General features: G+C 40.9%; 1 protein-coding gene and 2 long non-coding RNA genes across 3 annotated transcripts; 1 reads left to right on the plus strand and 2 right to left on the minus strand.

Annotated features, from left to right (window-relative positions):
• The first annotated feature begins 10,098 nt into the window (after window positions 1-10,098).
• Window positions 10,099-105,052, plus strand: Octalpha2r (alpha2-adrenergic-like octopamine receptor). Its single transcript, XM_070669557.1, has 3 exons — window positions 10,099-14,226; window positions 88,025-88,402; window positions 90,794-105,052. Exons 1-3 carry the CDS (start codon window positions 13,021-13,023, stop codon window positions 91,391-91,393), a joined length of 2,184 nt encoding a protein of 727 aa, XP_070525658.1. The 5' UTR covers window positions 10,099-13,020; the 3' UTR covers window positions 91,394-105,052.
• Window positions 26,417-52,091, minus strand: LOC139110047 (uncharacterized). Its single transcript, XR_011546940.1, has 3 exons — window positions 51,635-52,091; window positions 51,363-51,390; window positions 26,417-26,907 (listed from the first exon to the last, which is right to left on the minus strand). It is a non-coding gene; the product is annotated as an uncharacterized lncRNA (long non-coding RNA).
• Window positions 105,053-113,369: 8,317 nt separating the features above from the next.
• LOC139110048 (uncharacterized) lies at window positions 113,370-117,513 on the minus strand. The gene is made up of 3 exons (XR_011546941.1): window positions 117,134-117,513; window positions 116,712-117,015; window positions 113,370-116,595 (listed from the first exon to the last, which is right to left on the minus strand). It is a non-coding gene; the product is annotated as an uncharacterized lncRNA (long non-coding RNA).
• Window positions 117,514-128,570: the final 11,057 nt, after the last annotated feature.

Here is a 128,570-nt window from a genome sequence, read left to right on the forward strand (position 1 = left end):
GGAGGGTGGGCCTGCCGGTGCAGACGAGCGCAGCAGACATCGCGTGTACTTTCCGCATCAGCCGCGATGACGATGTGTGCGTCGGCCTACTCGGCGAAGTTCCGCTCTGTCCTTCTCTCCGTGCCCCGTACCCTTTCTTTCGCACATCCATGACGTCATTGCCACCCCTACCCGGTCACCCGGTTACACTTCGACCCATGGCGATCTATCTCCGTCTTCCACCCTCTCCTTCGGCTACCGCCCGCGCTCTCTTTCTCTCTCCCCTTTGCACTTTTTCCCTTTCATTCCTCTCGCTTGCGCTCTTGCCCTCTCTGTCGCAGAAAGAATCGCGAATCTGGCAGGGGTCGATACACCCCTGTCCCTATTCACACGATCCTGCCATCTCGACTGCCCCTGCGCGGTTCAGCGGCGCACACATAGATTCGCGCATACGTACGCAAAGAATTGCGAGAAAGCGTAAAAGGTAGGATAAGGAGAGGTAAGAGAAAATGTAGAGAGAAGAAGCGAGACGCGATCCAACAATGAAGAAGAAAAATAGAAAAGTTTGCGGGAAGAAGCGAGAAGAAGAGGATACGTACGCGAGAGGAAAGGTCGAAGACAAGTGGCCAGTGCGGTGTATGTATGTACGATACGTATAAGAAAACTCGGTAGCGAGAGCGGGTGGCGAAGGGTGGCCTACCGTACGGAAAGTAGCTGGCACGCTGAAGAGAAAGTAAGACAAATAAATGGCGTTAGTACGATCACGTACTCGAAGATCCGCCGGGATCGATAAGAGAGGAAAAGAGAGAAAGAGAGAGAGAGAGAAGGAAAGCTCCGAATAACGAAGCAGCCTAGGGTTAAGAACGAAAGAGGAAAGTCCAAGGGACAGCGGTGGATGAGAACGTAACGATTGGCACAGAGCGTAGCGGATAACCGGGAAAAAGAAGCCGAAAGAGAGGGAGAGGGAGAGAGAGAGAGAAAGAGAGCCCGGGGATGAGAGCGAATTTATAGCCCCGGCGCGCTTGCACGCTCGAAAATTCGACAAGGACGTAGTCTAAAGAGAAAAACGAGGCGTTTTGAACGAAGTTGAGGTGCGGATAATGCCCGAGACGAGCGGGCTAGAAGAAGCGATGCGATTTATGGGCGGAATATTAAAATGAGCGAGCGAGAGGAAACTGAAGAGAAATAAATATCCGTAATGCGCTTCTCGAGGGTTTATTGGTGTGGCCGTAAGCGCGCGAGGATCGAAAGCGATCTAAACGGATCGGCGTTACAGAAAATCATTTTTGGCAAACGAGGAAGCGGAGGGTGCTCCACTGAAATCGAGAGAAGATGATTTCGCACCTCGCGAAAGTAGAACAAATAAAAACGTTGGCGCGATCGCGTGCGAGCGTTCCGATAGAGAGAAAAGGAGCGGGGAACCGGAAGATACGAGTGAGGCACGAAAAGGCGAAGAGTGTCGCGGGAGAGAACGGCGCCGTAATTGACGCGAATAAACGCGACGTCTAAATGTGACTAAGGCGTTACATACACAACGATCAAAGCGAGATGATCGAATCTCGGCGCGCTCTCGGCTGGAAAATGGGGAGAACCGCGCTGAAAAGACGACGTCACGCGACTCGTGTAAAGACGGTGAAAGAGAGTCATATTAAACGAGGGTAATGTCACCGCAAAAAAAAAAAAAAAAAAAAAGTGGGAGAGATTACATCGAGAATGAATAAGTCAATTCTCGCACGACGATATATCTCTTTCACTTACTAAACAGAATACAGATTAATTATTAAAAAATTTTGACAACTCGACGAGATTTCGCCGGTATGTACTTTTACAAGAGAATTTTATCCGGTTTACGATAGCCGAGACGTACCTGTGAGAATTTTACGCGGGAAAGAGGTAAAGAGGCGTTCGGCGCTTTGAAACCTGAGACGACCGGGATCTATTTCGAGTGCGAATAATACATTCCTGTTAATTCTAGTAAATAGCAGTGCCGAGGGGTCAATAGTAAAGCAGCTCGAACGAGCGGCGGGGCTCGAACAAGCGGAAGATTGAGAAAGACTGAAACGATTAAGTAACGAAGGATGAAAGGGATGAAAGGGGTATCTTAAGCCGCGTGTGGAGGTCCCGTATATCTCGCGACTCTTGTCTGCGTGCGAACGCAATACGCACACACGGGCGCCCTCTACTGTGACGTCACAAGGGCGGGGTTCTCTCGTTAAAGGCATTCTGCTTGCATCGCCGCACGGCGTAAGGGTGTGCAACATGTGGGATGAGGGTTAGCGGTGTGTTGGTCGACCGACGGGCACATCGTCGCCGGTATCGTCCTGAAAAGTAATGTCGCTCTCCTCAAGAACTCCTCTTGCCCTTTGGCAAGTAGTCGCGACGATGCTTTGCCATCAGGGATGAAAAATGGGCCACGCGTGCTATCGTTATCCTCAAGAGAGATTGTGCAAACCGCGCCACCGCCCTCGGTCTTATTGTCCCGCGGCCTCTCTTATTTCTCGTTACGTCCTTAATGGCGAATTAACCCCGGCCGCTTTCGCGGGTGAAAAATTCGCGGGCGGATCTTGATCCGACCGGCAATTACGGCGCTTTAGGAGCGCGAGAATCAGAGTTAATAGCGGACGGCGCGAATGTACGCACCCCGCGCGCGTTTTAAGAAGCCATTAAGAGATTATTGTGTGGGTGACACTCACGCGAAATGTAATCCCCGCGCTACACTTGATTCATTACTGCGGCGAGATATTTCGATTAAATAAAAATCTTCAGAGTATTTTATATATATGTACGTCAACGACTATCGCAGCGATTTTCTTTTTCTTTTGCAAACACGAAATCGAGGAGACACAGTTTTCTGACTCGAGAGCGAAGCGCCGGGTGTAATTTGGATCGCGTTTGGTCGCGATTTCGACAAAGTGGAACTCAAACGCGATAAGATGGCCGGGAGCACAAGGCGTTTGCCGTAAATGCACTCGACAATTTCTTTCTACAGCGGAAGAGAGCCGTTTTCCCGTCTAATGGCATTTTTACCTGCATTCGACAGTGGAGTGCTGGTACTTCGTCGGTACCGTCTACCGAAAATTGGGCTTCAATTTTCTATCTTTTATCGGCACGACAAGTTGGAAGGGCATACGTCGCGATAGCGTATTAGGCACACTTAGCGCACGTCATACGTGTGAAAGGGCACATATGGATCGAAGGACGGGACTGCGGCAGGAATCCCGCTTAGTAGGATGTTCGGGATTCTTAAAGCGGACGGCGACTTATGTGTACGTCACGGGAAAGCGCAATCGGTTGGTTACATAGGTACGCGATCGAACGCGATCTGATCCCTCAACAGGGACCACGAATGTTGGGGAATCCTCAATGCATCCGCGGAATTACACCGAAAGATCGATCGCGATCACACCCACGAAACAAGCATCGCCGAGAGCTCGACAACGATTGCGGTACAATTGCGGAAGTAAATTCCGTAGTAGACGGAAACGGATGATTTGTTTCCAACGTGTGTCTGAACCTCCGAGACATAGGGATGCAATAATGGATCCGAAGAGAGAAAGAGGAAGGAAAGCGGGGAAAGAGAAATCTCGCGTTCGGATATTTCCCGTCTTCGCTACCGATAGGTTTGATAAACGACTGACGTTCTCGTTAAATTAGCTCGCTCATTTTTAAAGAAGAAGCTGCGAAAATATTAATTTTTATCGTTTTATCTGTTCTAACGTGAAATAAATTTTCTTGGAAAAAAAAAGTATTTTTTTTTTTAATTGAGAAGAGGTTTCGTTTTTCCTATTTTTTGTTTTTTTTTTAGACATATACAAAATATAGATTCCGCGTAACATTATTTCACCCCGATAATCGTTTCGAAAATTTATCTCACGCGAACGTGAAAATGGATGAATCTCGCCGCGTCAATTTTACGTGGAAAAAGGAATATAAAACGACGCACTTCATTACGGCCCTATGCTTTCCACATTTTTGTTCAAAACCATAGTATCCATATTGATACCCAATTGTTTAGATGACGAAGTTTTTGGTATGCAGAATAAAGCGTTCTGAATTTTTAGCAAGCTACATTATAAACCCGAATGAGTTATTGACCGACGATGTAAATGCGTGGCTGACCTTAGCCCTTTTTACCTCGCGGAATAATTCCGCTGGAAAAGATAGCAGAATTGTATCTCTTAAATATATTTACAGTTCTTCTGGCTGATGCGTTTCTTATTTTGTCCCGTTGAAGTTGCGCAATTTAGTCTTGCAAATTGAATTATTTTTTGCCGGCGAATAAAGTGCAGCGTAATTTTAATACTCCGGAAAAATATCAACTTTTTAATTAGAATACTTAAAAAAAAAAGAGACAGAGAAAAAAATTTAGTTGAGCAAAATACAACTGTTACGAAACTAATATCGTACTCCCGAGACTATCGTTACATTTTACAAAATTGATACGAGCACAGCTGTGTATCGAGAAATATTTTTAAGACAAACAATACTGCGTCAGATTATTACGGAAATTTATACAAGTTCCTGTCGCGCTGGCAAATTTTGTGTAAGGATGACAGAATGATTCGTATAAACAGCGCGAGTGGAAAATTGAGCCTAGCTTTCTAGTCGACCGTGCAACGATGATAACTGCTGATCGAAGTAAACACACGCACGTGCTCGCAGCTGACCACGGCGACCGGCGGGCCCGACGGACTCCGGCAGTCGAGGGCTCGTTGACATGGTCAGTACGCGCAGGATGACTAGTCTAGCTTTTCTAACTCGTTATTAGCTTGTAATATTATCATGTATAATATATTTGTTAAAAGCAATCTGCACGATATAACAATAGATTAAATAAATGTAATAGAAAAAAAAAAATAGTAAACCTAATAATTTTATTTTATTTTATTTTATTTTTTACTTTTTCTTTTTGTGAAGAAAAAAATATTTATTCGCATGCTTTATTAATATTTTAAAATGTTTTTTACTTTAAATATTTTAAAATAGTTTTTCAAAAACGATAAGGTATAAGGAAAAATGATGTAGCTTTTATATTTTATCTCTATTGATCGTAGACGATAGCACACGAGAGATTGACGAGCGGTTAAGAATTTAATGAGATAATCCAATTAGGTGTACCATCTTGTCGCTCCTCTCTTGATAATAAATTATATTAGAGAATAATATATTTTGATATCATTTCTGGTATCTTTGTGTTCAAACCGAGTGCATGATCGAATCGTGGTGACAAATAGCCGCACTTATTTTATTTCCTTTCCAATATTACTGTGACATTAATCTCTCTTTGCTGGCATTTTTTTTTTCTTTTTATTTTTTTTGACCTTACAATTTATTGCAGTATATTCAGTCCACGCGCGGGATCTGGATATTTGCAAACCGCTTTAGCACGCGTAAAATATCGGCATAATAGACAGAACGGAACTTTCCTTGACAGGTGCTAATTAAAATATGTGCGTGCTGTTTGCGTTATTGCCTCCACTGTTCGCGCATGTTTTCGAGAAACCGGCTGTAAAATTTGTGTACCAATTAGAATTATATGCGAAATCCGATACGATATTTTTTTATACGCATATACGGCATAACGTGCAGCGTTTTAGTTATATAAATATCAAATATCCTGTTACGAACACGTACCTAACTAAATACCTCTTTCTATAGAAACGTAATAAATTAAAATCCTTCAAACGTTAATGTTCTTATACGTCGGCTTATTAATTACGAAGGCGTCTGTATTGCGAAAATGTGAACCGCGAAAATGAATCGGAGGTGCTAATATCTTGGGCCAATTACTATTTCGCGAATCCGTATCATACCGTGCGTAAATAAACGCATCGTATAACTTATTGTACATTTCGTACGTAATGAAAATTGTATAAGTCCAACCGCTAATTTTAGCCCACATGTCCGGGCGGCAGTATTTGCACTTAGATATTCTTGGCAGCATCTGCAAGTAATAACCGACGGGGGTTTATAAATTCTTCGGATTTAAACGCGGACGCTTCGCGGTGTAAAATTATTGATTGATTGATACTCGTAAAAATCTGCATCAACTATTTTTAAACATGTTTCGCACATTGTGAAACGATCAATGCCGCAAATCAAAATCGTTATATAAAGCACACGATAATAAACGCGGCAGAGTTACGTCAATTTTTATTAAAGCACGTGACATTATTCGCGAAATTACACCGTGTCTGGAATTATCAATAAAAATAGATATATTACTTTTTTTTTTTCTTTTTTCAACGCCGGGAGACACTTATCTCTCTCATTTTTAATCACGTTTCTTCGAGCACGCTTCGAACATTTATTATTAATCCCAGACAGTATCGCTAAAGTTCAAATATAATTCGGAGACGTCCCGGTTGATATTCGCAGACGTCGCGGACGAATCGGCACAATTGCCAACTGGCACTTCGTCGCAATCGAATTTGGTGGCATTCAAGGAAAGGACGAGTCAATGCGCGTACCTGTATCTCGATGTAAAGAGAGGGCCGAAAGGGAGGACTAGTTCGTAACTAGTTTCTCCACCACGATGGCAGCGTGTTTCCCGAGTGAGAACAATGTCAATACACGTATATACCTTTCATCAATAACCGAGCCCGGCGCGCAAAAGGAGACACGGGCTTGCAATGTCGACCGGGTAGTAAAGTAACGGCGATATCCTAAACTTACCCGCGGGAAACTTGGCAAAGAGAGACGTAGGTAAAGTCCGAGGTGAGTTTCGACTCGGACCGTAGGATAGACGGGCAAGCACCGAGTTGACTTGGCAGAAATCGGAATAAAGGAGAGGATAAGCGCTTATCTTCTCACTTCGACAGATCGGTGTCTAATTAGAGATCGAGATACTCGATATGCGGTGCGCGTCGATCGATGACTCGGACAAGATAGCACTTGAAAGATAACTCGAAACAATTCTATCGCGGCCTATGACTAATTTGTCGCTAGATTATTTTTGCCTCGCAAATTCGAATTCTAAAATATCACGTTTCGAGCTCGCGATAATTAAATATAATTTATTGACCGTGGCAGCAATAAATTAGGAAAAAATTTTAGCTGTTTTAAAGGAAAGTTGGATCTATCTCCAACTCTTTTACGAGGTTTAAATGTATGATGCGACGTTTCAAAATAAGAGGAACATATTTCTAGTGTATATTTTATGTGGCCGTTTATAGGTTCGGGAGATAGTAGAGCAGTCCCTCGGTATTAAATCGAGATATTTGATTACTCGCGAGCGTCGTTGAAACTACAAAGTATGAAAAAATATTTCAACGCTGAAAGCTTTATGTTTCTTTCGTACTTATGCGTTTACCGACAGGATAAAGTATTACTTCGAGAAGAAATATCTGAATAAATCGTAGAAACGATCTTCAATTAATTAAATTCAATATCCATATAAACGTGAAAAGTGTCCGTCGCCGTTTCAAATGAGATGTAATTTTTCCGCGAAAAGAAATCGCCACCTCCGCAGGTTGAAGAAGAACCGTCGAAGAATTTTCTAGGAGCAGAAAGATGTCATCAAATTTTTCCCGAAAAGTAGTTTTCGCCGGTAATCTTTTTATTGACCGTCCGCTTTCAACGGTGACGGCCTTTTCTTTTCCTTCGAGCTAGTCGCGCGGAGCGAGGTTAACTTTTATTAAAAGAATGTAAAAGAATCCGGTATTTATTTGATAAAATAATACCGAATTTCCACCGATGGAATTAGATTATAGAAGAAGAGATCAAGGTTCCGCTCGGGCGTCCTATCAAGATTATCGGCGGGGCAAGTGCTGTTTCTGCGAGAGAATCGATTGCATGCACTTTTCGTGAGATGCAAAGAAATAAGGTTCTCACGGCGGATAATGCACAAAACATGAGCTCGCGTTTTAAAATGAAAACACGTTTATGAGTTTGCAACTTGCGCATTTTAAAGTTTACTTCTCGCTCGTTTCTATCATCACGTGTTTTGATAACGGCGGAAACGGATCGTATGCCAGGGATCGATTTAAATCGCAAGAAATGTTTATGCTCACGCGACTCACTCGAATGTATTTTAGTACATCTATTTGAAATATATATTTATTCGCGTATCGTATTATATGTTTTATCTTCAAATTAAATCTCGATGAATCAGAAACGCGGGGACGTGCGTAATGAACAGCAAGGTCGTGCGATATTCTTGAAAGTAAAGTGACACGAGATCTTCATTTATTCCTCATTAAAAGTATTTTCTTTCTAATTGTAAAAGGGGTAACGCGATCGACTACAGATGTTAGAAAAAGTCTAAGATAATTTCGTTTTAGTGTCGCTGTTAAGAATCTACAATTACGTTTTTCGTTTAAGTGAGCCTAATTGCGCGAGAAAACTAAAATCTGCCTCCACCCCCTTTCGCTTTATCGTCGCGAATAATAACAATGTTTTAAAATTACGTCTTTCATAAACTTATGTTATAAAAATTTTTACTCCCATTTCGCATTTTATATTTAAAATTATTTAGCTGTCGTTATAATTCAAACGTAAATTAAGAGTAATAATCATGATTCGTACTTTATGTACAAAATAATAATAATTTTCCAAAAGGATACATAAATTAACTTTGTTAAATCTCATATTTTTGTTTAAATGTGCATTAATTAAATGTCGATTTATTTTTCTGCCTGCCGCATTGCTCTCGAAAATAATATAATTATACAACAGTATTTGTAATTAAGCAAAAAAATATACTGCAATTAACATTTTGCACTGGAGATACAAATATGTTCTGTGTTACATTTATTTTAATATTTGTTCACGTAACATTCCCTCCTTGGTCTCCTGCGTCATATATATTTTCGTGGCGTCCTCATTTTTCCCTGACACATTGAAGGTTCGAAACTGATCAAACGTGAATTTAAATCCTGTTATTTATGAGGAATGATTTATTAAAAAGTGAATGTTTCTCAATAACGACGACAAAAAGGACTGACAAACGGGGCTATCGATATATAAAAGTGACATACGTCTTCTTTACCTACGATATTTATAATCATCGATACGACGCTCGAGAGAAGTATCTGTCGTCGCGCGAAATAATAAGCGGGGATATTTTTACGGTCTCGCTTTTTTGAAGATGATAGAATGCGTAACAGTTGTCGGGGAAAACGAACCCGGTGAATTGAAAATAGCGAACGGAAAGCGGCGAGCGACGTCGGCCCCGGGCATTAATAAGGCTTCGGGCGCGAGCGAGAGCCGGGCAACGTATGCGAAACGATGCCGTTCGCGGCGGAGATATCGGGGCAGCGGCATATTTTCATTGCGGACCGATCGGTGGATGGTCCAAAGTCGACTGTCCGCGACCATGCCGTCGGAAGCGAGCGGCGTCGCGACGCTTGCGCCGCAGGTTCTACGGGTCCGTCAGACGGCGCCCCGACGCTGGTACCGTCGGACGGAGCGATCGGTCGGGCCAACAGTCAGCCTCCAGTGAGCCGAGCAAGCTCTCTTTCCCTCCCTCACGCTCCCCCGTCACATATACATGCACACGTATATACACAGGATACACGCAAGCACACGGCCACATATAAAGACGCAGTTACACACATATACATGTACAGCCATACGCGCACGTACATTCTCTCACTCTCTCTCTCTCTCTCTCTCGCTCTCTTTCTCTCTCTCTCTCTCCGTCTCTCTCTCTCTTTCTTTCTCTCTCCGCCAACATCCTGCGAGAGTCTCCATCCACCGAACGACACGAGAGGGAGTTCGAGTTCCTGGCTTGCCCCTCACGGCTGCAGTGCGTTTCCAAACACCCACGAGACAACCTCGAACTACTCGCACGCACGCACGCATGCCCACGGTGCTGGAGAGACACGAGGACGAGACGTTCCCGAGGCTCCTTACAATTAGTGCGGAGAAGTCGATTGAGTCGGCCGCTGGACAGCCCGCCACGCGACTTGTGTCATTAATATATCAATATTAATTTCGTTTCTTCCTGCCTTCCGGCCGCTATATTAATTGTCCGCCGTACATATTAATCTTCCTGTCAATACCCGAATGCGGGGCATCCAAACAATGCGAAAAGCCGCCGTTCGCAAGTCAGATTCGGTTTAGTGAAATTGTGCTGACTGTCGTAAGAACTGAGAAAATTATATGCGTGTGCGTTAGGGAGAGACTCCCCCATGAGACCGATCGTGCTCCCCGTTCAAGTGCGCGAATTAAATCTCGTCCCGATAATATCATTTTGCAACGTATCCGTTTCGCGGCTACGTTTTTAGTGCCGAAGTGCTTCAGGCGGAAAGAGAGAAAGAGAGAGAGAGAGAGAAAAAAACGGAGAGCGATCCTCGGCAGTTTTGAGATCGCGATGCTGAGAATATAGTACTATCGATTGAAGATTGTTTCGTGAGTCCTGCCGCTCGAAGATTCGCCCCGAGTACAGAGGGAGAAAACTTACGTACGCGGAAATAACGACTCTCGTGGAAAATAAAACGCGCCCCGTCGGAGGCGAAATGTCTCTGGTGAAAGCAAATCTCCGATACTGTCATAGCCGGAGAAAAAGGTAGCACTGTTAGATCGCCGAGCAAAGATCAAATTGAAAACAGCCGAGTAACGTCGACTTGAGAGACACAAAAAAAGAAGAAAAAAAAGAGAAAAAAAAAAATTTAAAAAAGAAAAAAAAAACAAGAAGAAGTTAAGATTTATCGACCATTTCGAGTCGCGCGTCGCAAGGTAGAAGAGATCTCGTCCTTGCAACAAATCGGATAGAAAAGAGTTTTGCAGAAAGTCGAGGAAGGATTCTCTTTCTCATTTGCCGGGCCGAGTGCCGCCAGATCCGGGAAAAATTCCGAACAGTCGGAACGAAAGGATTCAAACGGAGGTTCAACATATATCATAATTTACTACTGAAAACCTGGACGCCGGGACAACGATTGGCATCTCTCGTTGCGATACCGCCAGCAGGTGACATTGACGAGATAGACACTTTTGCGCTAGTTGACCGCCGTTATCGAGCTCGCGATAGTCCACAGCAGACAGATCGCGAAAGTGGACTTACGAACGTATGCTTAATTCAATGACCTAGTGTTACGCGAAGAAAGATTAAAAACAGGGGACAAGCGAGAGACGCATCGTCGCGGCGTAATGAGGTCTATAATGTGTAAATAGGTGTACATACAAGTTCTTATATTACATAAACGCGCGTGATTTTTTTTTATCCGAGCGAAAGAAAAAACGATTTTACCTCATTTCAGTTTTTTTTTTACTCTCTCCCTCGCTGCCTCTCTCTCTCTTTTTCTCTTCCTCTCTTCTCCTCTCTTTTACTTTATCTACACTTCGCTATCGTTTTCTTCTCGCCTCGTATCGTATATACCAATTAACTTCCGCGTATGTGTCCCGTATTCGATAACAGAATTTAGATTAAGAATCTACCGCGCTTTTAACTACGTGTAATTAATAAATCGCTAATTCCGCGTATATTTATGGAAGTTATTATTAAGGCATGCACGTGGCTTGCGAGTAACACCTTCGTACTCGCGTTAATACATGTTACATACACATAACGTTATAGGGTAAATACGTGTAAATAATTCTACAATCTGTAATCTCTGTCGTTCTGAAAAATTTTTTTTTCCTTTCTCACTGATTTCGTAGTATTCGAAAAGCAGGTCGGAGCAGTACGGGTATCCAGCGCTTAGCCTTTTAGCCCCGACGCGATAATTAATTAGCTCGCGGGCATCGTTAGAGTGAAACAACGTCAAGCCGCTCGTAGGACTTGAGGAAAGAAAGCGAGAGAAGAAGCGTAAATTGAAGTGAAACGAGGAAATCGCGTTTCCGTCACGAGAAAGGAAACGTACGGGCGCGTAAATCAATTATCGAGTTTTAGACAAAATCGCGCCTTCACAACCGTGTCAAAATGGCTGTCGCCTTGTGAAATTACTTCGGGAATCTGTGCTAGTCCTAAAGAAAAATTTTCTTACGATCGCCGGCACTTTCTCAAGAAAACTTTTCTCGCTTCATTTGCCTCCAGGCTATGTAGGCTGCTCAAGCTTAATATAAAGAAAAGATAAAAAAGATAAAAAAAAAAAAAAAAAAAAAAAAAAGGAGGGGGACCAATTTTTTACTCTTATTCTCATAGATTCTATCACTTTCTCTCTTTTTCTATCTTATCTATCTTTCTCTCTCACTTTCTCTATCTACCTTACCTTGATACTCTTAATCAAGTCAGTCGCCCATTGGACTTGTCCATAAATCTCTGTACACTCTGTCTGTGTTAAGTCTGTTGTGGACCAGTGAATGCAAGAAATACGAGGAACGAAGTCGCGACTCATGCAAGCAATAAATTAGAGACCAACTAAGTATGACCACGGCACCGAAGACGTAACGGAAGTAACGTTACGACCACAGGAAACCAAAGGTGTCCGGTTACGCCGAAATTAGCTAAATCTAAGCTAAACTAGATTCTAAAAGATTTGGTCCAATAGAAAAAAAACAACAAAAAAAAAGGACGGTTAACAATTGTCGAAGACGAATTTTAATCGCACTAGCTTCGCTAAAGAAAAATAATACGCGAGAGTCACGCTTAAATTAAAAAGAAAAAAAAAAAGATAAATTACGCAACGGTGCACCACCGCGAGACTTTTAATTCAAGCGAAAGGAACTCCTAAAACAAAATACTTTCTTCTTTTTTCTCGATTAAGTGAGGTGCCGTCGTGATTTATCTTTCGAAATATATCCATCGACCACAGTGGGAACAACAAGCACGAGCAACGAAGTTGGCTTCGCAAATCAAATTACTGTTTGAGTCGGGAAAATAATCTCAAGCAAGAGGCAACGACGGCTTCCACGGGAACGAGACGCCGAGAAAACGCCGGGGAAGAGTGTGCGCGGAAGCATTTGCATATTCGACAACGATGGCATTATCCTGAAACGGGCATGACGCCCTTGGCCTCGAGATGCGACGAGACCACCACCCTCCTATTGCTGCTGCTACTCGAGCTAGCACCCGGGGCGCGTTGCTATTCGCGTGCGGCCGCAGCCTCCGCTTCGTCTTTACCGAGATAGCATCTACAGTCCTCGGCGAGGGTGCGAGTGATGCCGCTTCTCGGCAGCATTATGACCATCGCCGTCGATAATCCGACAACGGCGTCCACGAGCGTTTTCGAGGGGAACATGACGTGGTTTCGACCAATCAGTGGCGGCTCTACGTTTCCGAGTAACGAGGCCCTGCCGACACGTGCGATCGCGAACGGTAAGCAACGCCGGCGCCCGGCCGCGACGGCTACCAGTGATCGTCTTGGTCGCCTCCTCAGCGGTGGAGGTGTCGGAAAGAAATCGAGGAAAAACGCGGCTAAGACTAACAACGAAAATCACATCGACGGCGGCGAGCAGCGCAACACCACGACGGGGAAAGAGGACGACGAGGCAGAGAGAAGAGAAGCTACCCACCTGTGCGGCCAGGATTCAGAGACTCGAATTTGCGGCGGGAACACCGCGGGCGGGACGAACGGTCGGAAGATAGCGTTTATCGACGAAAAACGAGGGCCGGGAGTAAGCACCGGGATCGACGGCGGTGAGCAAAGTGTCAACAGTTCCAGCGCAAACAATTTCACCGAAAGTGTGGGCGCGAGTACAGGTGCGTCGAACGGCACGCAGGAGGAAGTCACGGTCGAATACGGGAAGGATTTGTTGCCCTTCGGTTTCAGCGACACGATGGAAGACACGATAAATTCGTTCAACGACTCGTTCAACGGCAGCTTCCGTCATCCGTGGAATATTAGTTACAACGAGACTTTCATTGTTCTGGAGGGTATGTACCCGTCGGGATATACTCTACCGCATATTATACTCGCGTCTATTCTCGCGACGCTGCTGATGATCGTGATCGTCGTGGGAAATATGCTAGTGATAATCGCCATAGCCACGGAGAAGGCGCTCAAGAATATACAAAATTGGTTCATCGCGAGCCTCGCGGTGGCGGACTTTTTCCTCGGCCTCGTCATCATGCCGTTCTCTCTCGCAAACGAAATAATGGGCTACTGGATCTTCGGTTACTGGTGGTGCGACATTCACTCGGCTATGGACGTGTTGTTGTGCACGTCCAGCATCATGAATCTGTGCCTGATCAGCTTAGACAGGTTTTGGAGCATTACGCAAGCGGTCGACTATTTGAAGAAAAGAACACCAGCCAGAGCGGCGCTTATGATTGCACTCGTCTGGCTGTTGTCAGCGCTAGTTTGCATACCGCCGTTACTCGGGTGGAAAAGACCCACTCCGGAAGAAGAATATCCGAAATGCAAGGTAAGTCACGTATTACGAAACGAGATTTATTTTTTACTTCCCCTAATTATTTAGTAATTATTTTTTTTTATTTTTTTCTATTTAAGTTACGTAATTTAAATAATCGAAATAAAATCTTACTTCAAGCGGATAATTATATAAACTAGATAATTATATATAAAAATCTTAAATTATGTAGTTATATGAGATCGTTATAATAGAGATGCGGAGGATATTATCTATAATCTTAAATTTTATCTCTTTTAATTATTAAATCGATTAAAGGATTATTATCGCAAAAAAAAAAAGAAAAAAAAGTAGTGCAATTTCGAACTCAATTACTTTAAACGATAATGAAAAATATCAGATTCTATTCAACATTCAGATATTTGATTCCATTGATTACAATGGATACTATAAAATATAAAAATATATTACTATAAATATATCTCGTTATAGCTTATAAATAATTTAATTGGACGAATCAACATCTATGCTAAATATAGATTAATTAATTTCTTTTTCTAAGAAATTAATACGCGCAAAGAGCAATGCGGCAGCTAACTGCCGTGCAAAAAAAAAAAAAAAAATCGAGCATTAAACAAACATAAATTCGCGGGAGAGGCTGCGGAAAAAATGATACAGAATTCCAAATGGATTTTATATCTTTAAAATCCTTTTTATCCCACGTACATTACCGGCGAGTGAATAGTCAAAAAGGCAAGATATAGCCAATGTATAACCAATTTCCAATCCGAATATTTTCGTCGTGTATCCCGTCGTGGACACGCGAAAAGAGAGAAAAAAAAAAAAGAACGAAACAAGCCGGAGCAGGACGGTTGCTTTTCATGCAATAGCGAAATCATCTTTATCCCCAGTGCCTTGAATCCCGTTCTGCGCTGATCTCCACAAAACGGTACTGTAGATTGGATTTCTATACGCGACAGTTCAGTCTACTGGCTCGACATACCGAAACTCCCCGTCGTTTACCGGTTACTTTCTATCATTTGCGTAAACCAGACATCGGACGTTTTACGAAACGCTTTCCCCCCACGGTCCTCGAAATTCTATTGTAATAAAAAAATCAGTCGCGACCGTATAAATGATTGTCAACGACGTGAAATATTACGGCGGACTGTTTTATTGAAATTATTAAATAATTCCGGGACGTATGAATGTTTCCTATAAATTTGTGAAAATTTTTCTTATTCCCCGGAGAAATAAAAAATTGTGGTACGAATGGCCGTTTTTCGGGCCATTTATATTGCGGCTTCTTACTTACGGAAAATACATAATGTACGAGATGATAAAAAGTGCTTTCGGCGCTATTATAATTGCACACGCTGGCGCATGATTGAATGCACCCTTAAACTTCTAACGGAACTAATTAGCGGGTATAATTGAGCCATACATTCCTACGGCGTATAGTAGCAAAACTTGCTTGCTACACGAATTGCTGCGATGGATTATGCAGCGTCTTGCAAACGAAAAAGGGAGAAAAAGAGAGAGGGAGAATATGCGTGTACGTTTCATGTGCGCAGCACGCATTTGCTGTTTTTATATCTGCGCAAAATACACTCCGTGTTTAATAACGGCAGGTCGTAAACTGATTGCGTACTTTCCTCATTAAACTGTATTACCTGCATATTAATGACGAACTATTAACTGAAATTCAAGAGTTTACGCATTTCAAGTAAAAAACGTCGCATTAAAAATTATTATCGCAATATATTAGCGGAATACATTACATGTATATCATGTAATAATTGATGGGACAATAGCGATATGAAAAATAGCAAAGTCTAAATTCAATCATGTGAATAAAGAGTATAATTTGAATGGCAGCAACATATCGTGACGAGTTGTGATTACGTGCACGAAAATCGTGCCTGTCAGGAAGATACGATGACAAGCGATGAATGAAGATCTTGAATACGTCGACGTTACAAAAAGAAAAAGAAGAAAAAAAGAAGAATTAAAGTCGATATTTTGCTCATAGATTGACGATCTATCGCAAATGTATCTTGTTGCCTGTAGTATCCGCGGCTCTAAATTAGTTTTCCTTTTAACGAAAGAGAAATAAACGATCGCGAAATTTAATTTAATCTTTCAAAGTTTTTTTTTTTACTAATTAAAGAAATTTTTTTTCTCTCTATTTATTAGTTGTTACTTTTTAATTATTCGCAGACTTTTTTTTTATACTTCTATTCAAGAAGTTATTTCGGTGAACATTTATTAAATTGTACTCTACCGTTCTATCTTTTCTTTTTTTTTTTTTTTTGCGGTATTATGTTGTACTATACACACCATTATAGATCTGACAATCTTGTTCCACGATTTCTTTTTCTTTTTCATCCTTTTTTTTTCTCATCCATTCAACGAAAGACGCGACATGAGGCCCTTCCGACCGACGATATTACCGTTGGATTTTTCTGGCCGGTGACAAATGGAAGAGCGACAAGCACCGCGCGACTGGAACGGGAGAGTCGGGCAGCCGCAATCGCAATCATCGCGGTTTAATCTTTTAATGCGATTAGATTGACGCTTCTTTAGCTATTAACAAGAACGAATGAAAAGCGTGATTTGTCTTCTTCACTGTTGCCCGCTTATCTTTATTTCACGAAGCTTAGCACGATTGCTAAGGAAATAATACACTTCGTCTCGCATTAAACGAGGTTTCGTTATACGGACTATTCCGGAAAAGTAATCGGATGGTTTTTCCCGTCATAGATGATAAAATTAAAATCGATTTTTCGTCGTACCTTCGGCGAAGATAAATTGATAAGTACAGGCTCGCTAAATTTACTAAGTATTTTGAGCAGTGCTCATAAATATCGCCGAGTAAATTATTCTCCGTATTTCAATTACTTTCTAATAACTCGCATCTATAAGTAACGTCGAAAATTACTAAAAAAAAAAAAATTAAGCGCGCCAAGATATAATCATTAATTCTAAGTTCTGTTTCTGACATATTCTACACCCGGAACGCGAGCACTTATAAAACGTTTTGCAAAGTTTATAGCACCCTCCGAAGTATCTGCATTTGTTAGGGAAAGTACGCGGGTAGGCGGGGAGGGAGGGAGTTGGACGGAATACGTTCAGGAAGGAAGTAGTTCTCACTCTTGTCTTTTAATGCGATTAGTTTAGCAGCTTCGCTACGATGGAACAACGTGCAACGGAGTGTAAGCTACCGTTTACAATGGAATAGTAATTATCTCTAATAAGTGACGGCGTGTTTAGTATGTGGCTTTTACTCGGCGGTATCGCGAAGCAGCAGGAGAAAAAGAAAAAGAAAAAAAAAAGAGTTTTACTTTTATGTTGTATTTTAAAATTATAATTGGTTTCTTTCTGCAATGTTGCGTAACGCTCTCTACGCGAAACAAGCGACATCGCAATTAAAAGACTTGTAATTATTGAAACTGTCTACGTAATTTTTCGGATCGTAAGCATATCTACGAAGTGATTTACGCGGTTAACTCCATTTGCAGGCAAGTTTATTCGTATTTAGAAGCAGAGACTCGCGAAATCAATCACTAAATGGATTCTCCTAACTTTTTACGACCGTGCAAGAATGCCGCGTTGCTTTGCAAACTCAAAATCGAATTGCGCCATTGTTGCTTTTTTTTTTAACATACATTTTACCTGCGCGGATGTAATACGTGCGCGCGTAATACGAAGATGCATTAATTGATTAGAAAATCTTTCGATTTCGCTTTACTTCTGCGCCGTTACCACGCGAAACGCTTTGTGTTATCGTATAAAACGAAACGAAACATTTTTCGAGAGAATATCACAGTGACGACGGCGCTGCCACTATTATTGTAATAATTTTTCTACGTGGAATTAATATCTATTTAAATATCCTTTGATGAATAAATGCCGCAATTATTTTTCCCGTGTATGCCGTTACATTTTAATTATCCAAGAAATAAGTACATCTCGATTTGTCGTTTATTACGTAAAAGGAGCGCCTCGATGAAAAGTTGAACAGCTCAAGAAAGCGGAAATTATTACGAAAGTTTTAAATGGATATATCTCGATTGTCATGTAATTGTAATTTTTTTTTTTTTTCCCTCCCCAAATACTATTAATTTTCGTGTTTGGTTATAGAAATTATTATGACGTCGGGTGGTACTAAAAATTGTCTAGTATTACACGAGGCGAATAAATCTAGAAATATAACGCCCATACAAATTTATTCCGTCTTGCTGATAAAGAGGCGCCTATTATTAAATATGAAATTATCCAGAAGATCGTGCAAAGTCTTATAGGAATCTAATCGTCATTCGTGTGTGACGACCTATAGCTATTTGACATTTTATCAGCTCTAAAAGTTCAAAGGATATACGCATGAATGTTGTACATTATTCTTAAGATTGCTTGAAGCGTCTAAATTTTCAGGGATTTTATTTTAAATAAAGTTTTAAAGCAAATTACGTGTACGATTTTTTTTTTTAGGAGAAAGAGGGGCGCTAAAAGATTTATCTTTCACTTTCCGCGAGCAAACAATGACGAGAAGTGACTGAGAAAATGGTGAACGCGATTAGAAACGCTTACAAATAACTCGCTATGCGACACGCCGCATTTTGTGGAACACTTCTCAAAATTCCTCAGATTGTCGATAGGATACAGATTCTCTTCTATTGTATCTGCGTTCCTCGCCATGCCAATACCGTTCCGCTCATGACGTTGCTTTATAAAACTTTCATGGAATTCGAGAGATGCGCGAAACCGAATGTTCGTACCTCGGGATTGCGTTACTTCCCAAAAGAGCAATTGCGAGAATCACTCCCAAATGCATTCCGCATAAACATATGCAGCTCGCTATCTTGGCTCATAAAGTATGTCCTACATGTTAACCGCGAAACGCATAAACTATTTGCGCCGCGTAATTAGCGTTTTCTCTTACGTACGTGTCGAAAAGAATAAAAGTCGATGGACATTCGTACATAAATTTGCATTTCACTAACTTATTTACGTTTACGATCATTGAATCACAGTCTTCCATAATCCCTTGCTAAACGAACGCGTAGAAAATGTTTTTCGCTCTAAATTGCGCGAATAATATTCTTCCGCGGAGTCGCGAAGCAGTAAACCGAATGATAAAATACGTTAAGTCATTGTTTGGCACTTGAACGTGCAAAAGCTCGCGGTGGCTTCGCGCAATTACAAAAAGAATCGCGCGTGGGACGTGGAATAGTTGGCGCAAAATCCGAATCGTTCGTTTCGGTGATATTAACAAAGCTCCGGGGGCGCGCAAGACGACATTTTAAACATGATTTGTTTATTTTGAAATGCACTTGAAAATTTTCTGGCATTAGCCGAAAACCTAGCTGCCTGCTCGGGAAAATGAAGAGAGCGGAGAAGTAAAATTCCGAGGCCGTGACCCGATTCGATTCTTTTGCGCCGGTTGTATCTTCGTTACAGCGTATTCAGTTTTCAATTCGATTAAAAGGATCAATTTCTTTTTTTTTTCTTTGATTTTTTTTTTTTTTTTTTCTTTTCCCTCTCTCGGCTTTCCCTCATTATGAATAGTATGTTACCGATGCTTCATTAAACACTTTTAATTGGTCGCCGTGTCCCGCCGGCTGGTATCTTGATAAAGTGCTAACGACGCGTGAAATCTTTTTCCGAGGTAAATCACGAAACTGCTTAGTCTAATTGCCCGGCGTGTTCTAAGCGTTAAATTAACACAGCGCTGGGAGGGTTCCGCGAACTTTTTATTTCGTTTATCTTTATTTACTCCGCGTAATTCAGAGTACGACAAAATAAAAGCGGCGGCGAGGCACGCAAACGCAATAATTCTTTGAAATAAATATTCCACGTATAATCCGCAGTTTGGACGTAAGCCAGTTTCGTTAGACGATACAAGTCTTGAATTTACCGGCCTAAAGAAGAAATAATGGAATCTTGGCGCGTAAATCGCGTGAGATTTCGTTGTTTTTTTAATCGCCTGCGCTATTTTAACGTAACGCGTAAACTATATATATTTGTTAACTCGCGGTAACGGGTTGAAAATAAACTGTTGTCGTGATTAGCTTCGTACGTGGGAATTGATTACTCGCCGTTAATTTCTCAGCAAACGGAATGCGGAATGCTCGATCATTTGAAATCAGGGACCGGTCTCTCGGCGTACATTACGCGGTTTTCCTGTAAATTATAGAGGGTCGGTTAAAATCGACGTCCGACGAACTCCGCCCGTCGTTAGAAGAAGCGACTCTCGGCTGCGAATCGCCGGGGTAATTGCGCCGAGCGATAGCGTTAATCGAAATATCTCGGACTTCAATTCGGGGGCGCGAGAGGCGTGTCGCAGCGAGATGTACCAGGAATAATGAAGAGTGGCGGCGCATTCGCTGTTTAGTTTCGCCAATATTTCGCTCCGCTCTACTACGGAATACGGAACACGCTCTTTTATTATTTGTGACACAGTTATTTCTATATTATCCGTGCGGGCGTTATTTTTCCGTTCGTTTCACCGTTATATTTAAACGCGGTCTAATGTTACCTAGAACCCAAAGATATTCCGCGCTTTTATTAAATAAACTAATTGAAAAAGTAATAGCGGTAATTACCGTACGTTACAACTTGCGGTATCAAGCCGTGATTGAAATATGTATACTTTATAACAAAGTACAAAAATTTACTACTAACACACACGAGCAGATGTTGCTAGCTGAGTGCAAAATATCGTCGAATAGCCGCGCGTTACACAATGTTGCACGCTTTACAACACATTCGAACTTCTTTTTATATATATATATATATATTCCATGGTTTTGAATTTGGAGCGCCGACAGACGGCATTAAATTTCACGAGGCAATCAGCACGCGGTTTGCTCTGAAAATTAAATCGATACGCCGCCACGTATTGCCATATTAAGTCCGTACTGCATGACCGTCAGTGAGTGCCAGTAGTGAAATCGAGGTCGAGTCAGCCCATACGTCAGGGCGAGAACATGCGGACAGCCACCTTTGTCGTGGGCAAAGTACGAACGATCAAAAGGCTAAAGAGCGCCAATCAAGTCGGGAGTTGATATTGAAAGCCGGCCGCAGCTTGAAAAAGAATCAGATCGGAGAAAACTCCGATTGCAAGCACGAAAAGGTAAACTGGAGGCTAATTCATTTGGCGAAACGTTACAATCAAACGACTGATTAATCTACGTGCGTATTTCCTTTTTTTTTCCCCTTCCCGCTTAAGATTCCTTTGCCGGCACGCATTTCGCTTTACGCGTTTTTCCGTTTTCCCTTTTGTTCGCGCTTACTCTCTTTTGACGGCGCCCGAGTATAAAAGTAATATACGAGCGTAACGGCACATGGATTTATGTTCGCGCTACTCCTTTCTTTTTTTTTTCTCTTTTTTTTTTCTTTAAATAAAAAGGTTTAACGCGTGGTACTTTTTAAATTATCATGTTTGCTCTGTATTTTATATCAGGTGTGTGTTAGCGTCGTTTTCGTCGGCCTCGCAAACTTATCACGATTATTTAAATTTATGTAAATAAATTTTTAATATGTTAGATTTGTTTAAACTCAATTTTTTTTTCCTTTTTATTTTGCTACTCTTTATAATGCTCGTACTTATTAATGTTAATGAACTAGATTGCGATTATGAATAATTGCGAAAACATTGAAGATTAAATCTCCATTTTTATATGGAAAAAAATATTGGATCACAAAATTTTCATCTATGCTGCACGTTGAATTAAATTAATTTCGTAATATTTACAAAAATGTCTACCTTACTTTGCGAAAATTCATGCGGCTAACATGCGGTCTTTTTTTTATTCTTCTTTTTTTTCTTTTTTTAGACGGTGTTTGTAATTAATTTTTAGCTTATTATAATGAAGTAGATATAACATTGCGTTGCTTCGGGCTATAAGGCTCGCATGCCAGAGAAAACCCTAACGCGTTAAAAACTTTTCCGCAGTATCTTATTGCAATCGGGATTAAGCTCCGACCTCTTTCGTTATTTTAACGATGATATAATCGACTTGATAAAAATGCCGAATAACGATACATTACTCGAATGCAAATTAGATTATGCAAGAATAACGATAAGTTTCGTTTACTACAGACAGGCTTTAATTTATTGTCTGTTTCATGAGAAGAAGAAAAAAAAAAAAAGAGGGAAATAGTCGTTTAATATTTGTCTGATCTATATATTTTTTTTTTCCACGCTGTTACAAGAGTAAATCGCTGATACTTATGCTCTCGAATAAGTTTTCGAATTTTCAAGAGCCCTCTTCAGTCTTGTCGACTGGAGTACGAGTATGCTCAAGTAGTCATCCTGATTACGTCGGTAAACTTAAAAGTTTTAATCTACTTCCATAAATGATGAAGACTTCATAACTTCCTAGTTCACGCGAAGTTTCTATTCTTCAATATGCCCCGAATGAAAACACAAAAGATATATTTGTTTAAGAACAAAGTAATTATTGTGCCGCATACTGCATTTAACGCCCCACGCATTTACGTCGTCGAGTCACCCTCAGCACCGTTTAATACGGGGGACAATACGTGTTAAGTGACCGGTGACTGCTACCGCTAATTTAATTGCTTTTACTTTCTATAGGAGGTGATTAGAACAAAAATGCCATTTAACCAAACGCTTCGGCGCGCGACGAGTGTCCGGCCGCGTTCCATCGAAAACAAACGCGCATTTTTCGCGGAGCGATAAATTATCGATTTTGGGTATCGTCGCGGTCGGGGAAGTATCCCGGGGCCGGATTTAGAGCTCGGGCGACGCGCAGCGCTCACGTGAAATCTGTACAAACGCAATGAGACAGAAAACATTAGTTTTCCCCCTGTGGAAATCCGCGGGCGTCAACGTCACGGCGACGTTGACAACGGCTTTAAGCTTTCTCGACCGTCATTCACCGCCGGGGATGCATTTCACGGCGCGGCGTCGCGACTCGTAAGCAATTCCGGAGTAATTCGCGGTGACGCACGGCTCATCGTGTTCTTTGGTACGCGGACGGTGAAGACGCCCCGCGTCATATCGCCGCGGCGTGCTTTATTAAAAAATTTCCAGGACAAGAGGCATTCGGCATCTCTGTCCTGGGATCGGTGGCGCGAGGTGACCGGCTTTTCTCTCACCGAGCGGCCGCGTCTCATCCGACGTAGGGGGATGTTTTTTAATAAGATCACGCCCGTCCCAGTTCGTCGTGTCTCTCTCCTTGTATTGCGTTCGTCGGCCGACTACGCGGCGATGCGCTCTAAAATTCCGTACGTTCGTGCCGGTATCCGCGTGCAGACGATATCCGGGTGGCAGCGATCTTGCGTGCTGCAAGGGACGGAGCGGTGGCCCGTGGGCTTCCGCTTCACGTGAGTTCATCGGGCGCACCGGCGCGCGTTTACCGAGCGATTGGCGGGATGTATCGAGCGGCGGTGGCGGCCGAGAAAGAGTTCGCAAGGAGCCCCGCTTAAGCGGGGAAGGAACGATAGATAGATTAATAGCTGCCGCGCGTGAAACACGAAAGTATAAGTGGCAGCCAGTAATCGAGACACGATATTGCGCGCGAAAGGAGGTGCGTTATTAGTCGCGCGAGAAATCGCCGTTGCTTCCACCGAGTGGATTACATTATGGATTCAGATTTGCGCAAGGCAGGTGGGGTGTATATGGCGGTGAACTAATGGAAGAAAATAGCCCGAAGGGGAGGGCAAGCGGGGTGAAGCAACCGAGAAAACCGGGATTCTGAGCTTTTACGAGATTCAACGCTCCGTTGTATTCTACGAGTGCGCGTAGCGGTTCGCGGTAGAGTTTCGACCGTGCGCGATCATTCCGCCGCTTTTTATTTCGCAATCATACTTCTGGGCTAACGGTGTACTCGTGCCGGTAAGATCTCGGCGATCGCGTATACGTCGCGGGCAAATAGCTAAGATTCCTCCGTTTTATTTTTTAATCACCGCCAGCTTGTTTTATAAACAATCAATTTTATCTGTTGTTTTAAATTTAATTTCTATTATTTTAAAATTTTATGTCTATTATTTTTCAACGCGCATACGCAATCGTACGTGGCATATTTTTATTGCAAACAGAAGTGTACTAGAAGAGTAAGAATTAGAGCGCGTGTGTTGAATTTCTTCGGTAATTTTTTTGTTTTGTTTTATTTTCGTTTTTTTTTTAATACAGGCAGCAGATCGAGGAACGGCCGGCTTGCAATTTTTTTCGTAGATTTTTTTAGTCTCGTTTTGTTGCCGCTGCTGGTTATTTTAATTATATTCGAAACATCGTAAGGTCGAAAAAAAATATTTTGTACATCACTTTGCACTTACCATATTTTTATCGCGAGTTCCTCGCGGCGTAATGGATCGTAAGTACGTTTTCACGTTAATTTCTAATATTCATCTTTGTTATACCGTCTGCAAAAACAATCTTCTTATTTTTATTAACTCGCTACGTAACGGAGGGAACACGCGTTTCGTTCAACAAGCTACATCTTCGGAACGATATTTTTACTATTAAATAAATATCGTCCGAAGTAGAGAGGCGCAAGGAGAAAAAAAAAAAAAGGGAAGAGGAAACGTAGAAAGATAACGCTAATAGCTGGTTACAAATTTAGAAGAGAAGAGTGATATCGCTCTAGATTCGTACTCCGCTCTCGTGGAATCGTAATGCGTCGGAAACTCTTCTCGTCGAATGTTAGAAAGCAGCGAGTGGCCCTATTCAAGGTGCGGATCACATGCCGAGCTAGGAATTCGAGGCGAGGAGCCACTCAACCGAGGCTTTAAGAATGCAAAAGACTGATTATCAGGCGTTACGACACCACGAACGGCTGAACGGAAATAACTAGGTAAAAGCCCATCAATTATGCAGATCTGACATAGTCGATCGAATTCGATATGAACGTCGCGGAGGAACGACGGCGAAGGAAAGACGACGCGAGACAAAGCGACGAGGGGAGGAAAAAGTACACGACGGTGCCCGTTTATTTTCAGCCAACGTTCTAATATACCCTCGCCACCTTCCCTCCCCAAGTATTGAATTTCCATTTTTTATAATTTATTAACTTCCCTATTTAATCGCGGATAAAATGGGTACAGCTTGTATTTATCGTTCAAGAACCAAAATTATCGTTCAGATCGCCAATTAACCGTGCAATAATTAACAACCATTGATACGCGGCTGGCTAATCGAGCGCTTAATTAAAATTTAAACAAACGCCTGAAATCGCGGATATATTCCACGCGCGACGAGCCGGCCGGCTTTAATTACGCATCCAGATCTAATTATTTATTCAATGTGCTTGTTAAAGTTAAATTGCGTCCACGTTACGCCACTTACACACTTCCTCAAGGCAGTAGTTTATATCGGGGAGAAAGCTGAGAGTTTAATTTACGCAAAATATTGTTAGATACCACCTTCCCGCGGCATTTCTAACTTTTCTCATTAGCCTCGAGTTTCACTCACAGTTATTTACTTAAACGAATTAGGCATACCTGCGTGCTGGTCGGTAGAAATGGTACTCAGCTAATGACGCAGCGTTTTCAGTAATCACGTAATCTCGCTGCATTCTACGTCGGAAAATAATCCCCGCCGTACAAAAGTTCCGAGGAGCGTCCCACCCACCCGCCGCCGAGATATAGAAAAATATTAGAAAATCCCACCGACCAAACCAGCTCCTCTCCAGGGAGAATACCCTTTCAAGTGCGTTCGAGATAAAAATGTAAATCCGATTATAAATTACGCCACGGCATTCTTTCCGCGCGCTCGATACGGTCTTTTTAAAGCGCGAGTGGACGGCGGTAACACTCAATATCGCGGTCTTTGAAAAGTTTTCCCCAGTTTTACGACCAAGCTGCCCTTGATCGTCAAGACTTGTCGCCGAATCAACAGACTGCGCAGTCTTGAAAGAATTCGCTCGCGGCTACAATCTCCCCGCCGTTTTCTTTAGGAAGAAATTTTCTTTTACTTATTTGCCGAATCTAAGTCTCGAATTGCCAACGGTAAATATTTCGCCGGGGAGCCGAGAGCTCCTGCTCGCTATATCCTGCGCTTTGATTCTCGAATGATGCCATCCTTTTTCAGTCTCATAGTTACCGCGACGATGGTGAATTTACGGAAGAAAAGCCAAGCAATATGTAGAGAAAGCGATAAGGAATTTGAGTCGGAACAGTAAAACCACTGACCTGGTATGTCAACCAATCTTTCGACTGCGTAACCCATTTTCTCATCATCGTTTTTGCTCGATCATTTTCCCCCTTGTCACGACGTGACCCCTATGAACCTGCCAATCCTAATCGACGTAACGCTAAAATACCGCGTCGGTCTAACAAAGTATTTCTCAAAAGGTCCCAATTCGTGCGCGTTATTATTATTGGGAACAATGTTTAATTATAATGAGTTTTATAATAATTAAAATTGAGTAATCAGCTGTCGACGACGCGTTGCCGGTTTAAGAAACGCAATACAAAACTACGAAAAAAAAAGTCATGCGACTCACCGATCTGCTTCAGCGGAGTTGTTGAATTCAGGCGGTGGCTGAAACATAAAGAAAAATATTAATTTAGACATGAAATTCAATTCATAAAATTAATAAAAAAAAAAGGGCAAAAGTTTTTATTTAATATTTTATTTTAAAAAATGTATAATCACCTAAGAGTTGCTCCGCCGATGCAGGATGCCCCCCGGGCCTCCTCCTCCTCTCAGATGGGACGTGTCGAGTCATCCTTCCGCGCACTGGATACACTCGCAAGATAGTTTGCCTGAAACATATTAATTAAATATTAAAATTAAGCTGAGCCTGAAAATCGCCGATTTGATAACCGACACATTAACGCAACTATTAAAATCAAACGAGAAAATCAATCAGCGTCAATTTTAAGCAACAATAAAATCGATTTTTAACTAATTTAGGCGTCACGCCAATTTTTTTTAATAGGAAACTCGTAATATTTTACGCATAAACGGCGCAGTAGACTTCCGTGACGTACATTTTATCGGTACAAAAATTAAATGCATTACTTAATTAAATAGATTGGCCTATACAAAGTACGTCTCTTCTGCATAATTAGAATGCGTAAATGGCGATTTAATCGTGTTATACGTGTGTAGATTCTTAACTTGAATTTCTTTTACAAACGCATTTTAATTACAAAACCATTTATAGTGCAGGTCTTGTTTCTTTCTCTCTCTCTCTCTCTCTCTCTCCCTCTAGCGCAGCTTAATTAACAGGGTTGCGATGTTGCTTATTAAGCTTTATCGAAATCGAACATGCAATTAAACGGTAGCAATGCAGGGAATAATATTATTTCGTTAAATAAAATATAAGCGCAATGTCAACGGGGTGGCGGTGGCGGGCAGGGCGTTTCAAAATATGGGCTCGGAAATACGAAATGTTCGCGGGGAAATTTACGATAGAATTTACTTCCGCATCGATGTAGATGATAAATCTGCTCCGTGCTCTCCCTCGGCTTCTCCGAAAAGCAAACAACCACCGCGGATCTACAAATTGCGAACGATTAAGCGCGCAAAGATTGATTCTCTGCATGTTCGTTCCAATTACGCGCTGTTTAATCGGTCATGTCGAATATAATGTTAACCAAGTTGGCAAAAACGGGGCGCGCCCGCACCGCCGTGAAGCGCACAATACATATAATATCCAAATACCATTAACGATAATTGCAAAACCATATTGCAACGGATACGGGCGCGGACATGTCATATCGTATTGATGTATCAACGACGATCCGTAACGATAATTACGTTACCTGATGTGATTGCGCATTACCACACGTGGAGCACCACACGTGGGGCGTTTGTAATAGTAATTAATACGGTATAATATCCGGACAATGTACGAAATCGATGTAACAGTGAAATATTGATCGGCAACGCTGACGTTCGACTGATAATTAAATGCCTTCAGTATTAATAAAACTTTATGCGCCGTTAATGGAGTCGCGATAATATACTGGCGACGTACGAGTGGTTAAGTGCCGTAAACGCTTGGCTTCTCGATTTCTAATTAAATCGCTCGTAATGCATATCAAACATAAATTCTAATGTTCCGTTATACATTCTCTTAGCAGAGGCTTGCTCAATTTATTTTTTTATTTTTTTTAAATTTATTTTAACTATTAAGGTTCAAGGAAAAAAAAAAAAAAACAGGGGGATATCGCGTATGTTTCGCAAGAATAATTTGATCAACTTTTCAAATCGTGCGCATTAATTATAGAAAGCGTCGCGTAATTCCGAGCGCCTTTAGATTTACACGTCGCGGCAAACTGCATCGGAAAACGGTGTCCATGATGACAAATTACATAATACGATTAATAGTATTTGCGAGTCACGTAACAACTGTTCGTAGCTATAAAACGGATAATGTTCAATTTCCGTCGCATCACCTGCAGTGCCTGCTTTACCAGCCACGATCCGTGATACTCGTGTAAGATGTAGATTAAATCCGCTTGCGGTATTAAGACCGGAAAAACGAGACGAGGTTAAACGACGTCTAAGAAACGTATAGCTCTTCTTACGATAGTAATATTAGCTACGATCGTCGCCAAGTCTGCCCCTCGGCTGCATTCGATTACCGCCCTAGCAACAATTTCCATTTACCGCGGAAGAGCTATTGTCGTACAAGACGTTATTTCTTTAATTAACTGGACGATGAATATTATTGTTAATGTCATCTTTACGACCGGGCGATTCTTTGAAAACTTTAACTCAAGAGTTATCGCTCGAGCGGCTACACGGGTAGCAAAGTATTCTTCCGAGTAATTTGAATAATAGCTCCGCCGTATAGTATAACTCGACAAGTACAATAATGGCCCGTACCACCTCAAAGGTTGCGAGCAGCTTTATTTGAAATTGCACGTTCTGTGATTTTCTTTCTGCTTCGGAAGGCGGCGCGCTCCGTCTTCCACTCGGCGCCGTGAACTTTCTACCGTACGCGGCACGGGCGAGAGGGAAGAGAGCGAGAGCGCCCGGGCCACCTATCTCCTTTCGGAATTCACGTTATCACGATGCCCCCACGCACGAATTCGCTATCAACGCGCCATTTTCACGGGCTCTGCAATCCAATCGTCTACGGTTTCTGGAGTCAATTGCCAAGTCGAACCCTGTGTATCTTCGCGCTCGGCAGCCCCCCCTTTTTCCCCTCCCCCTTTCCCCGTTCCCTTTTGCCGCTACCCCTATTTCCGGTGAGCAAGGTAGAAGTCTCTCTCCCGTTCCGATCCTTACTCTCTTGCCCTGGCGGAATCATCCAATCTACCCTCTCCTCGCATGATGATCGAATTTCGCTTAGCCGGAGCAGTCACGTATAACCTGGCCGTGCTCCCGTCGACCCGGTTCAATTTCAATTTCTGACAGACTCGGTAGAAGAATCGCGGATATAGCGAATACGTTCTTATCATTGATTATTGCCGAGAAGTGCCGGCGTTTCGAAACCGAGACCGTGATTACACACCCGGCCGTATGTGAAACTCGGTTTACGCGAGACATACGATCCGAGGGCTACGTGTAACTGGCCGCAAATTGCAGCTCATTACGTTACCTTGTAAATTACGATCGCTTGTTATTACTTTAATAGAGCCTTTTAGTCAAACGTCAAATTCTTAAATACCGCGTAATGCACGTGAGCTGCATCGGCCGCACGCTATAAAGCGGAATGATGTAGTAATACGTTTAAGACAAAACATTATCGGCGGTTCCATCATCATGACCGCTACGTTAGTCTTCATCAATGTAATTTAGGTTAACACGCCGTCGTCAGCTTCAGTCTCTGAGCCTGTCGATAAATCGTTGCCATTATACTCCGATTCAAAATTTTCTCTAAAGATCCTCCTCGAAATACATCGTATTTCACGATCAACTTTTAATTACAGCTCGTATTTCGATACGGTAAGTCGATGGATATCGGGGGAGATTTTCTTTTACGGTCTCTTTTAAAAATCGTATCGTATTACGCATTAAAATAATAAAGGTTTACGTATTTCAAAAATTAAAAGTAAAAGTATTGAAAATCTGGTGCCACGCGTATTTTTATTTCACGTTAAATGGGCGAGCTTTCGAAGCTTTATTTCCACGATGCGACGGGCGTAAAAAAATTTTTCCCATCGACGATAATCGCGAACGAATGATATTCGGGGGCGTTTACGCGCTGCAAAAGAATGCAACATTTCCCGTTGAATCGTTAAACGGTGCTTTACGAGCACCGGTGGCGCATAGATCTTTTCTCTCTAACCACGAGAACGATCGGTGAAGTAAAGTTTACTCTGGAAAGTTTGCCGAGAATCGCGCGCGCACGTTGAGATGGATTCTGGCAGGGTCGGGGCAGCAGCGGGTGTACGAACGGGTATATCGAGATGGGTGACCGAGAGGAGACAACGGCGAGAAGAGAAATGGGTGAACGAAGGACCCGGGGGGTGGCAGTCAACCCGCCCGCCTTCATTACCAGGTCCTTTCCCTTCCTGGATAAAGGACGACTTCGAGGCGTACGATCGATGCCGGAGAGAGGAACAAAACCCCGGGGTCCAGATTCTCTCTATCTCAAGCTGTAGCGTGAGCAGCAGCAGATCGTGAAGCTGAGCACATGAAGCCGAAGGATACCTTTATCGGCAGAGGGATCGATACATTTCCAGTGCTTCTGTCTTATCTGCGAATATACAGCCACCGGTGCTTGTACGGGCGAGAGAAAGAGAGAGAGAGGGAGAGGGAGAGAACGAGAGAGAGAAGGAGGAAGGGTAAGGTCGCGTCCTCGAGAGCGCCGAATATAATCAGAATCCGCCAACAACGAGAAACGCACTTACGCCCCGAAACGCCGGGCGACTAATTAAATCGAATCGACTGATTGCGAAGGCGACGTAGATCGAACCGAACGCGAAGATAAAAGTGGAACGAAACTCGTTCGCAAAATAGGAAAGAAATTAGGAGATCGAGAAAGAGGAGAAGAAATATCCTGTCCGCGAATTCGTACCGATCTCTCGTAATAAAATGTCGCAATTGTTCTCGCGTACGTTTCGACTTGTAAACACGTCGTGTAACGCGTGCTTAAAACGCTGCTTCTGTTCGAATATGCAATGCAACGTAACACGTTGTAATTTGTTATAGAGATTAGATACATGTATATAGGTAAGCTTAGGCTATCCTTCATCATTAAGAGGAAAGTCTGGCAGTAATCAGTGCCCATCCTTTACAGTCAGTGCCTTATCCCGCTGTAAAACGTAGCCTTGGCAGTTTCTGATAAACAAGTAGAAGATTGCTCGCGAAACGTCAGTTGTTAAAATCAATTTATTATATACTTAACCCCGGACATTTTAAAGACTTTAATGAACGAGCAGATAAAGCGCTAAAAAAAATAAACGTATATATATGTAAGATTTTACAATTCCAATTTTAAATTTTACATCATCGAGACAGTGATCTAAAATTTATTTCTCTGTTATTATTACCTTTTTCGAAAAGTTAAAAAAATCTTTTTTCTAACTCAGTGGAACAGTATTAATTTAAACTGACAGTATGATCTACGTTCAACAATTTCTACATAATATTTTATAAAAAAAAAAAAAATGAAGCAAAAAACAAAAAAAGAATAAATTTATATAGTCGTTTTTTTTTTTGTCACACGTGTCACAAGTCGACGTTCTCTTTTTTATATAAAAGTTTTATTGCATTTGATAAAAGATCGATTGGTGTACGGCCGACAGATCCGATATCAAAGCCGACGGGAATGATTGAAGTAGACGAGGCGTGGAACCGGCTAAAGAAAATCTAAAAATGAGGATCGGAAGATTAAGATAAAGGCGATGAGCACGTCGTAAAGGAACGATAACCAGGGGGATGGAGATAAACGTCCAACTAAGCGCACGACTGTCGTTAAATTCCTAGCTTCTAAAAAGTCTATCTTTTAGAATATGTACGACACAACTAACCACTCGAGTCGGGCGGAACCTCTTGCAAATGTACTACGTCCGAGCAGAAGAGTAGAGTAAACCGTAGAGTCTTTTAAAACTTGAGCTGAAGAAGCGCTTTGTCATGGAAAAGCATGCAGTATATATGCACGAGTGGCCGGTCGCTTACCAATACCAAAGTTAAATTTTTCGCTAAGTAAAATTTGCTTTCAAAAGGACGTACTTCCCCGTCGTATCTTCGACGTCGTATCAATTTAAAAAATTTCAGGAGACAAAAACGGCAAAGATTAAAATATCGAAAATTACCAGAACGTTGCTACAGTACAGTCTTAAGCTTACGATTTGCATTTACGATTGCAAATGGCATAAATTCAGTACGTTTTCTACGAGGTGGAGAGAGGGTGAAGGGGAGGGAAAAAAAAAAAAAAAAAAAAAAAAAAGAAAAGTTACTTTTCAGGAAACAAACAGACTGTGAAATAAGAATTAGGTAGCAGGATCTTTATTTTGCAGAGAGAAGTCGGTGTATAGAGAAGAAAACTTCAGGCAGTAATTTCAGTTCATTGTTACTGCTTTAGCATTCAAATAGCTTCAAAGAATACTCACTATTCTAGTCCTCCAATTTTAATATTCTTGTATATGTATAAAGCTATTTACTGCGTCACATAAAGTCTCTTCGGTTATACTCTTAATGCAGTTGCATTGAGAAGATACTTATGAATTATAGCTGCGCGCCTAGCTACTGCCATACGCGCCGCCTGCTTCAAACTTTTCTTATTTCTCTTAAAATATATATCATTTTATTTAGCGGCAGCGCCGCAAAACTCGCTGCCTTTTCTCATCAGTCTAATTAGAATATATGTAACTATAATTGTACGCGATATTATTTCAACGCGGAAAGAAGCAAAGAGATCCATTATGTGATAAAACTGTTAACTCGATCATTAAATATCCTCCGAGGGCCTACACGTTATATTTAATATTTAAAAACAATAACTTGGCAATATTTAGCGGATTCTAAGAATATTTTCTTTCTTTTTCCTCTTTTTATTCTTATAATAATTATTGTAACAGTAACACAGTAACGTGACGTTACATTGCATTACGTTGCATCACTGCAAAGGGCAATTTCCGATAAATGCGGTAGCCGAGTATGATTTCGGTTTCGCGATTTGCAGTTTGCGGCTCTTTTGTTATTTCCGGCGTTGAACATACACTACATCCGACTATACACAATACACGAAATATTTGGCAGAAATAAACGTCGATATCACTATCATGCATAAATCGACATGCTTTGTTATAACGATGCATTGGTCAATATTTCTTTTCAAATCGTTCAGTTTTATCAATAAGAGGAAAGTTTGTTTTATTTTTCGTTTGCAGAAAAAAGAAAGAAAAAAATTAACTAGAATTATTTTAAGCTATTTTTCTTTTTTTCGTTTTTGCAAATGTGAAACGGGGCGAAGACTGGCTTACGTGCAAACGCGGCCTCATATAAATTAGATAATTAATAAAAAAAATAAATATTAACTTTAAATATTTAGTAATACTGGAACAAATTAATTCGCATAACAATTCTAATTAATTAGTTTTACGAAGATGAGGAAATATAAATATCGGTGCGTGGCGATAACGTCGACCTCCCGCGAGGATTTTTTTTTTTCCCTCCCCAGTTTCATACTTTTCGCGCATTCTATGAAGATTGCAAGAAAGTCCGCTTCTCCATTTTAACAATAACAATGCATTCGACGTGGCAGTGAACGATTTATACGATCGCTCGCATTATATTTCCGCACACGTTGACAGCGCGGATAGGCGAGGAAAACGGCGAACACGGAAAGAGAAAAACGATAGAGGTCAGCGGAGGTGGGTGAGTGGTGCTTTCGCGCCGAAAGCCGAATCGTTTGCCGAGAGATTGTGGCGCGATGGCGAATTCCTGACTCGCAAACAGACAGAAAAATCGATGCGAAGTAGCACACGCTTTCGATTCGGTTGAGGGTACGTCTCGAGCATTTTCTCGGCATACGACATTCGTATCCGCGCCGTCTCTTCTCGCCTTTACTTCGCCCGAGCATCTTCGTTCCTCGCGCTCATGATAGACAAAAACGACGGAGAAAGGAACGGAGGATAGCAAAAATATTTCCGCGAAAGAGCAAAGCCGCGGAAAAAAATCTGAATAAAAATTTATTTATCTGATTTGATTTTGCAGCTCGTGATTAGATCGCGCAGATTAAATATATTTCTAAACTGATGACCAGCTTGGTCCTAGCCATAAATTACAAGAAAGTATTAAAAAAAGAAAAAAATCTGTCTAGTATCGGTCGTATAGTTTTTGTCCGGAGTGTACCGTGCATCTAAATAGACGTCTAAACTTTTTTCGCCGCGTACTTGTTTACTGTTTTGTTCTGACCATACGCAATTCTCGCTCGACTGTCGAAAACTCGCCGGGCAAAATCCGGTTCTTGGCCGCCCGCCGCCCGCGCGTCCTTCGCCAAGCGAATTTCGAGCGCAAGGTGCCGGCCAGATGTAAACACACGCACGTACTAACACTACCGCGACGGTCGACTGCCGAATTCGCAGGACAAACCGGTTCTTGCCGTCCGCCGCCCGCGCGTCCTCCACCTTGCGAACTCGGAACGCGAAGATTGCCGGCCAGATGTTGACACACGCACGTACTCACACTACCGCGGCGATCGGCGAGCCTGGAATAGGTCAGGGCGCGCAGCAGACTTAGCACGCGGCGAAAAAGATAGGATATCCTAGCTTTTCTAGCTCGGCGCAATCGGCAGACCGGGGTAGACATTATAATTTCGAATATTCCGAACGAGATTGTGCGAAATCGAATAAATAAATGTCCAAGATGACCTCGGGAAACACGGGAGGCGAGAGGCGCCATCGAATGCAGGCACACGTACTTCAAATATTTACACGTTTTACCTGTTTTGCGCAAGTAGAAAATCTTACGACGAAGATGCGCCCCTTTATTTTAAGTCACGAGCGGCGAAAAATATCTGCGAGGGAACTGAATAAATTATTATCGCAAATAACACTTTCCTCCGCGCGTAATATTCTGCACACATGTGTCACGGCGCGCTTTGACCGCCGCGTCGCCGAAAATGCCGGGCGTGTGCAGTTTTGTCTGCAGTTTGTCGTATGAAATTTTACGCGCGGTTTGTTATTCAATTTAAGACGAAAATAAAAATGGGATGCGTTTTAATGCCGGGACGTTATCAACCCCGAGAACGAGCCGACGTATTAAATAATTATTATTCGAAATGTATCACGTTTCGTAGGGAGCGAAATATTCAGCTTCGCGCGCGAGGAGCGTATAGATTTTCCCCGACGCGTAGCGGGGCAAAGCGTCGCGTTCCTGGCTCTCTCATAATTAATTGTCGCGTTATAGTTTAAGCGCGATTATAAATTGACTTCCCCCGAATAAGAGGATCCGCGCGCAGCGGCCGGTCGAACCCGCCACAATGGATTTCCCAATCAGCGTTGCCCGAGAACGTCGTACATCTTTTACATTGTCGTAGCCCGAGCTGCAGCGCCGGCAGTTCCCATCGCGTGGTACGTGTAAGCCCTCTCTCTCTCTCTCTCTCGCGATATTAGTTAGTTTCCGCGCTCCTCCCGGGGCTAAACCGTGAATTTCGGATGGGATCGTGGGACCGCAGAGCGGACTTTGCCGGCGCGGAGAAGGGCCAGGTGCCCCGGCAACCGGTGGGAATCCTCGTCGGCTATACATCGCCAGTAAACAGTTAGTTGTTCTCCGCGGGCTGGTGCCCCGGAGCGTGGAAGTTGACAGTGGACATTAATATCCCATTTGGAGTTGAGAGTTTCGCGGTCTGCGCGCGCGGGGGACCATCGTTGCGGCTTCGCGCACCCACCGCGATAGCGTTTAACGCGATTCGATGGCGCGACGACAAACACCAAGAAGGCTCGAGCGGTGCGCCCCGGATATATTAAGCCGTTTATGTGCAAAATGTAAATATATTCTATTTGCCGTGCGTTTCCTGGGACTCGATAATCCGGCCCCTTTCCTTTCTCTCTTTCCTCCCCCCCCCCCGGCGACTCCGATCGGTTGGTTACCTTCGCGCGAAATATTTAATTCCGACCGAGTGCTAATTCCCGCAGCTTCTTAATTATCGCATAAAATATAATATCGAGAAGCAGTATATTTATGGTACGAAAGCTCGCGCGGGTTTGGTTTTTAACTTATTAACGACGGATTTATGAGGAGTTATTAATGATATTAATGAGAATGTGAACGAATTTCGCAGAAATATTAAATAATCGCGTCATCCCGCGCGGTACGCGCCAATGAGGCGCGAGAGGTCGAATTTACCAACCGCGATCCCCTTCGACGTAACATTATTGCACAATATCTTACAAGCAACAGTGAAACTGATGGATATTGACAGGAAAAGAGCACTCACCTACGCTTATATCGGAAGATTATGTATCGCGCAAGTGTGCGTGTAACGCTATTTGCTTTATGTTCGCGAATGTAGATGCTCATATTGAAGTTACGGTCCGTAAATAGCAAATAGCTCTTCGCGTAAGTAACTTTCATCGTGCTGGATGCTAAAGGCAACTAGCGGCACGGAAAGTGCCTTAATGTCGCCTTACGCCGCGCCCAGGCTGATCCACGATGATCTATGGAGGTGTCGTTCGACATTTCCGAACTCGCCGACGTATATCCGAATTTCCGAGGAAAGTTACTTTCCCGAACGTGGCGTTCGGGCTGATCTCTTCCGGAATTGGTTCGCGAGAAATCGCAGTCGTTGGCCCGGTCGGATGGGATAACTGCCGCGCCGTACCGAAGGGGGGGTCGGCCAAACTTCGTTCGAAAACAAAGACGGGGGATGCCGAAGTGGAATTCGATTTTTCTGCGATTCAACTTAAACGACGCGGATCTCACGTCCCATCTATTTTTCGGGGCGAAGAAATTTCTTCGACTTCGCCGGGAGGAACTCGTGTCTCGAGCGGGGAAAAGACTCCGTGATTCAATGCGTTTTGCTTCCTCGCGTAGGAGCCGGGTGTATGCGGATATGCCGGCTAGCAGGCGTCCGACGCGAATCGCGTGATGGAAAATCGGAAGAAATGGCGAGTGGTTAAATGGGTAAGAAACGAGTCTCGAGAAAAAGTCCCGGGGGGAAATCGATTACTCCCTGAAATTACAAATAATCCGACGGCCGAGTCTGTCACTCGGATGAGATTGCTTACCGACGATATAGGAAATTACTTCTCGCATTATTATCGCGCGCATGACATTTTATTTTATTTTTTTTATTAAAAAAAAATTTTTTTTTCCTCTTTTTGAGAGTGCGACAGAACTTGAAATTTCCGCTACTCGCGCGGCGCCGTTCGCGCCCGCGATTTTACATCTGTAATGCTCGCAGTTTTAAATTTACACGAAATTTAAATGGACTTGAAATTTTTTTTATTCCACCTTTCTATTCAAGATAAATCAAAGCTGTCCGTTCACGTGAAATGGCTGTGAATTGCAGCCGACAGCGTTCCTGGCACGAGTTACCAAGTAGTTTCGCCTGCGCAGAATGTTGCGGCAAACGATTTAATATTCGCGCGTACGGCTCATGAATACATTGTACACATCGCGGCATGCGCGTAATACCTACGTGATTTCATAAGCAGCGCTGGGGCCCGAGCGCCAAAAGACGCCGGCGGATGACTAGATAGCGGTACGGGAAATGCAGGCAACTTGCTTTTCGGCACGGATGCCGAAATATTCTCCGGAGGAGAGTATCGGGGGCGGAGTAAAATGAAGTAGCGGCGAGCGATAAAACGGGAAGGAAATGGGGGGGTAAGGCGGAGGACGGGTCGACGGATAAAAGAAGGAGATGACCGGGGGAAAGGGCAGGAACGGGTTATAAGTAAAACCGAGAGCGCGGGGCAGCGTAGCGGATCTCCTGGTACGTGGAACGCGAGAGTCTGCGGTATTTTAATATCTGGCATTCCTGAAACGACCGATCATCCGACTCTACTACCACCATCGTTGCTACTACCACCAACTCCGATGCTGCTACCGCGATTACTACATCGGTGCAAACATCTCCCTCCCGAGCACCCATCCCTCCCGATTGCAAATAATGACAAGTATTAATTTCATTTTTTATTTTTCTATTTTTTTTCTTTTTTTTTTTATCTTTCCAACGCGGTAATATCTCTGTAATATCATTCTCCGCTGCGTGCGATTATCACGAAATAATTACACGTCCCTATCGTTCGGTTCGAAACGGAGATTTCTCTCGCGGCAATCATGAAATTCTTTGGCCGTCATACGCGACGTTTCTTCCCTCTCCCGCTCTTTTTATCGATCCCTTTTTGAGTTGTTTGCCGTCTCTTGTACTTCTATTTAGAGATCGCTTTGACATAATTTCTTTTCCGTATTTTTACACGTATATTTTTACATGTCATCTTTGTTATTTTATTTTTTTTTTTCTTTTTTTGCAAAACCCGTTCACTTTTTATGAGGCAGCGACTGCTGATATTTAGCGAGCGACGCTAATAATCGCGCAAGATATGACTTTTGTTACTGCTTTTTCTTCGCCGCGTATTAAATGCCGCAAACGAGATGACATTTTTAATATCTATTCCACGGGCTAAGCTACACAAATATCGCGCGGATTAAAACGAGGCTAATACATGGCAATTAAACATTCCACTTTGCCTCAAGACATCGCCCTTCATCATGCTAAGTCCATTCTAGTTTCCGCAAACCCCTTTAATCGTCCACATAATCTGTCGGAATTTCAGCCACGATTGTCTCTCTCTCTCTCTTTCTCTCTATCTCTTCCGTCATTCCAAAAGCTGCTCGGCGAAATATTTCGTCGTCCATCCACCATAGCTTCGGCACTTACGCGCTCAACTCATTTATCAAATCCAATAGGATGCCACGAAACACGATTTCTCTACGTCTTACGTGAACAGCGAGTTCATGAGGCACCATTCAACAGCCCGCGGTTTTTGCGGCTATTGAGATATACATCTCGGTCGAGGCATTGTAACTCGCATTTATCACAAGTGCACTCGGTATAACGTATAGTTCCATTTCCCGCTATAGATAGACGGCTGCTTTATTGAATTAATTCGCATCGCGAGTGTATTTGTCAAACCCCGCGGCGAAAAATGCTTATTTTCACGCGAGTTAACGTCGTATCTCGAACGTGAATTAATTCTTTGCGCATTATAGAATATATACGAGGTCTTAGAGAAGATAAAAAAAATTATATTTTACGATCGGCGTTGTATTGTGTGAATAAACGCGTGAGAGAATTTCTTTTCTTTTCTTTTTTCTTTTTTTTCTTTTTTTTTTTTTTGTTAAATTTTAAAGACTCGTATCAAGGTACCTTTGTTCTGCATTTCCGTATGACTCGATTTAGCTAAACTCCCGCTTGAGGAACAAAAGAAATTTAATATATTTTTTATTCGCGCTACATCGGGAAATAAAAATAGCAGGAAGCTGACAGCGTTTTTATGCTCTCCTCGACTTATATATCGCTTTTAGCGGACTCTTCATCTTACGAGATAAGTAGATGACGCACGTAGAAACAGATCATGTACACACACGTGCTGCTAAGGTCGGGACGTGGAAAAGGCGGCGGAGAAAAACATCCCTCCGAGTCGTAAAAACAGAACGGAGGGAAAGCGAGCGGTTCAATCTTAAGTGCTGGTGAACGCTTGGGGGAAGGAAAGCGGGAATTGGAGTTTTCTACCTGATTTTTCCGTCGCCAGGAATTGTAACTTTATACAGCGGACGTATCCGCCACGGCCAATTCTTCATTCCGCGAACACAGTCGCCTCATTCGAAATTCACGCGAACCGAATCGCTTTGGGAGAAGAGAACGCTCCTTCAATTTACTTGACAAATCCTCGCAGATTCGCGCAGACTTTCGATCTAACACACAGAGCGACCGTCACAATCAATGAGAGATCGAGTCGGACAGAAAGATTGAAAGCGAAATATATCACTTCGCGTAATTTTTTCTTTTTTATTTTTTTTTTTTTATATATATATGTATTTTTTTTTTACGCGACCGCGCGTTTTCCGCCCATCAAAATTCAGTTCTAGGAACGAACAAAAGCTTTATTCTCTTCTCTCAGTTTCCATTCCTCGCCGCGTTAATCGCGAGTTATTTTTTTTTTCTTTTTGTGAGTTTTTCCGTTCAACTATCGTCCGTAAACTAATTTCGAAATCTACGCCTTTAAAAAAGAAAAAGAAAAAGGTGCCCCGAAAGAGGAAGAAAATTGCAAATCTATATCTATAAGAATGAAACGAATATCAATGTTACACCACCTACATGAAAATCTTCGTAATATTCATGGCAAAGGACATTAGCGGTTTCCGCGCTAATGCTGCGGATTATGGCCGGATAATTTCTCACCGCGATTGAATTGTGGTCCGTGATGGGTTTCTGTTTTTGTTTCGCCCTACCGTTTGTGACTAGCGTATTCATAATACATATACGCGCCCGTGTGAATAATCCAGTTGCAGCACATACGCAGTACATTTTCAAACAATCTCTAATATCGCGCGTAGAATATATTCGAGCCCGGTGGATGTACGGGGGGTCGTATTTCACGCGCGAGAAGAAGCGGAGACACGGCGAGAGAATACAAAATAGCGCCGCGGCGGTGAGCGCTGAAAAAAAAGCACGCCGGATACGCCGGGAGGGAGGGAGGAGCGATTTTGACGTACCGAAGTACACCGGGATGAAAGAGGGGGGAGAAAGAGGGCTATCGAATGAGAGAAATGAACGAGAGCCCGGCGAGACAAAGCGCGGCCGAATGTACATGGATTATCAGAAGGGCCGTCTAGGCATTCCAATTCGACATAGCCGCTTGACCCGACGATCGAATTCCAATCAGCCACCTCCGAATCCAGCCACCCCTATTCGACCCCGCGTGTATCGAGCTGCTGTTCTCTGTCCCCCTGAGCACCCCCCTCCTGCCCCCCTCGCCTTTGCTTCACGCATGTACCCCGTTTGACTCCGCGGCGAATCTCACGAGGAGATTAACGGCGTTGTGGTATAATTCGCGTGTTTGCTTTGAGACAACGACCCGCGTGATCTTTGGGTATCGATACTCGAGATTCACTAAGGTTTTTCGGTCCCAGTGAAATATCATCCGACGAGAAAGAAATCCGAGAATCGGATAAGCAATTAACCTTAGAAGCTTAACCTAATAACGAAGATGGAAATAAAAGAAAAAAAAAAAAGAGAGAGAGAGAGACTTCGAGAGATTTAATAGAGATAAAAAGCAGAGGAAAACTTAAATCTGCAGATTAATTATAGAGAGAAAAAGAATTGATTGAAAGTAGGTAATAACATGGAGGAAAAAAAGAAGATACAAACAAATGTTATCGAGCTTCAAGACTTATATTCACGTCGCTTTTTTGGGGGGAAAAAAATAAGAAAAAAAAAATTTTTTCTGCCGTGAAATATGCAGTGACGACAGTTATATTAAATTAAGTTAAAATTTTCTAGTCAGCTACGGTGACATTAAAAGCAACCGAGCGGAAAAAGCTAGACTTGACTGGTGACGATTAGGGCAGTTAGGAGCGCAAAAGTAAGTTGAACAGAATGAAAAAGCCAGAAAATTTTTAATTCAAATTTTATGGCAAATTTACTCTCGCTAACACGAGGAAATTGTAATTATATTAAAATATTATACATTGAGATCCTGCTTTTCCATAACGATTTATAACGAAAGTTCTTTCCCGGATAACTTTCAAAATAACTTTCTTAATCGACTATTCGCTATTAACGTTAACTTTCATATTATTAAACCATAACGAAAGTATACTCTAATTAGTTATTTAGCAAATACAAATTGAATACGGTATTACTATCCGGCATCAAGAAAGATCGTTGAAAAAAATATAACTACCGCGAAGTAAAGACTTTTCGAGTAAACACGAAAGGAGCGTTTGTTGCAGAGCTCTCGAACTTTTTTATTATCGTGTATCCGAGATTCACGGCTGGTAGACAACGAACTTACAATCATCGAGATCAGTACTTCGCCTCATCTTACATACAAACTCTTTCTCTTTACGGATAACTCGGCTATTCTTCTTAATTACCCATTCGTATCTTTTCATCGTAATTTTACTTCGCGGATCCTGGCTGAAACTTGAAGCCCGTTGGTCGGACTTAGTTCTAGACTTTCCAATTGAAAAATTAACTCGGAATATATGTTAATAATTTTAACTCGAGGCTCGCTCGTCACATTCGTCGAAATAAATCCCGCCGCGGGACGCTAAATTAAGACTAGCCGATTGTGCGTCGGCTTGACTCCCGGAATAAATATTCTTTATGTGTACCGGGTAAAGCAGAAACGAGGAATCGCAATTTTATAGCGGTCGGTGAAATAATTCGTTTCACCCGACGACGGACGATCCGTCTTTCACCCTCGGAATCACGCGTCCCGGATTCTTCCCACCAGAACTTCTAACGGCACCAATCGTATAATTCACACTACGAAATCCTGGCACGAGTGCGATTTGTAATACTCTGAAAACGGAAATACCATTCCACATGGGAGCTTTGCTTTATTGATGTCGACTTCTTAAAGTGTTGAGACGAACCGTTACTTCTGATTACAAAAAAAGCCAGTCTATTCAAGCGATAACTATACCTATTCTTTGATAATGATCAGAGCGTGCGATAGTATCTCTCAATCTTCCTCTTTCTCCAGCGATCGAGGAGAAAAGAAAAAAAAGAGGGTGGGGGGGGGGAGAAGGGGCTTCTTTTATAAAAATTTCAGATTACTTTAAAATACCCGCACCGTGTGATTTTATAAATATATTGTTGGGAACGTTGAAGAAATAAGTCGAATGCATTGTCGGAAATGCAATTTGAAAAATGCACTCCGATAATGCATATTTATCAGCTTCTTTACGACGGCAATGAAAAAATCCGCAGGCAAGATACAAATCCCGGCGCTATTCGATATATCAAAATTTACGATTCCCTCGGCTGGGAGGTTCGGCCTCAAGTAGAAAATGACGATAATGGAGTTTTCCGCCTGCTTCCGGCCGAAAACAAGGCCGAGTAACGTACATATGTCCGAATAAGATCAGAAATGAAAAACCTTTCACGTATAAAGCAAGAAACAAGGAAAACTCATTTCGTTCAATCCACCTTGTTGCTTGTTCATCTCCGCAAATGGAATTTATTTGTTAGACGAAATAACTATTACGGGGTATCAAAAGGATTTTCACTGCCGTTACATTCGGCCGATTCGATCGGAGCCTAGACCTAATGCCTTTTAACGTAGCCAAGAACGCGTGCGTTTAAACCTGTCGATTATCTCTCGCACTCTGAATTTTTAACGGTAAACGATAAATTCGAGCGAAAGACGGAAAATCGCGCTCGATAAAAAAAAAAGAAAAAAAAAAACGACGTCTTTGTTCTACCAGAAGATTTTATTCGATTCTTGGGTGACAGATTTTTTTTTTCTTCTTCTCTTTAACGAAATAAAGAAGACACAAACGTGATATCTTTACTCTTAATTCGTTCGTGACGTCAATTAATTCTATCCACGTTGAATTTGTCTCTTAACGCTCCTCACTTCTTTTTTTTTCTATTCTACTTTCCGTTCCTACCCTCTATCTTGAGCTCTCTTCCCTCTTTCACACAGATCGTTTCGTTTCTTTCCAAATACCACGTGACCGAAATACCGAAAGAAAACGTCTCTCCAGATACGATTCCCTCTAGATATGTACGATGCAGTCACGTCGGCGACTAATCTGAAAATGTCACGAGCGTTTCTTTTTGCTCGTTTACGCCTGGCCGCAGAGTCCCTGTGACAAAAACTGCCTATATACGTTCAATTAATCACGAGAGGGTGACGTTAATGATGATGCTAGAGTGTGTCGGATTAAAAATTCATAACGCTTCGGCGAACACATAAACTCTTCCGCTATCACGATGCAGCCCGCTATCACTTGTGCTCCAAATTAAATTTATCGCGCATGCACGCCGGTGGACGCCTCGATGGGCAGCAATTCTTAAGAAATCGATAAAGGCCGATTTAAGCCTTTAAGAAATTTTATTTCAAGCGAAAACTTTTTTTCCCTCTGCGCGTACACGAGCGCGTAAAAACAGTCGCTCCGACGCGGATGTTGCGCGAGCGCGTATGTGTGGCACACTCGAATTTTTCCACTTCCGAGCGAAACAGCCCGTACTTTAATTTTGCAGCCGGATATGCTTATTTCTTTTTTCTTTCGCTGTAATTCTAACTTTCAAATTGTTTGGAAAAATAACTAATGAAATTTTCTGCGCAACTATGCACGTGGTTGAGATTTTAACTCAAAATCTACTTTTATGATTCGAGACATAATTAGATGGTTTAAAAAAGAGAGAGAGAGAGAGAGAGATTTTAAAACGAAATTACAAACGCCAATGTAAAACCTGTTTATACATATTTAAATAAAAAAAAGAAAAATTAAAGAACGGAGAGATGATATTTTTTAAAACGACAGCGGAACCTCAAATTGTCCAAACGACATTATAACGTTTCAAATAATATTAAAGAATATTTTGTCGCGACGCGGCGGACGAATATCGCAATGTTTCGCGTCGCAAATCTTTCCGGAATCATTTGATTTCGTAAGATCTTCGAGGACAGAGACCGCGTATTCTGTGCACAGTTACATCGACAGGCGAGTTGACGTAACATGTGCCCAGAAATTGGTTCGATTCAAGCCATCCACTATCACGTGTGTATGTAGAAGATAGTGTTATCGCAGAGCCTTCAACCATGTTGGTACGCGACCGTACGAAACTCTATGAATACATACCGTAAGTTAGGGTGAAATTGCTCCAGCGGGCTTATCTTTGCGACAGCGTGGAAAGACATTTCCGGGCTGTCTATCCCCGTAAAGAAAACAATTAGAGAGAACCGAGCACACCGTAAACATGAATATCTTCTCTCATTAATCGATTCGTAAAAAAAAAAAAATTAAAAAAATCTAATTCGGCCCCGCGAATTGAACGAAGCGGTGAGAAACGCGAGGGGCGTAGCAATTTCTGAATTGAATTCTACGTACATACTACTGAAGCTGACACGGAGTAAGAACGGCGCGCAGTAGTATAGCATTAAATTAACGATCTCGCGTGCCGCACATAGCGGCTCCCAATATACATTATCTCTTTACGTTCATATACTGTTATGTAATATGACGCATTCATCCATTTGCATGATAATTGATATTACTGCGTTAACGCACGGTGCATTCGAATTATTGACGTTGTTTTCGGGATTACGAAATTCGATGAATCATTATTTAAAATAAACGATCCGTTTCGTAACTTTATGAGCGTTCAGACGCTCAAGATTTTTAAAACGATATCCGATTCTTTATTTACTGACCAGCGTCGTTTTTCTTGATGCGACATATTGTTACAGCTGGCCATTTTATTTCGTTGAAAATTTATTATTATGACACCCTGAGGGGGTAAGCGAAAATAATATACTGGATATAATATCGAGCGAAATAATAATTGCACGCGAGAAGCGTATCGGTAAGTACTACGTCGCCTGCGTCTTGACTATGCTCGAGCTTTATAACTTAGTAACTATTAAATTAAGCCGGAGGTATTTTCATCGTACGAGCTGGATTGAAGCAAGGTGTTTCGCTTCGACGAAATTATACTTTATGATATAATTACATTTGATAGGGGGTGTGTATCTAAGGGCAGGACTAAATACGCACTGTTATAGCGACCAAGCGTGGAGATTAAACAGCAAACTCCGTGTACGCGCTTAACACGTATCCACACATGTGCGGACTAATTAAATTCGACGCAGAAAGGGCGGCAAATGTATAACGTAACGTCAAGCGAGTAGCGTAATAAAGTGCAGCCGAATGGAAGAATCCTGTCAGAGTTAGCTGCCGTTCGGGAAATTTACTTTAGAATGCGCGCTCCCTCCCTCTCGGCCCCCCCCTCTCCCGTCATCGGAATACTACGATAAAATTCAAGCAAAATTGCTTCTTGTTAGAGTTCAAACAAATTCCTGCGCTCCGCTTGTTTTGCTATGAGGCGCACGCGAGACGCGTCAGGGAAGAAAATGAGTAAACCGGAGAGTTTCTCTAAAACTCTCTCCCCCGATCGAGTAAATGCCTTTCTCTTTTCGCTCGCAGGCCCGACGGAAGAGAAATCCACCTCGCATATTTTCATTTTCCCATTTCTCCGCCGCTGTTGCGTTATGTAATCATGATACCCGTGTTTACGTGGAATATTGAAAAGCCCATCGATTAAGCTCGAATGGAATGCAATTCGATAGAAATATCAGAGAACAACCGATATCGACTCGACAAACATTTCTCTACAAATACTAAGTTACATAAAGCTTATTGGTTCTTCATTAAATATTAAATTTCAATATTAATTATGTTACGCAAATGTACGTGTTATTACACAAATATAAATGCACTTGATATCCGAATAATTAGCGAAACGTTGTGCAAAATAGTCTAGCAGTTTGTTGTTTTCTGATTAACGCAATTGTTACCGTAATGCACGCTGTTTCGCGATATTTAAAGACCACGGAAGCACTCGGCACGAGCGGCACGAAGATGTCCGCCGTTTTTCCTGTTACGGATATTATTAGAGGAATTTAGGTCATAACTTTCTCGCGCATCCGTCCTCTCGCTTTGTCTTCAATTCGGTTCTAATAAAATTCATTAAGAAATACCAGTTCAAATCTTTTCCGCCATAATTGTTTTTTCTAGGAATTATCAGTCTCTTTCTCCCTCTTTAAAAATAAAAAAAAAAAAAAAATATAAAAATATAATTTAATTCTCTATTCGCAAAATTCGTACCCAAAAAAAATTATCCACCGATCACCGCTCTGTTTCATTACCACTAATTAGCATTGCATATAATAATGCATATTTAAATACAACTGCGGGGAGGAAAAAAAAAAAATACCAATTAAACCAATTCGAGATTTACGTTTCGACTAGTGCCCCCGGTTACTTCGGCGTTTAAGCGGAACATAAAGAAATTTTAGTGGCACTTCCGTACCAGCTTCGCCATTAATATCGGCGCGGAGAAAAATAGGAGAAGCGTGCTGCGGATTACTGCCGAAAATAGATCTTCCCTGGTCAGTAGTGCTTCAGCCATCCGGGCTGCTTGCCGGAGATCGTTCTTCCCTATTACGCGTTGATCTTAAATTATCGCCCGTTGTTTTGCCTATAGGTAAGCGCACTTGTAAGGGGGGGGGAAGGGGCCCGCGATCGTTTTGATTTATCGTTACGGCGGATGCGGCACGTAGGTACGGCAACGAAGCGATGCAATTCGTCACGCGGCGACGTCGTCGCTATCACGAACAGGACAGGCGTCGAGCGGCATTCTTTCGCGTGCACCGCGCGAAGATGTTTGAACAACGCCGAGACCCGTCTCTCTGTCTCGTGACGTTGAAGCAGTACCGAGCTCGAGAAATTGAAAAATATAAGCGGCGTCTCGTTTTACGACAAGTCGAAACGTATTAACCGACGCCGGAGAGATGGCTGCTCGCACGCCCCGCTCGTATTTTTCCCGCCCCACTGGGAGCGCGTTCTATTATTTTATTTTATATATTTTTTTTTTTTCTTCCTTTTTTGTTTATCGTATATGCCTTCTCAATCCGATAAATTGCCAAGCGCGCCGATAATCGTGGATTACACAGGCTCGATGCCCGTCTGAATTTTCGTATCTCATCGTTGCTGCTACAGTGCGTTAACTACAGTGACATTCGTTTCACGTTTTACTTGTGTTAGTGCGGTAAGTACCGCTGCATCCGTATTAAAAAAAAAAAAAATACATTCGGAGTTGCGAGTCGATACTTTATTCCGCGTTTATTTATCAATTTCAGATATAGTTAAAACAATTGACAAAATTAAAATTTGCAACGTTACAACGAAAGATGTTTTATAATTTATCTCGCGATTAAAAAGAAATAACGCTGCCTGTGTATTATCGCAAAGTACGGAACATTTCGATATTGTGTTGTCTATCCTCGAGTTTCTTCCGCCCCGGTCCTTTCCGTTTTACCGCAATGTGCGACCCAACCCTTTCAGCTTTATCACGCTCATTCTGCGAGTTCTATATCGTCATCTGCAGCACAAATACGTTTTACGTCGTTTCCGTCCTACTCCACATGTAACTCGCTCGCCAACGCCGGGCTCTCGCGTGGGCTTCCGCACGACTCTACGTGACAAAAACTAAAAAATATAGCCGCCATACCGTTCGCTGTTTCGTCGAGGGTGGATCGAGGGGTAGATTCGCACGAGACGACCTACATCCATTCTCCTTATCCTCTCGTCTAACCCACGGAAAACCACGGAAGCCCGTTTCCACCGCGCCTTAATCCCGTTTTCCGCGATAAAGGCGGACGCTCGTGACCCTTTCTCCTCTCCTTCGTAGTTGAAAAATTGAGAAACAGTGAATATGTCCGCGTAGAGGAGAATAAATGTTTAGCCCCGCGACGCCGGTAACGCGGCTATCGACCTGCGGAGGCGGCAAATAGACGACACCTTTTAGCGCGCGGATATAACTTTGCATCTGGCGGAACCGCCTGGCGTTGTTCACCGAAAATTTTCACCGCGTATCGCCGCGGTAAATCGGTATCCGTCTTCTTCGCCCGGGATTTCGAGTGGCCGGAGTAATTATTTTGTCTCGAAATGCATTGGCCATTATCTCGAGACAACGTGGTAAATCAAGATCGCAATCGACTTTTTGAACACTCCAATTCTACGGGAACTTTTATATCCGACAGCCAAGTCATTTCGGTACTGTAATTACGCGCTTAAAATAATAAACTTTATTTGGTGCCGTAGCTATCGCGCTCTCCGTCCTAATTATACGTAATTAATGTGGTGACCTCGCGAAAATTCCTTTTACGATCGTGTAAAATCGTAGCCCGATGACAAAGCGAGAGGGACGATAGTATTGTTTCAATATCGGTGTTAGGTCGGTTTTTACATAACTGTCGACGAACCTTGTCAACGAAATGAGTCTCGGATTGGGGATAAAAGTTGATAAAACTCGGATGATGAATGATGCTCGATCACACCGTGCCGCCTCCGTCGTGTACGCGCTCAATGAGGAGGACAAAATTAAAATGAATCGTGCCTCTACAATGAGGAATGCCGTCAATGCCCGAGACAATATTCCCAAACTTTTAATTAAAGGCGACTTTCAGAGGGGAAAAATAAAAAAAATAAAAAAAAAAGGAAAAAAAGAAAAAAAAGAAAAAAAAATTATCAAGAGTTATTTACGTCGCGAGCCCCGCGGTAGGTTTTATTTATGCGCGCGAAACAGTGGCGTACTAAAATACAGCTTTTCGCTTTCATTATTGAAGAGTCGGGATTGCGCGGCTATAACGCTCATCGCTTTTCCTACGCTATGCGTCCGGCGAGTGATAATAAACTTCGCGTAGGACGCATTCAGACACCGACGTAGATTATTACACGAAATCCTGAAATTTGCTCGAGCTCACTAAAATATGTTGGATTATGTTAGGATTTCGACAGGGGAATAATGGATACGTCACGCTTCGTCGCATTACATCTGAATTTACTAGAATTTGAGTATAGAACAGATACACCGGGATAGAGTACTTCGGAGCAGCGAACATTAGCGAATTCCGGTATAATCCGACCGCATTCTCCGATTCATATCTTGCTAAACTAATGGTCGGCCAGCCGTTTGCGATCCCCGTATACTTTGACATTTTGTAGCAAATATACTAACGTAGACGCGATTATTCTCAACTTAATCTAAGTTTCATTTAAAGCGACGTGATCTATGCGCGCATATAACCGCGAAATTACACGCGGCGCATAGTAATTAAACAATCGATTCGGTATCCGTCTCTTCGCGTGTCGGAACTACTTTTAAAACGTATTCCGAGATATTTTTTTTCGGGCAGATTAACGAGTCAAAAAACGTCAAAATCCATATTCGATAAAAGAAAAGAAAAAAAGAAAGAAAAAAAAAATACATATGAATAATATATTTAGCAGACTTCGTGCACATTTGTCGATTACTGATTACTCGGAATTAATTACCGACCGGCCACCTCGAGGTACGAAGAACATTTATTCTGCCCTGTTTTTCCCCGAATCGTTTATTTTATTCCACATAAAAGTTTTACTATATCATTTCGAATGCAAATTCTCCCCGCGGCCGCTAATAAAGCCTAATATTATGCAACCGTTATGCATTATACGTGCCTGCGTGCCGCGCGCATATTATTGTTACCCGCTCGTTGTTCTGTTATTAATTGCACTTAACATTTACTTTTGATATTTTCACGTAACAATGACATCACCGGGCAAACTTCATTCCCGGCGCGGGTGTTCCCGGGCAAATCGGTACATTATCCGATAACGCGGCCGGTATTTTCGCCCCCGTATTTCTATATTCATTGTACAAGATATTCCATATTTCTATACTCCTATTATAAGTAATAGCCTGGCGAACACAATTACATTTCACGCTACGTAGCTGCCCGGTGGCTGACGTGTAAAATACAGGTTAGATGCAATTTTACGCTGCGGCGTATAACGGCAGTACGTCACGCGAGATATAATTCATTTCGTATCGTATTCATATTTAATTTTTCCATGTATCACACGTTTGCATTAACAACTCGCGTATATCTCCGCGGTGCTATCCATCGGTTCGTGTAAATATAGTACACAGTACTTTCTCTCTTTCGAATAGATATTTTTTTTCTCTTAAGCGCTACACGTGTCCGGCGCGACTCGATACGGAGGATTTAGATAAAGATGACACAGTTTTTTCATATAAATGCTGTTGACGTTAAACACCGTTTTGTTTCGTACCTTTCTTTAATTCCGTATTTTACATCGGTGTGATAAAACGAGTTCGTGCTTCACGTTTAAAAAAAATAATCCTATCTAAAAGAAAAGTATTCAATCGAATCGAATTTATTGTTGCTGTGGTTTATTTTTTTTTTCGCGACGCTGGTTCCTTTTCTCGATTTTGTAAATTTCGTACCGCGAGTTTTAGAAAATAAGATTTTTCTTTTTACTATTTTACGGAAAGTTAAGGAAAATTTTAATTATGCCGCAAGTGGCCAAGACTGACGAATCTCGTGCCGCAAGTGGCTGAGACAGTTTCTCACTTGCGAACTAGCTACTTTATTTTACTATATACTTATACTTTTGTAGGCAACAAATTTACAAGTTGTAAGACATTAACATTTAATTAATTAATTAGTATAATATTTAATTGTAAATTTGTTTGCCTTGATAAAAAAAATATGCGACTTACATTGAGATGCTACGACAGAGGATGATATCTGCAACACACAAAAAAAAAACAATTATGAAAAATATGCATAAAACAATAATCAATTTTAAATATAATTTCTACACGCTACTTAAATTAATTTCTTTTATTTCCAAAAGTTATTTAATGATACAATTAAATATCTATTTTTCCAAAAAAAAAGATTTTATTAAATTAATTTTTCTAAAGTTCCATTCTTTTTTTCCTTTCCAATAATTCTTTCACATATAGTATATAATTAAAAAGATAATTACCGAAACGTTGCTCTGCCGATGCCCGATGTCCATCCTGAACCTGCTCCTCCTCTCAGAACTCAGATCCACAGGTCACAACGTCCACAGGTCACTCGCGGATTCGCGCGCGGATTGATAACTAAAATATTCGCGCGATACTAGCGGCACTCCCGTTAATAAAGTTTAAAGAATAATGTACGGCGCGCGACTACTCGTACGATATTCGCGACGAATCCCGACCGTGATTCGTTTATCAATTTATCGGCGAGAACGGCGCTAAGTAAGCTCCTCCGTCCGGATCTTTATCTGGAACAGAAAATAATTTGTCGCGATTAGTATCGCAGTTAATAACGCTCTCAAGATATTGAGCCCGCCCGCCGCGACGAGATCGCAGCTCGGGAGGCGAATTTACTTTGCAATTAAAGGTCTAATGATCGATATACTAAAAGAAACAAGCTCCTCGCGTACCGAGCGTGGACGGAAGAAAGTAATTTCGCCCCGGGATACGATATTTGTTCACTAAACAAGCGTATTACTTTTGGTAAAGAGAACGTTTCCTGCGCACGTGCGACCGCTAGAGGACTTCTCAGGCAAATGCGTAGCGAGAGTCGCAGCGTACGTGCTCCAGGCGGGAGGTGGTGGGGGAAACGGTTCGCGCGAGCCTACGCCGGCCGACCGGCTTTGTTTATTATGTTCGCTGTGGAATATACCTGGCTAAAAAAACAGTCGTGTCGAATATTATTTTAAAATACCATCGAATATTTGACTGAATTACTTCTCCAACGCGACGGCAAACAGCGCGCTTTGCAATGTTCAATTATTACAGTTAATAATTATTATATAATTAAAAGAAACGCGCTATCGTCGAACGTAATTATTATTATTATTATTATTATTATTATTATTAAATATATTGTCGCTAGAAAATTTGAGAGATTAGTTCTTGAATAGGAAAAAAATTGAGATAAAAGCGCGGCCTTTGTAATGTATAGTAATAAAAAAAAAAATAATAATAAAACGCAGGTGTGGACAATGTGAAAATGTGCTTCACGACGTGACACGTGAAGATTACATTAGATTTAATAGCAATTTCTGTACGGGGATATTGTATTCCAGAATCAGAATATAGGTAGAAACGGGGGGAACATATTAAATCACGGTTAACGTTAACTCGGGCAGAGACAACTTTAAAAGGGACGAACATGTGCAATTTTATTTAATAAAGAGTTTAGCGCCGATCCCGGTGTAAGTGTAAAGTGCGAGATACAAATTTATAGTTTAATTAAAAGGCTCGAGGGCAGCTTTATCAATTTCCGACATGTGGAAAGAAAATTAGAGATAATATTATTTATTCTCAAACGCGCGCACCGCGTAAGGGGAGAGTTGTATAGCTCGCCTTTATTTCTGTTATAAAATAAAGAAGATTCCACGCAGAGCAGCATTTTACAATACAGCCTTATGAACGCTTTTCCACCGCCTAATCCTCTTTCGCAGCGGTGAACATTAGTCCGCGGCTGTTTCACGGTTACGATTTGACATCGTAATATCGCGGAAGCCTTTCGCAAATTCCTTCCGCCGTCGTTGTCACTTCCGGTGAATTTCTTCCCCGCGAATTTAATGGGGAACGATATTTTCCTCTGTTGCTAACCCGGCGGCTCTAATTCCGCATCCACAAACGCGGCGGGCATTTCCGATTACAGCATGGACCTTTACACACGCATATACGAGCGCGCGTTATACGCGTCAAGTATGATGATCGATGAAATGGTAATCGCTTCACTTTGTCCGCAAGTGTGCAATCAGCAGCATAAAGCTAGATTTCACAACCATGCGAATTCAATATGATCGATGAATGCGGCGGAGAAAAGCGGGGGACGCCCGCGGTTAACATTTAGTTCAAACTCGCGGTATGTATTTATAATAAATTTCCTTTAGCAAATCGAATTAATGTCGCGTGGGCATTTCACGTTACATAACACGTTGATAATGATGTAAAGATATTCGAGAAAATATCCCGTATCTATAATTGGAAGATGTAAATTTTGCACTCTAGTTGCATACGGATGAACGATAATAAAATGGAAATCAAATTGTAATTACATCACGTGTATCTAATGCACGTACCGGCGTGTATCGCGGAAATTCATTTTACATTATAAATATGATTGCCGCGATACCTGCAGTGGCCCCAATGACACTTGAAATAAACGATATTATCCTAATGCGTTTGCACGCGCGCCGATTGCCGTATCGTTAGGAATCGCTAAAAGCTGCCGCAGTTAGTCACTTCCCACGGCGTGCCGTTTAGATATCTCGCTTGCATGGGGTTACATCTTGAAAAAAAAAAAAAAAAAAAAAAAAAAGAAAGAAATCGAACAGCGCACCGAGCGTCGCAATATCGCGGCAACTTTATTACCTGCACAAATCTTTATGGGTGCCGAAAAATAGATCGCGCCCGCGTATCGCAAGTGATACCAACGAGATTCGCGCGAACGGGTGCTTTTGGCAATTGGCGTATTTTCGGGGTCGCAACACGAACCGCGCCGCGCTACGCCGACCGGTGGCCGGTCGTCGTTGTCGTCGTCGTTTTCGTTTACGGGCGTTTTAACACGTTCGCCGGAGGTTTCAGTTGCACCCGATACGGTGATCGATGGGACGGCGGCGGCAACGAGTCACTGCCCAAGCCCTACCCCCTCCCTCCCTCCCCCCCTACCGAAGCCCGGCTTCAACGGAGACCCGGTGATTTTCTCTATTTATATTTTACGGCGCGCGTTCATCCCCCTATAAATAGTGCGAACGGATAACGGACGTCGGCAACGGCAAGGGCCGGCAACGTAGGCATGAATATCGCACACATCTGCGCGTTCCCGCGCACGTAAACGCGCGTGATGCACGTGCACGGACGCACGTATAAGGCTCCCGCGCGTAGGTATTTACGCGAAAACGATGCCCGAAGACGGCCGGAGTCACGCCAACCTGTAGGTCCTCGGCTGATAGGCGATCCCGTAACTGCCTATCTGCAACCTATTTACCTTCCGGTTCACGTAATAGCTACCCTCTCGCATATATATCTGCGGGGCTGAGAACAGGACGCTTGGGAGCCGAGAGAAAAACCGCACGACCTTTTTCTTCCTCCCTTTTCTTTCTATCGCCCCTTAGGAATTTGCAGTTACTTTTTCTTAACTCGCAACACGATGGAGACGTGTACACTAGCTGGCCCGTTGCCAAACTATTATTTGCGAGATACGTAACGCGTCGACGTAAACCTGCGCTATACTGCCCGGGCGCATTAAGCGAAAAGCATCGTGTTCGCGAGAAGCATGCGGATCGAATTTTAACGAAACGTTTCAATGTTCCCGATTAAATCGGCGTATTTATTTTAATCAGTTAATTATATAAGATTATATAAAAAAAATATACGTATGCTGATACACGCAGGTCTTTTATTTTACGATTAAACACGGTTGATTATCACGCTGTAAATTGCATGCTGCCCGTGATAAGGCAATAATGCTCGATCTAACAAGAAAGATAAACAGTGGCTATTCACTTCAATTTCTGATATGGAAGCTATTTAATCGTGCGCCAATTTTAGATAGGTGTAGGAAGCGTATTAGCCGAAAGATTATGCATTGAGGCTGTGCATGTTTGACGGTGGTAATCGAATTAACTTCAATTCGATTCTAAAAGGAACCCGCTCGCGTGATGGAAGCCTATAGTCACGTCGAAAGCAATATCGCGTCGATTCGGGGAAACAATACGATAATTGATCGGATGCACAATAGATATTATTGCCAGCATCCCGTAACTCTTATCGAGCCCTCGAAAACCAATTCGTTATTCAGTTTAACTCCTTACACAAATGTCAACGGTATAATTCCTTGTTTTCTTGCGCCGTCCGGCTCGGAGCCGGGAGCTTTTGTACTCCATCGAAGCGGATTACCTGGCCCAATGGATGGATTCAGTTATCGAGTGTCATCGAGTTAGTGGTACAAAGTCGATACAAGCTTGCTCCCGACACTCGCTATTTTCCGCATTAAATATACAGGGCCTCGCAAAGTGTGACGGAAAAGAGGAAAAAAGATTTCGCACGACAAATACAGCTTTCGAGTCGGGAGGCGATCAAAGATTCATTAAGACCGATAGCTAAATCACTATTTTAGAAGCTAAATTTTTTAACAAATCGGAGGGGGGGGGAGAACCTTCTCTCTATTTTATCGTCAGAAATATCGGCGCCAATTGCAGCCACTACAATGGACGTCCGATAGCTCTGAAACACTCTGTAGGATTAATGGCGTACGTGAATGATAAATGAACGACCGTCGAACGCAATATCCCGCGCGAATTGCCTGTTGAGCGAGGGGACAACTTTGAACGCGTTTTGTACAAAAATTTGCTGGCCCTGTAGCAAGAAATCGAGATATCGCGTGTCTTGATTGATGCTTGGGCGGCACATCGCTCGGGCCAGGTCACGCGAATCTCGTATACTGCATATGCAACTCCGCGGAGTAGCATGTGCACCGTCCGCAATACACACCGTACATCGGATCGGGCAGAGGAGGAGGTATATAGATGCGCATAATTACGAAGGTGATGTCGGAGTCGAGGGGTCATATTCGGGTCGTTTAAGGCGAGCGTGTGTGCCGATGTAGTCGAGGGGTGTATTCACCACCCGGACACAATGGGCTACTTTGGAAGATTACTTTGTATACATAAAAAAGTAAAAAGAAAGACAGAAAAAGAGGGGAAACGCGGCCAATTTCCGGCATATTCTTTTTCGTGGCACGTGGATGAACGTTGTACCATGATTAATCGTTTCGGCGCTCAATGAAATTCGCGTCATCCACGTTGACGTGTGCGAGTATGATGCGTTACCCCTACATCGACGTATCGATTTTATAAATTGCGTAAGTTCGCTATTTGCAGTTATAAACGTTGCACAAGTTGTTGCTGCGTAAATTATTAACGATCAGTGTGACGAGCATTTTTCAGAAATAATCTTTGTAAATATACCTCTTTGCGTTCTTTTTTTTTTTATATATAAAATAAAGTGCAAGTAAGCTTGATGAACGGTATGATATTAACTAATAAGTGACACGATTTTAAGTACTGAATAAGCGGCAATAAAATCAAAGCGCGCGATGCGCAAACGGCATTAGACGTAATCGTCGATTTCTATCGAGTCGAAACACATCTGGCCGCACTTTTTCTCTCCATTGAAGACGTCCGGATTAGCTTCGTAAATGACCGTAAAAGTTCTTTTTAAGCAGGCAACTTTTAATTTCGAGTTGACGTTTGCTTTAACCACCGAGGTTTAATATCGTCGGGTCGCCCCCGGTACAACCGAGGAAGGTATAACTTTAGAAAGCTGGCAAGCGAAATTTCCACGCCCGAAAAAGTTGGAGTTGCCGCGCGAATTTCGCCGTTGGTGACCTCCTTTTTTATCACCCCTTTTACCCTCCGGACTCCTTCTTCCCTCAGCGCCATTGACCCTCCCGGAAACTCTCTCTCTCTCTCTTTCTCTCTGTCTTTCTCTCTGACGTCTCTATCCCTCCCTCTCGTACCCCTTCCTGTTTCCCGACTACGTCACCTGTTCGTTACGGATACGGCGCGTAACGTTTAATTGACTCCATTTAGCGGTGCAGTTTGCTCTACAGAATGCCAGGCACGTGCTCTTTATTTTTTTTTTTTTCTTCTTTTTATTTTTTTCCCTCCCCAAGACGTGACCTTTGTCACCGGGCCATATATTTGCGGGATTAAATCGCAATTCTTTCCCGTTTAGATTGCGCGTTGTCATCGACCGTTTATCTTATCTTGATTTATAACGACTGAGAGCGATCGAAAGCTCCAAATGAAAGGTGAGTTCGTTCCGGGGATGTTACCTCTGACTACATCGTATTTAATACCCTCGTGCAGCCGGATAAAACGCGTTGATTTAAGTTGAATGTAAAACTGATCGTATCGCCATATGATCCGCATGCGAGCGCTTTTTTCTTTTTCCACCGAACGTGTAGGAATATAAATCTTAAAATCTTCCGTTATATTAATCACTCTTGATCTTTTCATTAATTCGCTAAACTCTCGCGGCTAAAATTAATTCATCGACTACAGTTAGCTAATTTTATTACATTTTTTTCGTTTTAATAAACATCTGTGAAAAAGTGAAAAATAGCATAATTGCTAAACGTTAATTGTCACGAGATCGTCGACATTTTCTCAACAAGGTAAAACATGTTACTGGCTTTCGAAATCAATCGCGCCGTTCGCCGCCAATCTACCGTTCATATGATCATCGCAGCGGCTCTTTGGTTAGCCCGAAACTGCCAGCAATTATCCCGATATCGATGACATTACGTTCGTTATAAATTCTCATTGTGCGCTCTCGATGCGAACTATATATTCCCCGTCGCAATATGCATTCTCGAGTGGCTCGATGGCGCCTCGCGTTCGCTCGCTGATATTTTCCCACGCTAATACGCGCGGTGGGAGGGCCCTCGTCGGAATCCGGAGGAGTGATTTCCTTTGCTTATTATGTACAAAGACTTAGGGGTGAAGCTTGGAACGAGGGGGACGCGCGCAAGGTGCAGGCCTATTTGCCGGCTTTCTTTGTACGGCGGCACCGCGATTGCACATCGCAGGGAGTAACACCCCTTCTTACGCATTTCTTCCTATCTTTTTCATCGGCCCTCTCGCTTTCACTTGACGCCTCGATGATCATCGATATTCCCTCTCGACAGCTGTTGTCGGGGAGCGACGCTCCTCCGTCACGGCTGCTCGTTACGTATTTCCGATGACGCCTACACCGTGCGTCATTTACGCGACGAGATTAGCTCGGGGGAGGGAGGAAAAAATATAAAAAAAAAAGTTACAAGGCAAATGTAATTACGCGCGCACTTACGTAATAACGGACCTGCACTTTTATTCCGAATTCGGATACACCGTGGAATTTTAATTCCATTGATTTTAACTTTTTAGCGCACTCGGACAGAGGGAATTTCTTTTTTTTTTTTCCTCTCTCTCTTTTTTTCTTTTTCAGCTTTCGTTTCAATTATTTATAAATCACACGAGTAAACATTGGCCGCTCTGCTGTGACGAGAATCTGATAAGCCAATCGAACGCGGTACGGATTAAGAGTCACGGGGCGGCGCAACGTGACATTTCTTTTTAATCCGCGCATAAGCGATACGCCGCATCGCGCGCTCCGGTAAGTAAACCGCATCGGCGAACTGCATTTTCCTTGAATGACACGATCGCTCGGCGTAGCACGACTGTGACGATGTGACGCCAGAGCTACGTCATCTGATCCCAGGGAAAATATCGCGGGGTTGACCGTGACGTACTCGCGATACACGCAGAGTTAAATTCGCAATTCCGTCGGATTTTTCAATGCGGGGACGCGACGCGGAAATGACTGCATGCACCGGCGTACGTTCCTTTCGATCCCGGCGACGGAAAATATTTGCGGGACCATTCCCAATATTTGCGCGTCGCCCTTCGCGAATGATTACAATAGAGTTAAGTTACGCCCGCGTTTTCCACGCTGCTGATTATGTGTGTACATGCTTGCGCACGCGTGTGCACAGCAAACAGGGAGTCACTTGTGCAAATTATAATGACAAATGTGAATTGATGGCGGAGAGACGGGTCAGAGTGATGATGAAGGATTAGTTTGGAGCTAGTGCGAACGAAAAAAAAAAAAAAAAAAAAGCTTGACGAGTAGGTGGTAATCAACCCTTTTCTCTCTCTCTTTCGCTTTCTCTCTGCCTCCCTTCTCGTTTAGGTGCCACGTAAACCGTCTACAGGCAACTAGCCAGCGGCATTAAAAGCGGAAACGGTAAGCGGAACCGGACGCGGAAACACAGAGCTAGGCCGGAAGTGACCCGTTTGCCGGTGGAACGACGAAAATAGCGACGTCGGCTTCCGTTCGGCGGATCCGCCGCAGTTCACGCGCAATGATCCTCGACGTTTCGAAGCCGTACTTCGCGAAATACGCCGCGTGATATTTGATGGCAGCAGGAACTATAGGCGCTGCTGAAGGTATGCGATACGACGTAGGAGAACACGTACGATAGCAAATTGCGAATCGATAATCTCATTGAAAATAATAATCAAGTGCGTAATCGGGTTAATAATATTTCTTACACATAAAAATAAATTAATATAAAACTCTGTCGTGTCTGTTTTTAATTTTTAAGAAAAATAGAAATTTAGAAAGCAATATAGTTTTCGCTTTACGATTGATTAGTCGCAAAAGAGGCGGTAATGAAAAATCGGTAACCGAAAGAATTGCGATTAAAAGCGGATTACACGGAAATGGTGAATGCGCGAGGTAAAAGGGAAGTCGATAAAGAACGGAAGAAACGAGTTGAGAAGAAGCGGAGGGGGGAGGAGGGGGGCCTGGAATCGATCGTTAGGTTAATTTGATCGTGCCTCCGCGATGGGACATTGAGAAGAAAGTGTGAAATAGTTGCGGCGAGGGAAGGAAGGACGAAGACGAAGGACGTGATATAACTCCGAGAATGGCGAGAGCGGTGCGGGATAAGTGGGTGGATGGGAATCGAGAGATAGAGAGAAAAAAGCGGGGTATCCCAAGCGACTGGAAGCGAAATGGCTGCAGCTGATGTACAAGATTAAAAAGTCTTTTCCCTTCGTGTTGGTTTGCGGTACTCTCTGCGGACCAGCGCGGCGGCACTTGTGCTTCATTTTAAGTCCTGAAATCATCCCTCCCTCCTTCTCCCCCCCCCACCGCCCCCGATTCCACGCTATTCTTCATTCGCTTCATTTTCTAAACAGAACGCCGGGTCTCCTCTCGCGGAACGGTAAATCCGCGGCGGCCCCGTATTTTACGACAAATACGGGTCCGTCGGAAATTGAGTAAGTGCGCGCGATCGGAGAAAATTTTTCCATTTACTTTAATCAATTACCGACCGTATCTCTTAACCGCACAATCGCGGTCCGCGTACGTACGATCGACAATGAGTTATGGCCGGAAGTTATGTCCTCCTATTTTTGTCGCCGGAAAGAATTGCGACGTATATATATCACGCGGAATATAAATTTATTCACCTTCTTCGTCGTGATTTATAGTTTGAGGCTAAATTTTATTTGCAAAAGGGACTCGGACAATCTGGGATTATCAGTGGAATTAATTTATTACCACTGGACCATCTTGGTTAATTTTTTACAACGTATAGCCGTCTTAAAAAAATTATCAAAAAATATATATGTATTTTTTTTTTTTTTTTTTTAATAAATAAACTACTACTGAGTGGACATGAGAAAAGGTATTTTAAAATTATTAATTAATTTCCGTGTAAGCGAAGAACTCGTAAAGAATAAATTTTTTAAACTATAAACCACTTAAAAAAGATAATTACGTTAGACAATATTCATCATTTTAGTGCTGCACCATTTATAATACTCATTTATCTATTGTGCATATTTTTTTCTTTTTTTTTTTTGCACCGTGCTGCTACCCGATCAATTAAGGTAATTAGAAAGTATTTCTTTGCGAATGAATATATATGCGAGATCTCGAGCAAATATAGAGCACTCGGCGCCGGCTCAGTTATGATTAATGAATTATAAACAGCGTCGCGTCACCTAATTTCGTGCATTTTTTTTTTTTTTATTTTTTATACCGCGTTACTCGCGGTAGCACACGATCACCTCGCGCATTACAAGGAATTATGGTGATTATTCAGCATTGTGCGTCAGCATCAGAAACCGCAGGGTGGTATAATTAAAAGAGATTCGCGCGTTCCCCAACAAACGTAAATGGAAACGTTCTAATGGTGAAGTGCTTTTTACGCTCTATTCATTCTCTAAGCGCCGCGGCGCCGTGCATCAGTATGTTGATTTATACAGCGCGCGGAAAGATTAACATTTTTTTTCTCCCCCCCCTGGCTGTCCTTTCATTTGCATTAATCCCTCTGCGGTAATAATTCACGTCGAAGGGCAATGATATTAGCGGTCCTGCCGCGTCCAGCGCACACATGATCCTCGCGTAGGCGGTCGGCGGCGGCGGATTCAAAAAAATCACCGACCGCCGTCCGTGACTGCCGTTAAGAACGAGTGTGTAGGAACAGATTTACAAACCGTGACGCTTGTTCTCGGTACCATAAATACCAATCGCGTGTGCGACACACCGGGCCGCGTGTCTCACGTGACTATTTTACACTCGGCGGACCCGCTATAGATTCAGATAAAATGCGCCGGATATCATTAGTAGGGAAAACTCGGGGTGACATGCGACCGACAAAGATTACCGGTGCATTTACGCAGAAATAGCTCGCGCGGCGGCGTTGAACTTGCGCGCCGAATAAAAATCAAGCACGGTGTTTTACTTTGCGATAAAGAGAGAGAGAGGGAGAAAAAAAAAAAAATTATTTCGCTAACTGGCGCGATGTTTGTGCACGGCAAAATAAAATGACGCAAATAATACACTCGCCCCGTCGTCCCTTTTGCTCCTCCGTCAAATATTTGCGGACAGTTGTAAAATATAGCACGTAGATAAATGTTGCAGTTGCATTGGCTGTTCCAATAACGATAAGATGATAAACTGAAAATACCCTTTGCCAACGTCAACGCCGTTTGTTATCAACAGTAACGCCGAATCGAATTCGATTGAACTTGTCATAAAAGGTGAAATCATATTTGATGCGCCTGATACCATCACTCCAAGCTCGAGTGCATGAAGCAAATGGGGTCCTGGATTCGAGAGCGATCGTATTTAGTTTTATTGTTCCCCCATGTTCGCGCCTATACATTAACTATATGTATATACATGCATACGCCGCTGCGATCTCGTTGATTCGCCAACAATGTTAGCCCAGTCATTTAATCGGAACTATTGCGAAATGTATTTTAAACGAACGTTTCATGATATATAGCATTTACCAATAATAACGTATACGGTGTGTCAAACTCAATTTGACTCCGCGGGTCGCATCGGTAATTTCGCGGGGTATATATCGGGCCAGATATATCTGATATTTCGAGCGCACAATATGTTTTACCGAGGCTATTTCAAGTGGGCACTTGGACGTAGCGGCGTTAAAGTAACCGCGCATAATTCGAAACAAAAAAAAAAAAAAGGGAAAAAACGAAAAAGAAAAAAAAACAAAGAATCGCGAGGCGAGATACTCGCGGAGTGTAAATATTTAACGCGGAAATGCTCGGTGGTTTCTTTAACGGCGGGATACGACTCCGTGCCGCAATAGAAAATACTAAACGAGCCAAAATGAGCGATAGCTGCTCTCGGGGAGGGAAAGACGAAGAATCCCCCGGATTTAAAAGTCCGCTTTCGAATTGCCCGTTATTCGTGGTAAAGTTATTGCCAACATTACCATTTAGAGTGATTAAAGATTCAGGAGATAGAATCGTTCTCGACTATTCCGCGGTAGATCGATCCGCCGGCTGGGTTAACCCCTTTTCTCGAAGTCGCTTACACTAACTTTATCGCGTGGCTGAGATCGCCCCCGCCGTTCTTTCGCTGCATTTTTTTCGCAGCCCCCCTCCCCCCTTCTTTAGAGTACGCTCACACGCGGAACTTTCGATAAACCCGCTCCTTTACACAACCCCGACGCGGCCCCCGCGGCCTGGCCGTGGCGAATTTTCTGCCCGCGCTATTTTCTAGCTTATCACGACGGTCGCCTTCATTTATTAAACGGACAACATCGGCCCCTTTTATCGTTTCGCATATTCCGTGGTTACGGCACCCCGAAGCGATTAATTTTTCTTTGCACCATCCCCCCCCCCTCGCCGTCGCCGGCCAGAAACCGACTGCTTTTTAAACACGGTCAAACGAAATAACTTATCACATCCGTCAGATGCACTTCTTACAGTCGCGGGAATAATTTTATTTATTTATTTATGACATTTGCAAATATGAAAAATTTTGAATCACGAATGGAATTTCAAAAGTGTTTCTCTTTTTTGCTTATTAATTTTTTTGTTATCGTCGAAAGTTTTCTAATACTCCCGACGCTTCGTGAACCATTCAGTTTTAAACTTGCCTTCAACATTTAATTTGCACGTTATTTATTACCGACATTTTTATTAATTGAAAGATATTATTTTTGTAAAATTGTCCAATTAGTTGATTTTTTGCTACAGCATGATAAAATAAATATTAAAAAAAAATAAAAAATAAAAATCTCGTTGAAATTGAATAACCGAGAATATTTTTTTGAAATTTGATAAAATATATAACATTTGTGTCATTGATATAATGGATATTCCCATAAAACTAAAACGTCGATCAGTTTACAAAATATTACTTTATAAACATGCGCATATAATATATCGATAACAAACTTTGACGTACATTTTTTTAAACATATGTGATTTTTTTTTCCATATGTCATTTTGTTGTGCAAAATAAAAAATAAAATTACAGTAATCGGCGAGTTTATACAACTGAATACATTTTCGTACGATATAAATATGTGCGATGCACACATAAATGTATTACTACACGAAGCCGAATTAGAAGCGTTGATTAATTTTATTTCGCTCCAAGAAAAAAAATTATTTTTTTTTTATTTCAACAACATATGTAATAATTATTTTCTACCTCCATTCAAGTTATCGCGACTGGGTGTTAGAGATAGTATGTACGCGTTTACCACTGAATAGCGATACAATTGAAATTTAACAAAAACAGGTGGTGCATCGCGTACAAAACCGTGATTAAATAACAGTAATATTTAACCCGAGGGCCGCTGTCGAATTTCGAGATCACGTTACGGACAAAGTTGTCACGGAAACATCTAACTGCAGTTAGTCTGCGGGACACAAATTTGCCTCCGGGACCCGTACCTTCACGGATGAATTCAGTTTAACGTTTGTCGCGCACGCTCTGACAAGAGTCATTTCGTTCTCACTTATGCAAAACGCCCCCGAATCGTTTGCAGCGTCGCCGTATCCGCCAGCCCTTGGTCTCCGCTCGATGATTGTATCGTTAGCTATCTTCCCTGATCTTTACAGCACCTTGGGCGCTCATTAGGACGAATGTGAATCGCACGGGACAGATAAGAGAGGAATGTAATTCCCTACGAAATCAACTTTTACAAAATGCCTTCGCTGAGTGGAGCGTGCAATCTTCCAGTCTACAGATTAAGTGTCGTTCGCGTTTTCCCCTTTTCTTTTTTTTTTTTAATTGTTTAAATGTTGTCTATTCAGCGAAATTATTTTATTTCAAAAAGCAAACTAATTTAATGCTAATATTTTACGAAGTTGACGACGAAAAATATTGAGTTGGAATGAGCAAGATTTTTTTTTAATATCGTGAAACCTATACGAATAATTCTTGTTTTTCATTACTTTGCGTCATTCTACTTTTTAATTTAATTTCCATTAATGTGTTCGTTATCAGGCGCAGCGATAACAAAAGACAATTGTTCGCGCAATTCCTATCACATAACTTACCACGGTCGACGTATACATGCGTCACGACACATATTTTGCATCGCGCGATTTCGCTGCGGAGAAATTCCACGACCGCGAAAGGATGCGCGTAATTAATTCGAATTCGCTGGCGTCAGACAGTGCACAATGCCACGCGGAAAACTGTCTGATCGATTTCGCCGTTCTAATTTACTTTTACGTTTCAGGATCATGCTCGTATTTATTCGGGGCAGTCTCTTTTTCGCGAACAACAAGCTGCCTTTTTTATTTCCGCTCGCTCTCCTTTCTCTTTCTCTCTCTCTTTGCACGCGCGATCGTAATCCGCGACTGACTGTTCCGCCTGAAATTCCGTCGACACACACCTGAGAGCTATTCCGACAGGCGGAAGAAACGCGCGGGATTGAATTAGCCCACCGACAATTTGATACACTCCACACCGATCCGCGTTTGAGACCGAGGAATGTACTTTCCTCCATCGATTCCCTTCAAACGCTTTTCCATTTACGACTGCCCTAATGTGATTTATTCCGCTGCGGCTTTCGCGCGAATACGTACCGGTGGCAACTGGATGATTACCAGAAACTGACTCTGTCAGGATTCTTTACGATTAAACGATTCGATAAATTCGCACCGCGACATCACGTTGATTTCCGACAGTTATATCGCGCTGAATTATTTTCTACCAGAGGTATAATAAATTTATGAGATATTTTTTTTTTTTTCTTTTTTTTTCTTTGCACTTTTCGCGAATTTTCTCGGACTTTTAATCATAATTTGTATCGATAACGCCGTACCGTGATTGATTAGACAAATCCATGACGGCATTCAGTCATCGCTTATCTAGTTATACACCCGAATTCGGTTCCTTGATCGAAGCCCCAATTAATCGACTCGAATTGTAATTAGTGCCTCGGGGCTGTGTTTAAATATCGCTCGGAAGCCATTGCCAAACACCTTCTGGAATTAAGAGCTCCAAGTGCAGGGCGGAACAAAAGTTTTCATCGCCGGCCCGCGAGCGGGGAAAATGGGAAATTTAGTGTAACAAATTTATTTCATAAACAGTTGGGCGAAATTTATCAAATAACTCGGCAGTGCGGCACAAAGCTCGGGGAAAATTCATTCATTTCATTGTCAAATGAAACGCCCGCCGGTGCAGCATTTAAACGGGGTTTACGCGATACTAGGTAAATCGTAAAGTAAATAACGCATTATTAAATGCAGGATATTTATATTGTGTGCATAGTGGTTTTCCTAGCGTGGACTACAGTCATTATGTTGTATTAGCGGAAAACCGTAGTTTGTAATACTAACGTAAATGAGCGCTTACGCTCCAACGAAATTAAACTCTAGCCACATATTGATTATCATTAAATATTTATTTTTATTTTAATTTAAGCAAAAGCTATTAGCATATCGTTGCACGTATACGTCCAGCATACGTAAACGTGCGTGTAGTTTTTTTTTTTTTTTTAATTTATTTTTTTATTTTAATATCTAGTACGACTGCAACGTCTGAAAGAGAACCGAGTTCATCGATCGAGGAAAGAAAACGAATGCTTTTATAATATATAATATATGCGTTAATGTTAGAGACATGTAATTACGTTTTTGAAACTCGATGCGAAAAAGATTGTAAAAGTTAAATTTCACTCCACGCTGCGAAATTCTGTTCGTAATTACGAAACCATGCGGTTACGCGTAGAATGGCATGCGCGATGTTATCGATTTCTATTGACACGCAATTTGTGCTATGGAATTTGAATACGGTATTCGAGAACCTAGTCATCGATTATGGTGCAAAGAGTGTCGTTGAAAAGATGACTATGATAAATTTTACCGACTATCATTAGTCTTATTTATTTTACTTATCGTATATCGCAATTGTTTTTTTTTTTCCTTTTCAATTATAAAATTACAATTTGTTATTGCAAGTAGAATTGACTTTCGCCCCCATTGCTTTATTTTCTACCTTAATTTTTAATATCAAATATTTTAGAATTCAGCTTAATATTAAAGTCCTTTTAAAATTCACTTGGAGAAAATTCTGTCATCCATTTACGTTCCTGAGACTTAGCTTCCCGAATCTCATTAATCTTTAATGTCTACTATTAATTAAGTATTCCATTACATTTTTGCTAAGAAAAAGCTCAATCTCAAATTCATCAAAGAATCTGTGATTCTAAAAGAGAATACGATAACACGGAGGAGATATTCATGACTTCATGTTGTATTATGTATCGTTGCACATTAGATTGATTTATTATATTAATTAGACGTAAATTAGACATTGAAAGTAGACGGAAATTCTTATAAATAAATGATTCACTTTCTTAAATTTGTCTTCCATATTAATGTATTCTTTCGTTAAATAAAAAAAATAATTATCCGACTTCTAAGTCACGATAGAGTAGTGATCTTTTTTTCTTACGCAAAAAAAAAAGAAAAAAAAAATCAGAAATGTGCATTATTAATAATCAAAGTTTTTAAAAATGGTTTCTCTGCAAAAACTGATGTAGCACAACGAGCTTTTATAGCCTCATAAAAAATATATAAAAAGCTTCGCGGTACAAAGATGAAGCGAGAAGAGACAGAGAATTGTGTACCGAACCACAAATCAGATTTTAAAGACAAACATTTAAAAACCCATAAGTCGTAAATAGCATTTAGTACTATTATTATGTTATTTCATTTTTTTCTTTCTTTTTTTGCCGAACGTATTTTCTTGATATGCGATATTTGAAAAGGTATAAGTTTCTTTTTTTTTTTTTAAACTGTGATTGTAGCCGCACTCGTAAATAAAATGTCATGTACGAGTTTCATATTGCCTTTTGTTATACGACACGTATTATTGCCTCCATTCTTATCTCTTGTATCATACTTTTGCGGAAAATCTACCCGTTTCTCTCAAACATACTATTTTCTCGCATCGCGAAATAAATATAACCAGACGAAGAGGCGGAGACGCGCGCGGAAACATTTGTACCGTTTAAATGTTATGTGTTTGTACAGAAAATTACGCAAAGTCGTGGGAGACCCGTACGCCGGGAACAATAAGCGATATACGCCTACGTTAATTACCGGCTAGAGCGCGACTGTAAGATTTTAAACCCACCGCAATCGGTACCGACGCAAGCGGCTCCACGCCGCGTATGTAATACAGTAGCGCAATAAGCATAATTAAATCGACTGTGTGCACATAATTATGCCCATAGTGCATCGCAGCGATTACAAAGCGGAATATACGTTGTACAGGCACTCACTACAGAAAGCGACTGCCGGCTCCTATTTACATTGAGCGCGGAGAACGCGGGCGCCCACCCTCTCTTTCTCTGCAATTTATCAACTGACCTATTTCCCAAAACCATGCGGCGAATTGAACAACATGTGCGTTGAGGGATTGAAACTCGGCGGACTTCAGACGGCGATTTCCTATTTAAACACGCCTTTGCACTTTTCCGAAACGCCAACAAAGCTCGCGGGCATTATTCCGAATCGACGTCTCGGATTCGGTGGGGATTTTTGACGAACCGTAAGTAACCGGCTGCTCTCTAATTTACAGAGCGCGTTGGAAAACCTATCGTGGAAAACATATACCCCTTTGAATAATCTCCCGAATTAGATATCAACAGGCGAGCTCATTCATGTTTTCATAACTAATAGTGGACGGTGTCTACTAAAAGTGTCATTGCAACAGAAATATCTTCGCGGTAAAAAAAAGGAAAATTACATACTGTCTTTGAGAAGTAGGGTGACTCGACTTGCGGCCGGTTATAAATGGTATGCGAGAAGAAAAAAAAAATATACATCCGGCGCGGGCACGTGTGAGTGGGCGCCACGGGGTTGCAGGACGGTGAAAGTAGGTAGAACGTTGTTACAAGACCTTTTTTTTATTACAAGATTTTTATAGATAAGGGTAAACGGTGCTCGGGGGACGTTCATTGAAAGCTATCGGGAAACAAATGTCAGTGAAATTTTTGCAACAAGTAGGCGGAAAAGAGAGAGAGAGAGAGAGAGAGAGAGAGAGAAAAAAAAAGCTCGCTGTAACGTGAGAAGAAGGATAAAGACGTGGATAAAGACGTGGATTCTTTGTTCAAGTTTGTCTCTAAATATTGCTGATGCCTAGCGAGGCGCGTTTCTTATTAGCTCTTGTCACGGGTGCTAATTACCTGTATAATTAGCACGAACCTTCTTGTCAAGAAAATAATCCGACACCAAGGAGTAGCCTTGGTTACCTTGGACGCGAAGGGACCTGTGGCAAAGGAGGATAAGAAGGACGAGGGGGTGTGCCTGCCCCTCGTTAATCGGCATTTAAAAATAACGAGCAAGACGAGCTCGCGAGCGGCATCGCTATGCTCGTGTTTCCGGAGAACCGGATAACGTGGTTGAAAATCGAAGGAAATGCGAGACATCGGATTCGAATTACCCGGAAGACTCGCGATGTCCATGCTCACGGTCATTAATTTTCTCCCAGTATTTCCTCTGCGTATAAAAAAAAAAAAAGTAAAGCGGATCATTTACTGAATGCGCCATGTAAAATTTCGTACATCCCCGCGTTACTATATTAATTTTTATACGTCGGCACTTTATCGAAGAAATTATTTTTTCACGCGATAATCTTCTAATAAATTGTTCATCTATATTAATATTTTTATAAGTACTTAAAAAAAACTAAATTTCTTTTTTTTTACAAGGTACACAAATTATACAAGAAATAACACGCGAGCGAAACGAATTTACCGGACGCTTTTAAGCGGCGCTGGGACAAAAGAAAAGCGTAATTAAACGAGCCAGAAGGATAATGTGTGATAATATTCGGGCTTTATGTGGAAATAATGACCCATATTGTTGAGTAGTTTATGACACTGCGAACGGTATATACGTATTTCCGCAAATGCTAGTAGACGACACTATGTACGATAATGCGGCGAATATATACCGCTAAGCGTATCGCTACTGATCATATTTGTTTAATTATCTTTCCCTACGTTATATATCTGTAAAATTTATAATTTCCATGTAAGCCGAAATACGTGCCTTTAATTGTTAAATGTACGACACACCTTCTTATCTTAGTCGCAATATAAAAGGATTAATTTAACTAACTGTATTAAAGTACAAGATTAGCGTTTCGTTAACCGTCTATAAAGCGTCTCAAAGCCGGGTGCGATCTTCGCCAAGTGAGCCTTTTGATAGAGCGGAAATCTCGGCTCTAAACTTGGCGATTCACGCTTTAGTGAATGCGCGCTTTTAACCAGTGTCCAACAGAGAAAGCTGTGTTCGTAGTCACTCTACAGAACGTTTAATGGCGCTTGTAACCGTATTGTTAATTTAACCAGGATCGAATTCGGAAACGCAAGATACCTCCGACAATAACTCAATTATGCTAACTTTGCTGCGCAGCGACTGTGACTTAACTGAAATATGGAATTAATTCAGGCACCGCCGAAGGATCCTGAGCTCATCTTTTGTCGCGCGGCCTTCCCGCTGTATCCCGGTAATCTTTTGCTCGTTACAAATAACAATCGCGTGCAGTTCGCGCAGCACGCGTTACGCAAACAACAAAGCGGCGGCCGCGTTTGTAAAAATAATTTCGAACCCGCTGGCGATAACGGGGCACGTGGAATAAAATAATAACACCGGCGTTGCTGTAATAATAACTATAAGTTTTAAATAATGCAAAACGAGTGGAGTATCTATATTTAAATCTGCACACTTGTAAATCAATATTCGTGACAAGTTAATGCGCGCAATGGTCGTTGTAAATTGATTACATAAATATGTGAAATGTATTATGATAATAATTCATGTTATTTAAAATTTATATGCCGCGAGGCGGGGCTGTTTTTTATTTTTTTTATAGAAACCCGGCACGATATCGTTTCCTTTCGGGCTCGTCGATCGATCTTCGATTACTTTGGAAATGGGTAATTGTCCCCAAGACGAGGTTCATTAATCGACGGAACGATTGCGAAAGTAAATGCATTAATACGTTATTCGATGAAAAGCGCGGGAGCCTATGCCACCACTGATCGGCCTCACGATAGTATCTTTACGGTTTGTTAGATGGTCACGGGTCATCGCTCAGCCCTGCTGATGATGCGCGACCCATTTGCGGCGGAGCGCGGTCACCGTGTCGGATGGTCACGATCGAATACAATTACACCGAGTGCATCGGAATTTATGACACCTCCGAAATACTTCCAACGCGTAATTTTAGACGAATAACGCTATTGGCTGTAACGAATACATTAGACGAAATGAATGAGAGCGGATCGACTGAAAAATATGCTTTTTCCACCGCGACCTCTTGCTCGATTCGAAAAAGAATCTGGAAACAACTGCGTATTTCACCGAAAGCTACGCTTTTTCGCAAACAAAAGCCGTCTCGCGAAACGTTAAGTTTATATTCGCTCGTTTCTTTTTCTTTCCTTTTCTCTTTTTTTTTTTTTTTTTCGAATACATAAAACACCTTATTTGCTCGCAGAGCGCGGGGGTTTAACGAAATTAAGGACGGCCGGATATTACGTTAAAATCTAGTGCGCAAAATCCGCTTTCAATCCCGTTCATTTCACTGCCGGGGAGAGGTGCGAAAAACTCATTTCGGCTGAAAGCGCGTGACAAAAGCTTGCTCGTCAAATTCGTCAGCTCGAAACGATTTGAGAGTGTTAGCATCGGGCAAACGATTTGAGTAAAAAATCAATCGCGTCATATAGAAACCGGGGATATATCATCAATGCGCATTGCTCCGATGTAGTGTGTGATATCGGTTTCATACTGCACACGACGCTAGCGCATTATGAGACCATCGCTCGAGGGAAAACATACGTATAATATACATGCGTTGCAGGAGCGTGACTCCAATTAATACAATACTGTATTTGAAATTAATCATAGATTATACCGTGCCTTGTGCGTTAAAAAAAAAAGCAATCCTACGCGAGCGTAAAATTAAGCGATAATATCGCGCAATATTATATGTAACGCCCGGTAAATAAAAGCAAGCTCGAATAAATGCAATAATATTAGAGCGAAATTATTTGCAGAGATCCGCTGGGATCGCAAACTTTAAAATTCAGTAACAAACTTCTCTTCCTAATCGTGCGCTTTACCTAAACGTCGTTAACGTTACAGAGATACAAAAATCGCGTCGTTAATTATAAAACGAAACGATATTAAGTCCATTTGGGTAAGCTGCAAATTATCTTTGGAAACTTTCCGCTTGCCTGACATTGAAATCCCATCGCGTCCAGCGAGTTACGACGCTTAGCTTAGCGCAAAAGCGAAGAGATTTACGGATGTTATTGCATTCAACTAACTTTACGCGATTCTCGTTAACTTATCGTGCAGCGTAAACTGCAGCGCATGGCATGATTACTGCTAATTACCCTGGTAGACTCGGAGATTTGATCGGACGTTCAATAACCGCTCTGTATGAATCGATCGCACGGTACCGCGCATATCGCGATTCCGACACATCGTCTGCTTTCATTTCGCAAAATTTCCTTCCAATGCGATATTTTTGTCCAATTTGATCGGTCGACTTTGCACCGTTTCGGACACGGTTCGCTAATAATTAAAGGTAAGAAAATTAAGTACGTCGAGGACCGATAATTGCAGCCTCACGCGTTTAACGACGACGAGAGGGAGATAAATTAACTTGGTCGCGTCTAATTATTTTCTTGAGAATTTTTTTCGTAGACGAATTAAGTCCCGCAAGAAATAAGGAATCCTAACGACGACCGCGCGGGTTTTTCTTTTTTTTTTTTTTTTTTTTTTTTTTAATTCCCTTTCGCAATTAACTTTTTAGTTTACGTATTTTAAACTTAGTCGCTTGGTAAAATTCCCAGAAACATAATTAAGCGAAAATAACGTCGCAAACGATTTCAGGGGAAGTAAGAATCCGAGTGGAAATCGATTCCCACCGTTACATAATAATTAGCCTAGCCAGTTCGTGGTTCATCTCGTGAATGTCTAGCAAAACTGTCTCAGCATTGAGCCGGAAATGTAACGCCCGAATCGTCCAAGCACCACGCAATTATTCCTAATTAATGTCGAGCTAGAAAAGCTAGGATATCTAAATGTTTTTCGCCGTTTGCTAAGTCTGCTGCGCGTCTTGACCTATCCCGGGCCCGCCGATCGTCGCGGTAGTGTGAGTACGTGCGTATGTTAACATCTAGCCGGCACCTTGCGCTCGAAATTCGCAAAGTGGAGGACGCGCGGGCGGCGGCCGGCAAGAACCGGTTTGTCCTGCGAATTCGGCAGTCGACCGTCGTGTTAGTACATGCGTGTGTTTACATCTGGCCGTCGGCCTTCGCGTTCCAAGAATCCAAGCTCGCAATCGCAAGGTGGAGGGACGCGCGGGTGGCGGACGGTAAGAACCGGATTTTGCCCGGCGAATTTTCGGCAGTCGAGCGAGCTTTGCGTAAGGTCAGAACCAAAACAGTAAACAAGTACGCGGCGAAAAAACGTCTAGACATCTATTTAGATACACGGTCCGCGCTGGACAGTGAAAAGACGATCGATACTAAACAGATTTTGTTTCTTTTTTTTTAAGACTGTCTTATAATTAAGGGCTAGTACCAAGCTGGTCATTAGATAAAAAATATATTTAATCTGCGCGATCTAACTTAGCCGCAAAATCAGATTAGCTAAATAAATTTCCACTCGGGAAGTAGCAAGTAATTTCGGTGAAGAATTGCGTTTGACGAATCACTGATTCGACGATATACATATGGGAAGCCAATGGGTGGGAAGGAGCGGTTTCCATTTACCATATCCATAGGTCGCACACGGCGTTTCATGTATGAGTATATAAGAAAAGACACACGAAATCTACATTCGCCGGGAGAGCACTGAAAAGAAATATCGTTTCGGCGGAACATTTTATCTAATCCCACAGAGACCGTAATCGCGTCTTTGCCATATTCTTCGGTATTTTTCCAACAGCAGAGATGTACCGAGTATGCAGGTAGTGAACGATTTAAATGGAATTTTCCTCGCTACTTCCTCGCGCTTATCTCTTAAACATTCGAGTATACCTTCGACTATCGAGTAGACACATCTGCGTAACAAGTACGAGCCAAATGCAATCCTATCGCACTCAGGTTATTCCGTTGAATACTTTCTCTTTAACATCAAGCCAAAATGAACAGTTATTGTAATACTGTAAAATTTTTATTTTTTCTTTTTTTTATCGTGCATTCGAAATTTTGTCCTTTATTTTCATTATAATTCAATGGTGTTAGATCAGATTATCAGATTATGAAACAGCGAATGTTTCGATAAATTTAACTTGCAAAAATGTGAATTTTAATATGACATACGTTTTTCATCACCCGTATATTTTTATATGAGCACGCAACAAATATTTATATATATCGCATATATAATAAAAACGAAACGTACAGACATATGAATCTCATTCGCTCTTATAGGTTGTTTGTACTGATTTTTTTTTTTTTTTTTATTAATCCGAAATTTTTTCAAAACACGAACGCAATAAATTTTATGACGTTTTAAATTCGATATTTTTTTATTCGGCCTACAAATTGGAGCTAATTATCGTAAATCAACTGACGTCCCTCGGTCGTAAATCAAGTCTCCTTTTGTCACGTGTCGGCCCTAATTTTAGATTAGCGTAAAAAGAATTCAAACTATATTTAGGTCTCGGGATTTAGATTTCAGAAATATATCAAAGGTAATTTCATTTTGGTCGTTAAAATATGCAGCGTCTTCCTCATTTGTTATTCTGTATGTAGCCTCCCCTCATAGGTTTAATACGTTGCTCGCTTTTCCATATGAATCATTACGCATTCGCGATGGGATTCCGTAGTCGCTTTCATGTGGCCCCCCGAAAATCCACCATTCTTAATTTGACTAACACCTTGCGCATTAACATGTCGTTCATTAAATCGTCGGATCAGCGTTTAAATCTTTTACGTCACCGAGAAAAGCATTTCCCGCCGGTATATATGTGCCGAGTATGTTCCATTAAAATAAAGCAGTATTTTTATCGGCATTAATAATTATCGGAACGGTTAAGACGTTAAAAGATATCGAATAATCGATCTTTGATGTAATTGCACGAGGAAATAATGATAATGTTCTTGCAACCTGACAACGTATTGTGTTTGCGTACGTATGAGGATGTGAACGATCTGCTAGTAAATCTCGCTTAAGTCTCCTTTTATATTCTCCTGGCAGATTCACTCTCGAATTGTAGTGTGTACGTTTCGTGCTTCGAAAGCAGTTCATTCACGCGAACATCTTTAGGAGATAAACGAAATAATAAAAGAAGAAGAAGAAAAAAAGAATTAAGCCCACAGTAAGGAAAGTAAAAAGGAGAAAGAAAGTCAGAAAGGAAAGGAGAGGAAAAAGAAAAATCAGGCAGAAAAATGGAAAAATAATAATAATAAAAAAGCGGAAATAATGCACAAATGTATAGATCTAAATTATTTGAATATATGCATATAAACGGATATACTTTTTAAAAAACTATGTGAAAAAAGTATATGTTGATCCGTGCATTCCTTTTCATTCGCATTTTGTACTCTTTTCACTCCGATAAAAGGATCACGTAAGGATTTTCAGATGTTATAGAATATGTTAAAAACTAACAAGAAGCGCAGAAAAAGAGAACTTTGTATTTGAAGGTACAAAGCATAAAGGAAATCTATTCGGGAGAAAGCACGAGTTGAAAATCGCGATATGGATTAGTCAGGAAGGTTTCACGTGATAAAAGCAAGAAACAGAGAAGATGCAGAAAGGAAGAAACATATTGAAGGTATGATGGCTGATACGAACGATCCTACTCGCGAAATAAAGACAACGAAGTTGCTATCTTGGAAAGTAAGGGGAGCACGAACGAAATGAACGTGATAAGCAAAGAGAATTAAAAAAGAAAACAAAAAAAAAAAGACGTTAAGATCTCCGGGAACGTTATAAATAAAAGCACGGAAAATATTTCGTCGTGATGAAAAAAATTCTTACCGAATAAAACAAAAAGTTTTATTTTAACGGAACATACGTATATATCAAGTTAGAACTATTTTTCTGTTTGACGTAAACTGTGGTCAGTTTGCGGTCCGCGTTTTACCTCGATTAGTTTCGGAAATTTATTAACCAACTAAATCACAATTTATATACGTATAAAAGGCCAGATAGGAGTTATATTCGCGCGATAACCGCTAAACAGTTACAATCAGTTATCTGCGTATGTTCAATATATCGAATTAGGTGCAAATAACATTGCCTAAATCTCGCACAGAGAGAAGGGAAGGACGGTCGGAATTCTTAATATAATTTATTGGTTCAATTTAGCCACTCAGTAGAGATTATCGCCTTGTTATCACTAGTTAATTATTGCCTCCATGTAGCGGGAACTTTACGTCTAACAAATTATCATAATATACGATATGATATTCGGTTATGTACGCAATTAATTTTCTATGATGATTAATTCCGTCGGTTCATTTAGTATTTCTATGTATAATAACTAGAGTATTATTTTTTGCCGGCGATATCGATGCAATTAATGCCCTAATTTCTGATACGGCTTCATTATGCACACGTGTTTATTATAACGACGACTTATCGCTATAAAACCGCGAAATGTATGTATATGTGTATCAGGATAACTGTTGAACGTTACGTCACGCGTACCGCAAATCCGAGTTAATGAGAAATGTCAATAAGCTAAATTATACGAAATAATCAAAATCAGCTCTCGCTCCTCAAATAACATAATCGGAAATTAATTTATAAAATTAAGCACGACGTAAGTGTTAATAAATTGATTTCATTTAACATCCACAAATTTATTGCTATTAAAAACAAGTTGATTTGATCTCTCGAAAAATAATTCTCTCACTTGCGGGAACTACTCACGAGAACTTACTCGCGTTCAAGAATTTAACTATGAAACTGCGGGGCGAGTTTGTTTTAAAGTATTCTGTGTTTCCATTGCCAACACGCGAGAATTTTACACGCAGCACCGTCAGACATGTCAGACTTAATGCATTCGTGTCAAAAATTTTGCTATATTATATTAGCGCAGCGTTATGCGAGAAATGAATAAGTTTTGATATAACGAAAAGTTCACGTTTAAAATGAAACGAAAGATTATTAACGCCCCGTGCAATTTTTATTCTCGTACTTCGTGCATTTTATATTTTCGTTCGTATAATTTATCTCGTAAGCGTTTCAATTTAATAAATGTATCGCTCGCGGGACAATTTCTAAATAGATATATTTTTTTTTTCTTCGCGCTTAATTCTAAAAAGTTAAACACCCCGCCTGATTTCTAAGCCTTTAAAATTTGCAAGATTAATAACTTTCGAGATCGAGGGATATGAGAATTGTTCTCGGGTGAGAGCAAACGTACAAGACGGATTTGAAATCGTAAAAGAAAAGAAAAGCTATTTGAGTTCCCAAGTTTCTCGTAGAAAAGGACGTAGTGAAAATATGTGAGAAAATTACCCAACTTGGTAGAATTCACGTAGTTTTTAAAGTGCCACCATCGTAGAATATCCTTTAACATTTTTATTTCTATAAATCTGACCGAAAATTTTATATCTATTTATTTTATTTCGTTTTCAACGACGCGGAAAAAAAAATATCAGACGTGCGTAAATGCGACGAGTGTTTGAAATATATTTAAAAACAACGGCGTTTGCGCGTCATCGGTAATATGCGACGGGAGCCGCAAACATGAGATTTTACTTAGCTACATGACAACACTGAAACCCGCTCGTTCGGATCGCTATTGCAATTTGTAACATTTTCTAACAACAGTTGAACCAATTGAACGCGGCATTACGGACGCGTGGGAGGCAACTGACGACTGTTACCGCTAAACAATGCGAGTTTCACGAGCGCAACAATGTAGTCGCTGCTAATTCATTGCGGCCGATGAATTCGAGCGAGAAATTAAATCTAAAACAGCGTGAATAAGCTATCGTAATAAATCTCGCAAGGACACCGTGGCGACCATCCCGCCGCGTTGTATCTCCTTTTTTTTCTTCCCCCCCTATTCTCTCGGACAATGCGGAAATTAATGGAAATGGACCGAGAAATAGGACAAATGCAGCGAAGTCCGCTTACGTGGTCATGCATGCCTGAAGCGGTCCGCCGCATCTTTGCGATAATGCGGCGGACACTTTAAACCCGGCGCCATGCCGCGGCACGTATCAACGTTTTCCATCGTCACCACTTTCCCGACGCCATTCGTTTTCGGGAGGAGGAAAAAAAGAAAAAAAAAACGTCGGTCCCGACTTGCCCCGTGTTACAATCCCGCCGTCGTCGAGCTTGGGCGTGCTGCGCGACGATGAATCCCGGCCGCCGGTTTTCACGGGTAAACCGCAAAGTGCTCGCGCATTATAAATTTGCATAAATTAAATTCCCCTTTGAATCGCGCCGCGCTTGGAAGAAGGAAAGTGAAGAAGAAAGAGACGACCCTCCTTTCCCGCTTTTCATCGTGTCACCATGTCGTCGCTTCATCTCGAGATTCGCTTTTCGTCGCGATATCCCCGTCGTCGCGCCGTTTTTCCCTAACCGCACCGCGCGTCCTTTCATCCCCAGCCTCCGCAATCCATTTCCCCAGCCCGCTTCTCACCCCCGGTTCTTTTCTCTTCCCGTCCTTAAAGCAGCATGGCCGCGCTTGCGTATCGCGACATCGTCCTCTTTCCCTTAGTCCATTGCCTTCGTTTCTTCCCCGTGGCAACCCGCGTTTTGTTTTTCCTCCTTCGGGACCGGAACTATTGTTCTCCATACGACGGTACCGCGATCGCGGTGTACTCCCGGTAGGATCGAAATTGCCGCGCCACCCGCCGGCAAGTCGTGCCGGCCACAATACCCCCGTTAAACTTCGCAAGGCGGTGTCGGGAACCACCGCGTCGTATTCACAAGGAAGAATAAAAATTATTACGAATTTATCCGCGATCCGCGTCCGCCGAATCGCGTCCTAAAATCGCCGAGGTTTCCCCGACGCGAATTAGGCCTCTCTCGTCAATTAAACATGTAAATAACGCTGATGTTGCGCAAATGACGTTAAATGGAAAAGCCGCACACGTCAAATTAACATGTATCTATGTTTGCGCGAGATAATATATACGTTGTACGGTTCATACACGCGCGTAACACTTTGCAGCTAATTTATTTGACAAGCGCCATAAAATGATCCGCGGTGTACCTCGGCCACTCCTTCCAATTAATTAATATTTTGCAAAACGAGTCAGACCTCTTGATAGACGTAATTAACGGTCATACAGGTAACGAGGGGAAACGCGACCGTTACACACGCGTTGCCGAACGCCGACGGATATGACTCTCTCAATTCGTTCTTCTGTTCTTTTTTTTTTTTTTTTCTTTTTCGTCACGCTCCGCGAGATCGCTCTCATGAAGATTTAGTGTTTCAATCTTGGAAGTACGACGTTACGCCTCGCCCGATTTTCGTTGACTCTCAAATCAAGGTATCCCAGATCTTACCTTTATTGCTCCCCGCGGCGCTTTTGCGTTTAACTATCATACGGTAATTTATTCGCGATTCCCGTATCGCGGTGCTTTATGTGTACGCGTATGTACGTACGACGCATGTAGATACGAGGGAAGTTTAATTTACATGTGCGATAAGAGCATGATAAATAAAAGCAAGATGCAGTACTTTACTGTATGTAAAAAAAATATTCAAGAGTACCTTTCCGCGCTATTGTCACGTAATGGACAACGTTTTTCAACATATTGACAAAAATTATTTTCTCTTTTATCTATCTGTCTCTTCCTTTTTCTCTCTTTCCCTGTCTCTCGTGCTCTCTTTTTCTCTCGTATTTCTAAATTTACTACTATTATTATACCGCAGCGCCGGATAATATACATTTTTAATTCTCGTAAAAGCTTTTCTCTCTCTCTCTGTCTCAAAAAAAAAAAAAAAAGAAGAACCGCTAGAAAAATTATTAAGAGAAAGATATTTTACAAATTTATTAAATTTGCTGTATTTATATTTTTATTTGTATCAAAATAAAATTTATCTGCAATTTTCAAGAGCTTGCACGGTTAACTTATATTTGCATAAAAGATCACAGAGTGATTACTGCACCGAGATAACTGTGTATTAAATTAACAAAAGCAAATGCGCGAGCGGTAGAATACATTTGAATAGAATATAAAATCTGTAGTTACTTGGTAAATCTTATTAGCTATAAATGCAATAGCAACGTTCCCTTGCACAATTAGATTAACAAACTAGCTAGTGGGAAATACCTTCATTAAGATTAATTACTACTTGTACAATAAACCGGAAAATAAAAATAAAAAGGCCGGAAGCTTCGCATAATTTAAGAGCCTGAATGCGGCACTTAAAGCAGAATAAAAAATAACATCAGAGAAGAAAAAAAAAAAAAAAAAAATTAAATTTAAATACCCTAAAATAATATAATACTATTATAAAGGCTGGTTAGCCGAGTGCCTATGGTACTAGTCTAGTGTCCGGAGGAGCGCGAGGGTAGACCGGGTTCGAATCCCGACATGATTATTTTATTTAAAAAAAAAAAAAAAAAAAAAAAAAATTAAAATTAAATCGCGTGACGTCACTAATGTCTCTGTGCCTAACTCAGAGTTGTCTTCTGATCACTGAGTTAAGCAAGTGTTCGAGGTTTGGCGAGCTAAAAAAAAAAAAAAAAAAAAAAAAAACAATTTTGCACATTTAAAAATTAATTATTTCATGCAACGTTCGGTATATGATGAACGATCACTACTTATTTAAGAACTAAGTTAAATTAACTTTAACTGTACTTAGGACTAAGAATTACGATGATTAAACGTGTAAGAAATAGAGGAAAAAAAAAAAAAATTATTATTTTTTTTTCCTCACTTTCTTACACGTTTAAACATCCTAGTCCTAAGTACAATAAAATTTTACCTAACTCAGTCCATTAAAAAGTGGTAACCGTTCACCATATAACAAACGTTGTATAAAATAATAGATTAATTTTAAAGCGTGCAATTTTTTTTTTTTTAACAAGTTTATCTATCCTTGGGCACATCTAAAGAATCAAACATTTAGTTTACTTCATTTGTGAACTTGCTATTGCATTTTATTTTAGCAAGAAATAAGAATCGTACGATGTATCCTACTATTAATTTTACTGTTTTATTCTGTTAAAAAATTTTGTAAATCTCTAAATAAAATATAAAATATACTGCTCAATTAGTACCGAGGATTGTGATTACCGGGTTCAACGATGAGCGCATAAATATTTAAACAGGCATGCGAAATTACACGATGACAAGCGATATTGCAGCGCCGACTCCAAACACACGACGCCGACGAGATTTAGGTATTATTCGAAACGTACCTTGTCGCTCGTTTACTCAGTGCCAAGCAATACCCGAAGTTACAGCTTCCATTTCAGTGATATGACACTTCCCGTAAGGATAAAACGACGCGTCATATATTTCCATACCATTTCATATTCTCACCTCTGTCGTTACCAGATATTTCGCCGTGTTATAACATCTCGTATTAATAGAAAAGAAAAAGAAAAAAAGAAAAAAAAAAGGAAAGAAAAGATGAGGAAAAGACGTGCCTCGACGGAAGGGAACATCTAGACGCGGAAACAGAGAATAATCGAAATCCAGGCCGTGCATATTATACGCGGACTCGTTCGGTGGCGGTCTATCTTCACTCTGTCAAACTGTTCTTTTTGTTACCCTAGCGACTCGAATATCAAAAACTTTTCATCTGTTTCTGACATTACCATTGATTATTCCTCAACGCGTAGGATTTTTTTTTCTCTCTCCCTTTTTATTTTTTTTTTTTTATTACACACAAAGCACGTAATTTTCTCGATACAGTCATGCACCGGAATCTCTTTTTCTCCGCCGATGTTCGTAAGTTCCTTCTCAAGCAACAAGAGTATTCCCGATCTTAATTACGTGTCATTGTGCGCGCCTCTATTTTTACGTCACTTCATTCTTTTCTCTTATTCATAGAGAGCATTGAAACTCTTTTATGATCATTACGGCTTTGTCTACGAGTCGGTAAAACGCGATAAAACGGTATTCGCTGTGTTCTCGCGATATATCGGTCCCATCGTTAATGCTTAAATATTTCTGGACTAAGGCAAAGAAATGACATAAGAACGTCGCTATTTTACGATTTAATTTATTACTCTCTACGCAAAAAGATCTCGATAACGTCACATTAAAAAAAAAAATAAAGCATTAAATGACGCATATAAATTAAAAAAAAAAATGCAGAGCTAATATAAAATTAAAAATTAAATAGCTTTCGCAGAGATGTTTGTGCTCGTATAACAAAACGCGCACGAGATTTGGTATCGTGGCGAACCACAACGTCCGCGTCGTGGCATGCGATGCGCGCTCCCGTATTACTGTTATATTTCAACAATAAACGCCCCTGTGCCACGAACCGAAATTAATTTCTTCATTCACATCTTCGTTTCTGCCGGCGCTGAAGCGCGGCGTCGACGTCGGCTGGGCGTCCCGGCGTCATAATGACCGCACGACAAAGCACGAATATCAATCGAAGCGTTAAAGATTCAAGCTCGCGAGAGCAAGGAAGATATTCTACTTTAATGAGTTTCATGCCTTTTTAAAACGCCGGACGCAATATTACTAGCCAAAATCTCAATACCGGAATAAGAGTGCAATATCGCTTCCTCGTTAAATTCACAACTCAAACAAATTAAATAATTTATAAAAAGAAATTTGCACACTGCGCATTGTGTTGAATCTTTGTAATGAGTATTGGGAATAAAAATGTACGGCGTTAAGATCAATTTCTAGCTCTCCAATGATAGTTAATCTACTAATTCAATTAAACGGAACCGTTAATTAAATGCTGGTGATAGATGTGTTTCGTCTATAATAATGTACGCGAAGAAAGAGAGAGAGAGAGAGAGAGAAAAAAAAAATTTGATTATCGACGTTGACATTTATGAATAGAAGAACAGAGAATACGAACTTTACATTAGCTCGCGCGGAGTGACAGATTTACGTTAACGATCCCACGTTAATACACCTTCCGAAAACGTAATCTTCCAGTTACACACATACTCGCTCGTTCAATACACCAGCTGACGGAGATTTATGAGCTGAAAGGGTACATGCACAGTCCTTCTCGTCTTCCCCTTCCCCCGTCCCGGCATAACGCCAGCTTAAAAAAGCAATTACGAGAAACAGAGAAGGAGTGTGCTACACACCGACGTGTGGCGAGAAAATGGAATGAAAAGGAATCCCGATGAAAGAAAGTGAACAAGAGAGAGACGGCGTGAAAAATAAAGAGAGACGATTTTTAATTGAATCAGATGGAATAAAATTATTTGCGAGAATAAGAATGCTCTTCTCGCATTTTTTTCGAAACGTGATACTTTCCGAATATTCGAATCCTCGCGTAGTTTTAAATTTAGTATTTTTTTTTTCTCTTTTATTATTTTTTTTTTTTTTTTTTTTTTCTATGAACACGTGTGTACCGTGCATGCCAGACACGAACGTGACCAGGCTGTTATAACTTTATGATAGAAAGTCGTACGACGAAGGGAGGATAACGGTAACTAATACTAGCGCCTACGAGTTCGGTGTACATGTCACATTTTGGGCGATATCATCTGTCGCGAGACAAACTCGTACGAATAATCGTGGCGCACGAGCGCAATTCCACCCCTTTTCTCTTTCAGGCGATTAATCGCTTTACATATCACCTTGTCCTTGACACTACTATCAGTCAGTGCAAAACGAGCTCCTAGCGCATCACGCATACGTACACATACACACACGGTTGTCCCAATTTTCCATCCAATCCTAATTATACAACGTCCGGCAAGCATAAAGGAAGTAGGACGGACGGGCATTTGCAACTCTGCTTCGAAATTGCACGCCTTTAACCTTTAACATTCTAAAACGTTCGAAGTATATACACATATATATTATATATAAAAGACAATATATATATATGTATATGATAAATCAGTTCTTTTTGCCCGCGCGTTGCGAATATCGAGCGTCAAATGGGCGGCTGTTTATTTTTAAGATAAATAAATAGAACAATCTCTCTTGGCTACACGACGTGCAGTACATCCCCTTTCATTTATTCGGCAAAATATTTTTAACAGATGATCAATTTTATTCAATGCATTATTATTTCTTTTTTTTTTAATCTAAATAGTCGACGTTTAAAAAATTTCCCTTTCAATATCGAAAGATTTCAATGTCAGTGAAATCGGTGATCGGTATTCTCGACGATTTTTCGGCGCGTAATTAAGCATTGATAAAATATACCCGGAAACGGAGTGCAAAAAAAAAAAACTCGAGGGGAAGATCCCCCGGAAAAGAAAGCCGAATAGTATATACGTATATATGTATATATGCCGAAACACGTTTCCTTTTACTTTGCCGTTCAGAAGTGAAGTACTTGTCTGCTTCTAACGCCCTCATTTTTTCCTTAGCGGCTTTTCGCACCGGTTATTTCCACCCTCATTTGTCCTATCATCCTCTTTCTACCGCAAGAACGCACAAAACTGAAAGCAATCGATTTATCACGAGCACACGCGCTCCGTATACGCGCGCGGGTAATCTGTTTCGGCATATATTGCGTACACACGGTAAAAACGTCATACGAGAATGGCGAAGATTACGCATCATAAATTGAATGATTAATGCACCGAATCACTTATCGCTCCCTATTTCTCCCTCTCGCTTTCCCCCCTACTTTTATTTTTTTTTTTTTTCTTTTTGTGAAATCCCCCTTTTCGGCAATCTCGGCGGATTATTTAGCTTAGACGCGAAACTCGAAATGTTCGACGAGTTTCTTCCGACATAATATTTCATCTTGTCGAGAGTAGGTACAGGCGGCAACCGTAAATTATACTTTCAATCTTGGGCTGAAATTACGCGCGAGTTCCCACGTGTCCTTCATTATTCACCTGCATTCAGATGCATAGTCACCCCGCTGTTTGTCTGAGCCGATCGATAACCTTTTCATCACCGCGATAAGAAACTTTTCTCGCGATATAGCTTCAATATTCGACGTGACATCTATGATCCCGGTTGTAGCATCGGCGCCTGATTTCTTTTCCGTCTTTTACGTCATCGAAACAATATATTGTCGGGCGCGAAAAGTATCTCCTTTGGGAACGTTCCGCGGATTTCAGGTTTTTCCGACAAATTTCGCTTTCAGGCTACATCGTCTAGTTACACACGGTCTGTTTCCGCTCGCGTCAACCTTACTATTCATATTTTCATGAATTTTCATTCGTCCCCAGGATTGCTCGTTATTTCGCGTGTACATTCGCTTCTGTATTAGCAGCTCGCTACGCGGCAAGCAGATTATAGGTTTGGAATTCTTACTAAAGCACACAGTGACTCTTTCTCCTTCTCTTTTCTTTTTTTGTTTTTTTTACTCCCATAGATTGTCAAGATGTAAATCGCGCACGTCTCGCAAACAGCGAAGAGCGTGAATAATTTTTATTCGACGAAAATGACATCGGATTACCTGCCTCAGTGACTCCCCGGCTTGCTCTTAAATTCTGCACCCAAACGGAGAAAATTCTTTTTCAAACGAAGGAATAATTCGCTCAGGCTTACTATTACTCGCCACTAAGAAAATTAATGCCGTAATATATTTTATCATACTTTCCCGAAGTACCTTTATTTTAGAAATCTCTTTAATCAAAATATAAATTTGGATACGAAACATAAATAATTAATAACCTACAGAATAGATAGAAAATTTTTTTAGACTTTGTTAAAATTAATTATTTATTCGAGATAACTTTCTTGTTAATACTTTAATTTAAACTGTATCTGTTGCAATTTTTATGCATGAGGGATTTTTTTCACACAAAGAGGAACACTTTTTTTTTTTCTTTTTTTTTTCGCAAAGTAGTCCGATGATTAAAAATACTTCGTAAAGTTCTACCGGTTTCGACGTGAGAAGACAAAGATAAATCTGTATTCTTACAACGGAGCTGTGCCGACAAATAAGTTACTTGACGTTGTACATTGACTTTCGCGCTTTTATAAATTTAAATCCTAAGCTGAAGAAATTGCTCGTTATTTCACGCATTTACGCCTGTGGTCGGTGCACCTGGTGCACCTTTGGAAATTTCTTTCCTCGTCGCGATAAGGAAGCATTCTGTCGCCACGATACGTACGCGAGCAAAAAAAAAAAAATAAGAAAAGAAGAAAAAAAAATAAAAAAATAAAATAATGAAAAGCAAAGGAATATAAGAACGCGAAGTTTAAATGTCTCCCGTGAATTTAAATTCAAGTTCACGCCACTGTCGTTTAATTTCCGCTGTTCGCCGGATGGTTTTAAGAAATAAACGTCTGACGTGTCTATCGGGTGCAAAATTACGTCACCTAACATCGGTGCCTATTTAATTCGCCGTTTTAACGCCGGATAATGTCATGCATTAGATCTTCCATCTCTGTATAATATACAATTCTAATACGGCCGATGACATAAGGCTGATAAGCGAACAATTTACTGGAGCAGTACAAATGCCTTGATTAAATCCTAACAATATGCGCATATCTGTCAACATTCATACGCTCGTATCAGCGTTCAGCGGCATAGATTTTGTAACGAGATAAAAAGAACGAGCGAATATATATATATATAACCAAATTCTAAAATTAAAATTAGCCAATTAACCCAGTTACGGGCGAAAATTTCTGAATCTGTTTTTCCCCTAATGGAAGTCAGTCCTTTCTGAGCCCATTACAATGATTCAAGGATGGCGAATACTATGTTGAAAGTAGACAAAACTAAAAGCTTCAGCAAGAAATATACATGAAATAGCACTTTCATTCAAAGATATCGCTCTACACGGCTTCCCTTGCACTTTTCGAGAAAAATGATGCGATAAGCATTTTTAGAAAAATTTTTGCGAATTTTACCGCGCGCTCCGATGTGAGAAAAATAATTAGTAGACATACGCTCGTGAGAAGTAAAAAAATATACTATAATTCTCGTGTACAGATTGCTATCAGATTTCTAATACCTGCCGTTTTATTAGCGTCGTCGCGCTGTGCATTTAGTGCAACATAAATCATTCGAGCCTGCGCTTATTCGCGTTCGTAATTCGACGTAACGAGATACTGCGTCAAGTAGCGCGCTACCGAGTTTATTTCTCAGGTACTAAGGTCGTACTGCACTTACTAACGGTAATCGCGTTACCTGCATGTAAAGTTAAAAGCGCGCTAGGGGTGCGCGCCTCGCGCGCGAGTTATGCGGCGACATAAATTTGAATATAGTTTAAGCCTGCGTTATACGCGCGACCGCACGCTGCATCGCGAATTAAGTAAAATTAAATTCTGACACTTGTATTTACGCCACGACGGACGTGCGCGGCGCTCTTAAAGCGAGAGATTGTAACCGCGGTCCGTTGCGCACACATCCCGCCCCGTAAATCTAGTTAAACACATTCTGCACGCCGCCATAAAAGTGTTGTGCATCTCCTCCCCCCCGGCATCGAAATCAGATCTTCCCAGAAATAGAGCGCCAAAGTTAGAGTGCTTTCCAGAGCGGGAGTTTATACCGAAGAACTACTGCAACCACTTATACGGATATCGAACATATCGTGCGGATGACAACAGAAAATCAATTGACCCATATAACCAGCAATTCGTTAAATACCGACCGATATATATATGTGTACAGGTATACGTTGTGTGTGTAAAGTGATAACGAAATGTAACTGTTAACCTTGAAATATATTTGCGCTGTAACGACTACGTCAAGCGGAGATTATTCGCGTGTAATTAATAAAACGCATTTTTATTTGTCGAATTAATATTTTACGTCTGTACGAAAAAGTGAGGCGTTTAAAAGGATTTTTTTTAATTAAAAGGAAAAAAAAAGAACAAGTCAGAATTGACATTAGCGATAAGAATAAAATTAATCTTGAAATTAACGTCGAGCTTTTGCAAAATGTGAGAATATTAAAATAAAGGGTTCACGTTTCTTTTTTCTCTCTATTTCAGTTGTCGGAGGACATCGGGTACGTTCTGTACTCCGCTCTGGGCAGCTTTTACATCCCATCCTGCATCATGGTCTTCGTGTACGTGCGTATATACTTCGCTGCCAAGGCCCGTGCGCGTCGCGGAATCCGGAAACCGCCCCGTCCACGCGCGGCGCCGCCGGAATCGCCTGACATCAGGCAGACTAGCTTCACCCAAAGTACACCGGCAACCGACACTAAGAAACCACCGGGATCAGTCATGGAAAACGTCGCGACGATCGAGAACCAGCCAGTTCAGATACCGATTGTTACGTGCGACTTCGCTAGTGACGTCAGCACGTCCGAGGCTGATCCTGGCGGGGGCACGAGTATACCGATGGAAGAAAAGGACACGCTGAAGGTAGGATTTTTAATTGCTTAACCAAGTTTTCTACGTTTGAAATGAAAATATCCGAGCTCGAGACTTGCAATAAAAATATCCACGGTGAAATACAAACGCGGTTATTAATAATAAAAAAAAAAAAAAGTAACATTATATAAATATTATATGAAAGTTGCGTCACGTTTTAGATCTTGAGATTATTACGCGCGTTTGATTTCGTTTTTTATGTAAATGTTTACGATAAATCTTCCCGATTTAATCCCGAATAAAATTAATTATTTTAAAGTGATATAAGTACAAATCATCCGATATTGCAGCGAAATGTCGACGTTGAATTACGATCGGCAATAACAGTTCGTAATCTCAAATTTAATGTCTGTGTATCATAAATAAAAATTATACGATTTGCGTGCGTTACTTATCCGATCAAATTTTATAAATTGTCGCAAATTTGAAATTTCTTTTTTTTTTTATTATATTTTTCTATTGCCAATTCTTTTTTATCTTTTTATCGGACATACCGTTCGCCACTACCCTTATCACATATCATCGATATCTAGTACGAAACATAAAAATAAAACTAGTAAATCTTCGGAATCAGATACCTATCTAGCTACCTTGTATTGGAATACAGTTCGTAGAGTTGAATTCAACGAAGATTCACAACGAAAGGAGGTATAATATGGGAGCAATATCACTATCGGATCAATCACGCGATTAATCGACCTAATACGAACTTTCTTTCGTCACATTCTGAATTAAATTATATTTTAATATTAAATATTATATTTTTATTTTTTGAGTGTATAAGACACATATTCCCACCCGAATATTAATAATATATAAAAAAAAAAATTTTTTAATAAATGTGACTCACCGATTCGATGGGCAACAACGGAATTGATTCTCCAGTTAATCTGTAACACACAAATAAAATTATAATTATAATAGAGTTCAAAATTATTTTCACTGTTTGAAAAAAAAAAAAATTATTTTCACACAACATTAATTAGTTCGTTAAAACATTTTTTATTAATTCTATTTATTATCGGAATAAAAAAGTAATCTTAAGGTTTCACTTTATCAGTACATTTTACATTCTGAATATTCCTTTCTATCCACCGCGACGAGATCTTCGCGTCAGCTAGCAATTTTTAAGCGCGTAATGACCTACGTTAATTACTACTCGATCATAAAATCCCCCCAACCCCACCCCCACGTTGATCGTTACCAATTTCTCTTAATTTTTTATCTCTTGATATTAATACTTATCGATACTTTATTGAGTGGCGTTTATTATCGCACGTATATCACGTAGAATAAATCGCATTGCGGCAGATAAATATTTAATGTACTAAAAAGACGCGAGACGTTTTATTCCTCCTCGGCAGGAAGCGCTTTTAAACCGTGCGGGGGCATTTTCTTATAACAATACATTTCCAGGGGAATAAATTACTTTTTGTATCAAGTATTAAATCACGTAGCAAGATTAGACCTCATTCGTTTATCAAGATTACGCAGCGGTGTGCACTGAGGAAAATTCGTATGCCTGAGCGAAGTCGCATTTGTAATTACGTACGAAAATACAGTTTTATGCCGAGGCAAGGACATAATTGCACGGGGATGAGTTTCCCATTCCGACTGTCGCGCAATTACGCGAATTCTCGTTCAAACTTGAGCACAAGAACACGCTCGCCTTTGTTACCTCGGGCTTCGTATAACAGCTGCATGTCAAAGAGTCTCGCGATAATCCTGCCTGTTCGTATGAAAATCATACATCGCGCGTACGCGACGAGAGCATACGCACGCAACGCACCGTTTTCATTGATTACCCACCCGACTTTCGCGACACTTTATCTTGCTTTTTATGAATTTACATATCGTCGCTGAAATCGTTTTCGATCTCGTATGAAAATTCCGAAACGCCGTCCTCGCATCGTTTTCCGCGGACTGGAAAATTTCGCGGTGAATTCGCTCTCGGCGCGGCGTCCTTAAAATAAATTTATCGCATATTCAAAACCTTATCTCGAGGCCGACATCCGTGTGTTTATAATATTACGTATCAAGAAAGTTTCGAAGAACCTGTTCCGGCAAAGTAATATGCTCGCACAGCGCTAGACAGCGCTGATATGACGGCCGTTACATCGTGCACGTGCATAAAACACACAGCAATTATTTGCCCACCTACCCAAATTTAATTAGCAACTTATAAATTTAATTATTCAGACGGGGGAGAAAGTTTTCCATTTTTAATTCCATCATCCTAAACTTATTTGGTTTAATAATTTCAAGTCTCATATATTAATTTCTTTTTTAATTTAATTTTTTTTATGAATTAATTAATTAAGTGACAGAGTGTTGTTAAATTTAGATATCTAACGTACGACTTTTTGTTCCATTTTGTCGCAGGTGAGTATACCGGTACCAGCGCAAAAAAGCAACTTGAAAGCGACCCTGTCGGTGAACGGGGACGGACAATCAGGAGGGCAAAATGTACCGGCGCGATGCCGAGCGCCCAGCGTTGGCATCGACGTTGACATGGTGTCCGAGTTCGATCCCTCGTCATCGGACAGCGGCGTGGTATCAAGATGCGCGGTGGTAAAACCTCTCAAGCTACGACTGTGCCAGCCGATCTTCGGCCGCAAGCACGTAGGTAAGTTGAAGAGGGATCACGGCGACGCGGGGCGACACGCGTGCAAGGACGATTCCGGAAACGACGGGAAGATGAAGCAACGCGACCCGGAACGAGAGAAGAGAAGACTGGCGAGAAAGAAGGAGAAACGCGCGACGATGATACTGGGCTTCATAATGGGCAGCTTTATCGCTTGCTGGCTACCGTTCTTTGTCCTTTACATCGTCAAGCCTCTCTTTCCCAAGTTCAACATACCCTCGCAGGCCTTCGTAATCGCATTCTGGCTCGGCTACACCAACTCGGCGCTGAATCCCTTCATTTACACAGTCTTTAACAAGGACTTCCGTCGCGCGTTCCGCCGAATATTGTTTAAATGAGCAATACAGTATGGCGTCGACCAAGAAGGACGTTAACGATAATTATATTCTCCGTCCTCGGATATGTAAAATATCGAACGGTCGACCCCGAGGGTATTTTTTTCGATCGCATCGCGCGGTATCCAATCTGTCTCCTCGCGTTATCCGCGACGAAAAACTTTAATCATAAGAAGGTGGAATTTCACAATGCCGTGGAAAACATTTGCGATGGATGGAATCGAAAGTGCGCGTGGAGTTTTGCGACAGGACCGACAAGTTTGTGTTTCAGATCGAAAAAAGTTTTTCCAGCTGATTTTTTCGGAATACAAAACGAGCAGCTGAAATTGTAGAATCGCACGTGCGAGGAATGAAGGACAAGCAAGAAAGGACAAGCCAAGTCCGCGGAGTTCGTATAACAATCCTTTGAGATTGTTGTAATCTTCCGAAAAAACCGACTCCCTTTTTTTTTTTGCGGCTATCAAAACCACAACCTTGATCTGAGAACCCGAGACGTATATCGTATTGCAAGTCATTTTGGATACGCGAGAGTTACAACCGACCAGAGAACTTTGTAAAGGGAAGAGAAAAAAAAAATAAAATAAAATAAAATAAAAGAAACACGTTCAAAACAGAAAGGGAAAGAAAAAAAAAAGAAAACACTTTTTCTTTCTACGTCGCTAAATGGTAGAACCAGAGTATTAAGAAGAAATAAAATAAAAATAAAAAATAATTTTATTCAGATAAGATGTTTTAAATGTTTCGATTACTAGCGAAGATTCCACTATGCGAGCCTCTTAATAAGCAGAATTAAATTCTACTATCTTTACACAAAACTCGTACGGACTTCGTACGCGCTGCACGCGACAGATCAACGAAGAGTAACGCTTATGTTCACTTGGCTGGCCAAGAGGACATAATTCACCACGCACGGATTACTACTCTGGAACTTATGATATATCTTAGAAAACGAGATCGCTTCCAAGACCAAGAGGCAGCATATCGCTTCTTCCTCCATCCTCGCGCATATTTATTTCTTTTACTGGCCACTATACTTTCGCGAAAGGACGCGGAGCTGCGGGAAGTACGCGCGAGCAGGTGAAACACGCCGCAAAGCTGATGGGGGGAACACCGTGCCTAATCTCTTGGTCACGTTTACGCGAGGCATGACAATCCAAAAGCTGCTTGCGTCGCAGCATGCACACGCGCTTGCGTAAATATATTTCAGTCTCATCGTGAGGAAAAAAGGAAAAAAGAAAAGAAAAAAGAAGAAAAAAAAAAAAGAAATTATTTCGCGGCCAAGGATTTCCACAGCCACTACCTGAGAGGCGCAACGGCTATCTCGGCGAAGGGCGCAAAGTCGCGCTGAATGCAATTTCGAGCGCATTCAGTCGCACGTGCTCGATTGCACGGATGCGTCGCGCGCGACGATAATCGCGGCGGAGGAATAACGGCGCGACCGAAGGAGGAAGGAGAACTCTACGAACACCGTGACCGATCGGCCGACCCCAACCACCACGTTGACGGCCGTCGGCGGATTTACTGACAAATAAAAACCGGGAGAGGATATTATAGTACACGTTTCCTACTAATTAGATATTTCGCGCGTCGCGGGCTCGAGACGGCCCTTTTAAACGTCCGGAGTTCCGATTGTGAATCTTTAATGTTACTACTAACGAAGGAATACGCGTCTAGGATTGTATAGGATTTAACAATTTTGTCACGTACGTGCAGGGTATATGGATGCGTGCTGGCGGGCATGTTGCAGTGTGTTCACGTAATTCCCTTTCGTACAAAAAAAAAGGAAAAAAAAAAAGAAAAAAAAAAGATGCAAGTATAAAAGACACCCAGAAGTTCTATTTTACAAGCAGGTCCCTCTGTCGCAGCCTAACTGTACAGCAATAATCAATCTTCCGTTCGTTGAAAACGATCGTTCGTTCGAAGAAGATACCGCGGGGGAATAAATCGGCGCGAAACGATCAATCGCAGATTGTGTCTTCAATCATGTATTGTACGCGCGTACATGTGGGGCGTGCATATATGTGCGAACGGCGGCATACGCACGCTGTCCAATGCGCGATGAATAATCACTTTGCGCCGCAGGGTCCAAAATTAAACGCAAATCTAGATAAAAATAAAAAAAGCAGAAAAAAAAAAAAAAAAAAAACGAGCCGTATATACCGGGTATTCCATTACTCAAATTTATTCCCCGCCGTCAGCAAAGGCTTCGACCAGCGCTTAATCATACTTGGGTTATTTGCTCAATGCCCGGCGGATGTACTCTACACCCGATTGCGTAATGGTAACGTACCAAGTGACGCGGCGCGCGGCGGTACGGCCGAAGGCGAGCCGGTTAAATTCTCAAAGGGTGCAGAATAGATCCGCCAATTAAACGAAAATATTATATCATTTTCTCAAGACGGAAAATCCCGCACCTGCCAGCGAACCAGATGCTCTTACGTTGGCACGGGCGAAATTTTCGCGCGGTGATCGCGCAAGGAAAAGGGATGTCGCGCGCGGCGTAGAAAGGAGGGAACGACGTCGCGCGCGGCGTAGAAAGGAGGGAACGACGTCGCGCACACCTGTGCCCGGCTATTCCGCGGAAACACAACCGGGTAACAATATTCCTCGTTTCGTTCCATCAAACCGAAAAGCTTCGCCGCGCGCGTTCTCGAACGACGCCTCAAGAGAGATCACGCGCGAAATTCCCGGGATTTTCCTCTTCCAAAATTTCCAAAGAGAGACGTCAGCTTCGTCGATCTCGCGTATTCGATTTTGTCGGACGAAGCAAACGAGCGAGGGAGAAGGAGAGAGAAAGAGAGAGAGAGAGAAAGAGAAAAACGAGCGTATACTAGCTCCAGCATCATAAATCCTATACACCCGATACGGCGTGTACATTAGCGGAAATGTACGCGCTCACGCACGTACGTGACGCGCAATACACCACAACGATAAATTAATAAGTACATCGCATCGCGCGTCTAATTCCACGATGTTTAAAAGTATGCCTGCCTATACGTACGTATGTTTTTTTCGCGTCTCGTTCTCTGTCGCTTCCTTTCTTACGTTTTTTTTCCAAATTTTTTTTTAATCCGTCCGTCAGGATCTCTCTCAGCTGTCATCAGTTTGACTCTTCCCGTGATGTTCGTTATGTACAAAATCTTTCACTTTTATCTATTTTTATATAACATTTTATCTCAATTTATCATACCGCGAAATAAATAATTTTTTCCGTACAATTGTTCTAATTTATGAACATTTTAGTACGTTACATTTTGTCTCCCTGCTGTCTCTTTCTCTCTCTCTCTCTCTCTTTTCTTATTTATTATTTATTACCGCACGTTTTAATACCGAATGTATTACTTTTATTTCCTCCTTTTTCCCTGATTTCGCGATAAGATAGTAACTTAAACAGCTGATGAAGAAACGATAATTCATAGGGGTAACAAGTGATGGATACGAGTAAACTAATATGGAATTCGTTGATAAGACCGTGGTATTCGTTTAATGGATTATTAGCATAGTTGGGATCAATAAGAACGCGTGCCTCGCCTCGCCTCTGTTTTTTTCCTCATCGAGGAAAAAGAAAAGAAAATTATAAGAGAGGGATAAAAAAAAATAAAAGAGAAAAAAAAAACGCGCGTTCATACTATGGTGATCGATTGCACGAATACTGCGGTCGTTGGACCCGCGGTTATTTGCATCGGACCGCTGTACGACAAATATGTAGACGGGATCATGTGAAGTCACGTGTATTTGATGGGAGTTTAAACATGACTGCATCACTGATGGACACTTTTCTTTCGTCGAAAAGAAAGCGTATATTTTTTAAAATCTTTATATTAATCACTACCGCTTCTCGAATAAAAGAAAATAGTAATAATAATTTTTTCTTTTTTTTTTATTGCTTAATCGCGGGATTATTGTATATCTTTCGTTTTAGTATGACGTATGTGTGACGTACGAGATTGTTGTTTAACATATAAATTAGCAATTTATCTCACGCGAACCGTACGAGTATTAAATTCTTAGATTTCGTTTTCGTTTAACACGCATGTATTATTTTTTTTTCTCTCTCTCTATTCTTTTTAGCCATTTTATTTTTATTTGAAATTTTACACTGTCGATTTTACGCCCAGAGCTAATTATCTTCTTTTAATTTCCGATATTTCTCTTAACGAGTAAAAAATGTCTAAAGATAAGATATTTTCTAATAAGTATAAACAATAGTGACGTAATTCCGAAGAATAGTCGAACGGAAGCTGAAAAATATTTTATGTAAAATGTTACAGTCTATTCGAATCCTAGACGGACGGAGAGAATTATTGGATTACGCTGTAATTACGTAATTAATTCTGTTGATATCAAAGGAGAAGATGTCGCGAGCGAGATACGAACATAGATATACCGATTTAAATGTGTTATGCGAATGAGCTAATATCATAAGTGATTTTAAACACGTAAGACATTAGCGAGTAAAAACTATATATGGCCGTGCAAAGAAATAACGCAAATCATTAAGATTGATATAAATATTAAGTAACGTGTAAGAATTATATAACCGTTTACCAATTGTCATCAATTAATACGTGTAACACCAATCGCTTTAGGCGTGGTGAAGATTTTTTGCAAACAAGTCTTTCGGAAAATCTCTATGTGTGTGTTATCTACTTTACGTAACCAATGTTCTCTAAGCAGTGTATTGTACAGTTTCGAAATTAAGCTAACACAATCCGCGTGAAAGCCACCACGGTCGCAACGATTTACGTATCTAACTCCTACGATCATTTCGGTTCACGCCGGTGCAGCCTGACTCGAATATGGTGCACGACACGCCGCCCGCAAGGCGCTATGATACAATACGAACGCACTTGAAACCGATATACATTGTACACACGTGTATATTATATATATGCGTACCCGCGTACGCGCGTACGCATATATATGTTACTCTGTTATAACTATTTCTAATATCCTAACTATTAATTAAACTATTACTTAATCAAAGTAGGGAATTAACGGTCGATTCTATCTGTTATTTCCAAGACGCCGGCGACGACGGCGCCCGCGGCAGCTTGCAATCGCGTCGTTACATTCCTCTCGCCGTCGCGCGTGAATTTACGGGAAGCCGGACTGAGAGATCGCTTTGGATTTTTCTCGGGAGGAGTGGAAAAGAATTAATGTTGGCTCGCGCCAGTTGGCCGACTTCGAGCCGTCCGTCCCAATTGCGAACGACTCGGCGGGACGGGAAAGTTTATTCTTTGCGGAGAAAATGGGGCTTGGGCACGGACGGCGGGCACCGTAGACGTCGCGACGGCGAACGGGTCGCGATCGTTCTATCCGGGAACACAAATCTCCGCGGCTCAGGCTTCATTTGCTCGATCTTCCTCCGCGCGCTGCGGATTAAGCTCCGCCGAACCGAAGCCCCCGTCATAATTGCGACTGTGCCGCGCGCGCACCGCGATTTACTGCGGCCGCGATAAAACGCCGTTTTTATCTGACAATCGGGGCCGCGCGTGTGGAATATCGTGGCCCGCCTGTGCGCGCGATTGTTCTTTATTTGGCACGAGCTTCCAAATTTTCGAGAGAAGCGGACCGCATCGACTTTATGAAGGGAATTTTTAGAGTTATGTGAATCGCGAGCACGCGCGCGCGCACATACACGTGCAAATGAGAAACGACGTTCCGGATTATTCGAGTGTGAAGAAAATTAGTTTTGCTAGAATTCCACGCGTGACAGTCGATTCACCGCAGAATAATGAGAAGTGTCACCAATAGGAGAGAGAGGAAAAAAAAAAGGAACGTGTTGTTTGCTCGCGCAAGTCACGTATTGGAATTATTTCTAGTCTATTTCGAGAAAAAGGTTACAATAATTTATCAAATAAATTGCATATATATCGTTGCACTTTAAATTGTTGTTAAAAAAATATTATTTGCGTTATTATATTTATTTGTCGGTACAAAGGGACAGAAAAAGTTTTATATCGTACATGAATTATCCGATTAACGTGACGAGAAAGTTGTAATGACAGAAACAATTAAATGTATTTTGTAAAAAATAAAAAAAAAAGGAAAAAAGAGAACTGCTTGCATTCTGCGATGAAAGGTTCAATTATTTATAAATCACGATTACGTATCGGAAGGAATTGATGAAAGGAAGTAATATATCATTATCTGGTAGATTAATTAACTCGAAATAAATGGTCGTCGTATCGATTTCGCATATTGGATTAACATAAATCTGTCATATGTACATTTATAAATTGTGAATAATTTTCGCTTGTGTTTCGCCGTGTCTTTTTAAATGTTGCCCGCGGTCGTTACGAAGGGGTCGTTTGTGTCAGCCGAGATTTATGTTCCCGTCATCGCCTCGCCAGATTTATGCGTTCGTTGGACGAACTCGGATCCGAAACGAGCGATCGCGATTACCATGCGGGCGCATTACGACGAATTCGCGCGCCAGAGTCGCCGGCGGATTTTTACTCTATCGATGATATTGGAGCAATGAAATCACTGTGATATCACTAAAACGCTTTCAAAGTGTGCAATGGGATTGAGAACGATGTTACACGTGAAACTAGCGTGGAAAGAGAGAGAGAAAGAGAGAGAGAGAGAGACAAGAAGAATGTATGTGCGTGCATGTAACAAGTCGAGATAAAATAATAGAAGAGAAAATGTAGAAATTTACGCTGTCTCGATTACCGTAAATTATTATAAAAAGCGTATATTATGTATATAATACACACCAACACGTACACACCCACATACACGCATACGGATGACTATATGTATTATGGAACTTGTATTATTATAATCGGAAAATTTATATATATATATATATATGTATATATATATACATATGTCTACATATACATATATACATATATGTATATACATAAAATATATTACGAGATTATATAAGCATTATACATATATATATATATATATATACATATATATATATTGAAGACTAAAATATATACTATTATTGTCGATATTATATCATTAAACTACTATCATCATATTGCAGTTACTACCATCATTGTTAGTACTCACTATAATGACGCAAAAGTCCTATCGTCTAATAGCGTTATCTGTTATAGAGAATGAGATTATAATGTTGTACGACAGAGATAAAAAAAAACTAAAAAAAATTACGAATATAATTAATAGTGCTATTTATGAGAAACGTTTTACTATGTAAATAGAAATTAATGCCGGGCTGCCAGCTGATTCTTCGTGTTTGACATGAGTAGAGAAACATGGAGAAGATTGGCTCTAAATCCACGGGCGACTTCCGACATAGGGCTTAGATATTACAATTATTAATTTCCCAATTAAAAGATCGAATATTACCGACAGTCCATTTAATGAGAGTTCTATAGAGACAATAGCGACCACGCGTTACGAAATTTGATGCTAGATCGGCAGAGAAGACGAATCCCAAGTGTGCTAAAACTTCGAGAGCACGTTTAGCGTTCCTAGCTCCACTAAAAAATCGTCAAACGTCCGTCAACTACATTGATCGATATAAATAATTTCCTGAAACCTTTCCTTTCCTCTTCAAATCGAAATATATAGTATATATACTTGTATAATGTACTAGATTAAAATCTATATTTATTTGTTTGAATTTTAATTTAAAATGTTTCATAATTAAAAAGTATGTCCTACGAAATACTACAATTTGAAAAATGTAAAAGAAAATTATTTCTTCGCATTTTAAGAGTTCGGATTAATTACACGGTTCCGTTGTAAAAAAAAAAATTTACGTTTCTTTTTCTTTTATATATGTATATATATTATTTTTTTGGAAGCAGTTTGTCAGGCTCACGCCAAGCGATAGATATTTTTCCGTCAGGTTTTCCACGTTCGTTGTCTTTGCGGATCGTAATGCATGTCATTCGGTGTGATACAAAGTAAGGGTCGCGCTGCAGATTTTGCCATCGCGTGGCGCGCGTGGCGATGATTAATACGGCGCGATTATGTAGATGACGAATGAAAAGAAGAACCCCGCGCGATTGTTACGACCGGGATCGTGCTCGTTACACGCGGCAAAACATACGCGGGAGATAGCGCGGCATCTATCATTAAGCGAAGAAATAGCAACGCGAGTCGTAACAAGTAGTACCGTGGCACGGTGAAACTTATTTACGCTCCGCGACGAAATAAGCTCCGGGTGAAGAAAAAGCGCTGCGTGGTCTCTAACGAATATATTCATACGACGCGAAATGGCAGCGAGCTTCATTAACGATTTATGGTCGTTCCTCGTACGCTTCCGGATCTCGCTCGGCATTATGAGCCCGCAGCCACAATCGAGCTTGGAAAACTGAACATACTTTCGAGGTCCGTGCGCAACGTATACGCAGAAGAAGTCGCGTTGTGTGTCATCGTAGCTTATTACGCGTTACCTTACGTAACGAGGTTGACGATCACGACGAGCGTGTCTAGCGAGTATCGATTCGCGAGCATTATATTTATCGCCGATTGCAGCGTGCGTTTTTCAACGATGCGTTTTCGTCTTTAATTAGTCCCCGACGTTACAACGATTCCACCGCACGGCAGCAATTACCGTAATTAATAATATGGTTGCTAGAGACTTCCCGCGATAATCGATGTAACAGACGCTAAAGTACCTTAAAAGGTATTAGTGTAAGTTTAAAAGGGTATGGTATCGTAGCCGTTTACGTCAGATATTTCGACGTTCGTTCTACTTGGAGAGTAGCACCTCATAGAACTTTTTTTCCTAGCCTTTTTCTCTTACAAGACAAATGTACGATCTACCCTAATATTCTCTAAACGAAATCGTTTCGACTTAATTTCTTTGTGTTTGGGAAAAAAAAAAAAATGATCACCTACCGATCATTCTTTTCCCTTTCTTTTATTTTTTTTTCTTTTTTCTTTTCTTTTTTTTTCACCTATAAATCAATGTCGCCGATACTCGTTGCATTTCTGCGCGAGGTCCTCGAATTCTCGATCGTACGCACGATCCAGAATCCGGCGTGTCCGGTTCGCCGTAAACGTAAACGCCGATAAATCTACTAAGTACCTACTAAGTATTCCGACAAACAAATAATGCTTGAACAATCAAGAGAAAGATCGTTGCGCAACACAAAGTGACGTCTACCCCGAGCATCTTCTTTTCCCAAGTCCCTCGACTCTTCAGTGAAAATACGCTTCTCTAACTTGTACAAAACGGCAAAAAGGTATGCCTTATCTTTTCCCAGGATTCTTTGCGAATCATCCATTTGAATATACATTACGTGTCATTGTGAATTAACGAGGCGCAAGACTTGACAAAGGTTTCGGGAGGAGCCCATGCCGTTTATCATTTCTCCACGCCACATTTGTTCATTAACATTCCTTCAAAGCACATACTCCGAAATTACATTGCCCGCGTTGCAAACCGCCGTAAGCGGCGATATCCATAAATAATGATTAAATACACGCTTCTCATTCGTTTAGTTAAATACCTACGTCATTTTGCTTGTAATATATTTTTAGAGCTGCCACGTGAAACTAAACTGCCGAACAATTTTTACAGCGCAAGCTTTCCGTGTTAATTTTTTTTTTCTCTCTTTTTTTTCTCTTCTTTTTTTTTTTGTTTTTTAATTGAGATATAATTTCGGAATGTAATGCCCACAGTCAACGCGAATTTGGGAAACATTAATATGTGGAACCCGCAGCTTATAATTTATTCGACACGTACGCGTATTGACTCCCCCGATAGCCGCGCGTATAAAATTGTTTTGCCTCGTTTTGTTACGCCACGAGATCCAGTTTACACCACCGTCGAAATCACGCAAAAGATTCAAATCAAATTTAAAGCCGCTAACACAACAGAATAATGGGATTCCGTTTAGCGAAATTTACGCAGTAAAAGCTGCAAAAAGTTTTCCGCTTCGTGTCGCGCACGTACCTACACACACGTGTAAGCCCAACCACATGCAACGCCCACTTTTCGTTTCGTTGCAATAATCAATTTATTGTCACGTAATAGTCAAAACACGGCAGCACGCAATCAGGTTTACGCCGGCGTGATACTCTCATTCATTACGGGACTTCGTAAAAAGATAAAGAGATATAAATGCGAGCTAAAAGGAAAGGGGGGGGGAGGTGAGGAGGAGGGGCTCGCTGCTTCATTAATGCGGAATAACATTGGGCGGAAAAAGTTACGATTATCGACCAGAGATCTTGTCATTCCTGCAAAACTGTCGGTTTCAGAGATATGTTTATTTCACATTTCTCTCTCTCTGTTGTCTCTCCGGATGAAATTAAATTAAAAAGTTTATACGTATGTGGGGATTACGCGGTCTGTCCCATTCCGAGTTGTCAGCGAGATGATACTGGCGTTATTCGATGCGCGTACCACCTGGACCCGCCGTGCCCGGAGAAAAAAAAAAGGAAAAAAAAGAAAAAAAAAGGTTGCTCTATCTTCGTTCGTAGTTCATTTACATCGTTCGCGAAACGAGAGGAATGAACGTGCACGTAGCGAGGCTGTATCGAAGAATACGCGCGGTTGCTCTCCAAACCACATTCATACATTATTCTATGTACAAAACTTTTTTTTACATTTCCCTTTTTTTTTCCCTTTACTTTTCTTTTTTTTTATACGAGCTCTGCTCCGAGCCGCTTCAGTCTCGTCGGAAAATCATGAGCGAAAATTACGAACCGCGGAAAGAAAACCGACAACAGTAAGACACTTTGTTTCATCCGCAAACGTCGCGCGTCCGTTTAATAATTATAACGACGGTCGTAAATAATTTCTAGGTACAAACGTGCCTGGGTGTGTGTGCGCGCATAAAAAATACATACAGTGTAATTCACGGAGAAAATATGTTCAAGAGCACCATTGACGTTTCCGCATTTTTTTTTTTTTTTTGCTTTTTTTCCCCTCTTTTATTTTTTTATTCGCAGTTATATCATTTTTACTGTGCATACACGCGTAAATCGCGACACACACAGACATACACATTCATGGACAGAAATATATACAAAATATGTATAATGACAACGCTCCATTTCCTAATAAAAACGCCATCTCTCTCGACACACGGGCGCGGAATTCATTTTACGTCAAATTTGATCTATAAAAGTCTTCCATTCCTTCCTCGGCGTGTATTCGTCTGTCTATATATTCGGCCGACTAGTTACGGACACACGAGCGTACTGTGAAACGTAATTAGTAAACAGAGAGAAGGGAAAAACGGACGGAGCCATTCGTCGTTCTCGCCGCATTTTCGCTTAACGAGCTAGGCAACAGGCCCGACAATTTGTATCGCGGCCATGAACCAGTCGATGTATCGCGAAACAAGCAACGATTTATTGAAATCCCGATTATTGTTAATTAAATGTGCTCTCTGGTTAACAGCAATTTGGTCAGCGAGCAGGTTCTCGTATATATTTTTATTAAAAATGCTTATCATTAAAAAGGAGAGCGTGTCTGCGTTCGTTTTCGCAGGTTTACGATGAAAATTTGCATAATGCGTTTTATACAGCGTACTCAAGAGAAAAAAAAAAAAAAAGAACAACAATGCGCTTACACATAACAGAAACTGCTCCGATGCGAACAGCGCGACATTGAAGTAAAAACCGTACAATAGCGGGAGAGGAACGATCGCGAAGGGACGCGGCGCTTTCCCTGATTTAAAGGTGGATGATAAATCGGAAAATGCGATTTAAATTATTGCGAAAATAAATGGAGTTTTCATTCCTTTTGCATTTCTATTTCTCCGTAAACGTGTTTATTACCGCTGGGGCACGGACTTATTTATTTGAAGCGAAACAAGTTCTGTCTTACACAACGGACTTAATTGTTCCCGGGAGCGATCGGAGGACCAATTTGCGCTGTCAAGGAATTTGCGCGAAATTCTCGCGATGGTAACGCATTAAAGCTTTTATCCACTTCGACGATAAACCATTTCCGCGCAACTTTTCAACCGTATTCTCCCGGTCTCTCATTTATAATAAAAAAGGAAAAATTCCCCCTCCCAAAAAAAAAAAAAAAAGAACAAAACTCGTGCGTCTTTTGCGGCGCAAGTTCGGCCTCTCGAGAGTGGCCTCTCGCAATCCAAGTTTACGATATCTCCGCGAAAATGTCGACCAACGCGCGGCGCGACGTAAAACACAATAATGATAAAAATTACGCGGGTAACTAAAAGATATCGCGTAGCCAAAACGCGAGATATATATTCAACCGGACTCAGACGATGCGGAAAAAGCCTCTTTTCCTTCATGTGACAAACGACGGATAAAGCAAGGGGAAAGGGGGAAGAAAAAAAAAAGAAGTTCCGCCCGTCACATAAATTTTTATACGGCGGCCTGCTCATAAACTCTAACGTAGTTAAAATTTAATGGTAAACGCGTGACAAAAGTCATAAAAAGTACCGGCGCTTATCTCGACGGTCACCTTTTTATCATTATTTATAGGTTATAGTAAAAAGAAAAACATGCGTAATGAATATACCGTACCGCTATATTGCGCAAGATGCGGCGAGGATATCACGACGAATGAACTGCGGTCCGAAAATAATGAGAACGACGACATGAGACATTTGGATAGCCCCGAAAGACTGATTTGTATGGGTTTCTCGATCCGTTCACTCTTCTCGCGATAGAAGGAAGACTATATTTGCAATATTCGAAGATAATTCCAATATTTCTCGCGCACTATACGCGAAAAAAAAAAATACTACCGTACGCGGACTGTATGAAACAGAAATAATTTAAAGAGAAAAAAAAAAAATTATTAAAACAATCGCGATGAGAATCGGTTTGCGAGGTATGAAAAATTAGAAGGAATAAACGGCAATGTAAGAGAGAGATATAAGTGAAGGGGGAGAAGAAAGAGAGAACGTACAAGCGAGGGAGAAAGATATGCTTTGTACAATACAAATATCCATAGCACACGCAGATCCGCAATAGGGATATAATAATTTTTGTATTTAATAAATCAACCGTATTAAGGCGTGTATATTCTACTACTCGTATAAGTTCGTTACATATTAAAAAGAAAAAAAAAGAAAAAAAGAAAAAAATCGTAAAACAAAGGTGAAACAAATCGACCAACGAGAAGAGGCGGAATCGTTGTAATACTGCGTAATAATGTTATAAGACGTTAAATCGATGGAAATGCGGCCGAGAATGACCGAATGCGTTAAGTGCGTAAAAATAAAATTATTTTTTTTTAACACATAATTCCTCTCTCCGAGCGGGTATCCGTACTCTTCCTTATTAAACGCTTAAAGTAAACGGATGGAGAAGAAAAAGGAAAAAAAATTTGGGGAGAGAAAAAACAAATAAGAGAAGAGAAATGAAAAAAAAAAAAAAAAAGTGAAATGTATGTGTATGCGTGCATGTATGCGTACGAATGATAGCGTAAGTGAGAAACTGTTGGAGAAGAGAACGAGAGCCGAGAAAGGCGGGTCAAATCAAAGTATTTCAGCGAGATGAGAAGATGCACAAGATGCAAGTGGCCGAATAGCTTTATCTGATCTACGTTTGCCGTACCTTGTGCTCAAATCGCATGTTCTCTAACGGTGCACCAAATTACGGGCGCTCGAACGATCTCGACACGATTATTCGACGTACGAAATAGCTCGAACGCCCAATGCGAGCGGGTATGCTGCGAAGATCAAGAAACAAGAATAAACTATGTATACTGACATTAAAAATCTATCAGTACGCTATGACTTGATTTTATAAAAAAAAAAAAAGAAAAAAAAAGGAAAAAAAAAAGAGATAAAAAGAACTCGAACGTCTTATTCTTTACCGCCTCACCCGCTGTACTTATCGGCAACGAACTTAGGGTTAGTAAATGGAAACGAGTTAATTGGTGCCTCCGCCGAAAGGTAAGTGAATTATTAGATTACAAAACTATTCTCGTTGTCGAAAGAATTTATTGACTCGCCGTGGCCACCAGGCTTTAATCAGTTTCGTCGATAACCGATTATATTTAATGCACAGGGATTTATAAAAGCTTACGCAAAGCTCCTTACGGTAAAGATCTGACGAAGTTTCCAACTGGCGAAACTTCCTAAGTCCGATAATTATGTGCAATGAAAACACGACGACAAATTATCGGTATTCTCTCTTACTGTCTCTCCCCCTTCCTCCCCTTTCTCCTTCCTCTTTTTAATTTCTCCTTTATTCCCAGCGCTTTTTTTTGTCATTGATACTAGATTCTTACGCGTGATCCTTAACAGTCCCGTGAAAATAATTAAAATATTCAGAGCTGCATTTACGTTTCAGCGACGTGCACTTCGAGGCAACGGAAATTCTTATTACAACGCGTGATCGAGTCGCGGATAACGCGAGCATATTCGAAAGAACGGAAACGAAACATTATATTGTATCAAGATTTTAATTAATGAATATCAATTGCTAATAGTCCGCGATAATAGCAATTGAGAAAATTGAGTTTTCGCTCGGCGAACGGAGCTCAAGTGTGAAATCGGAAATAGTCAATTTAAACACGCGAGAGATCACTAGAGCTTCGTTACAACTGGCGCTCTAACGGAATATATTAAATTTCGGTCACATATCTGCGGGAGAAATTCTAATTACACGCTCGCTCATAAATATTTTATCGTAAATTCACATTTATCACATAATACGTGATCGTTCATATGGCATTTGAAATATTAATCGAGTGAATTGCGATAACAAAACCAGTCGGATAATGACCCACACGACGTACCGCGTACGTGGATAATTATCGCGAAGCCGGTAAGTATTTTCAGTCGTTCACGATTTATTATTTTTTTTTTTTGTTGCCGATATTATACATTAATTACGGTTTTAAAGCGTAAAAGCGAGTTATCAGAAAATCAAATTTTTAATATAAAATAAACATTTAAATCTACCTATATCTACATCCATAAATAAATAAATAGATGAATAAATGCAGCGCCGATAAAGTGTCCGGTTGAATAATTTCATTTACAGACCTCCTAAGCTTCTCTTTTAAAATTCTAGCTTTCAAGAACCTTTATTATTAAATCGAGATGCACGAAAGTAAATGTCATTTTGTCCGCGATCGAAGTTAAAATTTTTATTCCCGTCCATATTTCTTTATTCCGCCGTAAGATCGTGTCTGATACGCGGATATGTAAAATATCTATTCCATTTAATAACGGGTATCGCGTTACTGTTTTCCCATCACCGTGCCGGGTCAACTTTCGAACGAACTTTGCTCGTTGCAAGTTCCGAGCGTGCCGTGATCAAGCACGTAAGTAGAGGAGAAATCCTATTCGACTTGAAAATTCCATCAAAGGGATTCTGATCGCCGCTGTGGTCATTTGACCGGGACCGAAGATGCCGGGCGAATCGGATTACACTTCGTAAGATTTTCAAAGTCCGTCCATCCGTCGTTGTCTATCGGCAACTTCCGATGTCCTCGCGAAGAAAGTACGGACGTCATTCCTACCGCCGCGAATAGAAGCGAACGGAACGTATCGCGATGAGTCGGAATATGGAAAGTTCACAAAGTAAATTTGAGAGCGCGCGGGAGAAGAGTAGACAACTCGATTTTGAGTTTTAATCCAATCTCAACGTCTCCGGAGTACCCGAACACCCCATTATTGACGTACCATATGTTCCGCGATTCCTTCCAACACCTCTCGCTCCCTCATTTTCATCCTCCCTCTCGTTTTACATCTCTCTTTCATCGATTCTTCTTCGTTCCCTTTGTACGGCATCTTTGGTCCGCAGTTCGTCGTCGAAAGTTCGCATTCCCCGATTTACGGAAACATCCTCTCTCGGGTAACGGCGTACCGGAGGAGCCATTCCCGTCTGTAACTTTGATTTGTCGCCGCTGTCTCGCGTACGATCGCATGCACGCGGTTTTTTATTTACTATTTTTTCGCGCTGCCGTTACCCGAGAATTTCTCGCTGTCTATTGCCGCGTAAAAAAAATGTTTGATTTATTTATATACGAACATACGTAATTTTAGATCGAAAAACGTTTTTAGTTTAGACGTCGAGAACAACGCGACTGCGTTTATTAAATTTATTCATTGTAATATACCCCAGAAACATTTTTATTTTTATAGCGAGGTCTTCATTATTTGTACAATTTGCCGTGCATTCAAGAGATTTTGACACTCGCAATTGAAAATGAGATCTACTTTCATACATCTACGTGATGACTCAATTTTGCACGTACGACAAACGACCTCTTCCTTCAACGAGGAAAAGAAATTTCAAGCACACGGACGAGCGAATTGCAGCATTCTGTATATATTGCGTGAGCAACGAGTGTCCTTGATCGAAATAATCTTGTCTGACAGGCGAATCCTTGTCAAGGACAGAAGAAAATGGAAGTATATATGTCGCGGGCAAAAGAAAATAGAATATCTCGTGCACTTCGGGAAAACTATACGGGGACCTGCATGACGTCCTAAATCTTTCATATCAAATCATTCGGAAAGCCGCATGTAACTACAGCGCTGAAAGTTTAATGAGAATTCAATGTAGTATTTATTCATTGCGCGATACTACATTTCCCCGGAAGGAAATCACATTTTTGTATTACGCCCGTGTCCAAATTTGCAAAAGCAGATCGATATATCGGTTAATTACGGTGCACGCTTTGAAATTAATGAACGTATGAAATTGTAAATGGAAATACTCTCTTTATTATTATTATTATTACGTTGCACGTTAAGATATCGATATTAATTTTTGCTAATGAACCCTGTGTTGTCAATTAATCCCGAAATGAATCGACCGACGTAAAAACATTTTTTAATAAGAAAAAAATATAAAAAAAAACAAAAATTAATGAATAAGTCACGAAGATCAGACGTTCGTGGTCTTTTCAAATATTCCGTGTAGTCGTTAGTGTTGTAGGTCGGGGGTGGAAGGGGGAGGGGAAAGAGTTTCGATATCGATTTGACTGTTAGCCGCGTAAAAAGAAAAAGTTCGATGATAAAATAGCACCTTTCCTCGCACTGCCAAGGATGTACAACGAAAGGAGGCGCTCTTTACGCACGATCGGATAATGGACAGAAATTATTTACGGCGCTTCGGAAAATTACTTATTACTTATGGCCCCCTCATTACATTGACGTATGAGTTATTGACGTGACTAACGTCATGCGCAGAGCACGGAGAATTTAGTTACGGCCGGAGGATAAACGGAATAATCGAATCGTATAATTATATCATTTTGAGATAGATGTACAATACAATACATATTAATTACTAGCGATGGCCATTATAATCGCGCGCGTTTGTTGTTGATATAGAGATTTTTCGCTGGCGTCGCGTAAACGCAACGAGCGAGTAATTGCGTCAACGATTATACGCGCGTCGGTTATTTTAAAGTTCGGTATTAGAGATACGCGGCGATCGTGTGCATAAATTTCATAATTTGCTCGACGGACTTATAATTGCTGTTTAAACGAAAAGTCTTGTTGAGCAAATTACTTTGAACCGGTAACGAAGGCACAATGTTAAACGTTTCGCGAAGTAACTATCAGGAGACGCGATATTACCTCGCTTTATCTTGAAAAATGTAATAAAACAAATTGATTGAAAATGCTATGTTTATAATATTATTATTTTATTTTAATTAATTTATTTTTTTTTAGTAATAACGAAATATAGATTTTTATAGAATATTGTCGGTGCTACTGTAGCAATCGCGTCGAAAATATTTCCGGGTAAAATAGGTCATTAGAATGCGCCGGCGAAAAAATTTTACGAGCTGAACATGTTATGGCCGTTGATATGGCATTGTCATAAATGTCGCGAGTGCTTTACCCGAACACGTCCACTATAAAGCGCAATCTTAATTTGAATCGATATACACGATAGGGATTTTATTCGGACCGAATAAAAATACAACGGCGATATCTCGCGATAACACTTGAAAATGTACGTATTGATAAACTTTGTCTACGCTATTAGTTTATGCGCCGTTTCCGAATGAGATTGACTTTCAAGCAACGAGAACATACCGCGCGGCTTGCCTGAAATTTCGAGATTACTGTTTCGACTTTTTGACATTTTAGTTCACCAAGTTTTGTGTTAGTTCCACAGATATAGCGCGCTAATATGAAATGTCGCGTTGAATGCATATTGAAAATCGATATGTATTTCGTTTGCCGTTTTCTCGGAACGCGTGTCGTTCGCATTTATTTCGAGAATTTCGTCTGACTGGAAATGATCGCAAATCAGATGCGCATGATTTTATATATTGCATTTAATATATTCAAATAAATATCAATTTTCACGATCACATGCGTACTGTTAATTTATATATTTATTTATTTTTATTTCTTTTTCTCTCTCTCGTGAATTTTATTGAAATATCGAGCTTTATTTTTCTAATAAAATACAAAAAGAAAACGAGACGTAGAAACCAGAAGATAGTGAGAAAATATAAAGCAAAACTTTTATGAATCGAGCGTTATTGGGCGAAGTTTCTTTGAAAATTAGTAAAATCCAGCTCATTCGTGTTTATTCGTATTCTGATATCCGATAAATGCATTCGCGATAACGAGAACTCTTCTTTTTTTACCTATCAATTGTTGTTACTGTTGGCAAACTACGAAATTGAAAAGAAGATCAAACTAGCTCTACTGGGGTTGATCGACAAAATGTATAATAGAAAAAAAAGAGAAGAAAAAAGGGAAAAAAAAAAAAAAAACAATGCGGTTAAAATCGGCTTAACGCCAGTTCGCGGTGCCGCAGCGACGGCATTATTCTCCGGTTCCTTCGTGAAAACACTTTTGCACCTGCGGTGTGACGGCATCGCAGTGATCGATCATCGCTATGGCCTCAAAATATAGTCGGGATTTGTCGACACACTTAATGCCCGCTTTATTTGCCGAGAAAATTTTTCAAACGAATCGTTTTACGAAACCATCGACGCAAGTACTCCGGAAACTAAGCTACGTAATAAATCCTTTAACGCTAACGGCAATCGTACGAGCATATCGCATCTTGATTATTTTATTACAAATTTAAATTATCTCATTCATTAATTAGAGAAAAAATTTTTTTATGTCTTATCACGAGCACGCTCACGCATCGTGACACGCTCGTAATCTGTCTCGTTATTATTGAATATTGTCCTGCCTAGTAATGACTTTGTCGTAAAAGATGTAACCGTGGAAAAGCACTTTATTTAATGTAGGCGACATGCAGAAATAACCGCGATAATTTGAAAACCATAGCCGAGTTATAAGGATAGCAGACTTTTACAACGGGAAGCGTTAAATTTACGCAAATGGAATTATTCGCGCATGTCGACCTGGGCTCGACGTTGTTACTCATTTCCGAACTTTCGCGTTACATTCTCCGTGCGTCTTCCAATCAGCCTGAGTGTTGTTCCACGAAATAAATCGTCCGAGCGACAATTTTGTTTCACTATTCTATTACAGCCGGGGCGCTCGTTAACGAAATGACGGGTTGAATTTTTACGAAAATCACATGTTACAAGGGTGGATCGATCACGGGACCTTCTTTTACGATCTACGAATGACGGGCGAGAAAAGTGGATTTTTCGATTTAGTGTACATAAAAGCTTTTAAACTTCAAGCTCACGGTATTATTCTTATTGTCGTTTTAACATTTTTCGCAGAGCGATCGTTCTATATAGCCGGTTAATTAATGAAAATTCTTAGAAGAAAGTATTTCAAAAAAGTTAGTTCAATTATTTATACAGCGGTAACAACAATAGTCAATTATCATAGCGAAACGATATTTTATTGTAGAATAACGTACGTCGTACATCAAGTTTCAATTGTGCCGAGCTCGACGTGAAAATTATTTTAGAAAATTAATTTTTAATTAGGTATTTATCACTTTTGCGTAGCGTGCCGTGTATAAATTACAGATGCAAAAAGATTTATGGGAATAAAATTGAATTTCTCGCAGTTAAAGATCCGACAGCCGCTTGATGAACGACCTCTTCCAACGGATTCTCCTAGATTATCTTAGTGACGTAATCAATCGCAAATACCAAATTGCAAATTCCCATTAGCGATCATTTATTTAGAAGTCCCCGATGTTTGCCGCGAGAGTAATTGAAAATCGGCGAAATAAGGAAAGAAAATAAAAATCATTTTTGCAAGTGACGTCTCTTTGTGAAATATTAAAAAAAGAAAAAAAACATTTTTTTTTAATATTCCCGATAATTACCGAAATGGATCTTTCTTTATCTTCTAATCGGAAATATGACCTTTTAAATTATAAATGCACTTTTGCAAAATTAAAGGTATTTTTACATTAATTTATTTTGCAATGTTGTTAACGGCAAATAATTAATTACTGCCGCGGCTCAGAGTTTATCTTATAATTTTCATTCCGAGCGTACATTATCTACAAATGGAGCAGAGCTCGGTAAATAATACGTACGTGAAGCAATTGCCGTAAAATGGCTGTCGTGCTTATAAACATTTCTATATACTCGCGTTATGCCCTGTCTCGATAACGAGGCACTTGCTGTGAAAAATACTTAACGAAAAAATGTTACGCTTAGTGGCCGAAGAAGTCTTAAAAGCTTTGATGCCGCTTAGAAGTACTGTGTATGTCTGGACGCTACAGGATGTATCACAACTAGATATTTTAACGTTACAAACTCTACAAATAATTTGAAATAAATCTGCCGTTTCTCAAAAAAATTAGAGACTTTTAATCTTCAATAAATGAACAATCAAAAATTTTTTTAATCCTGCTAATCGAGCTTCAGAAAAGAGAATAGTATATTAATTAATTTAAAAAGGACTTTAATAGGACTTTGATTTGATTCTTAATTAAATATCAATTAATTCGTTCGAGTACCTGACCCTCGCGTAAAAAATATATATTTGTTAGACGATTATACAAACTGGTTATAAGATTTTCCCATTCTGTAACAAGCTGTATACCATGCGATATCGTGCTGTACACTGGCGTTTAATGGCGAAGAAGTTTTGTGTGATATGGAGAGTAAAAATAACTCAGGAAATGAGTTTCTAATCGGAATCTTATATCATGCGCTTACTTTGCGTGCCGCTCTTACGATCGTCTCTAATTTAAAAAAAAAAAAAAAAAAGTAAAAAGAAAACGGCCGCGAGAGTGGAAAGTCGAAGTTAACAGGGAGATTCTTTATCAGTTACAACCCTGCATATCGAATCGAATCGGTGAGTCTTACGGTGCCTTAATCTCCGTGACGTTAACGATTATGATGAGTGTAACGAGCTAGATCGACAGAAAATCCGATTCGCCTTGATTTCAATTTACACCCTACGACCCAACCCCCTCTTTACCCCCCCTTGCCTCCCCCGCTCTTCTATTGCCCTCCTCTATCCCGCCTCTCTTCCCTCATTTTCTACGCTTTATATGCGCCAGCACAAGAACGCCTTTTCCCGACGATGGGGTATTTCCCTGGTTCGATATCGATTATAACGCCGGCGGCTATTATGAATATTATTCTATTAACGCGGTCTTATCTCGAAAGAGAAACCGGAAGCTAATTAAAACCGCTTCAGCTTCATAGTCGGAGTTAATGTCCGATGCACACGCTGCAATACGCAATATTCATGTGTTATCCTTAATATTGACTCGTAATGACTACTCGCGTATGCGTATAAGATTAATTATCGTACGCGCGTAATGAAAACCTTGGCCTTGAAGATTGTGAAAATAAAGGTTCTTGAATTTTGAAATATAGGAAATGTGTAAAATTAGTTATAGATTTTGTGTAGCGCTATAAATGTTACCTTTAACACCGCAAGAATATCGCGGAATACTCGTGGTTTATACCGTCGTAACCAAGAAACTACGATCATTTCGAGGGGGTTTATCCAGCAATTTAACGTCGTACTAATATTTTATATTACCTCCTTTTTTTCTTTTTTTTTTTTCAGTTATACAAAGATATAACTCAGATTGCATTTTGTACTCGGTCAAAATATTTTCTTTCTCACCATTGATCATTATTAATATCATCACACCGAGTGTGAATTAAAAACTGAGCAACAAATAGATTCTATAATAAATAAACTAATGAGATTTTTGTAAACGCGAACACGAGACTTAATTTTACGCGGCGTAGTATACCCGTTTCACGAAGCGCCGCTGTAATTACCCGCAAAGCGACGTAACATAATTAATTACTTAATAAATCATGATTTTAATAATAAATTTACGAGTACAGCTCAAGAAAAATTAGAGTTATAAAAAAAAAAAGCACCGCCCGCTCATGGTAAATCCAAGATTTATAACTCTCCTTATTATCTCATCCTTAGTTCGCCGGGGAAGTTGAAATTACATCTCGAATCTTTTTTATATCCTGTTGGAAACTCGCGAGATTCAATACAGAGCTGCTTATATGTGAGCAACAACATCAGCAACCTATGCGTTATTTATTCTAAGATTTTTTTTAATAATTCCAACTTAATATTTTCTCACCGTCTCCCGCTGACATTATTAAAGAAAAATAAAAAGTAAAGAAAAGTCGCGCGGTTTCTCTATTATTTTTAAGTAACGGACAGTGCGCCGCGAGGAAATGTTTTCTAATGCAGACGATCGCTCCCGCGCACCGACTTACGAACTGTCGCAATCTCGCGGACTTGCCTATTCTTAATACGCTTTGCAATAAAAGTACGTGGCATGCTTACAAGTCCGCAGTTAGCTAGCTTATTGCAATTTTGGAATACTAGGGCGACACCGACCGATACATTTACCACGGCAAAGAAGCACTTCTACGCGGCTCGCCTTGCATTCAGCGTTTAACGTTGCGGATTCAAGATTACGGGTGTTTTACAAATTCTCCACTGAGCATTCTAACCGACGAATCAGATAGAACATTCCAACCGTTTTGCGTTTATGTGCATTGTTCAAGAACTCCTTAACACATCGTACCACGCTTGCCGGAGTACTTAATAGTTATTATTTCGGCGCCCGGCGTGGAGGAATGTCGAAAGAACTTGCTACACTAGCCGTCCCGAGCTTTTTACTATGTTGAAATTTATTTATTCATATATTTCAAAAGGGGGGAAAAAAGGAGATAAGATCACGTTTGTTTTAGTTATGTAAAATGCAATTTGTCAGTGTACCAGACTCCCGTAACATTTAGATCCCTCTTCGAAACAATCTGGCTTAGTTTCGAAGAAGACAACTTTCAATACCGGATGGAGAAACAGAATAAACCAGGCGAAGCAACGTGACGCTGTTGCGAATTTCACTGGCCCAATTCACAAATTGTACAAACATGGATTTTATTTCGCGATCCGCAAGATATTATATTGACAAAAACAAAGGAAATCGAATTGAATTTATATCGTCAGTCCCGAATGACAACTACATCGCTTTTTATCGTCGGCAAAAGGGACGAATATAAAATCTCTACACAAAGCTCACGTTGCTTTCCAATATCGTAACATGATTTGAAAAAAGCCAATATGTATTGAATTTTAATATTATATTTGTCTCAACTGATTAACGGAACAAGTCCGGTCTTGTGACTGCGCGGTAAATGTAAAACGGAAAATTTTTATCTCGAACCAATATTTACGTACGAAGAAAAGGCGATTAGATATTATTCTCAATTTTCCCTCTTTTTTTTCTCTCTTTTTCTTTTTTAATATTACTTGCAATTTTCTTTGAGTTGGGTAAAATTAAAAATGCTTATTTCAGAACGCTTCCTGGATATTCAATCAAGAGCCACCGGAATATATTCTCCCCCCATGCATGAATGAATAAAGTATAGGTAAGAAGCTTTTCGCGTAGCTGAAATTTCGTATTTATTATTCTCTTGACGCACTTTGCATATCAGAACGCCGCACAAAGCGATCCCCGGGATCCACGCGAGTTCCCTCATCTAGCCATCAATTTTTTCAAAAGAATGATGGATTGGACATGGTTTTTCTGATATTGGGCAAAGGTTGCCGAGAATTATGGCTACGCTCGAAATACACGTACACATATGCGCTCACGCTATTTCTATGTAAAGTATACATCAAGATAAATAACAGTATGTCGACTTCATTCTTCAACCGTTATTTCCTGTTTTATACACGAGTGTCCGAATTCTTTCTATTCTCCGACGGATTATAAATCGCTTCTCCTTAATTCGTGGCAAATCCATTTACCCCCTTTGACATAAGTCGACAAAAATAATATTGCGAACTCAGAATCCCGGCCAATTTCTTTTATCATTTTTTTTCCTGACCTCTTGCTATTATACTTTTTGTAATAAAGCTACTTTTTATTAAAAAAAAAAAATAATAATAATAAAAAAAAAAGATTTAAAATATCGTTAAGTAATTTCGTTAAAGACCGTTTGAGAAAAAATATGTTTCTGATTTTCCGCAGTACATAAATCAATTCCATTAATTTTTCATACCACCATCAATGTAAAGTTATTGAAAACGAGAGAGAATATTGCAGTTAAACCAGCGGTCGCGTCGAGCCTTTCAGAAACAATTACTTCCATCGCTATCGTGCCTCATAACCGAGTTAATAGAGTTCGCAAGATTATTTAATAGCGGAACATCGGTAGTTTGATGTACGTCGCGACGGGATAGTAAATCTACCGGTAAAGTACTAAAGTTTCCAGTCGTATGTTACGCGAAACATCCACGCCCCCATTAAATATTTCTTTGTTAGACTCGGGGGAAACTTTCTAGCGAAGAATGAGAATATTTCATAACGCTGCTCGTCTCGACTCGACACAATCGTAATTCCCCGACTTAATCTTAATTTCTGACGCGCCTGCTCGTGCGTGACATGCCATTTCATTCATTTGAAAATCTGCATATGCCCTCCCAACGTATTCACAGAAGCACGAATTCCACCGGAATTTATAGTATCCTCGTAACAAACGAGGAACATAACAGTTACAATTAAAAGCTTTGGAATTCCATTCAAATATTTCTTACAGATATTTAATTCCGTGCTTATGTAGCGTGATCTAAATCTAACGTTTACGTATTCGCGAAATATATTTGTTTTACTTGCACGTTTTAATAAAATACGAGATAATAGAATTTTAAATTAATCGCGTTAATATTATTTATTTTATTTATATAGTATACAATTTGTATTTTATGTTTTTAAATATTATTGGGGACGTTAATGAATTATGATAATTTTTTTTTAATGATTACAATTGAGAAATTTATGTTCCGCAGCGTGTTGCTGATTCAAGAGACTCCAACAAGTTATAAAATAAATTGTGAGACTTACCAATTCCCCTGAGCTGCAGCGGAGTTGTTGATTTCTGGCGGTGGCTGTAACAGAAAAAAAAAAAATTATTGTAGATAAGAATATGAGTTAATCAAATTAATAAAAAAAAAATTAAAGGCTGATATTTAATAATGATTTTATAAAGGAAATTTATGCTTACCTAAGAGGTGCTCCGCTGGCGCAGGATGCCCATCCTGAGCCTGCTCCTCCTCTCAGTTTGGACGTCGTGACGAGTCGTCCTTCCGCGCACTAGAAACTCGCGAACGCGTCCGAATAAACTACTATCGCGAAAAAAGAAAAAAAAAAAATGAATATTGTCGCGCGTAATTTTTCGGCACTCCCGTAAAAAATAAATAGTCGCAAAAAAAAAACGCCCGGTGACTGCGGCACTCCCGTATTATTATAAATAAATCGGCGTGCGGCACTTTCACTAAACGATGCACTTCAGCGAAGTTCCTCTTGAGCTGAAACAGAAAAAGTAAAAAATTATATTTTAGCTGTATAATATGATTAACTAAAATGACAAAAAAAAAGTAATGAAAAATCTAAATTATTTAATTTCAAGAGAAAATTTATATTTACCCAGGGGTTGCTTCGCTGGGGCAGGATACCCTTCCTGGGCCTCCTCCTCCTCTCAGTCATCCTCTCAGATGGGGTGAGACGTCCTTCCCGCATCCTGGACACTCGCGAAATAGTCCATGCACTCCCGCATGATCCGCGGACCCGACACGAAAAACCGGCCACGACGTAAATGTCCATGAGTCGTCTCTCGATTCTCCGGAAAGTTCTAGTAGACGGAACGAACAATACCAAGACTCACACCGAGCAGCGAACGGGCCGGGCCGCGATACGAATGTTCTCCGTGCACTTTATTTTCTTGGAGTTCCACAAAAATCACGCACGAAACTGTCTGAGAATCTCGGCCGCGACGAAGAAGATGGCCGAAGTGCGGCTGTCGTTTCCCTCGCAATAGCAGTTACCGGAGCCTGCCGAAGGAAATCAAGATGGGAGCCGGGAGTCGAAAATGTCCGAGTAATACGCGACGAAATTCACGCCGGACGCTTCGCGCGCGCCGCGTCCGTTACCGTAACTTTACTGTTCCGATGCATTTTTTCGACGCCCGAAATCGAACACACAGCGTTGATTGGAATGACGAAGGAGCACAGAAATGATTGTTCGTACTCGAGCCGACGATGTTGATACGTTTTCGTACGCGAGACTGTCTTTCCTGCGATCGAATATTCGCGAATTTGCAGAGCGATCGATGACACGTCCGCACGCCCGTGTCTCTGCAACTAGACTGAGTTTCGGCCACTAGATAGAGGGGGACAGCCACGTAAAAAAGTGAGACGGCAATAGGTCCGATCGTCAACTGCACGCTGTCCTTCTCGCACGTTCTCTCGCAGTTCTCGGAATCGTTTAGCTCGACTCCGAGCTCAACGCCGAGTTAATCCTTTGTTTATGTTTTGATTCTTCGGTCGGTCAGCCTTCGTCGGTGGAAAAAAACGGCGTACAGAACTTTCTCGAGACCGGTTTAGAATCTCAGCTGCGACGAAATAGGTGGCAAGGTGCTGAACTCGTGCTCGCGATATTGATCTTAAATTTAAAGTCATTACATTTTGATCGCGAATATCACTGCTTCGATGCTCGCGTATCGTCGCCAGACTACAAGCACGCGAATATGCCCCGGCGGAATAAGACACGAGGTGACTCAATTTTGTTCGACCGATCGTACGCCGGTGGACGGACACGGGCGGTGTCCCGCGCGGCACATTGTGGTTCACAGGATTCTTAAGACGAGGCGAGACATAAGGACGCGACGATTAGCTGCGAGAGAACACGCAGATGCCTCGATTTCTACTCCTCGCGATCTCCACGTGGCCGGCGTATCGTCTCGACTGCGCAGTGGGGTCGCGTAGGCCGGAAATGATCAGGCGATCGATAGAGCGCTGTGATTGGTCGGCGCCCAGGGTCACCCATCTCTTCTAGGCGTCCTGACTTTTTTGCCGCTTAACTCGACTACGATCACTGGTGATTGCGGGGGAGGCGCGGGGAAATCGCGAAGACCACGTACGGCGCGGTGTCCTGTGCGGTACGTCGCGGTTCGCGGGACTCTTAGGGCGAGGTGAGACACAAGGGCGCGACGATTAGGTGCGGGAGAACACGCGGATGCCTCGGCACCTTCACCTCGAGATCTCCATGTGGCTGGCGTATCGTCTCGACTGTACAACGGGGTCGTGTGGATGATTATCGATTGATCGATCAATGGAGCGCTGTGATTGGTTGGCGCCAGGGTCACCCATCTCTTCTCGGTGTCTTCGATTTTTTGCCGCTTAACCCGACTACGATCACTGGTGATTGCGGGGGAGGTAGGGGGAAATCGCGAGAACCACGTGCGGCGCGGTGTCCTGTGCGGTACGTCTGGGTTCGCGGGACTCTCAGGTCGAGGCGAGACACATGGGCGCGACGATTAGCTGCGAGAGAACACGCGGGTGCCTCGACACCTTCATCTCGAGATCTCCACGTGGCCGGCGTGTCGTCTCAACCACGCAACGAGTCACGTAGCCGGCCAGCGATCTTCGCCAGGAACATATTAATTAAATATGCATTAAAATTAAATCTCAAAAGCACGCGCTGTTCAATGTCTAGTGAATTATAAATTACATAAAGCTCGCGACGGTAAATTAACTATGAATTAAAAAGTACAACAGAAATAAATTTTTTTCCCCACGAGAAAGACTACTTGTTGCGAGCATGTGTGTGCAGCCGCTTCGATGCGCGAGTAAAACAAATCCAAAATAAATGACTGATGGGAGAAAAACGAGAGAGAGGCGCCTCGCCTTTAAGGTGAAACGTAACGGAAGTATTAGCTCGAAGGGCAGAGTATAAAAATGTTACGTAATCGCGTTACCTTGCCGAAACATCAATAGGATTAACTCGAGAGCCGTTCTGAAAAGAGCTCGTTTTCTTTCTTTGAAGTGTATCGCGTGTTTTATAAAGTTCGTTCCTGCGCCGGAACCTAACTCTTATACAAATGAAATTGTGCCAAGCCGCGAAGATTTATGCATTCCCTCTGTGTGGCCCGTTCAAGAAATATGCATTTAAGGTAAGTACCTGCAACTCCATTCTCTTAGACGTGAGTTATGCTTTTAAGCGTACTAGTAACGTTTATCATAATACCATGCGCGAGACGCGCATTCAAATATATCCGTACTCGCGACGAGTTAACATTGTTTTATAAGTTAAACGAGTCTTACACGCGATGATTATGCTCTTTTGTTTCTTAACCGCGCGCTCTGCGATGTCTGAGTCTTTTAAAAACTGTATATCTACATTGTACTTTACGTAAAATGCTTAATATGCTGATAAATTATCCTCTCCTTTTTTCTTTCTTTTTTTTTTTTTTTTTTTTTTAACAGATTAGAGACTCAGATGTTAATTAATTATATTAATTTTGATAAGGATAATTACAATTGCGTGATATACGGCCGAACGCGTAGCACCAATTTTTTATGAAAGGATAAAGATATTAGCGCGCAGATTTTTTATTTCTGTAACACCCACGTTTGCGGCGCGCGTGTAAAATAAAAGAAAATCAGGAGGCGAAATAAGCGCAGGCAATTATATCGTTAACTTTAAAAGGAAAAATCTATAACTCTCTCTCTAAATTAAATGAAAGCTAGGAAGCGTGGGGAAAAGTTGATGAGCAGTCGTCGAAACCGAGAGAAGAAAAGTTCTCTTCTGTTCGTTGATTTATACGTTTCGTTGTTGTACAATCATCCCGCAACGACCGACAATTCTGTGATTACGAGTTTAATCGGAAGTTTTCCCTGATCACTTTCGCACACTTTCCGGCAGAGTGTAGCCGGCGGAGCTTGTTAAAAAGCCCAGAAAATACCTTTGTTACCGTAAACGCCGCTAATCTGTTGCACGAGCAATTCCATTAGCACGTCATTAGCTCACCACTGTGACACGAGGGTGAAGATGCGTAGTAACGGGCTTAAAAACGTTTTCGCGTGAGAGCGAGCCAAATTAATGTCGTTAACGCCATTAGCCTGATAACGTATTATCACAGCTGTATTTCGAGTATTTGATTCCGTGTAATTATCCCTTAATCCGTGCCACGCCACTACTTATTAAACGACGTTCCGCACTCATAAATGTGAGAGATGCGGCGCAGCCTCACCGCGAGGGAGAATTAATGCGCGGCGCGATGATCAAAGTAAAACGTCTGTTATTAGTTGACTCTTATTAGAGCTCTTGATAAAAGGAAAAAAAAAAAAATAAATAAATAAATGAATTTACGACGGGAAAGACCCCTCCGAAAGTTCAAGCTGATTTTCACTGTTATCAATCCATCGTAATATATAGCGACCTAGTTATTGGCTCTTAACGCCTATCGGGTTTATCAATTAAAACTGAACCATTCGCATCGGGATTACATCGGCGACATCAAAATACGAAATTTCGCGAAACCGTAACTTTAATGTCCACGTATTTTTACCAAGGGATATATATAATTACGCACGGCGACTATTAAATTTCAGCGTTAAAATATATTGTGGTGAAATATTTAACGGGTTAATAAATATTACATTAGCTAGATATTCAGCGAATTAATATTATAACTAATGCACGATGTATTAAAATTGAGTGTGATAAGTAAAAATAATAAAAATAAAATGTTTATGTTTCGCGCAAATAATTTTCTCGAAAAAAAAATTCTCTCAGCTTTGTCAATCAGAGAAACGCCACGAGACGTCTTCGTGCTGAAAAATTATATCAGCAGAAAATTGTAAAATATAAGATTTTATATTATCATACGGGGTCTGTATCAGTCGTTTCATTTCCCGCTGGCTATTCATACGCGGAGTAAGTTCCCTTTCTGAATGCGACGGTGATATATTCAACTCGTATAAATTTCACTTTGCATAATTTCGTTTTAATTTTGGATCGCTCTCATTAATACATTGAAAAAACAAGTTATTCGATGGGAGCGCGCGAATTGCGTATCACGGATTATTTTACCGAATTACTTTGCCGCATAATCTGAAAATTAGAAAACCCACAATGCGAGCGGCATCGATCGTTATTGCGTATTCCATCCCGCGCCGAATCTAATTGCAAATCGCTTGCGTGTAATGGCTCGGAAGCCAAAGCCGTAGCGGTCTATCGATTACCATGGGTTTACAGTCACCATTAGAGTCGATTACAACAGACCTGTCCCTAGTTTCGCTAATGCCGATATAACATAGTCAGAGAAAATATATTACGTATACTTGAAAACAAATTATTCGGCATTTAATTAAAAAAAAAAAAAATCGCGTAAGCGGAATATCTATATATAATAGATTTCTTTTTTAATTATAACGTTGCGTTACGTAAAATATAAATTTACTTTTCACGAAAATGTCACGTATTTACGTGCGAAAAAAATCGAAATATTATGCGACGCGTATAACGCCGTGCGATATTTTATTTTTTTTAATTCTTCTAAAAATAGAACTCATTGTTATAACCGCGTTTCAGTAAATTATGCTCGCAGGATTAATCTATGTTTGTAAATTTGTGATGAATAATATATGTACGTTCATAACGCATGTAAATTTTCAACAGCAAGTCCATAAATGTAATTTAAACGCCATTATTATAATTAATGTAAGCACATACGATTATTATTATTTATTATTGTTATTTTATTATGAAAAAGCTTCTTTATATTAAATTTTACGTGCCGTATACCGGGGCGACTCTCGTTCTTTAATAAGTCATCACCTAATTAGTCGGTAACACGGCATCGTTCACGTTATTCATGCGAATCCCGTCTATATAATTTTCTATACATGGAAGCATTTTGTTGGCCAGGAAATTTCGCGGTAGGCGTTGAATCGCGAGTGCCTTGGAGATTCTCGACATGCTTGTGTCGAAACGACGTGACTCTCGGTGAGTAAATTGTAGGTTTTCAGAGTTACTTGACCTGAAACAAGCTGCATTAGCGAACTAAGATTTCCCCGTTTCTACCAGCGATCTTTTTCGAGCCGATTGCATACCAGATAGCATTTAATGATTGTATAAACTGGTCTTTTTAATTTTCTTTTTTAACGGGCCACACATATATTTTTAATTACGTTAAATAATTACTACGAAGAAGACTGTACTTCTTAATTTTTATTTACGCAACACCGCTGATCTATTTGTACGCAAACGTCATAATAATTCATTTACTTTCCTCGTGGCTCATTTCGCAACGAGAATCCGACGACGCTTGTCGAACTTGTATTAAACCTCGGAGAGTTTGACGGTAAAATGACACGCGGATTGCAGAAACGGGATTTATTGGCTAGAGAGAATAGGCTATGAATTCTAATAGCGTTCTTCTCAAAGTCCTCGAAAATTCTAATTTATTATTCATACCGACAAGTTTGCTGATGACCAATAGAATGAGCAATTTAGGTGGTGAATCGATGGTGGGAAAAAAAAAAAAAAAAAAAAATGAAAAGTACATGACAGAAATTGAGATATCAAAAATTTTTCAAAGTAAACCATTTTTAAAGTGCGATGAGACTCTTTAATATGAAGCAAAATTTTGTAACGCGTTCGCGCTCGTAGCAGCACCGAGATAGAAGCTTTTCGACAACAAAATAAATAAAGAAATCCGTAGTTTATCTTACTCTTAAGACAGTCGATCGGTAGTAGGTGGAATACTCAGAAATACCCTGAAAACGTCCTCGCGAAAGAATGGGATGAGATACGAGAACGTACTCTCGGGATCCGCTTTGGACGAGAGACGTCGGTCAGTCTTTGTTCACCTGTCTATTCTTTCTAGATAAAACGTGCCGCGATTACTTCGCGAAAGGGAAGAAGGCTGACACGAGTTACTCAACTTTCTCGACACTTTCGGTAATTAATTCTCTCTCTTAACACTCGACGACAGTACTGAAATAATTACGTTCCGTTCTATTATTCTCAGACTTTATATTAATAATAATTTAGACCGGCGTGAAATAATCGATTGCTTCGAAAGAAACAAAAACTGAATTTTCGTCCGCTCTTCTCAGTTTTATATTTTACCGATTGTAAATTTTTATTAAAACGCTAATGATTTTTTTTTTTTAACATTAAAAACATGTAAAAACATATACCGATGCTTTCAAATAAAAGTTTGCCTAACGTGCAATTATCTCTTTGAACTGTATGTACATTTAAGTAGTGATAGTTCGTCGGTTTACAACGTCTGTTATTTTTACTGCAGCACATGACATAAGCCGATCCGACAAGTTTGACAAGCTGCAACGTTTGTAAAAAAATAAAATAAAATATATATATACATAAAATGCATCATAGAGTCGACCGTAAAATTCACAGTAGCCTGCGTCTGTAATAGAAACTTCGTTCAGAGTCGCGAGAGCTTAAATAACATAGTGACGTGCGTACAAGAAACACATTTCCCTTGATATAGTCGAACGTTTGATTACACAAAGTGGTATAATCCCGATTTAATCCAAGACTTAACATGGGACGTCGTCATAGTTGCAGGACGTTAGGCTCTTTAGGGTCGGCTTCCATTTTCCCTTTAGCTTGGATTTCAATGAACCGAGAGAGAGAGAGAGAATGAGAGAAGGGTGGAGAAAGACAGAGCGGATCGTGGGGACACAGGACTAACAGAATTTTAGCTAAAGCAAATGCACTGAAATCTAACCCCGGCGTATAAGCAACTTGCGACTTCGGCCGTGACTATCATCTCTCTCCGCGAATGCAACGAGGCTAATCCGAGGCAGTAATGCGAACAATAGCTGTTATCGTACACCTCGCACATAGGGAGTAAAGTTAGTTTGTTAATGCATCATTAATTGATGAAAAGCGATGTTGATTAACGACACTAATTATTGCGACTATGTCGCGCCGTTCGTGCATAATGAATATAGCGCACGCATATTACTCTAGGCAACAAAGTGTGTTTCGAAATACCGTTAAAAAATGCCGAGAGCAATTAATAAACTTTATCGAAAAAAAAAAAAATTAATATTTTCGCACGATTTTAAATTAGTTATTCCGTCGCGGAAATATTATATTTGACTTCCTAATGGATTTATTATATTAATTTTATTAAAACTACTTCGGCAACGGAATTGCGTTGTATGTTTTAAGGCACGTGCTGTTTGTAACTGCGTTAATAAAATTTTAATTAACATTGCTATTAGACATTTTAACTTAGATTGTTCAAAGTATTTATATACAAATAAAATTCGCGATTGATTAATTATTTTTGTACGTAAATATGCGTTTACAGTATATGGCCTGGTGCGTATCCAAATTAATTGCACGAATCTTAATTAATACTGGATTCAGCCCCGCAGAGGTTACTCGTGTGTGGGTGTGGACACAAGCGCACACCTCGTGTAATTGTGTTGAATTATTATATTAAACATTAGCCATAAATTGAATTATTTCCTGTTCGAATTTATCGTGAAATCCGTCGATATAAACAATCAAATGGCCCAATATATATTGAAGAACCAATTATTTCAACTAAAATTCACAAAACTCGGAGAGAAAAAAATTAAATTTGTCACCGTGACACGAAATGTTAGAAAAATATATAACAGAATTCATATCGTTTGGAAAATTTTTTAATAAAAATAAATTACATAAACTAACTTAATTATTTTATTTTTATAATTTACGTCTTTTTTTTCTCTTCTTTTGTTTCTCTCTCTGCAATTGTATTTATTCCAGCTAAGTATCTTTTGCCTTGAATATTCACCTAACATAAAATATCTTCAGCTCGAGCTAGCACTTGCTGTGCCTTAAAAAATACACGCTCCGTTGTATCACATCTCTCATTGCGACATAGTTACTATCAGCATAGATTCCGCGAGAAGATAAGAGAGTGACTGTTATTTTATGCTCTCGGCAAAACCTTCGCGCTACGACAGCTACGTAAAGAGTACCGTAGAAAAAAAAAAAAAAAAAAAAAAAAAAGGAAAACTCTGTTAACATTAAAACGCATATTTCACGACAGAAATATGCGGAGATAAATGAGCGGTTGTGATTTTGCCGGCTTAAATGATGCAACATCGGGATTACGTTATTTGCGACGCCGGGAAACATTCGCGTGGGATGACGCGATAACGACGACATATAATCGAATGTTCCTTTTAACCTTTTTGTTTAACAATGTGTCGCGTCATCGCGACAAATGGAATCGATGTTACCGCTGGCATCGTGCTCTCGCATAATCTGCGACAAGCGGTACGTAGTAAAAAGTCTCGCGCGCCAGCGGCGATCGGCGTAACGTAAAAATGTCCTCGTGAAAATTGCGCGCAAGCGTGTGAAAGATAGGCTTTACGGCCTGTTGTGCGCGGCGAGCGGTGTCACAGGTGTGATTCGCTCTTGCCCGACGCGAATTAACTCACTCATCAGAGTAAGCGCGGGATTTTCACCAAATAATAATTCTTTATTACGGTATAAAGAATTTGACGGCGTAAAAGCGCGAGATAAATCGCGATCCCCGTATTCGCGGAGTAGCGCGTTAATTGGAAATGTCGTTAAATACGTGACATCAAAACGAAAATTCTTTTTTTTCTTCTTCTTTTTTTTTTTTTTTTGTCTCTCGTTTCGTTATTTTTACAAACAAATTTACGACGACAACTTAATGGCCGCTCATTCGCACGACTATTTCGTTGTAATAAATACCTCCTACGCGTCGTTAATTAAAAAATATATTTACCTCTCAATTAAGAAATATAAATAATCCTTGGCGAATCAAGTGTATCGTGTCGATTAACTACACACGCAACAAAATTGTTGAGCATAAAGTTTGAAGGAGAAATGGTCCTACGTAATTATTTCTGTATTGTTCCACGTTTCGACGCGTATGAAGATCCGCGCTGTGCGCGATATTTATCTCTAGTACGAGGCGATAACCGGACACCGCGCGCGCGAGCCACGTGCACCGCCGAGATTGTCGTAGGTCCCGCTGTTGTCGTAGGTCTATGCGTCAACCGGTTAGCCGGCTGTGCCGAGCGATGCCCTCGTAACACGTGCGCGAGACGGACACGCACGTGGCCCATCGCACTACTCGGTCGCTGGCAGTGGCATGAGAGTAGGAACGAAGTAAGTCACTAGCGCGCGAGCTGGCTTACTTTACTGTTGCGTGGCGATTTCCGAGACGGGCATTATGCCCGACGATGCAAAGACCGCGCGCGCCGTTGCTTATCACTCGCTTGCTATGCACCTTCTCCGCCGGGCCTAAAGGGGTGGTGATCGAGAAAGAGGGTTCGCGGTACATTAATTGTGGGTTTTGAGTGAAGATCGACGCACGTCGCGATAGCGTCAATTGCCGTCGTCGCAGCAAACGCCCGTATCTACAATACTTCTCAGTGTACGCGATCTAATCGCAAAAATTTCCGTGGCAGATTAAATTAAAATTAATCATTGATAATTAAAAAAAAAACTTTTATCCCGCTTGCTTCTTGCCTCGCTGATTTTTATTTATTTTCCGCTTGATCTTTATAAGTTCGAAACTAAAAGTACGAAAACCGCAAAAATATGATGAAATTCGTGTACGCAACCGCGAAAATACGAAAACTGCAATACAATTTTATGAGTTACCGTCCGGAATTCTCACAGCGCGACTATATGAAACTGAACGAAAAGTTTTCCAAGAGTGCTCGCATAGTTTTCGCTTAACGTTGTCGCGTCCCAATTCGAGCGTAAAAGCGTATAAACATTTCACTTTCGGCAAAGTCGGTACTTTTACACAACAGGGAAAATTTTCCCCGTCCCTTCCCCTCGACATTACGTGGGAAAGAGCGCGCAATCAGCGCGCGATCCGAATAATTGCGAATAATAAGGGCCGAGGTAGAAAAATTCCAGAGCTCCCAGTTGCCTTTTTACTTTGCGACCGTCCATTGAGAGACATCAAATACGAAAGATAAAGGATGTGATTCGTGTAAAGCTTCGACATGTACGAATTCGCGTGAATGAAATCGCTCTAAAGAGAATAGAGTCGAGCAGAATCTCTAATCCGGCTTATTCGGATCTAGTTTGTGTAAAAGTAGTAGTGCAATTTCACGTGATACGTACTTATAACTAGATGCGTTTCATGACAGTAATACACAATCCTCGATTTCTATAGGTATATATTCCCCGGGACGTTATAGAGTTGTCGATTTAACTTTAATGCACGTAAGCTATCGAAAGAGGCAGTATTTCACGTGCTCTAAATGTGTACATTATACAAGAATTGATGATACCGTTACTCTCGCATAGACAGAAACGTCGATTTTTTTTTTTTATTCTATTTCTACGTGCACGAATACAGTATTATTTATTTCGCAATAAAAGCAATGAAACGAACTAATTAAATAAAACTAACGTTCGAATCAAATCGGCAAATGGGAAATCGGAATATCAAGAGTTTATAGATAAGAGAGTCTGATTACTGCTCTATAAATCAGGATTAACAGTTTCCAACATCAATAGCAGTTCGCGAATGCCGTACAGAAAGAGATTCAAAATCCGATCAAAAGTTCATCAGAAACGACCCGCTATTAAAATCAAATAAAATTTATTCCCCCGCTGTTCTTTTATCTCGCCCATCTCTCTTGCCCGTTCGCGTAAACTTTAATAACATAAAACTACAAGTGTAGCAGTTTAGAAAAAAATAAAAAAATAAAAATCACCTTCGACGGTAAATGGAGAATAAAGAAAATTATGTCACGGTTTCGAAATATAATTATTTCAATTCGATTTATTAAAATTATAATTCTACTTTTAATTGGCGTCTTAATTATGCGTTTAGCCCGAATGGTTTTCAATTTAATTTCAATCCCAGTTTTAATTTCAATTTTCAAGTTTTGATTTCAAATGCGATATTTTACGTAGGTCGAATTTCCCGAAATAAAGGCGAAATAATATGCCGTGGCGTATATTGGCGCGGGCTTGATTCGAGTGTCCCTAGCGTTGCTACGCGGTGCACCGGCTTCCTCGCTTCTAGCCACGTTGGCTCGGTCGG

This window comes from Cardiocondyla obscurior, linkage group LG19 (assembly GCF_019399895.1).
Source record: "Cardiocondyla obscurior isolate alpha-2009 linkage group LG19, Cobs3.1, whole genome shotgun sequence".
NCBI classification, from domain to species: domain Eukaryota; kingdom Metazoa; phylum Arthropoda; class Insecta; order Hymenoptera; family Formicidae; genus Cardiocondyla; species Cardiocondyla obscurior.

Bases quoted from the DNA above. Each gene is read 5' to 3' on its own strand.
- Octalpha2r (XM_070669557.1), top strand. From the start codon at position 13,021: ATGCCGCTTCTCGGCAGCATTATGACCATCGCCGTCGATAATCCGACA. The intron at 14,227-88,024 runs GTAAGTCACGTA...TCTCTATTTCAG, and splicing joins AAGAATATCCGAAATGCAAG to TTGTCGGAGGACATCGGGTA. The intron at 88,403-90,793 runs GTAGGATTTTTA...ATTTTGTCGCAG, and splicing joins AAGAAAAGGACACGCTGAAG to GTGAGTATACCGGTACCAGC.